Source organism: Somniosus microcephalus, chromosome 5, assembly GCF_052327205.1.
Source record: "Somniosus microcephalus isolate GS21.2 chromosome 5, FLI_Smic_1.0, whole genome shotgun sequence".
In the NCBI taxonomy this organism is placed as follows: Eukaryota; Metazoa; Chordata; class Chondrichthyes; order Squaliformes; family Somniosidae; genus Somniosus; species Somniosus microcephalus.
The window spans coordinates 1542301-1686479 of NC_140991.1; the positions used below are offsets into that span (position 1 = coordinate 1542301).

Genomic DNA, 144179 nt, shown 5'->3' on the forward strand with positions numbered 1-144179 from the left:
AGAGGGGAAAAGGGAGACGGGGGGGAGGGAGGCTGGGGGTGGAAGGTGGATGAGACTGGGGGAGAGTGGGGGAGGGAGGCTGGGGGAGAGGGGGGGAGGGAGACTGGGGAGAGGGGGAGGGAGGCTGGGGGAGAGGGGGGGAGGGAGGCAGGGTGGGGGGGAAGCGGGGGAGGGAGGCTGGGGAGAGGGGTAGGGAGGCTGGGGGAGAGGGGGGTAGGGAGGCTGGGGGAGAGGGGGGAGGTAGGCTGGGGAGGGGTGAGGGAGGCTGGGGGAGAGGGAGGAAGGGAGGCTGGGGGAGAGGGAGGGAGGGAGGCTGAGGGAGGGAGGGAGGCTGGGGGAGAGGGAGGGTGAGGGAGGTTGGGGGAGAGGGAGGGAGGCTGTGGAGAGGGAGGGAGGGAGGCTGGGGAGTGGGAGGGAGGGAGGCTAAGGGAGAGGGAGGGAACTGGGGGAGAGGGGAGAGAGGGAGGCTGGGGAGAGGGAGGGAGGCTGGGGGGTGGGGAGGGAGGCTGCTGAGGGAGGCTGGTGGAGGGAGAGGGAAGGAGGCTGGGGGGAGAGGGAGGGAGGCTGGGAGGGAGGGGGGCTGTGGGGGAGGGAGGGAGGGGGGAGGGGGGCTGGGGGAGAGGGAGGGGGATTGGGAGAGGGAGGGAGGGTGGCGGGGGAGAGGAGGGAGGGGGGCTGGGGGAGGGAGGGGGCTGAGGGAGAGGGAGGGAGGGGGGGAGCGGGAGGGAGGCTGGTGGAGTGGGGGGGAGGGAGGCAGGGTGGGAGGGAAGCAGGGGGGAGGGAGGCTGGGGAGAGGGGGTTAGGGAGGCTGGGGGAGAGGGGTGGAGGAGGCTGGGGGAGAGGGGGGAAGGGAGGCTGGGGAAGAGGGGGGGAGGAGGCTGGGGGAGAGGGGGGAGGTAGGCTGGGGGGGAGGGAGGGATGCTGGGGGAGAGTGGGGAGGGAGGCTGGGGAGGGGGGTGAGGGAGGCTGGGGGGGAGGGAGGAGGGAGAGGAAGGAGGCTGGGAGGGAGGCGGGAGGGTGAGGGAGGTTGGGGAGAGGAGGGAGGGAGGGAGGCTGGGGGAGGGGGAGGGAGGCTGGGGGGAGGGAGGGAGGGAGGCTGGGGGAGTGGGAGGGAGAGGGAGGGAGAGAGGCAGGGGGGGAGGGTGGCTGGGGGAGAGGGGGGAAGGGAGACTGGGGGGAGGGGGGGAAGGGAGGCTGGGGGAGGAGGGGGAAGGGAGGCTGGGGGAGGAGGGGGAGGGAGGCTGGGGGGGAGGAGGGAGGGAGGCTGGGGAGTGGGAGGGAGAGGGAGGGAGAGAGGCAGGGGGAGAGGGGGGAAGGGAGACTGGGGGGAGGGGGGGAAGGAGGCTGGGGGGAGGAGGGGGAAGGGAGGCTGGGGAGGAGGGGGAAGGGAGGCTGGGGGAGGAGGGGGAAGGGAGGCTGGGGGAGAAGGGGGGAGGGAGGCTGGGGGAGGGAGGGGGCTGAGGGAGAGGGAGGGAGGGGGGGAGCGGGAGGGAGGCTGGGGGAGTGGGGGGGAGGGAGGCAGGGTGGGAGGGAAGCAGGGGGGAGGGAGGCTGGGGGAGAGGGGGTTAGGGAGGCTGGGGGAGAGGGGTAGGGAGGCTGGGGGAGAGGGGGGTAGGGAGGCTGGGGAAGAGGGGGGAGGGAGGCTGGGGGAGAGGGGGAGGTAGGCTGGGGGGGGAGGGAGGGATGCTGGGGGAGAGTGGGGAGGGAGGCTGGGGGAGGGGGGTGAGGGAGGCTGGGGGGGAGGGAGGGAGGCTGGGAGGGAGGGAGAGGAAGGGAGGCTGGGAGGGAGGGAGGGAGGCTGAGGGAGGGAGGGAGGCTGGGGGAGAGGGAGGGTGAGGGAGGGAGGGAGGGAGGCTGGGGGAGAGGGGGGAGGGAGGCTGGGGGGAGGGAGGGAGGGAGGCTGGGGAGTGGGAGGGAGAGGAGGGAGAGAGGCAGGGGGGGGAGGGTGGCTGGGGAGAGGGGGGAAGGGAGACTGGGGGGAGGGGGGGAAGGGAGGCTGGGGGAGGGGGGGAAGGGAAGGCTGGGGGAGGGGGGGGAAGGGAGGCTGGGGGAGGAGGGGGAAGGGAGGCTGGGGGAGGAGGGGAAGGGAGGAGGGGGAAGGGAGGCTGGGGAGAAGGGGGGAGGGGAGGCTGGGGGAGAGGGGGGAGGGAGGGAACTGGGGGAGAGGGAGGGAGGCTGGGAGGGAGGCTGGGGGAGAGGGAGGGAGGCTGGGGGAGAGGGGGGAGGGAGGCTGGGGGGGAGGCTGGGGAGTGGAGGGAGAGGGAGGGAGAGAGAGGAGGGAGGCTGGGGAGAGGGAGGATGGGGGAGAGGGGTGAGGGAGGCTGGGGGGGAGGGAGGCTGGGGGAGTGGGAGGGAGGATGGGGGAGAGGGGTGAGGGAGGCTGGGGGGGAGGGGAGGCTGGGGGAGTGGGAGGGAGGGAGAGAGAGGAGGGAGGCTGGGGGAGAGGGAGGGAGGCTGGGGAGAGGGGTGAGGGAGGCTGGGGGAGAGGGGGGGAGGGAGGGCTGGGGGAGAGGGGGGAAGGGAGACGGGGGGAGGGAGACGGGGCGAGGGGGGAGGGAGGCTGGGGAGAGGGGTGAGGGAGGCTGGGGGGAGAGGGGGGGAGGGAGGCTGGGGAGAGGGGGGGAAGGGAGACTGGGGGAGAGGGGGGAAGGGAGGGGGGAGGGAGACTGGGGGAGAGGGGTGAGGGAGACTGGGGGAGAGGGGGGAGGGAGGCTGGGGGAGGAGGGGGAAGGGAGGCTGGGGGAGAGGGGGGGTAGGGAGGCTGGGGAGAAGTGGGGAGGGAGGCTGGGGGAGAGTGGGGGAGGGAGGCTGGGGAGAGGGGGGGAGGGAGGCTGGGGGAGCGGGGGGGGGAGTGAGGCAGGGAGGGAGGGAGGGAGGCTGGGGGAGAGGGAGGCATTGAGGCTGGGGGAGGGAGAGGGAGGCTGGGAGGCTGAGAGCGAGGGAGGCTGGGTGAGAGGGGGGGAACACTCAGAACCAAAAAGAGCAATATATTAAGAATACACTCCGCTCCATTGAGGAATCCATTGATTCCAATTGTTTTCCGGGACAACTGGAATACATTACACAAAAAACAACACGACAAATTGGCCATTCAAAATGGAGACACATGGGAAAACCACTTTGAAAAATTATACCAGAAAAACACACTAAGGCCAGAGCAACACCAATGTGCAAAAAACTGGAAAAGCTCGAACTGGCCATAAAAGATAACCAAAACCCGCTAGACTCCATAATAACAGAAAAAGAACTGGTTGAAAAACTCAAGGACCTGCGACCAGGAAAAGCTTGCGGTGCAGACGGCACACTAAGCGAGATGATTAAACACACAGACGATAAAATGAAACTGGCTATCCTAAAACTCTTCAACTTGGTTCTGAGTGTCGGTTACTTCCCTGATATCTGGAACGAAGGACTCATAACGCCCATATACAAAAGTGGGGACAAAGTCGACCCAAATAACTATCGAGGCATCTGTGTAAACAGTAACCTGGGGAAGGTATTCTGTAGTATCATAAACAAAAGACTTATAAACTTCCTTGAGGAGCACAATGTCTTGAGTAAAAGCCAAATTGGATTCCTGCCAAAACTATAGAACATCAGATCATATCTTCACCCTACAGACCCTAATTGACAAACACGTTCATCAAAACAAAAGCAAAATCTACGCATGCTTTATAGATTTCCAGAAGGCTTTCGATTCCATCTGGCACGACGGTTTATTCCTGAAACTTATCGAAAGCGGGGTAGGGGGCAAAACATATGATGTAATTAAATCAATGTATACAAACAACAAATGTGCAGTTAAAATTGAGACAAACAAACAAAATACTTCCCACAGGGGCGGGGGGTGACGCAGGGCTCGCCCATCTCACTGACACTCTAATATTTACATAAATGAATTGGCAAAACTACTTGAACAATCTACAGCACCCGGCCTCACCCTATATGAATCCAAGGTTAAATTCCTCCTCTATGCAGATGACCTGGTTCTGCTGTCACCAACTAAGGAGGGACTACAGCAGAACCTGGATCTGCTGGAGTCGTTCTGCCAGACCTGGGCCCTGACAATAAATCCCCAAAAAACCAAAGTCCTTGTGTTCCAGCAAAGATCCAGACATCAGGACCCAAAATAAATTTCACACTAGGAACAACTAAAATTGAACAAACCACTAACTACACATACTTGGGCTTAAAAATCAGTTCTACGAGAAATTTTCATCTGGCTGTGAATGAACTGAAAGAGAAAGCAAGAAGGGCTTTCTATGCCATAAAAAAATCAATCCAAATAGAAATCCCAATTAGCATTTGGCTCAAAATTTTTAAATCAGTAATTGAACCAATTGCACTCTATGGCAGTGAGGTGTGGGGACCACTAACACAACAAGAATTTGCAAAATGGGACAAACACCCAATTGAGATCCTACATGCAGAATTCTGTAAAAGTATCCTCCGGACTCAAAGGAAAACTGTAAACTATGCATGCAGGGCAGAACTAGGCCAATATCCATTAATAATCACTATCCAAAAAAGAGCCACCAAATTTTGGAAACACCTAGAAATGAGCAACCCCCAATGCTATCATTACGAAGCCCTGAAATGCCAAGAGAGGACCATAAAGAAGAATACCCTCAGTCAACTAGTCCTGGGACTCAGTGAAGTAACTACTAACACTACTAACAATAACCAGCCCCAGGACAGTGACAGCGTAACACAAAGAATTCGACCCAACACAATCGTCGCTAAGCAAAAGGAAAAATATCTGTCATATTGGGCAGAAACAACAAAAACCCAAAGCAAACTCAATTGCTACTTGGCCCTAAACAGACAATACAACATGGCTGATTACCTGACCATGGTAAAGGATAGCAAACTGAGAAAAACATTGACAATGTACAGACTGAGTGAACATAGCCTGGCGATCGAAAAAGGTAGACACAGGCAGACCCGGCTACCAAGAGAGGACAGGATATGCTCTCACTGCAGTCAGGGAGTGGTGGAGACAGAGATGCACTTCCTCACAGCTTGTAGAAAATATCAGGGCATAAGGGAGAATTTCTACCCAAAATTCACAAAAATATGCCCGGAATTCAGAAATTTGAATGACGACCAAAAACTCCCATACCTACTAGGGGAAGAGAGAAACTGTGTAACATTAGCAGCACACTATGTTACAGCTTGCCATAAACAGAGGGACAACCACTAAATCTAAGAAAAGAGTATATACAAATTATATGAATGTATATTTATACACTCGGGGATATATCTGTTTATACACTGTATGGATAGATCTGTATTTTTGTGTACAACCATGAATGTTTTTCGATGCTTTGGCAACATAAGATGTACCTTGTCATGCCAATAAAGCGATTTGAATTGAATTGAGAGGGAGGGAGGCTGGGGGAGAGGAGGGAGGGAGGCTGGGGGAGAGGGGAGAGGGGGAGGGAGGCTGGGAGAGGGGGAGGGAGGCTGGGGGAGAGGGAGGGAGGCTGGGGGAGCGGGGGGGAGGAGGGGGCGAGGTTGGGGGAGGAGGGGGCGAGGCTGGGGGAGAGGGGAGGAGAGGGGAGCGGGAGGGAGGCTGGGAGAGAGGGGGGAGGGGAGGGGAGAGGGAGGGAGGCTGGGAGAGAGGGGGGAGGCTGGGGGAGAGGGAGGGAGGCTGGGAGAGAGGGAGGCTGGGGGAGAGGGAGGGAGGCTGGGGGGGAGGGAGGGAGGCTGGGAGAGGGGAGGCTGGGGGAGAGGGAGGGGGGAGGCTGAGGGAGAGGGGAGAGAGGGAGGGAGGCTGGGAGAGGGGGGAGGCTGGGGGGGGGGGAGGCTGGGGGAGAGGGGAGAGGGAGGGAGGGGGGAGGCTGGGGGAGAGGGAGAGGTGGGGAGGCTGGTGGGGAGGGAGGGAGGCTGGGGGAGAGTGGCGAGAGGGAGGCTGGGGGAGAGGGGGGAGGCTGGGGGAGAGGGAGGGAGGCGAGGGGAGAGGGAGGGAACTGGGGGGGAGAGGGAGGCTGGGGGAGAGGGAGGCTGGCTGAGGGAGAGGGAGGGAGGGAGGCTGGGGGGTGGGGAGGGAGGCTGGCTGAGGGAGAGTGGCTGGTGGAGGGAGAGGGAAGGAGGCTGGGGGGGAGGGAGGCAGAGGGAGGGGGAGAGGGGGGCAGAGGGAGTCGGGGAGGGAGGGGGGCAGAGGGAGGCGGGGAGGGAGGGGGGCAGAGGGAGGGAGGTTGAGGGAGAGGGAGGGAGGCTGGGGGAGAGGGAGGGAGGTTGAGGGAGGGAGGCTGGGGGAGAGGGAGGGGAAAGGGGGGAGGTAGGCTGGGGGAGAGGGAGGTAGGCTGGGGGAGAGGGAGGGAGGCTGGGGGAGAGGGAGGGAGGCTGGGGGAGAGGGAGGGAGGCTGAGGAAGGGGAGAGGGAGGGAGGGAGGCTGAGGAAGGGGAGAGGGAGGGAGGGAGGCTGGGGGAGAGAGGGAGGGAGGCTGGGGGGGAGGGAGGGAGGCTGGGGGAAGGGAGGCTGGGGGGGAGGGAGGCTGGGGGAGGGGGGGGCAGGGAGGCTGGGGGAGAGGGGGGGAGGGAGGCAGGGGGGGAGGCTGGGTGAGTGGGGGGGAGGGAGGCTGGGGGAGAGGGGGGCTGGGGCTGGGAGGGGGGCTTGGGGAGGGGGTGGAGGGACGGGAGCTGGGGGAGAGGAGGGAGGCTGGGGGAGAGGGAGGGAGGCTGGGGGAGAGGAGGGAGGGAGGCTGGGGGAGAGGCGGGAGCGAGGGAGGCTGGGGGAGAGGGGGGAGGGAGGCTGTGGGAGGTTGGGGAGTGGGAGGAGGGAGGGAGGCCGGGGAGAGGGAGCGAGGCTGGGGGAGAGGAGGGTGAGGGAGGGAGGCTGGGGGAGAGGGGAGAAGGGGGAGGGAGGCTAGGGGAGAAGGGGGAGGGAGGCTGGGGGAGGGGGGAGGGACGATTTGACCCTAAACAGACAATACACCATGGCTGAATACCTGACCATGGTAAAAGATAGCAAACTGAGAAAAACCTTGTCAAAGTACAGACTAATGTAAGAAGTCACACAACACCAGGTTATAGTCCAACAGCTTTATTTGAAATCACAAGCTTTCGGAGCGCTGCTCCTTCGTCAGGTGAAGTGGAGAAATGCATAAAGACACAGCTTATATAGTCAGAGAATCATGTCAGATGTTTACAGGTAACCTTTCCAACTGCCATTTATCACACCTCGGCAGAGAGATAATCACAGCAGTCAAAGGTGTGAATGGTGTCCAAACAGGTCAGTCAGGGAAACATTACATCAAAGAACAATGAGGTGGGGTCACAAGGGGTCAAATATTGCAGATGCTGGGGTCTGTATGGAAAAACGAAAAAAAAAAACAGACAAAAAACATTTTTTTTGGCTGGAAATCACAGCAGGTCCGGCCGCATCTGTGTAGAGAGAACAAGCCAATGTCGACTCGAGTCTGGATGACCCTGCGTCAGGTGGGGTTACATGTAGCATGACATGAACCCAAGATGTCTGTTGAGGCCGTCCTCATGGGTGCGGAACTTGGCTATCAATGTACAGACTGAGTGAGCATAGCCTGGCCATCGAAAAAGGCAGACACAGGCAGACCTGGCTGCCCAGAGAGGACAGGATATGGTCTCACTGCAGTCAGGGAGTGGTGGAGACAGGGATGCACTTCCTCACAACTTATGGAAACTATCAGGACATAAGGGGGAATTTCTACCCAAAATTCATAAAAATATGCCCTGAATTCAAAAATTTAAATGACCACCTAAAACTCCCATATCTATTCGGGGAACAGAGAAAATGCGTAACGTTAGCGGCGAACTATGTCACAGCTTGCCATAAGCAGAGGGACAACCAGTGACCAGTAAATCCAAGAAAAGATTATATGCATATTATATGTGTATATATTTATGTACACATGGGTATATTTGTCTATACACTATGTCTAGATCTGCATTTACGTGTCCAATCATACATGTTTTTCTCTGCTTTGGCAACATAAGATGTATCTTGTCATGCCAATAAAGCAAATTGAATTGAATTGAGAGAGGGGGGGAGGGAGAGGGGGCGGAGGGAGGCTGGGGGAGATGGGGGATGGAGGCTGGGGGAGAGAGCGGGGGAGGGAGGCTGGGGGAGAGGGGGGAGGGAGGCTGGGGGAGGGGGGGGAGGGAGGCTGGGGAAGAGAGGGGGGAGGGAAGCTGGGGGAGAGGGGGATGAAGGGGTGGGGGGGAGAGCAGAATGGAGGGGTGGGGGAGAGAGCGGAATGGAGGGGTGGGGGGAGAGAGTGGGAGGGGAGGAGTGGGGGAGAGAGCGGGAGGGGAGGGGTGGGGGGAGAGAGCGGGAGGGGAGGGGTGGGGGGAGAGAGCGGGAGGGGAGGGGTGGGGGGAGAGAGCGGGAGGGGATGGGTGGGGGGAGAGAGCGGGAGGGGAGGGGTGGGGGGAGAGAGCGGGAGGGGAGGGGTGGGGGGAGAGAGCGGGAGGGGAGGGGTGGGGGGAGAGAGTGGGAGGGGATGGGTGGGGGTGTGTGAGGGGGTGAAGAGGGAGGGATGGGGAGAGAAAGGGGAGGGGAGGGGGATGCTGGTGTTGGGAGAGAGGGGTGGGGGATAGAGTGCGGGGTGGGGGGAAGGTGGTGGGAGGGGGAGGCTGGTGTGGGGAGGTGTGGCTGGTGTGGGGTGGAGAGGGAGGGTGGGGGGGTGAGAGGTGGGTGGGAGGGGGAGGGCTGGTGTGGGGGGAGGGGTGAGGGGGTGGAGAGGGATAGAGAATAGGGGAAGAGGGGTGATGGTGCAAGTGGGGGAAGGGGAAATTGATAAAGAAAGGGAAAATAGAATATGAGAGTAAACTAGCGAGAGACATAAAAACAGACTGTAAAAGCTTCTATAGGTATGTAAAAAGGAAAAGATTAGCAAAAGTAAATGTGGGTCCCTTAGAGGCTGAGACAGGAGAAATTATAATGGGGAATAAGGAAATGGCAGAGAAATTAAACAAATATTTCGTGTCTGTCTTCACGGAAGAAGACGCAAAAAACTTCCCGGAAATGGAGAACCAAGGGTCTGGCGAGAATGAGGAACTGAAAGAAATTAGTATTAGTAAAAAAAAAAGTACTGGAGAAATTAATGGGACTGAAAGCCGATAAATCCCCGTGACCTGATGGCCTATGGCCTAGGGTTTTGAAAGAGGTGGCTATAGAGATAGTGGATACATTGGTTGTCATTTTCCAAAATTCCATAGATTCTGGAACGGTCCTTTACCTGAGCTGCCACCTCTGCTGCCGATTCCTTTCAGCATAACTTCCTTGCTTTTGTCCTCTGTGCTTCGGTTTATAAAGCCCAGGATCCCGTATGCTTTTTTAACAGCCTTCTCAACTTGTCCTGCCACCTTCAAAGACTTGTGTACAAACACCCCAGGTCTCCCTGTCACTGCACCCTTTTTAAAATTGTACCCTTTAGTTTATATTGCCTCTCCTCAATTTTCCTACCAAAATGCACCACTTCACCGCTCATCTGTAGTTTTACCCGATCACAGTTTTGACCAGTCTCTCTTTTTAAATTAATTCTCGGGATGCGGGCGTCGCTGGGAAAGCCAGCATTTATTGCCCATCCCTAATTGCCCTCGAGAAGGTGGTGATGAGCTGCCTTCTTGAATACAACTGAGTGACTTGCTAGGCCATTTCAGAGGGCAGTTCAGAGTCAACCACATTGCTGTGGGTCTGGAGTCACATATAGGCCAGACCGGGTAAGGACGGCAGATTTCCTTCCCTGAAGGACATTAGTGAACCAGATGGTTTTTACAACAATCTGGTAGTTTAATGGTCACCATTACTGATACCAGCTTTTTATAAATTCCAGATTTATTTAATTAACTCAATTTAAATTGCCCAGCTGGCGTGGTGGGATTTGAACTCACGTCTCTGGATCATTAGTCCCGGCCTCTGGATTAGTAATTAAAGGAAAGATTACAAGGGGGTGGGGTTAGACAGTGGAGATGGGGAGACAGTGGGCATCAAATCGAAATGATACCAATATCCTGCCCAATCTAACCCAGCCCTAAATATCATTTCAGGCTTACGGCATAGTGTGGGAAAGCAATTGATCGACAGACTGGGGAGGTGGTGGCTGTGAAGAAAATATTCGATGCATTCAGAAACCAAACAGATGCACAGGTACCACTGGGGGAGCGGAGTTACAGAGCATGGTGTTATCATAAGACATAAGAAATAGGAGCAGGAGTCGGCCATTTGCCCCTCGAGCCTGCTCCGCCATTCAGTCAGATCATGGCTGATCTTCAACCTCAACTCCACTTTCCTGCACTATCCCCGTATCCCTTGATTCCTTTAATATCCAAAAATCTGTCGATCTCTGTCTTGAATATACTCAACGACTGGAATTCTCTACCCCAGAGGGCTGTGGAGGCTCAAAGATTCACCACCCTCTGTGTGAAGAAATTTCCCCTCATCTCAGTCCTAAATGGTTGACCCTTATTCTGAGACTGTGACCCCTGGTTCTAGACTCCCCAGCCAAGGGGAAACATCCTCCCTGCATCTACCCTGTCAAGCCCTGTAAGAATTTTGTATGTTTCAATGAGATCACCTCTCATTCTTCTAAACTCTAGAGAATATAGGCCGAGTGCTGTCTGGCGTCTACCCCCACCATCCCCGGTGTCCCTCGCCCCGCCGTCCCCGGTGTCTCTCTCGCCCCGCCGTCCCCGGTGTGTGTGTCTCGCCCCGCCGTCCCCGGTGTGTCCCTTGCCCTGGTGTCTCTCTCGCCCCGCCGTCCCCGCTGTGTCCCTCGCCCCGGTGTCTCTCTCGCCTCGCCCCGCCGTCCCCGGGGTCTCTCTCGCCCCGGGGTCTCTCTCGCCCCGCCGTCCCCGGGGTCTCTCTCGCCCCGCCGTCCCCAGGGTCTCTCTCGCCCCGCCGTCCCCGGGGTCTCTCTCGCCCCGCCGTCCCCGGGGTCTCTCTCGCCCCGCCGTCCCCGGGGTCTCTCTCGCCCCGCCGCCCCCGGCGTGTCTCTCTTGCCCCCGCCGCCCCCGGCGTGTCTCTCTCTCTTCGCCCCGCCGCGTCTCTCTCTCTCGCCCCGCCGCCCCCGGCGTGTCTCTCTCTCTCGCCCCGCCGCCCCCGGCGTGTCTCTCTCTCTCGCCCCGCCGCCCCCGGCGTGTCTCTCTCGCCCCGCCGCCCCCGGCGTGTCTCTCGCCCCAGTGTCTCTCTCGCCCCGCCGTCCCCGGGGTGTCTCTCTTGCCCCGCCGTCCCCGGGGTCTCTCTCGCCCCGCCGTCCCCGGTGTCTCTCTCGCCCCGCCGTCCCCGGTGTCTCTCTCGCCCCGCCCTCCCCGGTGTCTCTCTTTCGCCCCGCCACCCCCAGTGTCCCTCTCTCGCCCCGGTGTGTCTCTCTCGCCCCGGCGTCCCCCTCTCGCCCCGGCGTCCCTCTCTCGCCCCGCCGCCCCCGGCGTCCCTCTCTTCGCCCCGCCGCCCCCGGCGTCCCTCTCTCGCCCCGCCGCCCCCGGCGCCTCTCTCTCGCCCCGCCGCCCCCGGCGTGTCTCTCTCACCCCGGCGTGTCTCTCTCGCCCCCGCCGTCCCCGGCGTGTCTCTCTCTCTCGCCCCGCCGTCCCCGGCGTGTCTCTCTCTCTCGCCCCGCCGCCCCCGGCGTCCCCCTCTCGCCCCGGCGTCCCTCTCTCGCCGCCCCGCCGCCCCCCGGCGTCCCTCTCTCGCCCCGCCGCCCCCGGCGTCCCTCTCTCGCCCCGCCGCCCCCGGCGCCTCTCTCTCGCCCCCGCCGCCCCCCGGCGTGTCTCTCTCGCCCCGGCGTGTCTCTCTCGCCCCGCCGTCCCCGGCGTGTCTCTCTCTCTCGCCCCGCCGTCCCCGGCGTGTCTCTCTCTCTCGCCCCGCCGTCCCCGGCGTGTGTCTCTCTCTCGCCCCGCCGTCCCCCGGCGTGTCTCTCTCTCTCGCCCCGCCGTCCCCGGCGTGTCTCTCCCTCTCGCCCCGCCGTCCCCGGCGTGTCTCTCTCGCCCCGCCGTCCCCGGCGTGTCTCTCTCTCTCTCGCCCCGCCGCCCCCGGCGTGTCTCTCTCTCGCCCCGCCGCCCCCGGCGTGTCTCTCTCTCTCGCCCCGCCGCCCCCGGCGTGTCTCTCTCTCTCGCCCCGCCGTCCCCGGCGTGTCTCTCTCTCTCGCCCCCGCCGTCCCCGGCGTGTCTCTCTCTCTCGCCCCGCCGTCCCCGGCGTGTCTCTCTCTCTCTCGCCCCGCCGTCCCGGCGTGTGTCTCTCGCCCCGCCGTCCCCGGCGTGTCTCTCTCTCTCGCCCCGCCGTCCCCAGCGTGTCTGTCTCTCTCGCCCCGGCGTGTCTCTCTCGCCCCGCCGTCCCCGGCGTGTGTCTCTCTCTTGCCCCGCCGTCCCCGGCGTGGTCTCTCTCTCTCGCCCCGGCGTGTCTCTCTCTCTCGCCCCGGCGTGTCTCTCTCTCTCGCCCCGCCGTCCCCGGCGTGTGTCTCTCTCTCGCCCCGGCGCGTCTCTCTCGCCCCGCCGCCCCCGGCGCGTCTCTCTCGCCCCACCGCCCCCGGCGTGTCTGTCTCTCTCTCGCCCCGGCGTGTGTCTCTTTCGCCCCACCGTTCCCGGCGTTTTTCTCGCCCCGCCGTCCCCGGTGTCTCTCGCCCCGCCGCCCCCGGCTATCTATCTGATATTTTTCTGTTATTTTTCAGAGGACTTTCCGTGAAATTTTGTTCCTGCAGGTGAGGTTTGTTTAATATACATTTTTGCATTTTCATAGTGATGGAGGGGGAGGGACGGGACGGGGATGGACGGACGGAGGGACGGGACGGGACAGGCAGACGGAGGGAGGGAGGGACGGGCGGCGGGGGAGGGAGGGACGGAGGGGGAGGGAGGGGCCGACGGAGGGACGGGACAGGCCGACGGAGGGACGGGACAGGCCGACGGAGGGACGGGACAGGCAGAGGGAGGGACGGGCGGGCAGAGGGAGAGACGGGCGGGCAGAGGGAGAGACGGGCGGGCAGAGGGAGAGACGGGCGGGCAGAGGGAGGGACGGGCGGGCAGAGGGAGAGACGGGCGGGCAGAGGGAGAGACGGGCGGGCAGAGGGAGAGACGGGCGGGCAGAGGGAGGGACGGGCGGAGGGGGAGAGGAAGGGAGGAGGAAGGGGGGAGGAGGAGGAAAGGGGGGGAGGAGGAGGAAGGGGGGGAGGAGGAGGAAGGGGCGGAGGGGGGAGGAAGGGGCGGAGGGGGGAGGAAGGGGCGGGAGGGGGAGGAAGGGGCGGGGGGGAGGAAGGGGCGGAGAGGGAGGAGGAAAGGGCGGAGAGGGAGGAGGAAGGGGTGGAGAGGGAGGAGGCGGGGAGGAAGGGGCGGAGGAGGAGGGACGGGCAGGCGGAGGGGGTTGAAGGGGAGGGTGGGAGGCAGCGGGATGGAGGTGGAGTGGTAGTGTTCCCATGTGGAGAGCTTCACGCTGGCCTGAGCTGTGTGTTTATATCACCCACGCTGAGCTGCTGTTCAGATTGCTGGGGTATTTGCAATCTTTTTGCACCTGCCGTGCACTAAACTCTGTCTTTACCTACTAGGAATTTGGGTATCACCCCAATGTCATCAAACTGCTCAATGTCATTCGAGCAGCAAACGACAGGGACATCTACCTGGTCTTCGAGTTCATGGGTAAGATGCAGTGCCAAAGGCCGCCTCGAGTTTGGCAGGGAAAGGGTGGAAGCGGGGTCCGGATCAGAGTCCGGGAAAGGCTGGGAGCGGGGTCTGGATCAGAGTCTGGGAAAGGATGGGAGCAGGATCCAGATCAGAGTCCGGGAAAGGCTGGGAGCGGGGTCCGGGAAAGGGTGGGAGCGGGGTCCAGATCAGAGTCTGGGAAAGGGTGGGAGCGGGGTCCGGATCAGAGTCCGGGAAAGGGTGGGAGCGGGGCCCGGGAAAGGGTGGGAGCGGGGTCCAGATCAGAGTCCTGGAAAGGGTGGGAGCGGGGTCCGGATCAGAGTCCGGGAAAGGGTGGGAGCGGGGTCCGGATCAGAGTCCGGGAATGGGTGGGAGCGAGGTCCGGATCAGAGTCCGGGAAAAGGTGGGAGCGTGGTCCGGATCAGAGTCCGGGAAAGGGTGGGAGCGGGGTCCGGATCAGAGTGAGGGTGATGGGCCCAGTCTGTGCTGTTGTGTCTGAGGGGCGAAGGCCCAGTCCGTGCTGTTGTGTCTGAGGGGCGAAGGCCCAGTCTGTGCTGTTGTGTCTGAGGGGCGAAGGCCCAGTCTGTGCTGTTGCGTCTGAGGGGGAGGGGCCCAGTCTGTGCTGTTGTGCCTGAGGGGCGAAGGCCCAGTCTGTGCTGTTGTGTCTGAGGGGCGAAGGCCCAGTCTGTGCTGTTGTGCCTGAGGGGCGAAGGCCCAGTCTGTGCTGTTGTGTCTGAGGGGCGAAGGCCCAGACTGTGCTGTTGTGTCTGAGGGGCGAAGGCCCAGACTGTGCTGTTGTGTCTGAGGGGGATGGGCCCAGTCTGTGCTGTTGTGTCTGAGGGGCGAAGGCCCAGTCTGTGCTGTTGTGTCTGAGGGGCGAAGGCCCAGACTGTGCTGTTGTGTCTGAGGGGGATGGGCCCAGTCTGTGCTGTTGTGTCTGAGGGGGAGGGGCCCAGTCTGTGCTGTTGTGCCTGAGGGGCGAAGGCCCAGTCTGTGCTGTTGTGTCTGAGGGGCGAAGGCCCAGTCTGTGCTGTTGTGTCTGAGGGGGATGGGCCCAGTCTGTGCTGTTGTGTCTGAGGGGGATAGGCCCAGTCTGTGCTGTTGTGTCTGAGGGGGATGGGCCCAGTCTGTGCTGTTGTGTCTGAGGGGCGAAGGCCCAGTCTGTGCTGTTGTGTCTGAGGGGGATGGGCCCAGTCTGTGCTGTTGTGTCTGAGGGGGATAGGCCCAGTCTGTGCTGTTGTGTCTGAGGGGGATGGGCCCAGTCTGTGCTGTTGTGTCTGAGGGGGATGGGCCCAGTCTGTGCTGTTGTGTCTGAGGGGGATAGGCCCAGTCTGTGCTGTTGTGTCTGAGGGGGATGGGCCCAGTCTGTGCTGTTGTGTCTGAGGGGCGAAGGCCCAGTCTGTGCTGTTGTGTCTGAGGGGCGAAGGCCCAGACTCAGTGTGCTGTGTGTTGCAGAGACTGATTTGCACGCGGTGATAAAGAAGGGGAACCTGCTGAAGGATATTCACATCCGCTACATCCTCTACCAGCTACTGAAAGCCACCAAGTTCATCCACTCGGGAAATGTGATCCATCGGGATCAGAAGGTAGGAGTGTGGAACTCGCTCCCGCCCCTCGTCTGCCAGACAGTGCAGGGCTGGGAAAGGGCCTCTGCTCAGCTTCCTGCCCCGTTTTACAGATCTACAGAGATTTACATGGAGTCTGCGGCACAGAAACAGGTCCATGCCGGTGTTTATGCTCCGCACGAGCCTCTACCCTATCAAACTCTTTCTTAATCTCAGGTCACCCCTCATCTACACTTGCACAGCACAGTTTGGATGAGGGAGATGAATTGATGAGAGCAGATGGAAGGAAATGGTGGATACACCTCGGGTCAGTCGGTTATCAATGCACACCTCCCAATACCCCAGGAGCATGGCCCAACTCAGTCTCTCTCTCTCACTCTCTCTCTCCCCTGACGTGCCTGGCCTGTGTCTGACTCTCCCCTGACGTACCTGGCCTGTGTCTGTCTCTCCCCTGACGTACCTGGCCTGTGTCTGTCTGTCTCTCTCCTGACGTACCTGGCCTGAGTCTGTCTCTCCCCTGACGTACCTGGCCTGAGTCTGTCTGTCTCTCTCCTGACGTACCTGGCCTGAGTCTGTCTGTCTGTCTCCTGACGTACCTGGCCTGAGTCTGTCTGTCTCTCTCCTGACGTACCTGGCCTGAGTCTGTCTCTCTCCTGACGTGCCTGGCCTGTGTCTGTCTCTCTCCTGACGTGCCTGGCCTGTGTCTGTCTCTCCCCTGACGTACCTGGCCTGTGTCTGTCTCTCTCCTGACGTGCCTGGCCTGTGTCTGTCTCTCTCCTGACGTGCCTGGCCTGTGTCTGTCTCTCTCCTGACGTGCCTGTGCCTGATCTGTCTCTCTCCTGACGTACCTGGCCTGTGTCTGTCTCTCTCCTGACGTGCCTGGCCTGTGTCTGTCTCTCTCCTGACGTACCTGGCCTGTGTCTGTCTCTCTCCTGACGTGCCTGGCCTGTGTCTGTCTCTCTCCTGACGTGCCTGGCCTGAGTCTGTCTCTCCCCTCTGACGTACCTGGCCTGTGTCTGTCTCTCCCCTGACGTGCCTGGCCTGTGTCTGTCTCTCTCCTGACGTACCTGGCCTGTGTCTGTCTCTCTCCTGACGTACCTGGCCTGTGTCTGTCTCTCTCCTGACGTACCTGGCCTGTGTCTGTCTCTCTCCTGACGTGCCTGGCCTGTGTCTGTCTCTCCCCTCTGACGTACCTGGCCTGTGTCTCTCTCCTGACGTGCCTGGCCTGTGTCTGTCTCTCCCCTCTGACGTACCTGGCCTGTGTCTGTCTCTCTCCTGACGTGCCTGGCCTGAGTCTGTCTCTCCCCTCTGACGTACCTGGCCTGTGTCTGTCTCTCTCCTGACGTGCCTGGCCTGTGTCTGTCTCTCTCCTGACGTACCTGGCCTGTGTCTGTCTCTCTCCTGACGTGCCTGGCCTGTGTCTGTCTCTCTCCTGACGTGCCTGGCCTGTGTCTGTCTCTCTCCTGACGTACCTGGCCTGTGTCTGTCTCTCTCCTGACGTGCCTGGCCTGAGTCTCTCTCTCTCCCCTGACGTGCCTGGCCTGTGTCTGTCTCTCTCCTGACGTACCTGGCCTGTGTCTGTCTCTCTCCTGACGTACCTGGCCTGTGTCTGTCTCTCTCCTGACGTACCTGGCCTGTGTCTGTCTCTCTCCTGACGTGCCTGGCCTGTGTCTGTCTCTCCCCTCTGACGTACCTGGCCTGTGTCTCTCTCCTGACGTGCCTGGCCTGTGTCTGTCTCTCCCCTCTGACGTACCTGGCCTGTGTCTGTCTCTCTCCTGACGTGCCTGGCCTGAGTCTGTCTCTCCCCTCTGACGTACCTGGCCTGTGTCTGTCTCTCTCCTGACGTGCCTGGCCTGTGTCTGTCTCTCTCCTGACGTGCCTGGCCTGTGTCTGTCTCTCCCCTGACGTACCTGGCCTGTGTCTGTCTCTCTCCTGACGTGCCTGGCCTGTGTCTGTCTCTCTCCTGACGTGCCTGGCCTGTGTCTGTCTCTCTCCTGACGTGCCTGTGCCTGATCTGTCTCTCTCCTGACGTACCTGGCCTGTGTCTGTCTCTCTCCTGACGTGCCTGGCCTGTGTCTGTCTCTCTCCTGACGTACCTGGCCTGTGTCTGTCTCTCTCCTGACGTGCCTGGCCTGTGTCTGTCTCTCTCCTGACGTGCCTGGCCTGAGTCTGTCTCTCCCCTCTGACGTACCTGGCCTGTGTCTGTCTCTCCCCTGACGTGCCTGGCCTGTGTCTGTCTCTCTCCTGACGTACCTGGCCTGTGTCTGTCTCTCTCCTGACGTACCTGGCCTGTGTCTGTCTCTCTCCTGACGTACCTGGCCTGTGTCTGTCTCTCTCCTGACGTGCCTGGCCTGTGTCTGTCTCTCCCCTCTGACGTACCTGGCCTGTGTCTCTCTCCTGACGTGCCTGGCCTGTGTCTGTCTCTCCCCTCTGACGTACCTGGCCTGTGTCTGTCTCTCTCCTGACGTGCCTGGCCTGAGTCTGTCTCTCCCCTCTGACGTACCTGGCCTGTGTCTGTCTCTCTCCTGACGTGCCTGGCCTGTGTCTGTCTCTCTCCTGACGTGCCTGGCCTGTGTCTGTCTCTCTCCTGACGTACCTGGCCTGTGTCTGTCTCTCTCCTGACGTGCCTGGCCTGTGTCTGTCTCTCTCCTGACGTGCCTGGCCTGTGTCTGTCTCTCTCCTGACGTACCTGGCCTGTGTCTGTCTCTCTCCTGACGTGCCTGGCCTGTGTCTGTCTCTCTCCTGACGTGCCTGGCCTGAGTCTGTCTCTCCCCTCTGACGTACCTGGCCTGTGTCTGTCTCTCCCCTGACGTGCCTGGCCTGTGTCTGTCTCTCTCCTGACGTACCTGGCCTGTGTCTGTCTCTCTCCTGACGTACCTGGCCTGTGTCTGTCTCTCTCCTGACGTACCTGGCCTGTGTCTGTCTCTCTCCTGACGTACCTGGCCTGTGTCTGTCTCTCTCCTGACGTGCCTGGCCTGTGTCTGTCTCTCCCCTCTGACGTACCTGGCCTGTGTCTCTCTCCTGACGTGCCTGGCCTGTGTCTGTCTCTCCCCTCTGACGTACCTGGCCTGTGTCTGTCTCTCTCCTGACGTGCCTGGCCTGAGTCTCTCTCTCCCCTCTGACGTACCTGGCCTGTGTCTGTCTCTCTTCTGACGTACCTGGCCTGTGTCTGTCTCTCTCCTGACGTGCCTGGCCTGTGTCTGTCTCTCCCCTCTGACGTACCTGGCCTGTGTCTGTCTCTCTCCTGACGTGCCTGGCCTGTGTCTGTCTCTCTCCTGACGTACCTGGCCTGAGTCTGTCTCTCTCCTGACGTGCCTGGCCTGTGTCTGTCTCTCTCCTGACGTGCCTGGCCTGTGTCTGTCTCTCTCCTGACGTACCTGGCCTGAGTCTGTCTCTCTCCTGACGTACCTGGCCTGTGTCTGTCTCTCTCCTGACGTGCCTGGCCTGTGTCTGTCTCTCCCCTCTGACGTACCTGGCCTGTGTCTGTCTCTCTCCTGACGTGCCTGGCCTGTGTCTGTCTCTCTCCTGACGTGCCTGGCCTGTGTCTGTCTCTCTCCTGACGTGCCTGGCCTGTGTCTGTCTCTCTCCTGACGTACCTGGCCTGTGTCTGTCTCTCTCCTGACGTACCTGGCCTGTGTCTGTCTCTCTCCTGACGTGCCTGGCCTGTGTCTGTCTCTCTCCTGACGTGCCTGGCCTGTGTCTGTCTCTCTCCTGACGTGCCTGGCCTGTGTCTGTCTCTCTCCTGACGTACCTGGCCTGTGTCTGTCTCTCTTCTGACGTACCTGGCCTGTGTCTCTCTCCTGACGTACCTGGCCTGTGTCTGTCTCTCTCCTGACGTACCTGGCCTGTGTCTGTCTCTCTCCTGACATGCCTGGCCTGTGTCTGTCTCTCTCCTGACGTACCTGGCCTGTGTCTCTCTCCTGACGTACCTGGCCTGTGTCTCTCTCCTGACGTACCTGGCCTGTGTCTGTCTCTCTCCTGACGTACCTGGCCTGTGTCTGTCTCTCTCCTGACGTACCTGGCCTGTGTCTGTCTCTCTTCTGACGTACCTGGCCTGTGTCTGTCTCTCTCCTGACGTACCTGGCCTGTGTCTGTCTCTCTTCTGACGTACCTGGCCTGTGTCTCTCTCCTGACGTACCTGGCCTGTGTCTGTCTCTCTTCTGACGTACCTGGCCTGTGTCTCTCTCCTGACGTACCTGGCCTGGGTTTCCCAGGAATGCAGGGCTTCCTCCATGACAGGTGCTCAACCAGGCTGCTCACATCATGGCCTACAGGGAGCGAGGACTTCCATTCCAGGAATGTGTAGGTGATGGACAGCGGGTGCTTCATGCTGCAAGTCAGTGCCCATGATGCCATCACTTTGCTCCAGCCCCCTGCTCCTGGTATTTGGGACTGGACTGATGGATCCTCCGAGACCAGCATTGCCCTTTCCTTCCCCAGCCCGTGAGAAACCCAAGAACTGTAGGTGAAGGGAAATACAATGCGGCACAAGCCTCAGGAATTGGTGTTTGTAGGAACAGGAGGAGGCAGTCCCTTGAGCCAGTTCCACCATTCAGTCAGACCACAGCTGATCTGTATCTTAACTCCGTCGACCCACCTTGATTCCATAACCCTTAATACCCTGACCCAACAATAATCGATCAATCTGAGTTTTGAAATTTTCACTAGACCCCCAGCCTCAACAGCATTTTTGGGAAAAAGTTCCAGATTTCCACTCCCCTTTGTGTGAAGTGGTGCTTCCTGGCTCTAATTTGAAGGTTCCGCCCCCTTGTTCTGGACTCCCCCCACCAGAGGAAATAGTTTCTCTCTATCTACCCGAACAACTCCTTTAATCATCTTAAACACCTCGATTAGATCACCCCTTAATCCTCTGTACTCAAGGGAAAACAAGCGGTGTATATTTTCATGTACAGAAACCGATTGTCACTCTGCCCCTCTGACCCTAGCTCTCTTCTCACTCTCCAGCCTTCGAACATCCTCCTGGATGCAGACTGTTTTGTCAAACTCTGCGACTTTGGTCTGGCTCGCTGCATAAATCAGATCCAAGATGAGCAGGGGAATCCGGCATTGACGGAGTACGTGGCTACTCGCTGGTATCGAGCGCCAGAAATCCTTCTCGCTTCTCCCAGGTCAGAACTTGCAGCATTTCAGGTGTTGGTAGTTAATTAGTACTGGTTAACAAAGTGTTAGAGATAGAATCATAGAAATTTACAGCACAGAAGGAGGCTATTCGGCCCATCTTGTCTGTGACAGCCGACAAAGCTCTCCACCCTAATCCCTCTTTCCAGCACTTGGTCCGTAGCCCTATAGGTTACGACACTTCAAGTGCATATCCAAGTACTTTTTAAATGTGATGAGGGTCTCTGCCTCTACCACCCTTTCAGGCAGTGAGTTCCAGACCCCCACCACCCTCTGGGTGAAAAAAATTCTCCTCAAATCCCCTCCTACCAATTACTTTAAATCTGTGCCCCCTGGTTATCGACCCCTCTGCTAAGGGAAATAGGTCCTTCCTATCCACTCTATCTAGGCCCCTCTTAATTTTATACACCTCAATAAGGTCTCCCCTCAGCCTCCTCCGTAGGCCTCCGAACAGTTGCAACTCTGTTGGACGGAGTATCAATCAGGAAATAGTTGAGGCTTGTAATAAGGGAACATCTATAATTATGGGGGATTTTAACTATCATATTAATTGGACAAATCAAATTGGGCAGGGCTGCCTTGAGGATGAGTTCATTGAGTGTATTAGGGATGGGTTTCTTGAGCAGTATGTAACTGAACCGACCAGGGGGCAAGCAACCTTAGATCTGGTCCTGTGTAACGAGACAGGATTAATTAAAAATGTCCTAGTAAAGGATCCCCTTGAAATGAGTGACCATAACATGGTTGAATTCCATATTCAATTAGAGGGTGAGAAGGTTGGATCTCAAACAAGCGTGCTAAGCTTGAATAAAGGAGACTATGAAGGTATGAGAGCGGAATTGAGTAGAGTGGATTGGGAAAATAGATTAAAGGGTAAGACGATACATGATCAGTGGTGTACATTTAAGGAGTTATTTTACAACTTCCAAAAAATATATATTCCACTGAGAAGAAAAGGGTGTAAAAGAAAAGACAGCCATCCGTGGCTAAGTAAAGAAATTAAGGATAGTATTTGACTAAAAACAAGGGCATATAAGGTAGCCAAATCTAGTGGGAGGATAGAGGATTGGGAAAACTTTAAAAGACAGCAAAAAATAACAAAAAGATTGATTAAGAAAGGGAAGATAGATTATGAAAGTAAATTAGCAAAAAATATAAAAACAGATAGTAAGAGTTTTTATAGTTATACAAAAACAAAAAGGGTGGCTAAAGTAAATGTTGGTCCCTTAGAGGATGAGACCGGGAAATTAATGGTGGGAAATATGGAGATGGCAAAAACACTGAATGAATATTTTGTATCAGTCTTTACAGTAGAGGACACCAAGAATATCCCAACACTGGACAAGCAGGGGGCTATGGGGGGGGAGGAGCTAAACACGATCAAAATCACTAAGGAAGTGGTACTCGGTAAAATAATGGGACTCAAGGCGGATAAATCACCTGGACCTGATGGCCTACATCCTAGGGTCTTGAGGGAAGTGGCGGTAGGGATTGTGGATGCGTTGGTAATAATTTTCCAAAACTCCCTGGACTCGGCAAAGGTCCCGGCAGACTGGAAAACTGCGAATGTAACACCCTTATTTAAAAAGGGCAGTAGACAGAAGGCTGGAAACTATAGACCGGTTAGCCTAACATCTGTGGTAGGTAAAATTTTGGATTCCATTATTAAGGAGACAGTAACAGGACATTTGGATAATCATAATTTAATAGGACAAAGTCAGCATGGTTTTATGAAGGGGAAGTCATGTTTGACAAATTTGCTGGAGTTCTTTGAGGAACATATAGGGTGGATAAAGGGGAACCAGTGGACGTAGTGTATTTAGACTTCCGAAAGGCATTTGACAAGGTGCCACACAAAAGATTATTGCTTAAGATAAAAAACCACGGGATTGGGGGTAATATTCTGGCATGGATAGAGGATTGGCTATCTAACAGAAGGCAGAGAGTTAGGATAAATGGTTCATTCTCAGACTGGCAATCAGTAACTAGTGGTGTTCCGCAGGGGTCAGTGCTGGGTCCCCAACTCTTTACAATCTATATTAACGATTTGGAGGAGGGGACCGAGTGTAACATATCAAAGTTTGCAGATGATACTAAGATGGGAGGGAAAGTAGTGAGTGAGGAGGACATAAAAACCTGCAAGGGGACATAGGCTAAGTAAGTGGGCAGAGATTTGGCAGATGGAAGACAATACTGGAAAGTGTGAGGTTATGCACTTTGGCAGGAAAAGTCGTAGAGCAAGTTATTATCTTAATGGCAAGAAACTGGAAAGTACTGAAGTACAAAGGGATCTGGGGGCCTTGGTGCACGAAACTCAAAAGGTTAGTATGCAGGTGCAGCAAGTGATTAAGAAGGCCAATGGAATGTTGGCTTTCATTGCTAGGGGGATAGAATATAAAAATAGGGAGGTATTGCTTCAGTTGTACAAGGTATTGGTGAGACCGCACCTGGAATACTGCATACAGTTTTGGTGTCCATACTTAAGAAAAGACATACTTGCTCTCGAGTCAGTACAAAGAAGGTTCACTCGGTTAATCCCGGGGATGAGGGGATGGACATATGAGGAGAGGTTGAGTAGATTGGGACTCTACTCATTGGAGTTCAGAAGAATGAGAGGCGATCTTATTGAAACATGTAAGATTGTGAAGGGGTTGGATCGGGTGGATGCGGGGAGGATGTTCCAGATGATGGGTGAAACTAGAACTAGGGGGCATAGTCTTAGAATAAGGGGCTACTCTTTTAAAACTGAGATGAGGAGGAACTACTTCACTCAGAGGGTGGTAGGTCCATGGAATATGCTGCCCCAAAAAGCTGTCGAAGCTACATCATTACATAAATTTAAAACAGAAATAGACAGTTTCCTAGAAGTAAAGGGAATTAAGGGTTATGGGGAGCGGGCAGGAATTTGGACATGAGTCTAGGTTCGGATCGGTCATGGCCCTGTGGGTAGCGGAGCGGGCCCAGGGGCCGTGTAGCCTGATCCTGCTCCTATTTCGTGTGTCTAATTCTGTTAGATTCAGGAGATGGTTCTGTGATAGTAGAAATGCGGTTAGGATCAGATCTGCCATGATCTCATTGAATGGCGGAGCAGGCTCGAGGGGCCGATTGGCCTACTCCTGCTCCTATTTCTTATGTTCTTATGTTCCAAAGAAAACAACCCCAGCCGATCCAGTCTTTCCTCAGAGCTAAGATTCTCTACTCCCAGCAACATCCTTGTAAATCTCCTCTGTACCCTCTCTAGTGCAATCACATCTTTCCTGTAATGTGGTGACGAGAACTGCACGCAGTACTCTAGCTGAGGCCTAACTAGTGTTTTATACAGTTCAAACATAATCCCCCTGCTCTTATATTCTATGCCTCGGCTAATAAAGGCAAATATCCTGTATGCCTTCTTAACCACCTTATCTACCTGGCCTGCTACCTTCAGGGATCTGTGGACATGCACTCCAAGGTCCCTTTGTTCCTCTACACTACTCAGTGTCCTACCATTTAATGTGTATTTCCTTTCCTTGTTAGCCCTCCCCAAATGCATTACCTCACACTTCTCCAGATTGAATTCCATTTGCCACTGTTTTGCCCACCTGACCAGTCCACTGATATCATCCTGCAGCCTGCAGCTTTCTTCTTCAGTATCAACCACACGGCCAACTTTTGTATCATCTGCAAACTTCTTAATCATACTTCTTGCATTCAAGTCCAAATCATTGATATATACCACAAAAAGCAAAGGACCCAGTACTGAGCCCTGCGGAACCCCACTGGAAGCAGCCTTCCAGTCACAAAAACACCCTTCGACCATTACCCTCTGCTTCCTGCCTCTGAGCCACTTTCAGATCCAACTTGCCACTTTGCCCTGGATCCCATGGGCTTTTACTTTTGTGACCAGTCTGCCATGTGGAACCTTATCGAAAGCCTTGCTAAAGTCCATATACACTGCATCAAACGCACTACCCTCATCTACCCTCCTTGTTACCTCCTCAAAAAATTCAATCAAGTTAGTCAGACACGACCTTCCCTTAACAAATCCATGCTGACTGTTCATGATTAATCTGTGTCTTTCTATATAAAGATTTATTCTGTCCCTCAGAATTTTTTCCAATAATTTTCCCACCACCGAGATTAGGCTGACTGGCCTGTAATTACTCGGTCTATCCTTTTCTCCCTTTTTAAACAACGGTACCATGTTAGCAGTCCTCCAGTCCTCTGACACCGCACCTGTAGCCAGAGAGGATTGGAAAATGATGGTCAGAGCTTCTGCTATTTCCTCTCTTACTTCTCTTAATAGTCTGGGATACATTTCATCCGGGCCTGGGGATTTATCCACTTTCAAAGATGCTAAACCGGTTAATACTTCCTCTTTCATTATGTTTATTTCATCTAATATTTCACACTCCTCCCCCCTGATTGCAATGTCTGCATCGCCCCTCTCTTTCTTTTGTGAAAACAGACGCAAAGTATTCATTAAAGTACTCTGCTGCTCTGGGTAGGGTTCTTAAACAGTGGGAGTGGAGAGCCAGAGCGGCAGAGTACTTTAAACAGTGGGAGTGGAGAGCCAGAGCGGCAGAGTACTTTAAACAGTGGGAGTGGAGAGCCAGAGCGGCAGAGTACTTTAAACAGTGGGAGTGGAGAGCCAGAGCGGCAGAGTACTTTAAACAGTGGGAGTGGAGAGCCAGAGCGGCAGAGTACTTTAAACAGTGGGAGTGGAGAGCCAGAGCGGCAGAGTACTTTAAACAGTGGGAGTGGAGAGCCAGAGCGGCAGAGTACTTTAAACAGAGCGGGAGTGGAGAGCCAGAGCGGCAGAGTACTTTAAACAGTGGGAGTGGAGAGCCAGAGCGGCAGAGTACTTTAAACAGTGAGAGTGGAGAGCCAGAGCGGCAGAGTACTTTAAACAGTGGGAGTGGAGAGCCAGAGCGGCAGAGTACTTTAAACAGTGGGAGTGGAGAGCCAGAGCGGCAGAGTACTTTAAACAGAGCGGGAGCAGAGAACCAGAGTGGCAGAGTACTTTAAACAGAGAGGACCTAATTGGAGGAACGGAGTCAGAGAACGGGGATAAAGGCAGCGCGGAGCAGGGACCGGGGAGTCTGAGTGAGCGGACTACCTGCGAGGGAGACAGCCGGCAAGCGACACGTAGAAACATAGAAGATAGGAGCAGGAGTAGGCCATTCGGCCCCTCGAGCCTGCTCCGCCATTCAATGAGATCATGGCTGATCATCCAAATTCAGTACCCTGTCCCTGCCTTCTCTCCATATCCCTTGATCCCTTTAGCCTTAAGAAATATATCCAACTCCTTCTTGAATATATTTAATGAATTGGCCTCAACTGCCTTCTGTGGTAGAGAATTCCACAGGTTCACCACTCTCTGGGTGAAGAAATTCCTCTTCATCTCTGTCCTAAATGGCTTACCCCTTATCCTTAGACTGTGACCCCTGGTTCTGGATTCCCTGACCATCGGGAACATCCTTCCTGCCTCTAGTCTGTCCAGTCCTGTCAGAATTTTATAAGTTTCAATGAGATCCCCTCTCATTCTTCTGAACTCCAGCGAGTATAAGCCCAGTCGACCCAATCTCTCCTCATGCGTCATTCCTGCCATCCCAGGTATCAGCCTGGTGAATCTTCGCTGCACTCCCTCCATGGCAAGAACATCCTTCCTCAGATAAGGTGACCAAAACTGCACACAATACTCAAGATGTGGTCTCACCAAGGCCCTGTACAACTGCAGCAAGACATCCTTGTTCCTGTACTCGAACCCTCTCGCTATGAAGGCCAACATACCATTTGCCTTCTTAACCGCCTGCTGCACCTGCATGCTTGCCTTCAGCGACTGGTGCACAAGGACACCCAGGTCTCGTTGCACTTCCCCTTCTCCCAATCTATTACCATTCAGATAATAATCTGCCCAATCACCCAACCTGTCCAAATCATCCTGTCGTTTCTCGGCATCCTCCTCACAGCACACACGCCCACCCAGCTTTGTGTCGTCTATTCATTGGTTAGGGGAACAGATAGGTGTTTCTGTGGATGCAGACATGACTCCAGGATGGTATGTTGCCTCCCTGGTGCCAGGTTCAAGGATGTCACTGAGTGGCTGCAGGACACTGAGGGGGGAGGGTGAACAGCGAGAGGTCGTTGGCCATATTGGTACCAACAACATAGGCAGAAAGAGGGATGAGGTCCTGCCAGCAGAGTTTAGGGAGCTAGGAAAGAGATTAAAAAGCAGGACCTCAAAGTTAGTAATCTCCGGATTACTCCTGGTGCCACGTGCTAGTGAGTACAGGAATAGGATGATAGAACAGATGAATGTGTGGCTGGAGAGATGGTGCAGGAGGGAGGTTCTTTAAATTCCTGAGGCATTGGAACCATTTCTGGGGAAGGTTGGACCTGTACAAGCCGGACAGAGCTGGGACCAATATTCTCGCGGGGAGGTTTGCTAGTGCTGTTGGTGAGGGTTTAAACTAGCTTGGCAAGGGGATGGGCATCAGCATATAGGAGTAGAAAAGAGGAATAAGGTGCATAAAAGAGTGAGTGTGTTGGATAGTACTAGAGAAGATAGAACTAGAGGTGGAAGTAGTACCATATTAGATAGGAGCAGACTAAGAAAGACTACGAAAAATTAAAAAATGGGTTTAGAATGCATGCACGTAAACGCACAAAGTGTGGTGAATAAGGTTGTTGAACTACAAACACAATTAGCCGTGTGGCAATATGATGTTGTGGCAATAACTGAAACATGGCTTAAAAATGGTGAGGACTGTGTACCCTTGAATATCAAGTGCTAAGTGTTCAGAAAAGATAGGGAAGGAAAAAAGGGAGGTGGGGTGGCAGTGCTGATTGAGGAAGACATTGTAGTGTTGGAAAGGGAGGGTGTTCTTGAGGTACAAGGACAGAATCCATTTGGGTAGAGTTGAGGAGCAAAAAGGGTATGATCACACTATTGGGGGTATTCTGCAGGCCTCCAAATAGTGAGAGGGAGGTAGAGGAGCAAATCTGCAGGGAAATCGCAGAGATATACAAGAGCTATAGAGTGGTGATATTAGGGAACTTTAATTACCCAAATATCGATTGGGATAATGCTAGAATAAAGGGAAAGGAGGGAGAGGAATTTCTGAAATGTGTTCAGGAGAATTTCCTTGACCAATATGTTCTTGGCCCAGCTAGGAAGGAGGCATTGTTGGATCTGGTGCTGGGGAATGAGGTGGGCCAGGTCGACCAAGTGTCTGTGGGAGAACACTTGGGTACGAGTGATCATCGTATCATAAGATTTAGGTTAGCAATGGAGAGCAGCAAGGAACAATCTAGAGTGGAACTTCTAAACTGGAATAGGGCTAACTTCAATGGGATGTGAAAGGATCGAGACAGGGTAAAATGGAACCAAAGACTGACAGGAAAAACTGTAACGGATCAAATGGGTGATCTTTAAGGAGGAGATGTTCCAAGTACAGGCTAGGTATATTCCAACAAGAGGGAAGGGTAAGGGGACCAAAGCAAGGGCTCCTTGGATGATGAGGGAGATGGAGAAGATGATGAAACAAAAAAGAGGGTGTTTGATGCATGTCAGGTGAATTCTTCAAGGGAGAACCAGACCAAATACAATAACTTGAGAGGGGAAGTAAAGATGAAAATAAGTTTGGCAAAGAGAGAATATGAGAGTAGAATGGAGGTTAACATAAAAGGGAACCCAAAAATCTTCTACCGGCATGTAAACAGTAAGCGGGTAGTAAGAGGTGGGGTGGGGCCTATTCGGGACAAAGAAGGTGATATATGCTTAGAGGCGCAGGGCAAGGCTAGAATACTCAATGAGTACTTTGTATCGGTGTTTACTAAGGAGGTGGATATCAGTAGAAGTGGAAAAGGTAGAAGTAATGGAAGGGGTGAAAATTGATAAACAGGATGTAATAGAAAGGCTGGGTATGCATAAAGTGGATAAGGCACCTGGTCCAGATGGCTTGCATCCCAGGTTGCTAAGGGAATTGGAGGAGGAGATAGCGGAAGGGCTTGCCATAATTTTCCAATCTTCCCTCGATGCAGGGGAGCTGCCTGAGGATTGGAAAGTGGCAAATGTGACACCATTGTTCAAGAAAGGGTGTAAGGACAATCCTAGTAACTACAGGTCAGTCAGTTTAACATCAGTGGTAGGTAAAGTTTTAGAAACAATAATCAAGGAAAAAATTAACGGGCACTTGGAGAGGTTTAAGCTAATTAAGGAGAGCCAACATGGATTTGTAAAAGGCAGATCGTGTTTGACCAATCTAATTGAATTTTTTGATGAAGTCTTCTTCTTAGGCAGTCCCTCGGAACCGAGGATGACTTGCTTCCACATTAAAAATGAGTTCTCAGGTGACTGATGAGTCCAATGCGGGACCTACAGTCTCTGTCACAGGTGGGGCAGACGGTGGTTGAAGGGGCGGATGGGTGGGGTGCTTGGGTTAACGTGCGCTCCTTGCGCTTGGCTTCCGCTTGCTCCCGGCGAAGAGACTCAAGGTGTTCGGCTCCTTCCCGGATGCTTCTCCTCCACTTTGAGCGGTCTTGGGCCAGGGATTCCCAGGTGTCATTGGGGATGATGCACTTTTTCAAGGAGGCTTTGAGGGTGTCCTAATCTAATTGAATTTTTTTGATGAAGTAACAGAGGATTGATGAAGGGAATGCAATGGATGTTGTCTACATGGATTTTCGGAAGGCATTTGACAAAGTACCACATAGAAGGCTGGTTAACAAAATTGAGGTTCATGGAATAGGTGTACAAGATTATGACGGATTTGGATAGGCTAGACAGGGAAAGGCTGTTCCCACTAGTTGATGGTACAAGGACTAGGAGACACAGATTTAAGGTTTTGGGCAAGAGATACAGGGGGGATGTGAGGAAAAACTTTTTTACGTGGTGAGAACCTGGAACTCGCTGACGGAAGTGGTGGAAGCGGAGACACTCAGTGTTTTCAAGGGGAGACTGGATAGGCACTTGAGGGAAATAAACTTGTGGGGGAATGAGACTGACTGGATTGCTCTACAGAGAGCCGGCACAGACTCGATGGGCTGAATGGCCACCTTCCGTGCTGTTATGACTATATTTTCTCATGCCCTCTCCTTGCTTTCCTAATTTCCTTTTTAATTTCACCCCTGCAATTTCTATACTCCTCTAGGGTTTCTGCAGTATTGAGTCCTCGGTACCTGTCATAAGCTTCCTCTTTTTTCTTTATCCTACCCTGTATGCCCCTTGACATCCAGGGAGCTCTAGATTTGTTAATCCCACCCTTTTTCTTTAAGGGAACATACTTGCTCTGAACCCTCACTATCTCCTCCTCGAATGCCTCCCACTGCTCTGACACTGATTTACCTTCAAGTTTCTGTCTCTAGTCCACTTTGGCTAAATCATCTCTCTGTAAAAGTAGCTTTTCCCCAATTGAGAACTTTTATTCCTGGTCCATCTTTGTCCTTTTCTATAACTACCTGTTAGATCCGTGTGTTAATGGAGACACGGAATGCAGGGGTTGATTTAACAAGTGTTTACTGAACAAAGTCTGGAGGTGAACTAACTACACAAGACGCTACACAGGCTTATATACCCGAGTGGTCACTACTGGTACTACAGTATACAGGGGCTTCAAAAACATAGTTCCTCTTAAAGGTACATACACTACAATTCCTCCCCTTTTAGATAAATAGTACATAACATTTTAAGTAATCATTAAATAACATTTTTGCAAGAACAATAATCTACACATTTGCTGAAGTTAATCAATTACAAATTCAGTCTCTCTGGAGGCTTCCTGACTCGGTCCGGATAACGCCTCGGTGGTGTAGTAGGTTTCGGTGGTGTAGTAGGTTCTTTTGGCAAGGTCGATTCGGCTTCAATGCCAGTGTCGGGTTCATCTGGTTCCAGTATCACCGGATCGGAGGTAGATACTATGGGTATCTCTGCTTCATCACTAGGCGTATAGAGTTGTGGTGTAGGTTGTCCTTTTTCGGATGACTCTATGATCTGGTCAGCATGGTGCCTTATTATGCTTTCTCCAATGTCCACGGTATACATCAGCGGTCCTAGTCGTGAGCAAATAGTTCCAGGCTGCCATTTCTCGGTACGGTAGTCCCGGGCCAAAACTGGTTGACCTATCTGGAAGGTTCTAGTTGGCCTTTCATTCATGCTTTGAAATTGCCGGTTCTCTACGTCCCTTCTGACGTTTGGCTTGACCAAATCCAGCCGGCATCTTAGTCTTCTATTGAAAAACATCATGGCGGGGGTTTGGTTTGTAACCACGTGTTGCATTCCTGTACGCAAACAAGAAGTTATCTACCTTATGTTGTAGATTTATGTCTTCATTACCCATGGCCTTTATGGCCTTCTTGAAGGTCTGGACAAACCTTTCAGCCAATCCATTGGTGGCGGGATGGTATGAGGCGGACGTGTAGTGCTTAACGCCATTGTTTTTTAAGAACTTCCTGAATTCTTCGGATACAAATTGCAGTCCATTATCAGAACAGATCTGTTCAGGCAGCCCATTCCTGGCGAATATGGTCCTTAATACTGTGATGGTTTTTTCCGTGGTGGTGGAGGACATCTTTATTACCTCCGGCCACTTGGAGTGTGCATCCACCGCGATTAAGAACATTGAGTCCATAAATGGACCAGCAAAGTCGATATGTACCCTTTGCCATGGAGATGAGGGCCACTCCCATGGATGTAGAGGGGCTTGTGGTGGGGCGTTTTGGACCTTCTGGCATCCTAGACAGCTCTTGGTCATTTCTTCGATGTCTCCATCGATACCTGGCCACCACACAAATGCTCTGGCTAAGTTCTTCATTTTCACTCCACCCAGATGCCCCTCGTGAAGCTCCTTTAGCACTCTATCCTTGAGTTTGGGTGGAATCACCACTCTGGATCCACACATCAAGGTTCCTCGGCACACTGACAGCTGTTCTCTTCTTTGCGAGAATGCTGGCAACAGTTGTTCGCCATGTGCTGGCCATCCCTTCACCGTTAAATCGTAGACTCGTGAGAGAGTCGGGTCATTTCGCGTTTCCTTTTCAATGGTAGAATTTGTCACCGGTAAACATTCCACTATGGTCGAGTGAAACATCTCCACTGGGTCCACTGTAGGCGCCTCTTCCACCGTTGGCAACGGTAGGCGCGATAACCCATCAGCATTCCCATGCTGTTTTGTTCCTTTGTATTCTATGTCATATTGGTGTGCCCCTAGGAAAAGGGACCACCTCTGTAGCCTTTGCGCTGTCATCATGGGAACGCCCTTTTTAGGGTTGAATATGGAGACGAGGGGTTGATGGTCAGTCAACAAGGTAAATTTTTGTCCGTGTAGGTAATGGTTGAATTTCTTCACCCCCCCCACACCAGGCTGAGTGCCTCCCTGTCGATCTGGGCATAGTTACGCTCAGCTGAGTTCAATGAGCGTGACGCAAAAGCTGTCGGCCGCTCTGGGCCATCAGGGAATCTATGCGATAATGCCGCTCCCACGTCGTAAGGGGATGCATCGCACGCCAGTCTGATTGGCAGTGATGGGTTGTAATGAGCCAACACTTCCCTGGACGTGATCAAGCCTTTGCATTTATGGAAGGCACGTTTACAGTCTTCGCTCCATTTCCAAACTACTCCCGTTTGTAGCAGTGCGTTAAGCGGGTGCAGAACCGTCGACAAGTTTGGTAAAAATTTATGATAGTAATTTACTAATCCCAGGAACGACCTTAATTGTGAGACATTTTCAGGCGCTGGGGTCTTTACGACCGCTTCAATTTTTTCAGGTGACTTATGCAACCCTTCTTCGTTAATGACATGGCCACAATATGATATTTGTTTCTGGAAAAATTCGCACTTGGGGCGATTTGCTCGTAGGCCCCGTTCTCTCAGCCTCGTGAGCACCTGCTCCAAGTTGGCAAGGTGCTCATTGTCGTTTTCTCCTGTTACAAGGATGTCGTCTAGGTAGCATTGAGTCCCCGGAATCCCTTGCAGGACTTGCTCCATAGCTCTTTGCCAGATAGCCGGAGCTGATGCCACTCCGAAAACCAGTCGATTGTACTGGTACAGGCCTTTGTGTGTGTTTATCGTGAGATACTTTTTGGAGGCCTCCTCAACCTCCATCTGTAGATATGCCTGTGCTAAGTCAATTTTGGTGAAACGTTTCCCTCCGGCTAGTGAGGCGAAAAGAGGATACTGTACCGTGTGAAGAACCGGGTTTACAGTCACCTTGAAGTCCCCACAGATGTGAACTTTTCTCTGTTCTTCAGATTTATCATTATTCAACGTTTTCTTCATGACCGGGACGATGGGTGTTGCCTATTCGTTCCAATCTACCTTGGATAACACGCCTGCTTTTTCCAAATTCTCCAGCTCTGCCTCGACAGCTGGACGAATTGCGTATGGCACCGGCCTTGCCTTAAAAAACTTGGAAATTGCCGCATCTTCCACTTTTATTGAGGCGGTGGCGCCTTTCAGGGTTCCTAGTTCCTGTTGAAACACTTCTTTGGCGTTAGCCAAGATTTCTTTTAATCGTCGAGGTATGACGTCATCATCGTTTTTTTTCTTACTGGTCACCGTCAGTGCCTGAATGGAGTGCCAGTCTAAACGTATCTTTCTGATCCATTCACGTCCCAACAACGGTGGACCACCATCTTGCAGAACGTATAAATACAACTTCTGTATTTCCTTGCCGTTGTATACAACAGGCACCCTTATTTTCCCTCTGGGGTATACTTTCTGCCCCGTATATGTCTTCAAGATAATGGATGTGCCTTTCAAAGGTATATACGGAAATAGCCGCTCGCAATCCCATCGACTCATGACGGTCAGAGCTGATCCTGTATCTCGCTCCATTTTGACTGGGGACCCCGCTATCGTGAGGGTAACCCAAATGGTCTGGTAATCTTCTTTGGCAATTACATTATGTAATTTGAGACAGCTTAGTCTCTTGTTTCCGGAGTCGCTATCGCTCTTCTGGTCTTCGGAGCTACTGTCCGTCATCATTTGTACCTTTCTGTACTTTTCCTTATTGACCTTTTTACTGTCAGTGGATTTCTTTCCAGATCTGCATACACGTGCAATGTGTCCCATCTTTCCGCATTACCTGCATGCTTTGTCCTTGAACCAGCAGTCCTTCTGGTCATGGGTGGATCTGCCGCAGCGATAACATCTCTCGAAACCCCGTGTCATTTCATGGGTGCCGAAGTCCTGTGGCTTTTGCTGTATCTCTGCAGCTCCTCTTGCTGCTGCTTCGTATGATACAGCCACACTGAAAGCCTTGTCCAGTGTCTAAATCTTTCTCAGAAAGTAGTCTTTTCTGTGTTCCTTTGCTTAGGAGACCGCAGACGAATTTGTCTCGTAGAGAATCTGCCAGTCCTGCCCCGAATTGGCAGTGCTTTGACAGCTTTCGTAATTCGGTGAGGTAATCAGCGTTACTTTCATTCTTGTGCTGATTCCTCCTGAAGAATTTGAATCGTTCCGCTATCAGCAGCAGTGTTGGGTTTAAGTGCTCCTGTAGGGTATCAACAATCTCCTTAAAATTCTTGTCCATCGGTTTGGCTGGAGTGATCAAGTTTCGTAACAGCCCGTATGTCCTTGCGCCCATAAGATTTAGAAGTACCGATGCCTTTTTATCATCCGCTACTTCATTCGCCTTGCAATATACCTCCACTCTTTCCACATATCACACACAGAATCACACAGAATCCCCACAGTGCAGATAGAGGCCATTTCGGCCCATCGAGCCTGCACCGACACATATCCCACCCTATCCCCGTAACCCCACGTATTTAATCCCCTAACACTAAGGGTCAATTTATCATAGCCAAATCAACCTAACCCGCACATCTTTGGACTGTGGGAGGAAACCGGAGCACCCGGAGGAAACCCACGCAGACACAGGGAGAATGTGCAAACTCCACACAGACAGTCGCCCGAGGCCAGATTTGAACCCGGGTCCCTGGCGCTGTGAGGCAACAGTGCGAACCACTTTGCCACCGTGCCCCCATATGTGGTCCAATCTTCTATATCACTATCGAAAGCAGTAATATTGCCGGTCTTCGGCATCTTGAAAATCTAAAATGGCGCTTCCCGCGCTTTTCCTCCGTCCCCGATGGATCAAAATGGCGCCTCCCATGCTTTTCTTTCTTCCCCGCTGTGGTAAACCACTTTATCGTTACACTATAGTTATCACTGTTGTATTGTTATCACCGTTGTATCACGATACGAGGTCGCCTCTTGTCGCGCTGTTATACCTGGGCTGACCACCTCCGACTCCGCCCATGGCTCCACCTACCTGCCCAGGTATAAAGGTAGTCGACTGGCTGGTATTCCTCCTTGTTGGACCCGATCACCCACGAGGGTGGGCTCTGTTATTTAGTCAATAAAAACCTTTAGTTACGTTCCTAACTCGTCGCCTTTTATTGGACGAATTGATAGGTATATCAATTTTATTGACTAAATTTTAAAGATGTCTACTACTGGCCAGCCAGAAGCCCTCCCAGAAGCACAGCCACACCAGCCGGCTTGGCTGCAAGCCCTCAAACCACCGTACCTGGATCTAAACCCACAGGCAGCAAACGCAGCCCTCAACTTCAAACACTGGCTGGACTGCTTCGAATCCTACCTGGAAGAATCCGGCGCCCCGCAGAGATCCAAACTAAGACTTCTGAACGCCCAAGCGAGCCCGAGAGTATACGCACTCATACAGGACACGACTACGTACGAGGCCGCTATCAACCTACTGAAACAGCAGTACCGCAGCCCGGTAAATTACATGTACACCAGGCACCTCCTAAGATCCCGCCCGCAACAGCCAGGAGAGTCTGTAGCTGAATTTTTACGGGCGCTAAGAGCACTCGGCAGGAACTGTGACTTTAAAGCGGTGACGGCTGTTGAAAATACGGAAGATAATATCCGCGATGCCTTTGTGAAAGGCCTACGGTCCGACTACTCACGGCAAAGACTGCTTGAAGCTAAAGACCTCGACCTGGACAAAGCTGAAGCCCTCGCTCTCTCCCTGGAGGTGGCCCATCAGGACCAGGAGGCGTTTTCCAGGTACTGCTCACGACCCTGGGACTCGGGCCCGACCCCTACCGCAATACCCTTCGCAGCGCCGCCCCCGGGACCTACCTCAGCGTCGGCGTCCCGGACCCGACCGGGCCCGCCACCCCCGGTACCGGCTCCGACATCGGGCACCCGCGATCGGGCCGCCGGCTGCTTCTTTTGCGGCCAGGAGAAGCACCCGAGGTCGCGCTGCCCAGCCAGGAACTCTACCTGCACAACCTGCAGGAAGAAAGGCCATTTCTCTAAGGCCTGCAGGAGCGGATCTTCAGAGGCCAGCAGTGCCTCATGCGAACTGTGGGGGCGGCCATCTTCTTTCACGGCAACTGAGGCCAGTATCCCCACACGTGAGTCATGGGGGTGGCCATCTTTGATCAAGGCAACCGACCCCAATAGTGCCTCATGTGAGTTATGGGGGCAGCCATCTTCTCCGCCATTTTGTCCTACCTCGTGGGAGACGCCATTTTACCCACCACGCCCGACTGCCACCGGGCCCCCGGACCCGACGACCGCCTCGCCCGCAGACGACAACGACTCGCTTACCTACACGCTAGCCTCCGTCACTCTGGATCAAGCCCGCCCACACCACCTGTCCAAGTCGATGATGGACATCAAAGTAAACGGCCACGCCACGACCTGCCTGTTCGACAGCGGAAGCACGGAGAGCTTCATCCACCCAGACACGGTGAGCCACTACTCCCTCCCTGTCCTGCCAACGCGCAACCGAATCTCGATGGCATCGAGGTCCCACGCCACGGACATTAGCGGCTACTGTGCTGTGACCTTGTCGGTTAAGGGTACAGAGTATAAAAACTTTAAACTCCTCGTCCTCCCCCAGCTCTGCGCTGCCGTCCTACTAGGGCTGGACTTCCAATCCCACCTCCAAAGTGTAACCCTAGCATACGGTGGACCCCTCCCCCCACTCACAGTCGACAACCAGCGAAGGTTAAACCGCCCACCGCGTAACACCTGCAGCCTATCCACCCTCAAGGTGCCGCCACCTTCCCTGTTCGCTAACCTCACCCCCGACTGCAAACCCGTCGCTACCAAGAGCAGGCGGTACAGCGCTGGGGACAGAGCTTTCATTTGCTCTGAGGTGCAGCGTCTCCTGAAGGAGGGCATCATCGAGGGGAGCAACAGCCCCTGGCGTGCCCAGGTCGTGGTCGTTAAGACCGGCGATAAAAATCGCCTGGTCATCGACTACAGCCAGACCATAAACAGATACACCCAGCTGGACGCATACCCCCTTCCCCGCATATCTGACATGGTCAATCAGATTGCACAATACCGCATATTCTCGACCATCGACCTTAAGTCGGCCTACCACCAACTCCCTATCCACCCCGAGGACCGCCAGTACACCGCCTTCGAGGCGAATGGGCGCCTATACCACTTCCTTAGGGTCCCCTTCGGTGTCACCAACGGGGTCTCGGTCTTCCAAAGGGAGATGGACCGGATGGTTGACCAGAACGGACTGCAGGCCACATTCCCCTACCTAGATAACGTCACCATCTGCGGCCGCGACCGGCAGGACCACGACGTGAATCTGGAGAAATTCCTCCGTACAGCCCAACGGCTGAACCTCACCTACAATAAGGAGAAATGTGTGTTTAACACCTCGCGCCTTGCCATCCTTGGCTGTGTAGTAGAGAACGGACTCATCGGCCCCGACCCCGAAAGAATGCGCCCCCTCATGGAGCTACCCCTCCCCCACTGCCCTAAGGCACTTAAGAGAACCCTGGGGCTCTTCGCCTACTATGCCCAATGGGTGCCCAATTATGCGGACAAAGCCAGACCCCTCATGAAGTCCACATCCTTCCCCCTTACGGAGGAAGCGTGCGCAGCCTTCTCCCTCATTAAGGGAGACATTGCCAAGGCCACTATGCACACAGTGGATGAGTCCATCCCCTTCCAAGTCGAGAGCGATGCATCCGACTTCGCCCTAGCCGCCACCCTTAACCAGGAGGGGAGACCGGTGGCCTTCTTCTCAAGGACCCTACAGGGCCCTGAGATCCGACACTCGTCGGTCGAGAAGGAGGCCCAGGCGATTGTGGAGGCGGTACGACGCTGGAGGCACTACCTGGCAGGCAAACGATTTACCCTCCTTACCGACCAACGTTCGGTCGCTTTTATGTTTAATAACAAGCTGAGGGGCAAAATCAAGAATGACAAGATCTTGAGGTGGAGAATCGAGCTCTCCACCTACGATTATGATATCTTGTACCGGCCAGGTAAGCTGAACGAACCCCCCGATGCTCTGTCACGAATTACATGCGCCAGCGCGCAAAGTGATAGACTTCAGACCCTCCACAACGACCTCTGCCACCCCGGGGTCACCAGACTTTACCACTTCATTAAGGCCCGCAACCTGCCCTACTCCATCGAGGAGGTCAGGACCATAACCAGGAACTGCCAGACCTGCGCCGAGTGCAAACCGCACTTCTTTAGGCCGGACAGAGCAAGCCTGATCAAGGCCACCCGCCCCTTCGAGCGCCTGAGCATCGACTTTAAGGGGCCCCTCCCGTCCTCTGACCGTAATGTGTACTTCCTCAACATTGTTGATGAGTACTCCCGTTTCCCCTTTGCCTTCCCCTGCCCAGACATGACCAGTACCACGGTCATTAAATGCCTGAACGACCTCTTCGCCTTGTTCGGGTTCCCAAACTATATACATAGTGACCGGGGCTCCTCTTTCATGAGCGAGGAACTCCGTCAGTTCCTACTAGCGAGAGGTATTGCAGCAAGTAGGACCACCAGCTACAACCCCCAAGGGAACGGCCAGGTGGAAAGAGAGAACGCGACGGTATGGAAGGCCGTCCTCTTAGCCTTAAAGTCTAAGGGCCTCCCAACCTCCCGCTGGCAGGAAGTCCTCCCGACAGCGCTGCACTCCATCCGGTCACTACTTTGCACTGCCGTTAACGCCACCCCCCATGAACGAATGTTTGTTTTCCCCAGGAAGTCGACTACGGGAACCACTCTACCAACCTGGCTGACCTCTCCGGGGCCCGTCTTGCTGCGAAAGCACGTGAGGGCCCATAAAACAGACCCCCTGGTCGAAAGGGTGAACCTCCTGCACGCCAACCCCCAGTACGCCTACGTGGCTTACCCAGACGGGCGGGAGGACACTGTCTCCTTACGAGACCTCGCACCCTCGGGCACTCCGGAGACACCACCTTTACCCCCCCCCCCACCACCCCCCCAATTCCAGCCCAGGTAGACGGCATGCCGGAACCCCACGAGCCTTCGCCGACCACGCAGACACCAGCACTAACACCGGATAATGCAGCACCGCCGCTGCGACGATCGGAGAGGCTTACGAGGCCTCCGGACAGACTGACATACCAGAACTGGTAGTACACTTCACCCCGCCGGACTCAAATCTAAACAAGGGGTGAATGTGGTAAACCACTTTATCGTTACACTATAGTTATCACTGTTGTATTGTTATCACCGTTGTATCACGATACGAGGTCGCCTCTTGTCGCGCTGTTATACCTGGGCTGACCACCTCCGACTCCGCCCATGGCTCCACCTACCTGCCCAGGTATAAAGGTAGTCGACTGGCTGGTATTCCTCCTTGTTGGACCCGATCACCCACGAGGGTGGGCTCTGTTATTTAGTCAATAAAAACCTTTAGTTACGTTCCTAACTCGTCGCCTTTTATTGGACGAATTGATAGGTATATCACCCGCCAAGTTGAGATGGCGCCTCCCGCGCTTTCCCGCCGCTGCCGCCAACGCTGTTCTCCGCGGTTCCCGTTGCGACCTGCAGTTTTTCGCGGTATTTCTATTTTTTAATATATCGCTTCAATAGTTTCTCTGTTACTTGGAGAACCGTTCCCGTCGTGGAGCGGACCCTCTGGGACTTTCCCCTCCCTCTGCTCGGTCCGAACGCCGACCTGCTTTGCAGCACCGGACGCGCCCTGAGTGCTCCACCCTCTCTCTCTCTTTGCTTCTGCTTCCCGACTCGCTGCCCGGCCCCGTTGCAGAGCCACCCGATCGAGCTCTAGCCTGCCGCAGCCCAGGAAGGATCAGTGCACTACCTGCCACCAGCCCGTTTAGCTGGGGAAACCACAGACTGGAGACCAAGCCTGGCCCTCGTTTTCGAGTTTCTTCGAGTTATTTATTTATTTTTCTGGCTTCTGGCTTCGACCTTCGTCTGAGGAATCGATCCCCTTGAGGTGCTGCCGAATTGCAGGTAAGTTCGTTTCTAACTCGTCGCCACTGTTAGATCCGTGTGTTAATGGAGACAAGGAATGCAGGAGTTGATTTAACAAGTGTTTACTGAACAAAGTCTGGAGGTGAACTAACTACACAAGACGCTACACAGGCTTATATACCCGAGTGGTCACTACTGGTACTACAGTATACAGGGGCTTCAAAAACATAGTTCCTCTTAAAGGTACATACACTGCACTACCCTAAATCTAACTGAATTATGATCACTACCACCAAAATGCTCTCCCACTGATACCCCTTCCACCTGCCCAGCTTCATTCCCTAAAAGTAGGTCCAGAACCGCCCCCTCTCTTGTTGGGTTTGCTACGTACTGGCTAAAAAAGTTCTCCTGAATGCATTTTAAGAATTCTCTATGCCTTTCACACTAATTTTATCCCAGTTAATATTAGGGAAGTTGAAATTTCCTACTATTACTGCCCTATTTTCAGAAATTTGCCTACATATTTGCTCTTCTATCTCCCTCTTGACTGTTCGGGGGTCGATAGTACACTCCCAGCAGTGTGATTGCCCCTTTTTTGTTTTTAAGTTCAACCCATATGGCCTCATTTGATCATCCTTCTAAGATATCCCCCCTCCTCACAGCTTTAATTCTTTCTTTCATCAATATTGCGACCCCTCTCCTTTTTTATCCCCCTCTCTATCTCGCCTGAAAACCCTGTAACCAGGAATGTTGAGCTACCATTCCTGCCCTCCTTTCAGCCATGTATCAGTAGTAGCTATAATATCATACTCCCACGTGTCTATCTGTGCCCTCAGCTCACCTGCTTTATCCCTTATACTCCTTGTGTTGGAGTATTTAGCACTGCCATACTCCCACGTGTCTATCTGTGCCCTCAGCTCACCTGCTTTATCCCTTATACTCCTTGTGTTGGAGTATTTAGCACTGCCATACTCCCACGTGTCTATCTGTGCCCTCAGCTCACCTGCTTTATCCCTTGTACTCCTTGTGTTGGAGTATTTAGCACTGCCATACTCCCACGTGTCTATCTGTGCCCTCAGCTCACCTGCTTTATCCCTTGTACTCCTTGTGTTGAAGTATTTAGCACTGCCAAACTCCCACGTGTCTATCTGTGCCCTCAGCTCACCTGCTTTATCCCTTGTACTCCTTGTGTTGGAGTATTTAGCACTGCCATACTCCCACGTGTCTATCTGTGCCCTCAGCTCACCTGCTTTATCCCTTGTACTCCTTGTGTTGGAGTATTTAGCACTGCCAAACTCCCACGTGTCTATCTGTGCCCTCAGCTCACCTGCTTTATCCCTTGTACTCCTTGTGTTGAAGTATTTAGCACTGCCATACTCCCACGTGTCTATCTGTGCCCTCAGCTGATCTGCTTTATCCCTTATACTCCTTGTGTTGGAGTATTTAGCACTGCCATACTCCCACGTGTCTATCTGTGCCCTCAGCTGATCTGCTTTATCCCTTATACTCCTTGTGTTGGAGTATTTAGCACTGCCATACTCCCACGTGTCTATCTGTGCCCTCAGCTGATCTGCTTTATCCCTTGTACTCCTTGTGTTGGAGTATTTAGCACTGCCATACTCCCACGTGTCTATCTGTGCCCTCAGCTGATCTGCTTTATCCCTTGTACTCCTTGTGTTGGAGTATTTAGCACTGCCATACTCCCACGTGTCTATCTGTGCCCTCAGCTCACCTGCTTTATCCCTTGTACTCCTTGTGTTGGAGTATTTAGCACTGCCATACTCCCACGTGTCTATCTGTGCCCTCAGCTGATCTGCTTTATCCCTTGTACTCCTTGTGTTGGAGTATTTAGCACTGCCATACTCCCACGTGTCTATCTGTGCCCTCAGCTCACCTGCTTTATCCCTTGTACTCCTTGTGTTGAAGTATTTAGCACTGCCAAACTCCCACGTGTCTATCTGTGCCCTCAGCTGATCTGCTTTATCCCTTGTACTCCTTGTGTTGGAGTATTTAGCACTGCCATACTCCCACGTGTCTATCTGTGCCCTCAGCTCACCTGCTTTATCCCTTGTACTCCTTGTGTTGGAGTATTTAGCACTGCCAAACTCCCACGTGTCTATCTGTGCCCTCAGCTGATCTGCTTTATCCCTTATACTCCTTGTGTTGGAGTATTTAGCACTGCCATACTCCCACGTGTCTATCTGTGCCCTCAGCTGATCTGCTTTATCCCTTGTACTCCTTGTGTTGGAGTATTTAGCACTGCCATACTCCCACGTGTCTATCTGTGCCCTCAGCTGATCTGCTTTATCCCTTATACTCCTTGTGTTGGAGTATTTAGCACTGCCATACTCCCACGTGTCTATCTGTGCCCTCAGCTGATCTGCTTTATCCCTTGTACTCCTTGTGTTGAAGTATTTAGCACTGCCATACTCCCACGTGTCTATCTGTGCCCTCAGCTCACCTGCTTTATCCCTTGTACTCCTTGTGTTGGAGTATTTAGCACGGCGAAACTCCCTTGCTGTCTATTTCCTAGCCTTGTTTCCTCTGCCTACCAAACTCGCTTACTAATTTTCTGCCTTCCATTTCCAGCTTTGCTTCTCTCCCTTCTGAATCCACTCTCAGGTTCCCATCCCCCACCAAGCTAGTTTAAACCCTCCCCAACAGCACTAGCAAACCCCCCCCCCCCCCCCCCCCCAACGAGGATATTGGTCCCGGCTCTGCTGAGGTGCAACCCGTCCGGCTTGTACAGGCCCCATCTCCCCCAGAAACGGTCCCAATGCCTCAGGAATCTAAAGCCCTCCTTCCTGCACCATCTCTCCAGCCACGCAATCATCTGCTCTAACCTCCTGTTTCTGTACTCACTAGCACGTGACACCGGGAGTAATCCGGAGATTACTGCCTTTGAGATCCTGCTTTTGATGGCTGGGGGGCACCCAGTAACGAAAGTTTGAGGTTGGAGCATTTCATTTGAACAGGATTAAAAAGACCGACCGACTCCCATTTATATAGCGCCTTTCACATCCTCAGGACGTCCCAAATCGCTTTACTGCCATTTGAAGTGTAGTTACTGTTGTAATGTGGGAAATCCAGCAGCCAATTTGTGCACAGCAATATCCCACAAACAGCAATGTGATAATGACCAGATAATCTGTTTCAGTGATGTTGGTTGAGGGATAGAATTTGGCCCAGGACACCAGGGAGAACTCACCTACTCTTCTTCGGAATAGTTCCGTGGGATCTTTTACGTCCATCTGAGAGAGCAGACGGGGCCTCAGTTTAACGTCTCATCCAAAAGACGGCACCTCCGACAGTGCCACACAGGCGGGTCCATTCGATCGCAGTCTGTGCTGTTAACTGATGTTAGCCCCAGCAGTGGTAGGAACACTCCGGGGAGACCAGTGACTCTGTGTGGTGAGTGCACATTGGTTTAAGGATGGGATTTGACCTTGGACCTGCCCTATGCGAGACACTAGCTTTCTCGATTAGAACAGACTTTAAAACCAATAGAGGGGGTAGGGCTCAGGCAGAAATCAAAATAGCCTAAAGATTGAAGAAAGGGATGAGAGCAGAATACAGATAGCGTTAACAATGACAGAATTACTTCAGGTTCAGAAACAAATATAGGAAATAATCACAAAATAACTGATTAAAAATACAATGGAAGTGATAAAAAAACAAGGATTGTGGTCATTTAAAACGTGTGTTGAAAACATTAGGGCCTAAAGGCAGGATAGGGTCTATGGCCCAATTCAAGGTTCTATACACGGCACTTGGCATAAGAAATAAAAGCAGATTTCTTAATTAGAAGTGAAAATTCAGATTGAAGGTTATAATGTGGTGGCGACAAGCTGGGCATGACTGGGAGATAAATATTTCATAGAAACATAGAAGATAGGAGCAGGAGTAGGCCATTCGGCCCCTCGAGCCTGCTCCGCCATTCAATGCAATCATGGCTGATCATCCAAATTCAGTACCCTGTCCCTGCCTTCTCCCCATATCCCTTGATCCCTTTAACCTTCCAGGTTATAAGGTCTTGAGAAAGGACAGGGAGATTGGAAAAGGCGGTGGAGGAGTAGCAGTATTGACAAGGGACACTATCACAGCATCAGAAAGGGGATATCGGGCATTCGGCTGCCCTCAAAGGCTTGTCACCATCCTCCGCCTGCTTCACGATGACATGCAAGTCGTGATCCTGACCAACGGATCCACCACAGACCCAATTCACGTACGAACCGGGGTCAAACAAGGCTGTGTCATCGCACCAACGCTCTTCTCAATCCTCCAGTCCAGATCCAAGGTCGTCCCATCCTCTGTCATCGAATTACAGTATGCAGATGATGGTTGCGTCTGCGCTCACTCGGAGGTCGAACTCCAAACCATCGTTGACACCTTCACCAAAGCGTACGAGAGCATGGGCCTTACACTAAACATCCGTAATACAAAGGTCCTCTACCAACCTGCCCCCGCCTCTCAGTACTGCCCCCCGATTATCAAAATCCACGACGAGGCCTTGGACAACGTGGACCACTTTCCATACCTCGGGAGCCTACTGTCAACAAGGGCAGACGTCGATGACGAAGTCCAACACCGCCTTCAGTGTGCCAGTGTAGCCTTCGGTCGCCTGAGGAAGAGATTGTTTGAAGACCGGGACCTCAAACCCGGCACTAAGCTCATGGTCTACAGAGCAGTAGTGATTCCCGCCCTCCTGTACGCTTCAGAGACGTGGACCATGTACAGCAGGCACCTCCAAGCACTGGAGAGGTACCACCAACGCTGCCTCCGCAAGATCCTGCAAATCCATTGGCAGGATAGGAGCACCAACGTTAGTGTTCTCGCTCAGGCCAACATCCCCAGCATCGAAGCTTTGACCACGCTCGATCAGCTCCGATGGACGGGCCACATCGTCCGCATGCCCGATACGAGACACCCAAAACAAGTGCTCTACTCGGAGCTCCAACACAGCACGAGAGCCCCAGGTGGGCAGAGGAAACTCTTAAAGGACACCCTCAAAGCCTCCTTGGAAAAGTGCAACATCCCCACCGACACCTGGGAATCCCTCGCCCAAGACCGCTCTTGGGTGACCGCCAGACAGAGTAAAAGAACTAGTAAGGTAGTGCAGGAGTCCCCTGGGTCCATCTCCCTCTCCGACAGATTTTCCATTTTGGATACTGCTGGGGGAGATGGTTTCTCAGGGGAATGCAACAAGAGCCAAGTCTGTGGCACTAAGAAACATAGAAAGATAGGAGCAGGAGTAGGCCCTTCGAGCCTGCTCCGCCATTCAATGAGATCATGGCTGATCATCAAAATTCAGTACCCTGTCCCTGCCTTCTCCCCATATCCCTTGATCCCTTTAGCCTCAAGAAATATATCCAACTCTTTCTTGAATATATTTAATGAACTGGCCTCCACCGCCCTCTGTGGCAGAGAATTCCACAGGTTCACCACTCTCTGGGTGAAGAAATTCCTCCTCATGTCAGTCCTAAATGGCTTACCCCTTATCCTTAGACTATGACCCCTGGTTCTGGACTCCCCGGCCATCAGAAACATCCTTCCTGCATCTAGTCTGTCCAGGCCTGACAGAATTTTATAGGTTTCGATGAGATCCCCTCTCAGTCTTCTAAACTCCAGTGAGTATAAGCCCAATCCACACAATCTCTCCTCGTACGTCATTCCTGCCATCCCAGGTATCAGCCTGGTGAATCTTCGCTGCACTCCTTCCATGGCAAGAACGTCCTTCCTCAGATAAGGCGACCAAAAGTGCACACAATACTCAAGGTGCGGTCTCACCAAGGCCCTGTACAACTGTAGCAAGACATCCTTGTTCCTGTACTCGAACCCTCTTGCTACGAAGGCCAACATACCATTTGTCGCCTTAACCGCCTGCTGCACCTGCATGCTTACCTTCAGCGACTGGTGCACAAGAACACCCAGGTCTCTTTGCACTTCCCCTTCTCCCAATCTATAGCCATTCAAATAATAATCTGCCTTCCCGTTTTTGCCACCAGAGTGGATAACCTCACATTTATCCACATTATAGTGCATTTGCCATGTTTCTGCCCAATCACCCAACCTGTCCAAATCGTACTGGAGTTTCACGACATCCTCCTCACAGCATACCCTCCCACCCAGCTTCATGTCATCTGCAAATTTGGAGATATTACATCCAATTCCCTCGTCCAGATCCTTAATATAAATTGTGAACAGCTGGGGTCCTAGGACCGATCCTTGCGGTACCCCACTAGTCACTGCCTGCCACTCGGAAAACGACCCGTTTATTCCAACTCTTTCCTTTCTGTCCGCCAACCAGTTCTCTATCCAAGTCAATACCTTGCCCCCAATCCCATGTGCCTTAATTTTGTACGCTAATCTCTTATGTGGGACCTTATCGAAAGCCTTCTGAAAGTCTAAATACATCACATCCACTGGTTCTCCCTTATCTATTCTACCAGTTACATCCTCAAAAAATTCCAGTAGATTAGTCAAGCACGATTTACCTTTTGTAGATCCATCTTGACTTTGTCCGATCCTGTCACTGTTTTCCAAGTGCTCTGCTATTACATCTTTTATAATGGACTCTACCATTTTCCCCACGACCAATGTCAGGCTTACCGGTCTATAATTCCCTGTTTTCCCTCTACCACCTTTTTTGAATAGTGGGGTTACATTAGCTACCCTCCAATCCATGGGAACTGGTCCAGAGTCTATAGAATTTTGGAAGATGACCAGCAATGCATCTACTATTTCTAGGGCCACTTCCTTAAGTACCCTAGGATGTAGATTATAAGGCCCTGGGGATTTATCGGCCTTCAATTCCGTCAATTTCCCTAACACCATTTCCCTACAAATATTGATTTCATTCAGTTCCTCCCTCTCATTAGACCCTATGTTCCCCGACATCTCTGGTTCTGTGTTCACAAAGGAGGACACAAATAACCTCCCAAAGTATGTATTTAATTGGTCAGACATTTCTTTGTTCCCCATTATAAATTCCCCTGATTCTGACTGCAAGGGACCTACGCTTGACTTCACCAATCTTTTTCTCTTCACACATCTATAGAAGCTTTTGCAGTTAGTTTTTATGTTTCCTGCAAGCTTACTCTCATACTCTATTTTCCCCCTCTTAATTAATCCCTTTGTCCTCCTTTGCTGAATCATAAACTGCTCCCAATCCTCAGGTTTGCTGCTTTTTCTGGGCAATTTATATGTCCTCTCCTTGGATCTTATGCTATCCCTAATTCCCTTGTTAGCCATGGTTGAGTCACCTTTTTTGTTTTATTTTTATGCCAAACAGGGATGAACAAATTCTGTAGTTCATCCATGCGATCTTTAAATGTTTGCCATTGCCTATCCACCATCAACCCTTTAAGTAACGTTCCCCAATCCATCCTAGCCAACTCGCCCCTCATACCATTGTAGTTTCCTTTATTTAAATTCAGGACCCTAGTCTCTGAGTCAAATACTTTGCTCTCCATCTTAAAAAAAAGAATTCGATCATATTATGATCGCTCCGCCCCAAGGTGCCTCCCACAACAAGATTGCTAATTAATCCTTTCTCATGTTCATCCATGCGATCTTTAAATGTTTGCCATTGCCTATATCTTAGCAGGTTCCTCTAAAGAGGCCATATGGGTAGAACTTAAAAACTAAAAGGGGGCGTGTACTATAGGCCCCCAAACAGTCAGGGGTACATAGAGGAACAGATATGTAGGCAAATCTCAAAGAAGTGTAGTAATAATAGGGGATTTCAACTTCCCCAATATTAACTGGGATCGTCAGAGTGTGAAAGGCTTAGAGGGTGTGGAATTCTTAAAGTGCATCCAGGAGAGCTTTTTGAGCCAGCATGTAGAAAGTCCTACAAGAGAGGGGGTGGTACTGGAACTAATTCTAGGGAATGTAGCCGGGCAAGTGGTAGAAGTGTCAGTAGGAGAGCATTTTGGTGACAGTGACCATAATTCGGTGAGATTTAAGGTAGTCATGGAAAAGGACAAAGATGGACCGGAAATAAAGGTTCTAAATTGGGGGAAGGACGATTTTAATATGATGCTGTGTGAGGCAAGGGAGGAGATTGCAGGGACTCGGACACAAATTTTCAGAACCTCTCTGGCCACAGGGGAGGTGCCAAAGGACTGGAGAACAGCTAACGTAGTACCTGATGCGCTATTAATTACTCATAAAAGACTGAGAGTTAAGAGAGTAACGAAAGGCTTTTATGAACAAAAGAATGAAGGTCTGCCTCGAGCGGTCGACCGGTCCAGAATACAAAGGGGCTGGGGAGCAGTCACCTTTATACTAGGACTTGTGGGAGGAGTCAGCCGAGGCATGTCCAGGCATGTACACAGTGGAATACAAACAGTGGTTTACCACATTCACCCCTTGTTTAAAATTGAGTCCGGCGGGGTGAAGTGTATTAAAAGTTAGTGTATTGGAGTCTCTCCGGAGGTCTTGTCTGCCGCTGTGATCGGCGTGGCGACGGCAGAGGTAGTGGAGCTTCCGGCGTCGAGTCCCGCGTAGGCTGTGGCACAGGCGTGTCGTCCTCGTAGATGTCGAGCGGGTCGCTGGGCCCAGGCCTGCCGTCTGCTGGGGCTGGATATCGGATCGTGGGGGGGGGTGGTAGTGAGTAGTGGGTTACTGCGGCCCCCGAGGGTGCAAGGTCTCTTATGGAGACTGTGTCCTCTCGCCCGTCCGGGTATGCAATGTAAGCATACTGGGGGTTGGCGTGGAGGAGGTCGACCCTCTCGACCAGGGGGTCCGTTTTATGGGTCCTCACGTGCCTTCTCAGTAGGACCGGCCCTGGGGACGTCAGCCATGGCGGTAGCGATGTCCCCGATGTGGACTTCCTTGGGAAGACAAACATTTTCTCATGAGGGGTGGCGTTAGTGGCAGTGCAGAGCAGTGACCGAATAGAGTGGAGCGCATCGGGGAGCACATCCTGCCAGCGGGAGGTTGGAAGGCCCCTAGACTTTAAAGCTAGCAGGGCGGCCTTCCACACTGTCGCATTTTCTCTTTCCACCTGTCCGTTCCCCCGGGGGTTGTAACTGGTGGTCCTGCTTGTGGCAATACCCCTAGTTAGCAGGTACTGACGGAGTTCGTCGCTCATAAACGATGAGCCCCGGTCGCTATGGATATAGCTGGGGAAGCCGAACAGGGTGAAGAGGTCGTTCAGACATTTAATGACCGTGGCACTGGTCATGTCCGGGCAGGGGAAGGCGAACGGGAAACGGGAGTACTCATCAATAATATTGAGGAAGTACACATTGCGGTCGGAGGAGGGGAGAGGCCCTTTAAAATCAACGCTCAGGCGCTCGAAGGGGCGAGTGGCTTTTATCAGGTGGGCCCTGTCTGGTCTATAAAAGTGCGGTTTGCACTCAGCGCAGACTTGGCAGTTCCTGGTCATGGTCCTGACCTCCTCAATAGAGTAAGGCAGGTTGCGGGCCTTGATGAAGTGGAAGAACCTGGTGACCCCCGGGTGGCAGAGGTCATTGTGGAGGGCCCGCAGTCTATCGATCTGCGCGCTGGCGCAGGTGCCACGCGATAGCGCATCCGGGGGTTCATTGAGCTTCCCGGGCCGGTACAAGATCTCGTAATTGTAGGTGGAAAGTTCGATTCTCCACCTCAAGATCTTGTCATTTTTGATTTTGCCCCTCTGCTTGTTGTTAAACATGAAAGCAACTGAACGTTGGTCAGTGAGCAGGGTAAATCGTTTTCCGGCCAGGTAGTGCCTCCAATGACACACAGCCTCCACAATCGCCTGGGCCTCCTTCTCAACAGCGGAGTGTCTGGTCTCCGGGCCTTGGAGGGTTCGTGAAAAGAAGGCCACGGGTCTCCCCGCCTGATTGAGGGTAGCGGCCGGGGCAAAGTCGGACGCGTCGCTTTCCACCTGGAAGGGGATGGATTCGTCCACTGCGTGCATGGTGGCTTTGGCAATGTCTTCCTTGATACGGTGGAAGGCTAAGCGGGCCTCTGCCGTCAAGGGAAAAGAGGTGGACTTGATCAGCGGATGGGCCTTGTCCGCATAGTAGGGGACCCACTGGGCATAATAGGAGAAAAACCCTAGGCACCTCTTCAGGGCCTTGAGGCAGTGGGGCAGTGGGAGTTCCATAAGGGGACGCATCCGGTCGGGTTCGGGGCCGATGACTCCGTGTTCCACAACACAGCCAAGGATGGCGAGGTGGTTTGTGCGGAATATGCACTTCTCCTTGTTATATGTCAGGTTCAGGAGTTGGGCGGTGCGGAGGAATTTTTCGAGGTTTGCGTCATGGTCCTGCAAGTCACGGCCGCAGATGGTCACATTGTCCAGATATGGGAAAGTGGCCTGCAACGCATTTTGATCTACCATCCGGTCCATCTCCCTTTGGAAGACGGAGACCCCGTTGGTGACGCCAAAGGGAACCCTAAGGAAGTGATAGAGGCGGCCGTTTGCCTCAAAGGCAGTATACTGGCGGTCCTCAGGGCGGATAGGGAGCTGGTGGTACGCTGATTTCAGGTCAATGGTCGAGAAGACGCGGTACTGCGCAATCTGGTTGACCATATCAGCTATGCGGGGGAGTAGGTAGGCGTCCAGCAGGGTGTAGCGATTTATTGTCTGGCTGTAGTCGATGACCAGGCGCTGCTTCTCGCCGGTCTTAACGACCACGACCTGGGCTCGCCAGGGGCTGGTGCTGCCCTCAATAATCCCTTCCTTCAGGAGCCACTCCACTTCGGTTTTAATGAAAACCCTGTCCCCGGCACTGTATCGCCTGCTCTTTGTGGCGATGGGCTTACAGTCGGGGGTGAGGTTAGCAAACAGTGGGGGGGGGGGGTGACTCTGAGTGTGGAGAGGTTGCACCTGGTGCGCGGCGGGCAATTTGGGAGCTGCTGGCTGCGGACTGTGAGTGGGGGTAGGGGTCCACCGTACGCCATCGTAACACTTTTAAGGTGGCACTGAAAATCTAACCCCAGCAGGACGGCAGCGCAGAGGTCGGGCAGGACCAGAAGTTTAAAATGATTGTACACAGTCCCGTCTACTACGAGTGTCACTACGCAGTAGCCGCCGATGTCCGCCGACTGGGACTCGGAGGCCATAGAAATCCGCTGGTGCGCAGGCAGGACTGGGAGAGAGCAACGCCGCACCGTGTCGGGGTGGATGAAGCTCTCCATGCTCCCAGAGTCAAAAAGGCAGATTGTATCGTGGCCATTTACCTTAATGTCCATTGTGGAGCTGGCCAGCTGGTGCGGTCTCGCTTGGTCCAGTGTAACGGATGCCAGCGTAGGGGTCGGTGTGTCGCTGCGGGTATCAGATGAGGCGGTGTTGGGGGCCTGCTGCGTTCCGGCTGTCGTCCAAGATGGCGGCGTCCATGATCCCCATGTGGCTGGAGGCGTCCAAAATGGCTGCTGTACCGGTGGTTCGCACATGGCCGGGGAGGCCCAAGATGGCGGCCCGCATGGCCCACACGCGGCGCTGCTGGGGTTCGGGGTGGCTTTGGCCCTGCAGACGTTAGCGTAGTGTCCCTTCTTCCCGCAGCCCGAGCAGATCGCGTTTTTCGCCGGGCAGCGCGCTCTGGGGTGTTTTGCCTGGCCACAGAAGTAGCATTTCTGGCCTTGGGGCACTGCTGTCTGGCCTTGGGACACTGCTGCGGTAGTTGGGCTGTTGCTGGGGTGTGGCTGGGGTGGCACGGCGCTATGAGGCGGTCCTACCGTGTCCCAGGCTGTCATTCCCCGCGGCGTCCACGGTGCAGAGGAGTAGGCATCCATGCCCCGGTAGGCTGCATCCAATGATAGTGCGAGTTCAGAGGCCTTGTTGAGGTCGAGGTCACTCTGCTCCAACAGTCGCTGTCGGGTGTAATTGGATCTGTGGCCTGCTACAAAAGCGTCCCGGATAAGTTCCTCTGTGTACACGGCGGCCTTCACATCCTTTCAACCACAGGCCCGGCCAAGCACAGACAGTGCCTGAAGGTATTCCACGGTCGATTCCCCAGGTTGTTGTTTACGACTCCCCAGAAGGTGCCTGGCGTACACTTCGTTCACTGGGCGCGTGTACTGGTCCTTGAGGAGCTTGATAGCGTCCGCGTACGAGGTCGCGTCTTGGATGACCGAGTACACTCGGTGGTTCACTTTGGAGGTCAGGACATCCAGTTTGTCCTCGTCCGATTTGATTGCTGCGGAGGCGGTCAGGAATTTTTCGAAACACTTAAGCCAGTGAGTAAACTTGGTGGATGAGTCCGCCTCCCGATGATCTAAGTCCAGGCATGCTGGTGTGAGGATCTTCTCCATTATAAAAATTTTGTTGATAAAATTGATGCGCTATCAATTATTCATAAAAGACTGAGAGTTAAGAGAGTAACTAAAGGCTTTTATTAACAAAAGAATGAAGGTCTGCCTCGAGTGGTCGACCGGTCCAGAATACAAAGGGGCTGGGGAGCAGTCACCTTTATACTAGGACTTGTGGGAGGAGTCAGCCGAGGCATGTCCAGGCATGTACACAGTGGAATACAAACAGTGGTTTACCACAGTACCATTATTCAAGAAGGGTAGTAGGGATAAACCAGGGAATTACAGGCCAGTAAGTCTAACATCAGTAGTAGGGAAATTATTTCTGTCCCTCAGAATTTTTTCCAATAGTCTCCACTTGGAGGGGCAAGGATTAATCAAGGATCGTCAGCATGGCCTTGTCAGGGGGAAATCATGTCTAACCAATTTGATTGAAATTTTTGAGGGGGTTACTCGGTGTGTGGATGAGGGTAGTGCAGTTGATGTATTCTACATGGACTTCAGTAAGACTTTTGACAAAGTCCCACATGGGAGACTGGTCAAGAAGGTAAGAGCCCATGGGATCCAGGGCAATTTGGCACATTGGATCCAAAATTGGCTTAGTGGCAGGAAGCAGAGGGTGATGGTCGAAGGTTGTTTTTGTAACTGGAAGCCTGTGTCCAGTGGTGTACCGCAGGGATCGGTGCTGGGTCCTTTGCTGTTTGTAGTGTACATTAATGATTTAGATATGAATGTAGGAGGTATGATCAGTTAGTTCGCAGATGACATGAAAATTGGTGGAGTGGTAAATAGCGAGGAGGGAAGCCTCAGGCTACAGGACGATATATAGACAGGTTGGTTAGATGGGCAGAACAGTGGCAAATGGAATTTAACCCTGAAAAATGTGAGGTGATGCATTTTGGGAGGACTAACAAGGCAAGGGAATACACAATGAATGGTAGGACCCTAGGAAGGACAGAGGATCAGAGGGACCTTTGTGTGCATGTACATAGATTCCTGAAGGCAGCAGGACAGGTAGATAAGGTGGTTGAAAAGGCATATGGGATACTTGCCTTCATTAGCCGAGGCATAGAATATAAAAGCAGGGAGGTTATGATGGAGCTGTACAAAACGCTAGTTAGGCCACAGCTGGAATACTGTGTGCAGTTCTGGTCGCCACACTATAGGAAGGATGTGATTGCATTGGAGAGGGTGCAGAGGAGATTCACTAGGATGTTACCTGGGCTGGAGCGCTTCAGCTATGAAGAGAGACTGGACAGGCTGGGGTTGTTTTCCTTAGAGCAGAGAAGGCTGAGGGGGGACCTGATGGAGGTGTACAAAATTATGAGGGGCATAGATAGGGTAGATAGAAAGGAACTTTTCCCTTTAGTAGAGGGGTCAATAACCAGGGGGCATAGTTTCAAGATAAGGGGCAGGAGGTTTGGAGGGTATTTGAGGAAAAACTTTTTCACCCAGAGGGTGGTTGGAATCTGGAACTCACTGCCTGAAAGGGTGGTAGAGGCAGGAACCCTCACAACATTCAAGAAGCATTTAGATGAGCACTTGAACTGCCATAGCATACAAGGCTACGGACCAAGTGCTGGAAAATGGGATTAGAATAGACAGGGCTTGATGGCCGGCGCGGACACGATGGGCCGAAGGGCCTCTTTCTGTGTTGTGGAGCTCTATGACTATGACCGCTTAAAGTGGAGGAGAAGCATCCGGGAAGGAGCCGAACACCTCGAGTCTCTTTGCCGGGAGCAAGCGGAAGCTAAACGGAAGGAGCGCACGTCAACCCAAACACCCCACCCACCCGCCCCTTCAACCACCGTCTGCCCCACCTGTGACAGAGACTGCAGGTCCCGCATTGGACTCATCAGTCACCTGAGAACTCATTTTTAGTGTGGAAGCAAGTCACCCTCTGTTCTGAGGGACAGCCTAAGAAGAAAGAGGGGATATCGGGAAGGGTGAGCAGGCAGTGGAGGAATCAAAAGGGTGCAAGACTCTGGTGGCATTGTCTACAGATAGCAACGATAAAGTAGCGGGACACATAAACACGGAGCTCAGAGAAGCTTGTTGCAAAAACAGCGCGGTTATAATGGAAGACTTTCATTTTCACATAGACTGGGAGAAGCAGAACAGCTCGAGTCCCAAAGACAGCGAATTTCTTGTGTATTCAAGACCATTTCCTGGAACAATATGTTTTTGAACCAACAAGAGAACAGGCCACACTAGATTTAGTGATGAGTAATGAGCCTGTAATTAGTCAATAATCTAACAGTCACGGAACACTGAGCTAACAGTGACCATAATATGGTAGAGTTTGATGTTCGGTTTGAGAGGGAGAAGGGTGAGTCATGAACCAAGGTTTTAAATTTAGGTAATGCTGACTTTGGAGGGATGAGGCAGGAATTGAGCACAATAGACTGGGCAGAGCTGTTAATGGATAAAACTACAGACAAACAGTGGGAGGTGTTCAAAGAGTATTTGGTTCAGTGCAAGACTTTGCATATCCCTAAACGGCAAGAGCTCTACCTGTGTAATTAAACAACCTTGGTCAACAGGGGAAGTCAGAGATAGTATAAAACTAAAAGAAAGGGCTTGTACGAAGACAAAGAACCATAGAGGTTCCGTGGACTGGGAGAGATATAAAGAACGGCAAAGGATACAAAGAAAGTGGTCAGAGCTGCAGAAAGGGAATACAAGAAACAACTTGCAAGGGATATTAAGCACAACACTAAAGCTTTTTACAAATATATTAAGAGAAAGAAGGTGGCTAAGAATAATGTGGGCCCCTTAATGACAGATGCAGGTGATATTGTAATTGGAAATCAGGAAATGGCAGACTTACTAAATAGCTACTTCACAGAGGATGAGGATAAAGTGCCAGAGATACAAGGAAAATGAAAAGTAAATTAAGGGGAGGAACAAACAAGATTCAATGTAAGTAAAAGAAAATGGTGATGGAGAAACGAATGCTATTAAAGATAGACAAGTCTCCAGGACCCAATGGATTCCACCCCAGGGTATTCAAGAAGTAGGTGAGGAATGCTTTCGTCATGATCTTCCAAAAGTCTGTCGATTCAGGAATTGTCCCCTTGGATTGGAAAACTGCTAATGTCACTCCACCATTTAAGAAGGGCGGGAGGGATAAGCTTGGAAATTTTCGGCCTATTAGTCTAACGTCTGTTGTGGAGTATTTATGAGAGTGTTATTAGGGACAGAGTGACTGAGCATTTGGACAAGTATGAGCTGATCAGAGAGAGCCAGCGTGGATTTATAAAGGATAGGTCATCTCTAACAAACCTAGGGGAGTTTTTTGAGGATGTACGAAACAGGCCAGATAAGGGAATGTCTGTAGATGTTATTTATATGGACTCCACATAATAGACAGTTAACAAAAATGAGAGTGCATGGAATTGGAGGCAACCTATTGGCTTGGGTAGGAGGTAGGATACAGAGAGTAAGGATATTAGGTATTCAAATTGTCAGGATGTGACTAGTGGTGTCCCCCAGGGATCTGTACTGGGGCCTCAGCTTTTCACTGTTTTTATAAATGGCTTAGATGAAGGAATAGAGAGCCATGTATCTAAGTTTACTGACGACACTAAGTTAGGCACAGTAAAGAGTGTAGATGGGAGCAGAAAGTTGTAAAGGAGCATTATTAGTGGGCAGGTACCAAAAAAATAAAGGCTAATGGAATGTTGATCTTCATCTCAAGAGGATTGGAATCCAAAGAGGTGGAAATAATGTTACAGCTGTACAGAGCTCGGGTTAGACCCTATCTGGGGGGTGGGGGGTGGGTGGTGGGTGAGGCCAGGTTGCATAGACGAGGCTTGTTTTCCCTCAAGTATAGAAGATGAAGAGGTGATCAAATTGAGGTGTTTGAGATGATTAAAGGAATGGAAAGGATAGAAGCTCTTTCCTCTGGTGGGGGGAGTCCAGAACAAGGGGGCGGAACCTTAAAATGAGAGCCAGGCCGTTCAGGGGTGATGTCAGGAAGCACTTCTTCACACACAGAGTTGTGGAAATCTGGAACTCTCCACCGCCCCCCCCCCCCCCCCCCCCCCCCCAAAAAGCTGTTGAGGCTGGGGCGTCAATGAAAATTTCAAAGCTGAGATTGATAAATTTTTGTTAGGCAAGGGTATTAAGGGTTACGGAGCAACGGCAGTGGTAAATGGAGTCAAGATACAGATCAGCCATGATCTAATAGAATGGCAGAACAGGCTCGAGGGGCTGAATGGCCTCCTCCTGTTCCTATGTTCCTAGATTCACAGCTGAATGACCACATGGCTAGATACTGGAGAGCAGAGGCACGTGATGTGGACACTCTTGAATGGTTGAATTCTCAGCGCAGGGTCATGTGGTGTGGACGTTTATCTGCTAAGTGCTGGTTGCTTTGGTTTACATTTATTAAAGACATTCAAACATTCTATGCAACCTGACCTAAGTTAAATGTGTCTCTTTGTACAGGTACACCAAGGGCGTAGACATGTGGAGTGTTGGGTGTATTTTAGGAGAGATGCTGCTCGGGAAACCTCTTTTCCCAGGAACTTCCTCAATAAATCAAATTGAAAGAATCATGAGTGTAATTCCAGCTCCCTCCAACAAAGGTACATTCACCCTCCAACTGACCCCTGCCATGTTGCACTGTAACACCCTGGGGTTTAGGGGTTAACATAGAAGCTAGGAGCAGGAGTAGGCCATTCGGCCCCTCGAGCCTGCTCCGCCATTCACTGCGATCATGGCTGATCATCCAAACTCAGTACCCTATCCCTGCCTTCTCCCCATACCCCTTGATCCCTTTAGCCTTAAGAAATATATGCAACTCCTTTTTGAATATATTTAATGAATTGGCCTCTACCGCCTTCTGTGGTAGAGTTCCACAGGTTCGCCACTCTCTGGGTGAAGAAATTCCTCCTAATTTCTGTCCTAAATGGCCTACCCTTTATCCTTAGACTGAGACCCCTGGTTCTGGACTCCCTGACCATCGGGAACATCCTTCCTGCATCTAGTCTGTCCAGTCCTGTTAGAATTTTATAAGTTTCAATGAGCTCACCTCTCATTCTTCTAAACTCCAGCGAGTATAAGCCCAATCGACCCAATCTCTCCTCATACGTCATTCCTGCCATCCCAGGTATCAGTCTGGTGAATCTTCGCTGCACTCCTTCCATGGCAAGAACATCCTTCCTCAGATAAGGCGACCAAAACTGCACACAATACTCAAGATGTGGTCTCACCAAGGCCCTGTACAACTGCAGCAAGACATCCTTGTTCCTGTACTCGAACCCTCTTGCTACGAAGGCCAACATACCATTTGCCTTCTTAACCGCCTGCTGCACCTGCATGCTTACCTTCAGCGACTGGTGCACAAGGACACCCAGGTCTTGTTGCACTTCCCCTTCTCCCAATCTATTGCCATTTAGATAATAATCTGCCTTCCTGTTTTGCCACCAAAGTGGATAACCTCACATTTATCCACGTTATATTGCATCTGCCATGTTTCTGCCCAATCACCCAACATGTCCAAATCATCCTGGAGTTTCTCGACATCCTCCTCACAGCACACACGCCCACCCAGCTTTGTGTCATCTGCAAATTTGGAGATACTACATCTAGTTCCCTTGTCTAGATCATTAATATATATTGTGAATAGCTGGGGTCCTAGGACCGATCCTTGCGGTACCCCACTAGTCACTGCCTGCCACTCGGAAAAAGACCCGTTTATTCCAACTCTTTGCTTTCTGTCTGTCAACCAGTTCTCTATCCAAGTCAATACCTTGCCCCCAATCCCATGTGCCTTAACTTTACACGCTAATCTCTTATGCGGGACCTTATCGAAGGCCTTCTGAAAGTCCAGATACACCACATCCACTGGTTCTCCCTTATCTATTTTACCAGTTACATCCTCAAAAAATTCCAGTAGATTAGTCAAGCACAATTTACCTTTTGTGAATCCATGTTGACTTTGTCCGATCCTGTCACTGTTTTCCAAGTGCTCTGCTATTACATCTTTTATAATGGACTCTAGCATTTTCCCCACTACCGATGTCAGGCTTACCGGTCTGTAATTCCCCATTTTCTCTCTACCACCTTTTTTGAATAGTGGGGTAACATTAGCTACACTCCAATCCATGGGTACTGTTCCAGATTCCATCAAATGTTGGAAGATGATCAGCAATGCATCTACTATTTCTAGGGCCACTTCCTTAAGTACCCTAGGATGTAGATTATCAGGCCCTGGGGATATATCGGCCTTCAATCCCATCAATTTTCCTAACACCATTTCCCTACAAATACTGATTTCTTTCAGTTCCTCCCTTTCATCAGATCCTATGTTCCCCGGCATCTCTGGGAAGTTATTTGTGTCCTCCTTTGTGAAGACAGAACCAAAATATGTATTTAGTTGGCCTGCCATTTCTTTGTTCCCCATTATAAATTCCCCTGATTCTGACTGCAAGGGACCTACGCTTGACTTCACCAATCTTTTTTGCTTCACATATCTATAAAAGCTTTTACAGTCAGTTTTTATGTTCCCTGCAAGCTTACTTTCATTCTCTATTTTCTCCTTAATTAATCCCTTTGTCCTCCTTTGTTGAATCCTAAACTGCTCCCAATCCTCAGGATTATTGCTTTTTTTGGCCAATTTATATGTCCTCTCCTTGGATCTTATGCTATCCCTAATTCCCTTGTTAGCCACGGTTGAGTCACCTTTTTTGTTTTGTTTTTATGCCAAACTGGGATGAACAAATTCTGTAGTTCATCCATGTGGTCTTTGAATGTTTGCCATTGCCTAGCCACCGTCAACCCTTTGAGTGACATTCCCCAATCAATCCTACCCAACTCGCGCCTCAGACCACCGTAGTTTCCTTTATTTAAAATTAGGACCCTAAAGGTTAATATTCCATCCCTCCCTGTGGGGAACCGGCTGTCAGCGGGCCAGGGGAAACCAGCCATCATTTCTTGGCTCCCACTCCCTATTGTGTGAATATATATCCAAATCCCCCACTGCCACCTGAAAGAGGTTGTGAGTGGACTCAGTAAGTGGGGTGGGGGAGTTAATCAGTAACACATGATCGATTTGTGGGTCTCCAGACTGTGGCCGTGTGTCCCTAATCAGATTGGACGTGTGTGGGTGGTGTGTGGGTGAAGTGTGGTGTGTGGTGTGGGGGGGGAAGTGTGGTGTGGGGGGGGAAGTGTGGTGTGGGGGGGGGGAAGTGTGGTGTGGGGGGTGAAGCGTGGTGTGTGGGGGGAATTGTGTGTGGGGGAAGTGTGTGTGGGGGAAGTGTGATGTGTGGGGGAAGTGTGGTGTGTGGGGGAAGTGTGGTGTGTGGGGGAAGTGTGGTGTGTGGGGGAAGTGTGGTGTGTGGGGGTGAAGCGTGGTGTGTGGGGGTGAAGCGTGGTGTGTGGGGGAAGTGTGGTGTGTGGGGGAAGTGTGGTGTGTGGGGGAAGTGTGGTGTGTGGGGGAAGTGTGGTGTGTGGGGGAAGTGTGGTGTGTGGGGGAAGTGTGGTGTGTGGGGGTGAAGTGTCGTGTTGGTGTGTTGAAGTTTTTATTTTGGTGTGTGGGTGAAGTAATCGTTTAGTGTGTCGGTGTGTCTTTGCCACACTCTGCCCAGTTATGAAATGTCACAGGTAGAGATGGGTGCTCAGTGGGTAACTCTGCTCCTTGTCTTTCGCCACAGACGTCCTGTCCATTAACTCCGATTATGGGGCCTCTGTTGTTCAGAAGATGCTGACCAGGTGAGTAAGCTGTTCACACGCACCCAAGACACCAGACACAAAAATTGATGGGCAGGATGTACTAGAAAGGCTGGGTATGCTTAGAGTGGACAAGTCGCCTGGTCCAGATGGCTTGCATCCCAGGTTGCGAAGGGAATTGGGGGAGGAGATAGTGGAAGGGCTTGCCATAATTTTCCAATGTCCCCTAGATGTGGGGGAGGTGCCTGAGGATTGGAAAGTGGCAAATGTGACACCATTGTTCAAGAAAGGGTGCAAGGACAATCCTAGTAACTACAGGCTGGTCAGTTTAACATCAGTGCTGGGTAAAATTTTAGAAACAATAATCAAGGAAAAAACTAATGGGCACTTGGAGAGGCTTAAGCTAATTAAGGAGAGCCAACACGGGTTTGCAAAAGGCAGATCGTGTTTGACTAATCTAATTGAAATTTTTGATGAAGTAACAGGGCGGATTGATGAAGGGAATACAATGGATGTTGTCTACATGGATTTTAGGAAGGCGTTTGACAAAGTACCACATAGAAGGCTGGTTAACAAAATTGAGCCTCATGGAATAGGTGGGTCAGTGGCTGCTTGGATAAGGAATTGGCTTAAGGACAGAAAACAGTGAGTTGTGGTAAATGGCTGTTTTTCAGACTGGAGGATGGTAGACAGTGGTGTTCCCCAAGGGTCAGTGCTGGGACCGCTGCTTTTCTTGATATATATAAATGACCTGGAATACAGAGTAGAATTTCTAAATTTGCCGATGACACAAAACTTGGGGGTGTGGCAAACAGTGTGGATGATACCAATTGACTGGAACAGGACATAGAAAGGCTAGCAGAATGGGCAGACAAGTGGTAGGTGGAATTTAATACAGAGAAGTGTGAGGTGATGCATTTAGGCAGAAGGAACAGGGAGAGGCAATATACACTTAATGGCACGGTTTTAAAGAGTGTGCAGGGACAGAGGGGCCTGTGAGTTAATGTGCATAGGTCTCTCGCTCCCAGGCCTAGATCCTCGATCGATCAGCTCATGCCCAGCAGCACACCACCAGATGCCCTGGACTTCCTGAACAAACTGCTCGTCTTCAACCCAGACCATCGGCTGACTGCTGAGGAGGGGCTCAGACACCCCTACATCAACAGGTACAAACAAACTCACACACCCCTACAGCAACAGGTACAAACAAACTCACACACCCCTACATCAACAGGTATAAACACACTCACACACCCCTACAGCAACAGGTACAAACAAACTCACACACCCCTACAGCAACAGGTACAAACAAACTCACACACCCCTACATCAACAGGTATAAACACACTCACACACCCCTACAGCAACAGGTACAAACAAACTCACACACCCCTACATCAACAGGTATAAACACACTCACACACCCCTACAGCAACAGGTACAAACAAACTCACACACCCCTACAGCAACAGGTACAAACAAACTCACACACCCCTACATCAACAGGTATAAACACACTCACACACCCCTACAGCAACAGGTACAAACAAACTCACACACCCCTACAGCAACAGGTACAAACACACTCACACACCCCTACAGCAACAGGTACAAACAAACTCACACACCCCTACAGCAACAGGTACAAACAAACTCACACACCCCTACAGCAACAGGTACAAACACACTCACACACCCCTACAGCAACAGGTACAAACACACTCACACACCCCTACAGCAACAGGTACAAACACACTCACACACCCCTACAGCAACAGGTACAAACACACTCACACACCCCTACAGCAACAGGTACAAACACACTCACACACCCCTACAGCAACAGGTACAAACACACTCACACACCCCTACAGCAACAGGTACAAACACACTCACACACCCCTACAGCAACAGGTACAAACAAACTCACACACCCCTACAGCAACAGGTACAAACACACTCACACACCCGTACAGCAACAGGAATAAACACACTCACACACCCCTACAGCAACAGGTACAAACACACTCACACACCCCTACAGCAACAGGTACAAACAAACTCTCACACCCCTACAGCAACAGGTACAAACAAACTCTCACACCCCTACAGCAACAGGTACAAACAAACTCTCACACCCCTACAGCAACAGGTACAAACAAACTCTCACACCCCTACAGCAACAGGTACAAACACACTCACACACCCCTACAGCAACAGGTACAAACAAACTCTCACACCCCTACAGCAACAGGTACAAACACACTGACACACCCCTACAGCAACAGGTACAAACAAACTCTCACACCCCTACAGCAACAGGTACAAACAAACTCACACACCCCTACAGCAACAGGTACAAACAAACTCTCACACCCCTACAGCAACAGGTACAAACAAACTCTCACACCCCTACAGCAACAGGTACAAACAAACTCACACACCCCTACAGCAACAGGTACAAACACACTCACACACCCCTACAGCAACAGGTACAAACACACTCACACACCCCTACAGCAACAGGTACAAACACACTCACACACCCCTACAGCAACAGGTACAAACACACTCACACACCCCTACAGCAACAGGTACAAACACACTCACACACCCGTACAGCAACAGGTACAAACAAACTCTCACACCCGTACAGCAACAGGTATAAACACACTCACACACCCCTACAGCAACAGGTACAAACACACTCACACACCCCTACAGCAACAGGTACAAACACACTCTCACACCCGTACAGCAACAGGTATAAACACACTCACACACCCCTACAGCAACAGGTACAAACACACTCACACACCCCTACAGCAACAGGTACAAACACACTCACACACCCCTACAGCAACAGGTACAAACACACTCACACACCCCTACAGCAACAGGTACAAACAAACTCTCACACCCCTACAGCAACAGTTACAAACAAACTCGCACACCCCTACAGCAACAGGTACAAACAAACTCTCACACCCCTACAGCAACAGGTACAAACACACTCACACACCCCTACAGCAACAGGTACAAACACACTCACACACCCCTACAGCAACAGGTACAAACAAACTCTCACACCCCTACAGCAACAGGTACAAACAAACTCTCACACCCCTACAGCAACAGGTACAAACACACTCACACACCCCTACAGCAACAGGTACAAACAAACTCTCACACCCCTACAGCAACAGGTACAAACACACTGACACACCCCTACAGCAACAGGTACAAACAAACTCTCACACCCCTACAGCAACAGGTACAAACACACTCACACACCCCTACAGCAACAGGTACAAACAAACTCTCACACCCCTACAGCAACAGGTACAAACACACTGACACACCCCTACAGCAACAGGTACAAACAAACTCACACACCCCTACAGCAACAGGAATAAACACACTCACACACCCCTACAGGAACAGGTACAAACACACTCACACACCCCTACAGCAACAGGTACAAACACACTCACACACCCGTACAGCAACAGGTATAAACACACTCACACACCCCTACAGCAACAGGTACAAACACACTCACACACCCGTACAGCAACAGGTATAAACACACTCACACACCCGTACAGCAACAGGTACAAACACACTCACACACCCCTACAGCAACAGGTACAAACACACTCACACACCCGTACAGCAACAGGTATAAACACAGTCACACACCCCTACAGCAACAGGTACAAACACACTCACACACCCCTACAGCAACAGGTACAAACACACTCACACACCCCTACAGCAACAGGTATAAACACACTCACACACCCCTACAGCAACAGGTACAAACACACTCACACACCCCTACAGCAACAGGTATAAACACACTCACACACCCCTACAGCAACAGGTACAAACACACTCACACACCCCTACAGCAACAGGTACAAACAAACTCACACACCCCTACAGCAACAGGTACAAACACACTCACACACCCCTACAGCAACAGGTACAAACAAACTCTCACACCCCTACAGCAACAGGTACAAACACACTCACACACCCCTACAGCAACAGGTACAAACAAACTCACACACCCCTACAGCAACAGGTACAAACACACTCACACACCCCTACAGCAACAGGTATAAACACACTCACACACCCCTACAGCAACAGGAATAAACACACTCACACACCCGTACAGCAACAGGTACAAACAAACTCACACACCCCTACAGCAACAGGAATAAACACACTCACACACCCCTACAGCAACAGGTATAAACACACTCACACACCCCTACAGCAACAGGAATAAACACACTCACACACCCCTACAGCAACAGGAATAAACACACTCACACACCCGTACAGCAACAGGTACAAACAAACTCACACACCCCTACAGCAACAGGTACAAACACACTCACACACCCCTACAGCAACAGGTACAAACACACTCACACACCCCTACAGCAACAGGAATAAACACACTCACACACCCCTACAGCAACAGGTACAAACAAACTCTCACACCCCTACAGCAACAGGTATAAACACACTCACACACCCCTACAGCAACAGGTACAAACAAACTCACACACCCCTACAGCAACAGGTATAAACACACTCACACACCCCTACAGCAACAGGTACAAACAAACTCACACACCCCTACAGCAACAGGTACAAACACACTCACACACCCCTACAGCAACAGGAATAAACAAACTCACACACCCCTACAGCAACAGGTACAAACACACTCACACACCCCTACAGCAACAGGAATAAACACACTCACACACCCCTACAGCAACAGGTACAAACACACTCACACACCCCTACAGCAACAGGTACAAACACACTCACACACCCCTACAGCAACAGGAATAAACAAACTCACACACCCCTACAGCAACAGGTACAAACACACTCACACACCCCTACAGCAACAGGTACAAACACACTCACACACCCGTACAGCAACAGGAATAAACACACTCACACACCCCTACAGCAACAGGTACAAACACACTCACACACCCCTACAGCAACAGGTATAAACACACTCACACACCCCTACAGCAACAGGTACAAACACACTCACACACCCCTACAGCAACAGGTACAAACACACTCACACACCCCTACAGCAACAGGTACAAACAAACTCACACACCCCTACAGCAACAGGTACAAACACACTCACACACCCCTACAGCAACAGGTACAAACACACTCACACACCCGTACAGCAACAGGTACAAACACACTCACACACCCCTACAGCAACAGGTATAAACACACTCTCACACCCCTACAGCAACAGGTACAAACAAACTCACACACCCCTACAGCAACAGGTACAAACACACTCACACACCCCTACAGCAACAGGAATAAACAAACTCACACACCCCTACAGCAACAGGAATAAACACACTCACACACCCCTACAGCAACAGGTACAAACACACTCACACACCCCTACAGCAACAGGTACAAACACACTCACACACCCCTACAGCAACAGGAATAAACACACTCACACACCCCTACAGCAACAGGTACAAACACACTCACACACCCCTACAGCAACAGGTACAAACAAACTCTCACACCCCTACAGCAACAGGTACAAACACACTCACACACCCCTACAGCAACAGGTACAAACAAACTCACACACCCCTACAGCAACAGGAATAAACACACTCACACACCCCTACAGCAACAGGAATAAACACACTCACACACCCCTACAGCAACAGGTACAAACAAACTCACACACCCCTACAGCAACAGGTATAAACACACTCACACACCCCTACAGCAACAGGAATAAACACACTCACACACCCCTACAGCAACAGGTACAAACAAACTCACACACCCCTACAGCAACAGGTACAAACAAACTCACACACCCCTACAGCAACAGGTACAAACACACTCACACACCCCTACAGCAACAGGAATAAACACACTGACACACCCCTACAGCAACAGGTACAAACAAACTCTCACACCCCTACAGCAACAGGAATAAACACACTCACACACCCCTACAGCAACAGGAATAAACACACTCACACACCCCTACAGCAACAGGAATAAACACACTCACACACCCCTACAGCAACAGGTACAAACAAACTCTCACACCCCTACAGCAACAGGTACAAACACACTCACACACCCCTACAGCAACAGGTACAAACAAACTCTCACACCCCTACAGCAACAGGTATAAACACACTCACACACCCCTACAGCAACAGGTACAAACACACTCACACACCCCTACAGCAACAGGTACAAACAAACTCTCACACCCCTACAGCAACAGGTATAAACACACTCACACACCCCTACAGCAACAGGTACAAACAAACTCACACACCCCTACAGCAACAGGTACAAACACACTCACACACCCCTACAGCAACAGGTACAAACACACTCACACACCCCTACAGCAACAGGTACAAACAAACTCACACACCCCTACAGCAACAGGTACAAACACACTCACACACCCCTACAGCAACAGGTACAAACACACTCACACACCCCTACAGCAACAGGAATAAACACACTCACACACCCCTACAGCAACAGGAATAAACACACTCACACACCCCTACAGCAACAGGTACAAACACACACACACACCCCTACAGCAACAGGTACAAACACACTCACACACCCGTACAGCAACAGGTACAAACACACTCACACACCCCTACAGCAACAGGTACAAACACACTCACACACCCCTACAGCAACAGGTACAAACACACTCACACACCCCTACAGCAACAGGTACAAACAAACTCACACACCCCTACAGCAACAGGTATAAACACACTCACACACCCCTACAGCAACAGGTACAAACACACTCACACACCCCTACAGCAACAGGTACAAACACACTCACACACCCCTACAGCAACAGGTACAAACACACTCACACACCCCTACAGCAACAGGTACAAACACACTCACACACCCCTACAGCAACAGGTATAAACACACTCACACACCCCTACAGCAACAGGTACAAACACACTCACACACCCCTACAGCAACAGGTACAAACAAACTCACACACCCCTACAGCAACAGGTACAAACACACTCACACACCCCTACAGCAACAGGTATAAACACACTCACACACCCCTACAGCAACAGGTACAAACAAACTCTCACACCCCTACAGCAACAGGTATAAACACACTCACACACCCCTACAGCAACAGGTACAAACACACTCACACACCCCTACAGCAACAGGTACAAACACACTCACACACCCCTACAGCAACAGGTACAAACAAACTCACACACCCCTACAGCAACAGGTACAAACACACTCACACACCCCTACAGCAACAGGTACAAACACACTCACACACCCCTACAGCAACAGGTACAAACACACTCACACACCCCTACAGCAACAGGAATAAACACACTCACACACCCCTACAGCAACAGGTACAAACACACTCACACACCCCTACAGCAACAGGTACAAACACACACACACACCCCTACAGCAACAGGAATAAACACACTCACACACCCCTACAGCAACAGGTACAAACACACTCTCACACCCCTACAGCAACAGGTATAAACAAACTCTCACACCCCTACAGCAACAGGTATAAACACACTCACACACCCCTACAGCAACAGGAATAAACACACTCACACACCCCTACAGCAACAGGTACAAACAAACTCTCACACCCCTACAGCAACAGGTACAAACACACTCACACACCCCTACAGCAACAGGTACAAACACACTCACACACCCCTACAGCAACAGGTATAAACACACTCACACACCCCTACAGCAACAGGTATAAACACACTCACACACCCCTACAGCAACAGGTACAAACACACTCACACCCCTACAGCAACAGGTATAAACACACACACACACACCTACATCAACAGGTACAAACACACTCACACACCCCTACAGCAACAGGAATAAACACACTCACACACCCCTACAGCAACAGGTACAAACACACTCTCACACCCCTACAGCAACAGGAATAAACACACTCACACACCCCTACAGCAACAGGTACAAACACACTCACACACCCCTACAGCAACAGGAATAAACACACTCACACACCCCTACAGCAACAGGAATAAACACACTCACACACCCCTACAGCAACAGGAATAAACACACTCACACACCCCTACAGCAACAGGTACAAACAAACTCACACACCCCTACAGCAACAGGTATAAACACACTCACACACCCCTACAGCAACAGGTACAAACACACTCACACACCCCTACAGCAACAGGAATAAACACACTCACACACCCCTACAGCAACAGGAATAAACACACTCACACACCCCTACAGCAACAGGTATAAACAAACTCACACACCCCTACAGCAACAGGTACAAACACACTCACACACCCCTACAGCAACAGGTACAAACACACTCACACACCCCTACAGCAACAGGTACAAACACACTCACACACCCCGTACAGCAACAGGTATAAACACACTCACACACCCCTACAGCAACAGGTACAAACACACTCACACACCCCTACAGCAACAGGAATAAACACACTCACACACCCCTACAGCAACAGGTATAAACACACTCACACACCCCTACAGCAACAGGAATAAACACACTCACACACCCCTACAGCAACAGGTATAAACAAACTCACACACCCCTACAGCAACAGGTACAAACACACTCACACACCCCTACAGCAACAGGAATAAACACACTCACACACCCCTACAGCAACAGGTACAAACAAACTCACACACCCCTACAGCAACAGGTACAAACACACTCACACACCCCTACAGCAACAGGTACAAACAAACTCACACACCCCTACAGCAACAGGTACAAACAAACTCACACACCCCTACAGCAACAGGTACAAACACACTCACACACCCCTACAGCAACAGGTACAAACAAACTCACACACCCCTACAGCAACAGGTACAAACAAACTCACACACCCCTACAGCAACAGGAATAAACACACTCACACACCCCTACAGCAACAGGTACAAACACACTCACACCCCTACAGCAACAGGTACAAACAAACTCACACACCCCTACAGCAACAGGTACAAACAAACTCACACACCCCTACAGCAACAGGTATAAACACACTCACACACCCCTACAGCAACAGGTACAAACACACTCACACCCCTACAGCAACAGGTACAAACACACTCACACACCCCTACAGCAACAGGTACAAACAAACTCACACACCCCTACAGCAACAGGAATAAACACACTCACACACCCCTACAGCAACAGGTATAAACAAACTCACACACCCCTACAGCAACAGGTACAAACACACACACACACCCCTACAGCAACAGGAATAAACACACTCTCACACCCCTACAGCAACAGGTACAAACACACACACACACCCCTACAGCAACAGGAATAAACACACTCACACCCCTACAGCAACAGGAATAAACACACTCACACACCCCTACAGCAACAGGTACAAACACACTCACACACCCCTACAGCAACAGGTACAAACACACTCACACACCCCTACAGCAACAGGTACAAACACACTCACACACCCCTACAGCAACAGGTACAAACACACTCACACACCCCTACAGCAACAGGTACAAACAAACTCTCACACCCCTACAGCAACAGGTACAAACACACTCACACACCCCTACAGCAACAGGTATAAACACACTCACACACCCCTACAGCAACAGGTACAAACACACACACACACCCCTACAGCAACAGGAATAAACACACTCACACACCCCTACAGCAACAGGTACAAACAAACTCTCACACCCCTACAGCAACAGGTACAAACACACTCACACACCCCTACAGCAACAGGTATAAACACACTCACACACCCCTACAGCAACAGGTACAAACAAACTCTCACACCCCTACAGCAACAGGTACAAACACACTCACACACCCCTACAGCAACAGGTATAAACACACTCACACACCCCTACAGCAACAGGTATAAACACACTCACACACCCCTACAGCAACAGGTATAAACACACTCTCACACCCCTACATCAACAGGTATAAACACACACACACACCCGTACAGCAACAGGTATAAACACACTCACACACCCGTACAGCAACAGGTACAAACACACTCACACACCCCTACAGCAACAGGTACAAACACACTGACACACCCCTACAGCAACAGGTACAAACACACTCACACACCCCTACAGCAACAGGAATAAACACACTCACACACCCCTACAGCAACAGGAATAAACACACTCACACACCCCTACAGCAACAGGAATAAACACACTCACACACCCCTACAGCAACAGGTACAAACACACTCACACACCCCTACAGCAACAGGAATAAACACACTCACACACCCCTACAGCAACAGGAATAAACACACTCACACACCCCTACAGCAACAGGTACAAACACACTCTCACACCCCTACAGCAACAGGTACAAACACACTCACACACCCCTACAGCAACAGGTACAAACACACTCACACACCCCTACAGCAACAGGTACAAACACACTCACACACCCCTACAGCAACAGGTACAAACAAACTCTCACACCCCTACAGCAACAGGTACAAACAAACTCTCACACCCCTACAGCAACAGGTACAAACAAACTCTCACACCCCTACAGCAACAGGTACAAACACACTCACACACCCCTACAGCAACAGGTACAAACACACTCACACACCCCTACAGCAACAGGTACAAACAAACTCACACACCCCTACAGCAACAGGTACAAACACACTCACACACCCCTACAGCAACAGGTACAAACACACACACACACCCCTACAGCAACAGGTACAAACACACTCACACACCCCTACAGCAACAGGAATAAACACACTCACACACCCCTACAGCAACAGGTACAAACACACTCACACACCCCTACAGCAACAGGTATAAACACACACACACACCCCTACAGCAACAGGTACAAACACACTCACACACCCCTACAGCAACAGGTACAAACACACTCACACACCCCTACAGCAACAGGTACAAACACACTCACACACCCCTACAGCAACAGGTACAAACACACTCACACACCCCTACAGCAACAGGTACAAACAAACTCACACACCCCTACAGCAACAGGTATAAACACACTCACACACCCCTACAGCAACAGGTACAAACAAACTCACACACCCCTACAGCAACAGGTATAAACAAACTCACACACCCCTACAGCAACAGGTATAAACACACTCACACACCCCTACAGCAACAGGAATAAACACACTCACACACCCCTACAGCAACAGGTATAAACACACACACACACCCCTACAGCAACAGGTACAAACAAACTCACACACCCCTACAGCAACAGGTACAAACACACTCACACACCCCTACAGCAACAGGTACAAACACACTCACACACCCCTACAGCAACAGGTATAAACACACACACACACCCCTACAGCAACAGGTACAAACAAACTCACACACCCCTACAGCAACAGGTACAAACACACTCACACACCCCTACAGCAACAGGAATAAACACACTCACACACCCCTACAGCAACAGGTACAAACACACTCACACACCCCTACAGCAACAGGTACAAACACACTCTCACACCCCTACAGCAACAGGTATAAACACACTCACACACCCCTACAGCAACAGGTACAAACACACTCACACACCCCTACAGCAACAGGTACAAACACACTCACACACCCCTACAGCAACAGGAATAAACACACTCACACACCCCTACAGCAACAGGTACAAACACACTCACACACCCCTACAGCAACAGGTACAAACACACTCTCACACCCCTACAGCAACAGGTATAAACACACTCACACACCCCTACAGCAACAGGTACAAACACACTCACACACCCCTACAGCAACAGGTACAAACAAACTCACACACCCCTACAGCAACAGGTATAAACACACTCACACACCCGTACAGCAACAGGTATAAACACACTCACACACCCGTACAGCAACAGGTACAAACACACTCACACACCCCTACAGCAACAGGTACAAACACACTCACACACCCCTACAGCAACAGGTACAAACACACTCACACACCCCTACAGCAACAGGTATAAACACACACACACACCCCTACAGCAACAGGTACAAACACACTCACACACCCCTACAGCAACAGGTACAAACACACTCACACACCCCTACAGCAACAGGAATAAACACACTCACACACCCCTACAGCAACAGGTACAAACACACTCACACACCCCTACAGCAACAGGTATAAACACACACACACACACCTACATCAACAGGTACAAACACACTCACACACCCCTACAGCAACAGGTACAAACACACTCACACACCCCTACAGCAACAGGAATAAACACACTCACACACCCCTACATCAACAGGTACAAACACACTCACACACCCCTACAGCAACAGGTACAAACACACTCACACACCCCTACAGCAACAGGTACAAACACACTCACACACCCCTACAGCAACAGGTACAAACACACTCACACACCCCTACAGCAACAGGTACAAACAAACTCACACACCCCTACAGCAACAGGAATAAACACACTCACACACCCCTACAGCAACAGGTACAAACACACTCACACACCCCTACAGCAACAGGTACAAACACACTCACACACCCCTACAGCAACAGGTACAAACACACTCACACACCCCTACAGCAACAGGAATAAACACACTCACACACCCCTACAGCAACAGGTATAAACACACTCACACACCCCTACAGCAACAGGTATAAACACACTCACACACCCCTACAGCAACAGGTACAAACAAACTCACACACCCCTACAGCAACAGGTATAAACACACTCACACACCCCTACAGCAACAGGTACAAACACACTCACACACCCCTACAGCAACAGGAATAAACACACTCACACACCCCTACAGCAACAGGTACAAACACACTCACACACCCCTACAGCAACAGGTACAAACACACTCACACACCCGTACAGCAACAGGTACAAACACACTCTCACACCCCTACATCAACAGGTACAAACACACTCACACACCCCTACAGCAACAGGTACAAACAAACTCACACACCCCTACAGCAACAGGTACAAACACACTCACACACCCCTACAGCAACAGGTACAAACACACACACACACCCCTACAGCAACAGGTACAAACACACTCACACACCCCTACAGCAACAGGTACAAACACACACACACACCCCTACAGCAACAGGTACAAACAAACTCACACACCCCTACAGCAACAGGTACAAACACACTCACACACCCCTACAGCAACAGGTACAAACAAACTCACACACCCCTACAGCAACAGGTACAAACAAACTCACACACCCCTACAGCAACAGGTACAAACACACTCACACACCCCTACAGCAACAGGTACAAACACACTCACACACCCCTACAGCAACAGGTACAAACAAACTCACACACCCGTACAGCAACAGGTATAAACACACTCACACACCCCTACAGCAACAGGTACAAACAAACTCACACACCCGTACAGCAACAGGAATAAACACACACACACACCCCTACAGCAACAGGTACAAACAAACTCACACACCCGTACAGCAACAGGTATAAACACACTCACACACCCCTACAGCAACAGGTACAAACAAACTCACACACCCGTACAGCAACAGGAATAAACACACACACACACCCCTACAGCAACAGGTATAAACACACTCACACACCCCTACATCAACAGGTATAAACACACTCACACACCCCTACAGCAACAGGAATAAACACACACACACACCTACATCAACAGGTACAAACAGGGTTTCAGTCATTCAGGGGAACTGTGTCTGTCTGTCTGTGTGTTTTTATTATTCGTTCCTGGGATGCGGGTGTCGCTGGCAAGGCCAGCATTTATTGCCCATCCCTAATTGCCCTTGAGAAGGTGGTGGTGAGCTGCCTTCTTGAACCGCTGCAGTCCGTGTGGTGAAGGTGCTCCCACAGTGCTGTTAGGGAGGGAGTTCCAGGATTTTGACCCAGTGACGATGAAGGAACGGCCAATATACTTCCAAGTCAGGGTGGTGTGTAACTTGGAGGTGATGGCGTTCCCATGTGCTTGCTGCCCTTGTCTTTCTCGGTGGAAAAGGTCATGGGTTTGGGAGGTGCTGAAGTGCCATACACGACTGGATGTGGCAGGACTGCAGAGCTTTGATCTGATCCATTGATTGTGGGATTGCTTAGCCCTGTCTATAGCATGCTGCTTCTGCTGTTTAGCATGCATGTAGTCCTGTGTTGCAGCTTCCCCAGGTTGGCACCTCATTTTTAGGTACGCCTGGTGCTGTTCCTGACATGCTCTTCTACACTCCTCATTGAACCAGGGTTGGTCCCCTAGCTTGATGGTAATGGTAGAGTGAGGAATATGCCAGGCCATGAGGTTACAGATTGTGGTGGAATACAATTCTGCTGCTGATGGATGCCCAGTTTTGAACTGCTAGATATGCTTGGATTCATTTTACACGGTGGTAGTCATAGAGTCATACGGCACAAAAGAGGCCATTCGGCCCATTGAGTGTGTGCCGGCTCTCTGTAGAGCAATCCAGTCAGTCCCATTCCCCCGCTCTATCCCCGTAGCCCTGCAAGTTTATTTCCCTCAAGGCCTATCCAGTCTCCCCTTGAAAACACTGAGTGTCTCCGCTTCCACCAGTTCCGTCGGCAGCGAGTTCCAGGTCCTCATCACTCGCTGTGTAAAAAAGTTTATCCTCACGTCCTCACTGTATCTCTTGCCCAAAACCTTAAATCTGTGTCCTCTAGTCTGATGCGCTATCAATTACTCATAAAAGACTGAGAGTTAGAAGAGTAACTAAAGGCTTTTATTAACAACAGAATGGAGGTCTGCCTCGCGTGGTCGACCGGTCCATGATACTAAGGGCTGGGGAGCAGTCACCTTTATACTAGGACCTGTGGGAGGAGTCAGCCGAGGCATGTCCAGGCATGTACACAGTGGAATACAAACAGGACAAACAGGAATACAAACAGTGGTTTACCACATAGTCCTTGTACCACCAACTAGTGGGAACAGCCTTTCCCCGTCCAGCCTATCCAAACCCGTCATAATCTTGTACACCTCTATCAATAAGAACATAAGACGCAGGAGTAGGTCATTTGACCCCTCGAGCCTGCTCTGCCATTCAATAAGATCATGGCTGATCTGATCTTGGCCTCAACTCCACTTCCCTGCCCGCTCCCCATAACCCTTCACTCCTTTATCATTCAAAAATCTGTCTATCTCCACCTTAAATATATTCAATGACCCAGCCTCCACAGCTCTCTGGGGCAGAGAATTCCAAAGATTCACGACCCTCTGAGAGAAGAAATTCCTCATTTCCCATTTAAATGGGTGACCCCTTATCCTGAAACTATGCCCCCTAGTTCTAGATTCCCCCACGAGGGGAAACATCCTTTCTGCATCTACCCTGTTCATCCCCTTCAGAATCTTATTGTAATTTAGAAGATTCAGAGGGGATCTTATTGAAACATATGAGTATAGGCCCAACCTGCTCAACCTTTCTTCATCAATCAACCCCTTCATCTCTGGAATCAACCTAGTGAACCTTCTCTGAACTGCCTCCAATGCAAGTATATCCTTCCTTAAATAGGGAGACCAAAACTGTACGCAGTACTCCAGGTGTGGTCTCACCAATACTCTGTACAGTTGTAGCAGGACTTCCCTGCTTTTATACTCCATTCCCATTGCAATAAAGGCCAACATTCCATAAAGGACACCGGGGGTGCTCAGTGTCTTTAATCACCGGGAGAGCTCAGTGTCTTTAATCACCGGGAGAGCTCAGTGTCTTTAATCACCGGGAGAGCTCAGTGTCTTTAATCACCGGGAGAGCTCAGTGTCTTTAATCACCGGGAGAGCTCAGTATCTTTAATCACCGGGAGAGCTCAGTGTCTTTAATCACCGGGAGAGCTCAGTGTCTTTAATCACCGCGTGGAGATGCCGGTGTTGGACTGGGGTGGACAAATGTATGAAATCACACAACACCAGAGTGCGAGTCAGCAGAGGGTGCTGTGAGTTTGGGTAAGTGTGAGAGTTCTTAAATTGTTATTTCTCTTTAAATCATTCTTGATAAGATTACTTAAGCAGTTTAAGTAAAGGGGAAAAGTTAAATATTTGGGATTCTGTTGGTTTAAGAAGAGTAAAACAAGGTTACACTGCAGTAGGAGTAAATTGGCACAGCAGGCAGTGGAAACCAGTTTTCTAACCAATCAGCAGGGGTGACTCATTTGGCTGGAAACAAACAAACAGTATAAAAAGACCAGTGCTAGTGTGAGCAAGCACTGAGTGCGAGTCAGCAGAGAGTGCTGTGAGTTTGGGTAAGTGTGAGTTAGGGTAAGTGGGGTGTTAGGTGCTCTTTTCAAACTTTAACTCTGTAGGCTGCAGTTAATAAGGCCTTTCTGGTGCAGAGTGACTGTTGGTAAACCATTTAACTGGTGTAATTAGAGGGATTGATTTAATTTAAATCCAATTAATTAAAGGGGATACTAGCATCTAAAATCGGGCAGAGGGTGTCCATAACTAACAATAAAAAATTTAATTAATTACATAGAATGGAGCAGGTGATGTGTTACTGTTGCGAGATGTGGGAGCCGGTGGACCCCATTGAGGCTCACGGTGATTACGTCTGTGACAAGTGTCTGCTGCTACAGGAACTCCAGCTCCGTGTTGATGAGCTGGAGTCTGAGCTTCAGACACTGCGACACATCAGGGAGGGGGAGAAGTACCTGGACTCTGTTTCAGGAGGTGGTCACATCTATGAAGTTAATTAATTCAGATGTAGCCCATGGTCAGGGACAGGACAGTGTGACTACGAGTGAGGCAGGTACGGGGATCCAGGAGGTAGTGTTGGAGGAGCCGCAGCCCTTGCTCTTGTCCAACAGGTTCGAGGTTCTTACTCCCTGTGGGGACAGGAGCAGGGACTGCAGGGAGGATGAGCAACCTGGCCACAGCACCGTGGAACGGGGGGCCATTCAAGAGGGGGGAATAAATAGAAATGTTGTAGTGGTAGGGGATAGTATTATTAGGGGGATAGATAGAGTTCTCTGCAGCCGAGAGCGAGAGTCCCGAAGGCTGTGTTGCCTACCCGGTGCCAGGGTTAAGGACATCTCCTCTGGGCTGGAAAGAAACTTGCAGTGGGAGGGGGTGGATCCAGTTGTCGTGGTCCATGTTGGTACAAACGACGTAGATAGGACTAGGAAGCCGGTTCTGTTAAAGGAGTATGAGCAGCTAGGGGTCAAATTAAAAAACAGAACCTCAAGGGTAATAATCTCTGGATTATTACCTGAGCCACGAGCGAATTTGGCTAGGACAAATAAAATTAGAGAGTTAAATGCGTGGCTCAAAGACTGGCGTGGGAGAAATGGGTTTTGCTTCCTGGGACACTGGCACCAGTACTGGGGCAGGAGGGAGCTGTTCCGTTGGGACGGGCTTCACTTGGCCAGTGCTGGGACTAGAGTCCTGGTGGATCATATAACTAGGGCTGTAGAGAGGGCTTTAAACTAACTAGTGGGGGGGAGGTTCCTAGAGAGCAAATAATAAAAATGACAACAGAGAAGGTCATAGACTTAGGTAGCAGTGGGGAAATTAAAAACCAGAGCGTGTCAGGAAGGGGCAGAAGGTATGGAGTAAAAGGTAAAGTAATAAAAAGGGCAAAAGCAGGAGCTAAGTGTTTCAAATATGTTTTGTAAGTTCTCTATCTGAATGCACGTAGCATTCGTAACAAAATAGACGAGTTAATGGCACAAATAACTACATATGGGTATGATCTTGTGGCTATTACAGAAACATGGCTGCAGGGTGACAATGCCTGGGAATTAAACATACCAGGTTATTTAACGATCAGGAAGGACAGGCAGGAAGGAAGGGGAGGTGGGGTGGCTATGTTAATAAAGGAAGGAATCACTGTAATACAGAGAAATGATATTGGGTCAAAAGATCAGGATAATGAAACAGTTTGGGTGGAGGTAAGGAATAATAAGGGGAAAAAAACACTAGTGGGCGTAGTCTATAGGCCTCCGAACAGTTGCAACTCTGTTGGACGGAGCATCAATCAGGAAATAGTTGAGGCTTGTAATAAGGGAACATCTATAATTATGGGGGATTTTAACTATCATATTAATTGGACAAATCAAATTGGGCAGGGCTGCCTTGAGGATGAGTTCATTGAGTGTATTAGGGATGGGTTTCTTGAGCAGTATGTAACTGAACCGACCAGGGGGCAAGCAACCTTAGATCTGGTCCTGTGTAACGAGACAGGATTAATTAAAAATGTCCTAGTAAAGGATCCCCTTGGAATGAGTGACCATAACATGGTTGAATTCCATATTCAATTAGAGGGTGAGAAGGTTGGATCTCAAACAAGCGTGCTAAGCTTGAATAAAGGAGACTATGAAGGTATGAGAGCGGAATTGAGTAGAGTGGATTGGGAAAATAGATTAAAGGGTAAGACGATACATGATCAGTGGTGTACATTTAAGGAGTTATTTTACAACTTCCAAAAAATATATATTCCACTGAGAAGAAAAGGGTGTAAAAGAAAAGACAGCCATCCGTGGCTAAGTAAAGAAATTAAGGATAGTATTTGACTAAAAACAAGGGCATATAAGGTAGCCAAATCTAGTGGGAGGATAGAGGATTGGGAAAACTTTAAAAGACAGCAAAAAATAACAAAAAGATAGATTATGAAAGTAAATTAGCAAAAATATAAAAACAGATAGTAAGAGTTTTTACAGTTATATAAAAAGAAAAAGGGTGGCTAAAGTAAATGTTGGTCCCTTAGAGGATGAGACCGGGAAATTAATGGTGGGAAATATGGAGATGGCAAAAACACTGAATGAATATTTTGTATCAGTCTTTACAGTAGAGGACACCAAGAATATCCCAACACTGGACAAACAGGGGGCTATAGGGGGGGAGGAGCTAAACACGATCAAAATCACTAAGGAAGTGGTACTCGGTAAAATAATGGGACTCGAGGCGGATAAATCACCTGGACCTGATGGCTTACATCCTAGGGTCTTGAGGGAAGTGGCGGTAGGGATTGTGGATGCATTTGTAATAATTTTCCAAAACTCCCTGGACTCGGCAAAGGTCCCGGCAGACTGGAAAACTGCGAATGTAACACCCTTATTTAAAAAGGGCAGTAGACAGAAGGCTGGAAACTATAGACCGGTTAGCCTAACATCTGTGGTAGGTAAAATTTTGGAGTCCATTATTAAGGAGACAGTAACAGGACATTTGGATAATCATAATTTAATAGGACAAAGTCAGCATGGTTTTATGAAGGGGAAGTCATGTTTGACAAATTTGCTGGAGTTCTTTTGAGGAAGTAACATATAGGGTGGATAAAGGGGAACCAGTGGACGTAGTGTATTTAGACTTCCAAAAGGCATTTGACAAGGTGCCACACAAAAGATTATTGCTTAAGATAAAAAATCACGGGATTGGGGGTAATATTCTGGCATGGATAGAGGATTGGCTATCTAACAGAAGGCAGAGAGTTGGGATAAATGGTTCATTCTCAGACTGGCAATCAGTAACTAGTGGTGTTCCGCAGGGGTCAGTGCTGGGTCCCCAACTCTTTACAATCTATATTAACGATTTGGAGGAGGGGACCGAGTGTAACATATCAAAGTTTGCAGATGATACTAAGATGGGAGGGAAAGTAGTGAGTGAGGAGGACATAAAAAACCTGCAAGGGGACATAGACAGGCTAAGTAAGTGGGCAGAGATTTGGCAGATGGAATACAATACTGGAAAGTGTGAGGTTATGCACTTTGGCAGGAAAAATCGTAGAGCAAGTTATTATCTTAATGGCAAGAAACTGGAAAGTACTGAAGTACAAAGGGATCTGGGGGTCCTGGTGCACGAAACTCAAAAGGTTAGTATGCAGGTGCAGCAAGGGATTAAGAAGGCCAATGGAATGTTGGCTTTCATTGCTAGGGGGATAGAATATAAAAATAGGGAGGTATTGCTTCAGTTGTACAAGGTATTGGTGAGGCCGCACCTGGAATACTGCGTACAGTTTTGGTGTCCATACTTAAGAAAGGACATACTTGCTCTCGAGTCAGTACAAAGAAGGTTCACTCGGTTAATCCCGGGGATGAGGGGGTGGTCATATGAGGAGAGGTTGAGTAGATTGGGACTCTACTCATTGGAGTTCAGAAGAATGAGAGGCGATCTTATTGAAACATATAAGATTGTGAAGGGGTTGGATCGGGTGGATGCGGGGAGGATGTTCCCGATGATGGGTGAAACTAGAACTAGGGGGCATAGTCTTAGAATAAGGGGCTGCTCTTTCAAAACTGAGATGAGGAGGAACTACTTCACTCAGAGGGTGGTAGATCCATGGAATATGCTGCCCCAAAAAGCTGTAGAAGCTACATCATTACATAAATTCAAAACAGAAATAGACAGTTTCCTAGAAGTAAAGGGAATTAAGGGTTACGGGGAGTGGGCAGGAATTTGGACATGAGTCTAGGTTCTGATCGGACATGGCCCTGTGGGTAGCGGAGCGGGTCCAGGGGCCGTGTAGCCTGATCCTGCTCCTATTTCGTGTGTCTAATTCTGTTAGATTGAGGAGATGGTCCTGTGATAGTAGATTGGCGGTTAGGATCAGATCAGCCATGATCTTATTGAATGGCGGAGCAGGCTCGAGGGGCCGACTGGCCTACTCCTGCTCCTATTTCTTAGACTATAAGAACATAACAGCTTTATTTGAAATCACAAGCTTTTTGGAGCGCTGCTCCTTCGTCAGGTGAAGTGGAGAGATGCATTAAAACACAGCTTATATAGTCAGAGAATAATGTCAGATGTTTACAGGTAATCTTTCTAACTGCCATTTATCACACCTCGGCAGAGAGATAATCACAGCAATCAAAGGTGTAAATGGTGTCCAAACAGGTCAGTCAGGAAAACATGACATCAAAGAACAATGATCACGTTAAAGAAGCCATCCCCTATGGACAAGCCCTGCGAATACACAGGATCTGCTCAGACGAGGAGGAACGCGATGGACACCTACAGACGCTGAAAGACGCCCTCGTAAGAGCGGGATATGACGCTCGACTCGTCTATCGACAGTTCCGACGGGCCACAGCGAAAAATCGCATAGACCGCCTCAGAAGACAAACACGGGACACAACCAACAGAGTACCCTTCGTCATCCAGTACTTCCCCGGAGCGGAGAAACTACGCCATGTTCTTCGCAGCCTTCAACATGTCATCGATGATGACGAACACCTCGCTAAGGCCATCCCCATGCCTCCACTACTCGCCTTCAAACAGCCGCCTAACCTCAAACAGACCATTGTTCGCAGCAAATTACCCAGCTTTCAGGAGAACAGCGACCACGACACCACACAACCCTGCCACAGCAACCTCTGCAAGACATGCCAGATCATCAACACAGATACCATCATCACACGTGAGGACACCACCCACCAGGTACATGGAACATACTCATGTGACTCGGCCAACGTTTCCTACCTCATACGTTGCAGGAAAGGATGCCCCGGAGCATGGTACATCGGCGAGACCATGCAGACACTGCGACAACGGATGAACGGACACCGCGCCACAATCGCCAGGCAGGCGTGTTCCCTCCCAGTCGGGGAACACTTCAGCAGTCAAGGACATTCAGCCTCCGATCTTCGGGTAAGCATTCTCCAAGGTGGCCTTCGAGGCACACGACAACGCAAAATTATCGAGCAGAAACTGATAGCCAAGTTCCGCACCCATGAAGACGGCCTGAACCGGGATCTTGGATTCATGTCACGCTACATGTAACCCCACCTGACGTAGGGTCATCCAGACTCGAGTCGTCGTTGGCTTGTTCTCTCCACACAGATGCGGCCGGACCTGCTGTGATTTCCAGCAAAAAAAATGTTTTTTGTCTTTTTTTGTTTTTCATGCAGACCCCAGCATTTGCAACATTTGACCCCTTGTGACCCCACCTCATTGTTCTTTGATGTAATGTTTTCCTGACTGACCTGTTTGGACATCATTTACACCTTTGATTGCTGTGATTATCTCTCTGCCGAGGTGTGATAAATGGCAGTTAGAAAGATTACCTGTAAACATCTGACATTATTCTCTGACTATATAAGCTGTGTTTTTATGCATCTCTCCACTTCACCTGACGAAGGAGCAGCGCTCCGAAAGCTTGTGATTTCAAATAAAGCTGTTGGACTATAACCTGGTGTTGTGTGACTTCTTACATTTATCTTTAATCACCGGGAGCTCAGTGTCTTTAATCACCGGGAGAGCTCAGTGTGTGTGTTGCTTTAATGCAGGTTCCACAACCCGTCGAAGGAGCCAGGGCTGGATTATGACATCATACTTCCTGTGGATGACGACACACAGCTCTCTGTGGCCGAGTATCGCAACAAACTGTACGAGGTGATGTATCACAGGATTCCCGGTCTGTCCTCTGTATAAATCAGCACTGGTCCCTGGATTCCCGGTCTGTCCTCTGTATAAATCAGCATTGATCCCTGGATTCCCGGTCTGTCCTCTGTATAAATCAGCACTGGTCCCTGGATTCCCGGTCTGTCCTCTGTATAAATCAGCACTGGTCCCTGGATTCCCGGTCTGTCCTCTGTATAAATCAGCACTGGTCCCTGGATTCCCGGTCTGTCCTCTGTATAAATCAGCACTGGTCCCTGATCTCACTGCTAACTTTTTTGCCAATCACCTTAAACCTGTGTCCTCTGGTTACCGACCCTTCTGCCACTGGCAACAGTTTTTCCTTATTTACTCTGTCAAAACTATTCATGATTTTGAACACCTGTAACAAATCTCCTCTTAACCTTCTCTGCTGTAAGGGGAACAACCCCAGCTTCTCCAGTCTCTCCACATAACTGAAGCCCCTCATCCCTGGAACCATTCTGGTAAATCTCCTCTGCACCCTCTCCAAGGCCTTGACATCCTTCCTAAAGTGCGGTGCCCAGAATTGGACACAGTACTCCAGCTGGGGCCTAAACGGTGAATATAAAGGTTTAGCATGACTTCTTTGCTTTTGTAAGAAGTCACACAACACCAGGTTATAGTCCAACAGTTTTATTTGAAATCACAAGCTTTCGGAGCGCTGCTCCTTCGTCAGGTGAAGTGGAGAGATGCATAAAGACACAGCTTATATAGTCAGCGAATGTCAGATGATTGCAGGTAATCTTTCTAACTGCCATTTATCACACCTCGGAAGAGAGATAATCACAGCAATCAAAGGTGTGAATGGTGTCCAAACAGGTCAGTCAGGAAAACATTACATCAAAGAACAATGAGGTGGGGTCACAAGGGGTTAAATATTGCAGATGCTGGGGTCTGTATGAAAAACAAAAAAACAGACAAAAATCATTTTTTTTGCTGGAAATCACAGCAGGTCCGGCCGCATCTGTGTAGAGAGAACAAGCCAACGTCGACTCGAGTCTGGATGACCCTACGTCAGGTGGGGTTACATGTAGCGTGACATGAACCCAAGATCTCGGTTGAGGCCGTCCTCATGGGTGCGGAACTTGGCTATCAGTTTCTGCTCGACGATTTTGCGTTGTCGTGTGTCTCGAAGGCCGCCTTGGAGAATGCTTACCCGAAGATCGGAGGCTGAATGTCCTTGACTGCTGAAGTGTTCCCCGGCTGGGAGGGAACACTCCTGCCTGGTGATTATTGCGCGGTGTCCGTTCATCCGTTGTCGCAGTGTCTGCATGGTCTCGCCGATGTACCATGCTCCGGGGCATCCTTTCCTGCAACGTATGAGGTAGACAACGTTGGCCGAGTCACATGAGTATGTACCATGTGCCTGGTGGGTGGTGTCCTCACATGTGATGATGGTATCTGTGTTGATGATCTGGCATGTCTTGCAGAGGTTGCTGTGGCAGGGTTGTGTGGTGTCGTGGTCGCTGTTCTCCTGAAAGCTGGGTAATTTGCTGCGAACGATGGTCTGTTTGAGGTTAGGCGGCTGTTTGAAAGCGAGTAGTGGAGGCATGGGGAATGGCCTTAGTGAGGTGTTCGTCGTCATCGATGACATGTTGAAGGCTGCGAAGAACATGGCGTAGTTTCTCCGCTCCGGGGAAGTACTGGACGACAAAGGGTACTCTGTTGGTTGTGTCCCGTGTTTGTCTTCTGAGGAGGTCGATGCGATTTTTCGCTGTGGCCCGTCGGAACTGTCGATCGACGAGTCGAGCATCATATCCCGTTCTTACAAGGGCGTCTTTCAGTGTCTGTAGGTGTCCATCGCGTTCCTCCTCGTCTGAGCAGATCCTGTGTATTCGCAGGGCTTGTCCATAGGGGATGGCTTCTTTAACTTGGTTAGGGTGGAAGCTGGAGAAGTGAAGCATCGTGAGGTTGTCCGTGGGCTTGCGGTAGAGTGAAGTGCTGAGGTGTCCGTCTTTGATGGAGATTCGTGTGTCCAAGAATGAAACCGATTCTGAGGAGTAGTCCATGGCGAGTTTGATGGTGGGATGGAACTTGTTGATGTTATCGTTTAGTCTTTTCAGTGATTCTTCGTCGTGGGTCCATAGGAAGAAAATGTCGTCGATGTATCTGGTGTATAGCGTTGGTTGGAGGTCCTGTGCAGCGAAGAAGTCTTGCTCGAACTTGTGCATGAAGATGTTGGCGTATTGGGGTGCGAATTTGGTCCCCATGGCTGTTCTGTGTGTTTGGGTAAAGAACTGGTTGTCGAAGGTGAAGACATTGTGGTCAAGGATGAAGCGGATGAGTTGTAGGATGGCGTCTGGAGATTGGCTGTTGTTGCTGTTGAGTACTGAGGCTGTCGCAGCGATGCCGTCATCGTGGGGGATACTGGTGTAGAGTGCCGAGACGTCCATCGTGGTGAGGAGTGTTCCTGGTTCAACTGGTCCGTGGGTGCTGAGTTTCTGTAAGAAGTCTGCAGCGGAGAAACTACGCCATGTTCTTCGCAGCCTTCAACATGTCATCGATGACGACGAACACCCCGCTAAGGCCATCCCCACGCCTCCACTACTCGCCTTCAAACAGCCGCCTAACCTCAAACAGACTATCGTTCGCAGCAAATTACCCAGCTTTCAGGAGAACAGCGACCACGACACCACAGAACCCTGCCACGGCAACCTCTGCAAGACATGCCAGATCATCAACACAGATACCATCATCACACGTGAGGACACCACCCACCAGGTACATGGTACATACTCGTGACTCGGCCAACGTTGTCTACCTCATACGTTGCAGGAAAGGATGCCCCGGAGCATGGTACATCGGCGAGACCATGCAGACACTGCGACAACGGATGAACGGACACCGCGCAACAATCGCCAGGCAGGAGTGTTCCCTCCCAGTCGGGGGACACTTCAGCAGTCAAGGACATTCAGCCTCCGATCTTTGGATAAGCATTCTCCAAGGCGGCCTTCAAGACAAACGACAACGCAAAATCGTAGAGCAGAAACTGATAGCCAAGTTCCGCACTCATGAGGACGGCCTCAACCGGGATCTTGGGTTCGTGTCACGTTACATGTAACCCCACCTGACATAGGGTCATCCAGACTCGAGTCGTCGTTGGCTGGTTCTCTCTGCACAGGTGCGGCTGGACCTGCAGTGATTTCCAGCAAAAAAAAGTGTTTTTTGTCTTTTTTGTTTTTCATACAGACCCCAGCATCTGCAATATTTAACCCCTTGTGACCCCACCTCATTGTTCTTTGATGTGATGTTTTCCTGACTGACCTGTTTGGACACCATTCACACCTTTGATTGCTGTGATTATCTCTCTGCCGGGGTGTGATAAATGGCAGATAATTACAGGTAATCTTTCTAACTGTCATTATTCTCTGACTATATAAGCTGTGTCTTTATGCATCTCTCCACTTCACCTGACGAAGGAGCAGCGCGCCGAAAGCTTGTGACTTCAAATAAAGCTGTTGGACTATAACCTGGTGTTGTGTGACTTTTTACATTTGTCCACCCCAGTCCAACACCGGCATCTCCACACCATGGCTTCTTTGCTTTTGTCCTCTATGTCTCTGTGTTTTTAAAGCCAAGGATCCCGTATGTATTAGCAGCCTTCTCAACTTGTCCTGCCACCTTCAAAGATTTGTGTACATACACCCCAGGACTCTCTGTTACTGCACTCCCTGTAAAATTGTACCATTTAGTTTATATTGGCCCAGAAATTCCGTTTGCAGGCCTCCCGCGGGCGGAGGGCTGCGATCTGGAAAAATCTGCGCCCTTACCGAAGGTATCCCGGGTGGTGCAGAGTTCCAGTGCTGGGCCTCTCAAGTGTCGGTGCGCAGGGCCCACGCATCCCAGAGGCGCAGGTAGTTCGCAGCGTCCCTGGGATCACGTGGGCCATCGGGAGCCAATCAGAGAAAGGAATCTGCCTTCATACATTTGACAGGAAGACCTGTCAAATATATCAATGGAAATCACCCCCAAAACATAGTAAAACTTTAAATTTAAAAAAAACACATTTTTAAAATGACTTTAAATTACATAAATTAAGTATTTTAAATAAAAATTTTATTTTTTGAAAAAAATAATTAAAGTTTAATGGGGCTAAAAATAAACGTACCTTTCTTTAAAGTATTTTTAAATGATAAATCAGTGGAAACTTTTTAAAACTTTTTCAGCTCTTTTCCTGGTAAAAGCAGGCCTTACAATTCTTGCGCCTGGTAAAAGCGTAAGTGTTTTCTGCGGGCGGAGGGTCTCCAAAAAGTGGAACTCTCTGCCCACAGAGGCTCTCCTCTAGGGCAGCCAGAGGATCTGTCAAGAGCTTTCTTGACAGATCGGAAATGTCGGTTTCCAGCGCATGCGCTGTGCATAGCTAAAAGCGGCATTTCCGTTGGCCCTACGGGTGAGTACACAGAGCAAACCCACCCGTAGGGAACGGAGTTTCTGCCTCATTGCCTCTCGTTCTACCAAAACCTTTCACTTCACATTTCTCTGTTAAATGTCATCTGTCATGTAGCTGTCCATTTCACCAGCCTGCCGGTGTCCTCCTGAAGTCTGTCACTATCCTCCTCACTGTTACTACATTTCTGAGTTTCTTGTCACCTGCAAACTTTGAAATGATGCCCTGTATACCCAAGTCCAGGTCATTAATATTTCTCAAAAAGAGCAGTGGTCCCAACACCGACCCCTGGGGAACACCACTGTACACTTCCCCCCGGTCTGACAAACAACCGTTCACCACTACTCTCAGCTTTCTGTCCCTTAGCCAATTTTGTATCCATGCTGCCACTGTCCCTTTGATCCCATGGGCTTTAATTTTGCTAACAGTATATTACTGTAGGTGGTACTTTGTGGCCAGAGCCTCCGCAATTTCCACCCTTCCCTCAGCAACCATGGATGCATCCCATTCGGACCAGGTGACTTTCCTACTTTGAGCGCTGCCAACCTTTTAAGTACCTCCTCATTATTTATTTTTATCCTATCCAATATCGTTACTTCCTCTCTCTTTACTGCTACATTGGCAGCATCCTCTTCTGTAGTGAAAACAGATGCAAATTATTAATGTAGTGCCTCAGCCATGCCCTCTGCCTCCACAGGAATAACTCCTTCTTGGCAGTGGGGGTGCTGCACAGTGGGGCCAGTGGGGGCGCTGCACTGTGGGGCCAGTGGGGGCTGCACGGTGGGGCCAGTGGGGGCGCTGCACGGTGGGACCAGTGGGGGCGCTGCACGGTGGGGCCAGTGGGGAGGTGGGTGTTGGGCGGTGGGGGCGGGGGGGGGGTTGGGCGGTGGGTGTTGGGCGGGGGGCGTTGTATGGATGATAATGATTTTTTTTTGCGCTCTCATTCAGATGATTCTGGAGAGGAAGATGAATGTTCGTCACCAGAGGCGTTTGCTGAAGGGACCAGACCCGGTGAAACAGTCGTCAGACCCTGAGCTGAAAGATCCGACAGCAGCCAGTCCCAAGACCCCGACTGCACTCTCCACAGAGGGAGCCATTCAGCCTGTTGCACACAGGGAGAGGGTGCTCAGCCCTCCCACTGCTAATCTCACCTCGTACAACCCAATAACTCACAGCATGTTAACATACGGAGCCTCCCAGAGTGAGTACCAGCTGCCAAGGCTTGCTCCAGGCCTCAGCTCTTACTCTTAACGGCCTCAGTTTAAAACCTGCCGTGACCTTCTCCTGTTCACTTACACTTCAATTATTCTAATATAGACTGGGATAGTAACTGGGAGAGGGACAGCGCAAAGAGCGAGAGGAATTCCTGAAATGTGTGCAAGAGAGCATTCTTAATCAGTATGTTTCCATCCCAACGAGGAAGAAAGCAGTGTTGGATGTAGTTCTGGGGAATGAAGTGGGGCATGCGCAAATTGGCAGAGAGTCAAGCAGATCAGAGAGTTAAATGCGTGGCTCAAAGAGTGGTGTGGGAAAAAGGGGTTTCAATTCATGGGGCACTGGCACCAGTACTGGGGAAAGAGGGAGCTGTTCCGTCGGGACGGGCTACACTTAAACCGGGCTGGGACCAATGTCCTGGCGAAATCGAATAACTAGGGCTATAGATAGGGCTTTAAACTTAAAAAAAAAAAATTAAAAAAAAGGGGGGAGGGGTCAGGTGAGGGGAAATTCAGAAATCTAAAGAGAAAGGTCAGGGCAATAGAGCAGTGTAGCGATTTGGGTAAAAATAAGCAGAGTGTGACAGGAAGGGACAGAGAGTTTAACGGTAACAGTGCAGCAGAGAATAAGGTCAAAGCAGGGAATCATGGTAAAACATTTAAATTAAAGGCACTTTATTTGTCTATCTTGTTACAAATGCTTCATGCATTCAGATAGAGATAGATGGGTTTGATCTAATAGCCATTATAGAGACATGGTTGCAAGGTGGCCAAGGTTGGGAACTAAATGTTCCAGGGTACTTGACGTTTCGAAAACACAGGCAGAATGGAAAAGGAGGGGGAGTAGCCCTGATAATAAAGGATGACATAAGGACAGTAGGAAGAAAGGATCTCGGCTCGGAAGATCAGGAAGTAGAATCAGTATGGGTGGAGATAAGGAATAACAAAGGGCAGAAAACACTGGTAGGAACAGTATAAAGGCCCCCTAACAGTAGCTGTACCATTGGACAGAATATTAATCAAGAAATAGTAGGAGCATGCAACAAAGGTAATGCAATAATCTTGGGTGACTTTAATCTTCATATAGACTGGACAAATCAAATTGGCAAAGGTAGTCTGGAGGACAAGTTCATGGAATATATTCGAGACAGCTTCCTAGAACAATATCAAATCAAATCAATCAAATCAAATCAAATCAAATCAACTTTTATTGTCATTGTTAGTGCACAAGTGCAGTACAACGAAATGTAGGCTTGCGGCTCCCGAGAGTGTACAATTTGGATTAGGATATGGAACCAACCAGGGAACAGGCTATTTTAGACCTTGTACTGTGTGATGAAACAGGGTTAATTAGCAATCTCCTAGTAAAGGATCCAATGGGGCAGAGTGATCATAATATGATAGAATTTCATGTTAATTTTGAGAGTGACTTGCCCAAGTCCAAAACTATAGTCTTAAACTTAAATAAAGGCAATTACAGGGGTATGAGGGGCGAGTTGGTTAAGGTAGATTGGAAAAATAGATTAAAAGGTATGGTGGTAGATAAGCAGTGGCTAGCATTTAAAGAAATATTTCCTAATTCTCAACAAAAATACATTCCATCGAGAAACAAAAACTACACGGGAAAAGTGATCCAACCGTGGCTAACTAAAGAAGTTAAGGATAGCATTAGATTGAAAGAAGAAACTTATAATGTTGCAAAGAATAATTATAAGCCTGAGGATTGGGAGAGTTTCAGAAACCAGCAAAGGTTGACCAAAAAATTGATAAAAAGGGGAAAAAAATAGAAGAGAAAATTAGCAAGAAATATAAAAGCAGATTGTAAGAGCTTCTACAAGTATGTAAAAAGGAAAAGAGTAGCAAAAGCAAACGTTGGTCCCTTAGAGGCTGAGACAGGAGAAATTATTATGGGGAATAAGGAAATGGCTGAAACGTTAAACAAATATTTTGTATCTGTCTTCACAGTAGAAGACACAAAAAAATACCAAAAATGATGGTGAACCAAGGGTCTAATTAGAGTGAGGAACTTAATGTAATTAATATGTGCGAGTTAGGTTAATTGGCTATGTCAAATTGACCCTTAGTGTTAGGGGGATTAAATACGTGGGGTTACGGGGATAGGGTGGGATATGTGTTGGTGTAGGGGTTACGGGGATCGGGTGGGATATGTGTCGGTGCAGGCTCGATGGGCTGAAATGGCCTCTATCTGCACTGTGGGGTTTCTGTGAATATAAGTAGAGAAAAAGTACTAGAGAAACTAATGGGACTAAAAGCTGACAAATCCCTCGGACCTGATGGCCTACATCCTAGGGTTCTAAAAGAGGTGGCTGAAGAGATAGTGGATGCATTGGTTTTGATCTTCCAAAATTCCCTAGATTCTAGAATGGTCCCACTGGATTAGAAAGTTGCAAATGTAACCCCGCTATTCAAGAAAGGAGGGAGAGAAAAAAACAGGGAACTACAGGCCAGTTAGCCTGACATCAGTCGTCGGGAATCCATTGTTAAGGAAGTGGTATCAGAGCACTTAGGAAAGGGAAATCGTGTTTGACAAATTTATTAGTCTTTTGAGGATGTAACTAGCAGGGTAGATAAAGGGGAACCAGTGGATATAGTATATTTGGATTTCCAAAAGGCATTTGATAAGGTGCCACATAACAGGTTATTACACAAGATTAGGGCTCACAGGGTTAGAGGTAATATAGTAGCATGGATAGAGGATTGGTTAACAGACAGAAAACAGAGAGTCGGGATAAACGGGTCTTTTTCAGGTTGGCAGGCTGTAACTAGTGGGGTGCCGCAAGGATCAGTGTTGTGGCCTCATCTATTTACAATCTATATTAATGACCTAGATGAAGGGACCGAGTGTAATATATCCAAGTTTGCTGATGATACAAAGCTAGGTGGGACAGTAAGCTGTGAGGAGAACACACACAGTCTGCAAAGGGCTATAGGTAGACTGAGTGAGTGGGCAGTAAGGTGGCAGATGGAGTATAATGTAGGGAAATGTGAGGTTATTCACTTTGGTAGGAAGAATAGAGAAACTGAATATTTTTTAAATGGTGAGAAACTTTCAAATGTTGGTGTTCAGAGAGATTTGGGTGTCCTTGTGCAAGAAACACAGAAAGCTAGCGTGCAGGTACAGCAAGCAATAAGGAAGGCAAATGGCATGTTGGCCTTTATTGCAAGGGGGTTGGAGTATAAGAGTGAGGAAGTCTTGCTACAATTGTACAGGGCCTTGGTGAGGCCACACCTGGAGTACTGGGCACAGTTTTGGTCTCCTTATCTAAGGAAGGATATACTTGCCTTGGAGGCGATGCAACAAAGGTTCACTAGATTGGTTCCTGGGATGAGAGGGCTGTCCTATGAGGAGAGATTGTGTAGAATGGGCCGATACTCTCTGGAGTTTAGAAGAATGAGAGGTGATCTCATTGAAACATACAAGATTCTGAGGGGGATTGACAGGGTAAATGCTGAGAGGCTGTTTCCCCTGGCTGGAGTGTCTAGAACTAGGGGGCATAGTCTCAGGATAAGGGGTCGGGCCATTTCAGATCGAGATGAGGAATTTCTTCACTCAGAGGGCTGTGAATCTTTGGAATTCTCTGCCCCAGAGGGCTGTGGAGGCTCAGTCGTTGAGTATATTCAAGGCTGAGATCGATAGATTTTTGGACTCTGGGGGAATCGAGCGATATGGGGATCGGGCGGGAAAGTGGAGTTGAGGTCGATGATCAGCCGTGATCTTATTGAATGGTGGAGCAGGCTCGAGGGGCCGTATGGCCGACTCCTGCTCCTAATTCTAATGTTCTTATGAGACTGAATGTCAATGAGCACCAATCCCACCACCACAAGGTGAACCTCTATGTTCATTGTTTGAAATCCCTCAGATCACAGTGAACAAAGGTGATGAATACATCCTGCTGAACAACAGCCAGCCTTACAAGTGGAAGGATAAGGGGTAGGCCATTTAAGACTGAGATGCGGAGGAATTTCTTAGATTAGTGAAGACAAATGTAGGTCCCTTACAGTCAGAAATGGGACCATAACGTGATAGAATTCTTCATTAAGATGGAAAGTGAAGAAGTCCACTCCGAAACTAGGGTCCTAAATCTAAACAAAGGAAACTACGATGATATTAGCAGTGAATTGGCTGTGATAGATTGGGGAGCTTCATTAAAAGGCACGACGGTGGATAGGCAATGGCTAACATTTAAGGAACGAATGCATGAATTGCAACAGTTATACAGGAAACTTTGTGCTATCCGGAGGTGAGCTATCCGGCAATCTGGAGCCACCAGCAAAAATCAGCAGCCGTTTTTTATTCTTTTTGTTTGTTTTTTTTGCTTTGTTTGAACAGTCAAGCTGTGCAAGGTCTGTAGCTATAGCAACAGCTTCAGCTACAGAGCTTTAGGGCCACACCCGAGTGTTTAGAAGCTGTTGCTAAGCAACAGTGTTTGTTGTCAAATACGGAGATAAGAATCTCCGTATCTCTCAACATTAACTCTGGAGAGTACGGCAGTTTTGAGGCAACGGCAGCAGCTCGGTCCCGTGGGTGCCGGATAGCACAAAGTTTCCTGTACATTCCTTTCTGGCGTAAAAACACAAAAGAAAAAGCAGCCCAACCATGGCTAACAAAAGAAATTAAGGATAGTATTAGATCCAAAGAGGCGTCATATAAAGTTGCCAGAAAAAGTAGCAAGCCTGAGGATTGGGAACAGTTTAGAGTTCAGCAAAAAAGGACCAAGAGATTGATTAAGAGGCGAAAATAGAGTATGAGAGTAAACTTGCAAGGAACATAAAAGCAGACTATAAAAGCTTCTACTAGTATGCAAAAAGAAAGATTAGTGAAGCAAATGTAGGTCCCTTACAGTCAGAAACAGGAGAATTTATAATGGGGAACAAGGAAATGGCTGAGCAATTAAACAAATACTTTGGTTCTGTCTTCACGGAAGAGGACACAAATAACTTCCCAGAAATGCTAGGGAACCAAGGGTCTAGTGAGAAGGAGGAATTAAAGGAAATTAGTATTACAGTAGTAAAAAAATAGTGCTGGAGAAATTAATGGGACTGAAAGCCGATAAATCCCCAGGGCCTGGTAATCTGCATCCCAGAGTACTAAAAGAGGTAGCCATGGAAACAGTGGATGCATTGGTTGTCATCTTCCAAAATTCTATAGATTATGGAACAGTTCCTGCAGATTGGAGGGTGGCAAATGTAACCCCACTATTTAAAAAAGGAGGGAGAGAGAAAACAGGGAACTACAGACCGGTTAGCCTAACATCAGTAGTAGGGAAAATGCTAGAGTCTATTATAAAGGATGTGATAACAGGACACTTAGAAAATATTAACGGGATTAGACAAAGTCAGCATGGATTTATGAAAGGGAAATCATGTTTGACAAACCTACTGGAGTTTTTTGAGGATGTAACTGGTCAAATAGATAAGGGAGAACCAGTGGATGTGGTGTATTTGGATTTTCAGAAGGCCTTTGATAAAGTCCCACATAAGAGGTTAGTGTGCAAAATTAAAGCACACGGGACTGGGGTAATATACTGACTTGGATTGAAAATTGGTTAACAGACAGGAAACAGAGTGTAGGAATAAATGGGTCTTTTTAGGGGTGGCAGATGGTGACTAGTGGGGTACCGCAGGGATCAGTGCTTGGGCCCCAGCTATTCACAATATATATCAATGATTTGGATGAGGGAACCAAATGTAATATTTCCAAGTTATTTAAATGGTGATAGATTGGGAAATGTTGATGTACAAAGGGACCTGGGTGTCCTTGTACACCAGTCACTGAAAGCAAACATGCAGGTGCAGCAAGCAGTTAGGAAGGCAAATGGTATGTTGGCCTTCATTGTAAAAAGATTTGAGTACAGGAGCAAGGATGTCTAACTACAGTTATACAGGGCCTTGGTGAGACCATACCTGGAGTACTGTGTACAGCTTTGGCCTCCTTACCTAAGAAAGGATATACTTGCCATAGAGGGAGTGCAGCGAAGGTTCACCAGACTGATTCCTGGGATGGCAGGGCTGTCGTATGAGGAGAGATTGGGTCGACTAGGCCTATATTCACTAGAGTTTAGAAAAATGAGAGGATCTCATTGAAACATATAAAATTCTGACAGGGCTAGACAGACTGGATGCAGGGAGGATGTTTCCCCTGGCTGGGGGATCTAGAACGAGGGGTCACAGTCTCAGGATATGGGGTAGGACATTTAGGACTGAGATGAGGAGAAATATCGTCACTCAGAGGGTGGTGAACCTGTGGAATTCTCTACCACAGAAGGCTGTGGAGGCCAAGTCACTGAATATATTTAAGAAGGAGATAGATAGATTTCTAGACACAAGGGACATTGAGGGGTATGGGGAGAGAGCGGGAATATGGTATTGAGATAGAGGATCAGCCATGATCATATTGAATGGCGGAGCAGGCTCAAAGGACCGAATGGCCGACTCCTGCTCCTATTTTTCTATGTTTCTTCACTCGGAGGGTGGTGAATCTTTGGAATTCTCTGCCCCAGACGGCTGTGGATGCTGAGTCGCTGAGTATATTCAAGGCTGAGATTGATAGATTTTTGGACTCATGGGGAATCCAGGGATATGGGGATCGGGCGGGAAAGTGGAGTTGAGGTCGATGATCAGCCAGGATCTTATTGAATGGCGGAGCAGGCTCGAGGGGCCGAAGGGCCGACTCCTGCCCTTATTTCTTATGTTCTTATGAGGGGGAAAGGAAGGGCATCCAAAGCTAGAGCTCCCTGGTTGACTAAAAATATAGAGATTAATATGAGACAAAAAGGAGGCTTATGATAAATGTCAGGTTCATAATACAGTTGAGAACCAAGCTGAATATAGAAAGTACAGGGGAGAACTGAAAAATTATGATAAATTGAAAGGGGCAAACTGTCTGTTTCCCTCTCCCCGTCTCGCTCTCTGCCCGTCTCGCTCTCTCCCCGTCTCGCGCTCTCCCCGTCTCGCTCTCTCCCCGTCTCCCCCTCTCTCTTGGTCTGTGTCTCTCCCCCTCTCACTATTTTGCTCTCTCTACAGATGATGTGGTCGGGAGGAGACAGACCCTCACTCCCGCTGTGTCCCATCACTACCGGGTATTCCCAGCAAACCCAGCGGCTGAAGCTCACGGACCACAGGATCACTGCAGTACACAGCAGCAGCCTGCTGAGGCCCAGCACTCCACAACCGTGAGTCCCCGCCTCTGCTCCCCCCTCGCCCCCCGCCGCTGCCCCCCTCGCCCCCCGCCTCTGTTCCCCCCCTGCCTCTGCTCCCCTCGCCCCCTTGCCTCTGCTCCCCCCCGCCTCTGCTCCCCTCGCCCCCCCGCCTCTGCTCCCCCCGCCCCCCGCCCCCAGCCTCTGCGCCCCCCGCCTCTGCTCCCCCGGCCCCCCCGCCTCTGCTCCCCCGGCCCCCCCGCATCTGCTCCCCCGGCCCCCCCGCCTCTGCTCCCCCGGCCCCCCGCCCCCAGCCTCTGCGCCCCCCGCCTCTGCTCCCCCCCGCCCCCCGCCTCTGCTCCCCTCGCCCCCCCGCCCCCCGCCCCCAGCCTCTGCGCCCCCCGCCTCTGCTCCCCCCGCTCCCCCGGCCCCCCCGCCTCTGCTCCCCCGGCCCCCCCGCCTCTGCTCCCCCGGCCCCCCCGCCTCTGCTCCCCCGGCCCCCCCGCCTCTGCTCCCCTGGCCCCCCCGCCTCTGCTCCCTCTTCCCCCCCCCCCCCCCCGTCTGCCTCTGCTCCCCTTCCCCTTGTGCCCACAATGCACTCTTTTTTTGGTATAATTAGCAGAGTTGGAGTTCAGGCACCTACACTGTATTCTTTTTCCACCATGCCAGGGTCTACAGGGCCTCCCAAACCCAGAGTCACACGGCACCAAGTCAGCTCCTGTTGGCCGGGCCCGCCCCGCATCCCACCACCACCGGGCATCCGTCAACAACATCCTGACCAGGAAAGAAACTGGGCATCAAGGAATGGGAATGGGAATGGCCATCTCCTGCATGCCAATGGTGAGTATCACAGGACAGCAGTGCCGTAGCAGACCTGCATCAATCCCAAACTAATCCCACTGCCCCGCTCTCTCCCCAAAGCCCTGTATCAATCCCCAAACTAATCCCACTGCCCCGCTCTCTCCCCATGGTCCTGTATCAATCACAAACTAATCCCACTGTCCCACTCTCCCCATAGCCCTGTATCAATCCCAAACTAATGCCACTGTCCCACTCTCCCCATAGCCCTGTATCAATCCCAAACTAATCCCACTGCCCCACTCTCCCCATAGCCCTGCCCTGGCATCTTCCTGGTGAATCTACACTCTCCGCTCTCCGTGGATTTAATGTCCTTTTTATAATAGGGCCCAACACACTCTAACTGTGGCCAAAGGATATCGATCAATCTTTGACCCCTGTCTTTTAACTGCATTCAGAGAACAGCTTTGGAGACTTTCCATCCTAAGGGTTAAAGCACATGGGATTGGGGGCAAGGTACTGACTTGGATAGAGAACTGGTTGGCAGACAGGAAACAAAGAGTTGGAATAAACAGGTCTTTTTCCGAGTTGCAGGCAGTGACTAGTGGGGTACCGCAGGGATCGGTGCTAGGACCCCAGCTATTCACAATATATACTAATGATCTGGACGAGGGAACTAGATCTAATATCTCCAAGTTTGCAGACGACACAAAGCTGGGTGGGCGTGTGTGCTGTGAGGAGGATGCCGAGAAACTCCAGTATGATTTGGACAGGTTGGGTGATTGGGCAGAAACATGGCAGATGCAGTATAATGTGGATAAATGCGAGGTTATCCACTTTGGTGGCAAAAACAGGAAGGCAGATTATTATCTGAACGGCAATAGATTGGGAAAAGGGGAAGTGCAACGAGACCTGGGTGTCCTTGTGCACCAGTCGCTGAAGGTAAGCATGCAGGTGCAGCAGGCGGTTAAGAAGGCAAATGGTATGTTGGCCTTCATAGCGAGAGGATTTGAGTACAGGAACAAGGATGTCTTGCTGCAGTTGTACAGGGCCTTTGTGAGACCACACCTTGAGTATTGTGTGCAGTTTTGGTCGCCTTATCTGAGGAAGGATGTTCTTGCCATGGTGGGAGTGCAGCGAAGATTCACCAGACTGATGCCTGGGATGGCAGGAATGACGTATGAAGAGAGATTGGGTCGATTAGGCTTATATTCGCTGGAGTTTAGAAGAATGAGAGGGGATCTCATTGCAACTTATAAAATTCAACAGGACTAGACAGACTAGATGCGGGAAGGATGTTCCCGATGGCGGGGAGCCCAGAACCAGGGGTCACAGTCTAAGGATAAGGAGTAAACCACTTAGGACAGAGATGAGGAGGAATTTCTTCACCCAGAGAGTGGTGAACCTGTGGAATTCTCTACCACAGAAGGCAGTTGAGCCCAATTCATTAAATATATTCAAGAAGGAGTTGGATATATTTCTTAAGGCTAAAGGGATCAAGGGATATGAGGAGAAAGCAGGGACCGGGTACTGAATTTGGATGATTAGCCATGATCTCATTAAATGGCGGAGCAGGCTCGAGGGGCCGAATGGCCTACTCCTGCTCCTATCTTCTATGTTTCTATTTAACTCCACTTTCCCACCCGATCTCCATATCCCTTGATTCCCCTAGAGTCCAAAAATCGATCGATCTCAGTCTTGAATATACTCAGACTCAGCATCCACAGCCCTCTGGGGCAGAGAATTCCAAAGATTCACAACCCTCTGAGTGAAGAAATTCCTCCTCATCTCAGTCTAAAATGGCCGACCCCTTATCCTGAGACTATGCCCCCTAGTTCTAGACACTCCAGCCGGGGAAACAACCTCTCAGCATCTACCCTGTCCATCCCCTGCAGAATCTTGTATGTTTCGATGAGATCACCCCTCATTCTTCTAAACTCCAGAGAGTATTGGCCCATTCTACACAATCTCTCCTCATAGGACAGCCCGCTCATCCCAGGAATCAATCTAGTGAACCTTCGTTGCACCACCTCTAAGGCAAGTATATCCTTCCTTAGATAAGGAGACCAAAACTGTGCCCAGTACTCCAGGTGTGGTCTCACCAAGGCCCTATACAGTTGTAGCAAGACTTCCTTACTCTTATACTCCAACCCCCTTGCAATGAAGGCCAACATGAGCCATAGAGTCATAGTCATAGAATTATAGAGCAACGAAAGAGGCCCTTCGGCCCATCATGTCCACGCCGGCCATCAAGCCCTATCTATTTTAATCCCATTTTCCAGCACTTGGTCCGTAGCCTTGTATGCTATGGCGTTTCAAGTGCTCATCTAAATGCTTCTTGAATGTTGAGGGTTCCTGCCTCTACCACCCTTTCAGGCAGTGAGTTCCAGATTCCAACCACCCTCTGGGTGAAAAAGTTTTTCCTCAAATCCCCTCCAAACCTCCTGCCCCTTACCTTGAAACTATGCCCCCTGGTTATTGACCCCTCTACTAAGGGGAAAAGTTCCTTTCTATCTACCCTATCTATGCCCCTCATAATTTTGTACACCTCAATCAGGTCCCCCCTCAGCCTTCTCTGCTCTAAGCAAAACAACCCCAGCCTGTCCAGTCTCTCTTCATAGCTGAAGTGTTCCAGCCCAGGTAACATCCTAGTGAATCTCCTCTGCACCCCATCCAATGCAATCACATCCTTCCTATAGTGTGGCGACCAGAACTGCACACACTATTCCAGCTGTGGCCTAACCAGCGTTTTGTACAGCTCCATCATAACCTCCCTGCTCTTATATTCTATGCCTCGGCTAATGAAGGCAAGTATCCCATATGCCTTTTTAACCACCTTATCTACCTGTCCTGCTGCCTTCAGGAATCTATGTACATGCACACCAAGGTCCCTCTGATCCTCTGTCCTTCCTAGGGTCCTACCATTCATTGTGTATTCCCTTGCCTTGTTAGTCCTCCCAAAATGCATCACCTCACACTTTTCAGGATTAAATTATATTTGCCACTGTTCTGCCCATCTGACCAACCCATCTATATCGTCCTGTAGCCTGAGGCTTCCCTCCTCGCTATTTACCACTCCACCAATTTTCGTATCATCTGCGAACTTACTGATCATACCTCCTACATTCATATCTAAATCATTAATGTACACTATAAACAGCAAAGGACCCAGCAGCGATCCCTGCGGTACACCACTGGACACAGGCTTCCAGTCACAAATACAACCTTCGACCATCATCCTCTGCCTCCATGGCACTAAGCCAATTTTGGATCCAATGTGCCTAATTGCCCTGGATCCCATGGGCTCTTACCTTCTTGACCAGTCTCCCATGCGGGACTTTGTCAAAAGCCTTACTGAAGTCCATGTCGACCACATCAACTGCACTACCCTCATCCACACATCTAGTCACCCCCTCGAAAAATTCAGTCAAATTGGTTAGACATGATCTCCCCCTGACAAAGCCATGCTGACTATCCTTGATTAATCCTTCCCTCTCCAAGTGGAGACTAATTCTGTCCCTCAGAATTTTTTCCAATAATTTCCCTACCACTGATGTTAGGCTCACTGGCCTGTAATTCCCTGGTTTATCCCTACTACCCTTCTTGAATAATGGTACTACGTTAGCTGTCCTCCAGTCCTCTGGCTCCTCCCCTGTGGCCAGAGAGGATCTGAAAATTTGTGTCAGAGCCCCTGCAATCTCCTCCCTTGCCTCACACAGCAGCCTGGGATACATCTCGTCTGGGCCTGGGGATGTATCTACTTTTAAGCCCGCTAAAACCGCTAGTACCATCCTCCCTCTCAATACTAATTTGTTCAAGTATATCACAATCCCCCTGCCTGATTTCTGTGCCTACGTTGTCCTTCTCCATAGTGAACACAGATGCAAAATATTCATTTAAAACCTCACCCTGTACATCTTCCGGCTCTACACACAGATTGCCACTTTGGTCCCTAATGGGCCCTACTCTTTCCCTGGTTATCCTCATGCCCTTAATCTATAGATATAAAAGGATATGTCTCTCTGTATAGCCGGACAGAGAGAGAGACAATCAAAAGTTATAGAGCATACCTACACATATGTTATATCAAAAGAAAGCTCATCATTAGGGGACTCTTGTAGGTGTATTTACTTTTTGCTCAGACAAAAATTGTGCCGACGGTATCCAAAAAACGTACCAAATTCCGCTCATTATCCGCTCATTTGCATCGAGTGGGGGCGGGCCATCCTACAGTTGAGTGACGTGATGATTGACCAATCCTACAGTTCAATGACTTGACGGTTGACCAATCGGTGCGTTTGTGGGCGGGCCTTACCTCGGTTCAGAATGATGAGTGGCCGCCATCTTGATTCCAAACTGTTCTTTTCCTTTTCCCACTTTCTGCGTGTTTCTTTTCAAATCTACATTTCCAGCAAAAAAAAAGTTGCTTTTAAAGCACAAATTGTTTCTTAAAAAAGTTAATTAATTTGTAAATCTTTTCTCTAACATGTAGAATTTTCCTACCTTTCCCCGTTTTTCCAGGCCTGTAAGCCTGGGCCTCTGTTGCCCAGCCACGCCTAAGCTAGGCACCTCCCGTCGCGCTCAACAAGCGGCTCGCGATCGCCGCCATCTTTGTGAAGGCTGGAGGGGGCGGGCCTGAGCCGAGCGTCGCCACCGCCGCCATCTTAGTAAAGGCGGGTGGGGCAGGAGTCAGCGCGCGTGACTTGAGTCCGGCCGGGCCTCACGCGGTAGGTTGCGCGGCGGCGTTTCTCTCTCTGCTCTAGAAGCCGGCGCGGGGGGGCAGGGCTCGGGAGATTGGGGTTCGGCAGATCGGGGCTCGGGGGGGGCGGGGCTCGGGAGATCGGGCCTCAGGAGATCGGGTGGGGGGGGCGAGCCTTGGGAGATCGGGGGTGGGGGCGGGGCTCGGGAGATCAGAGATTGGGCCTCGGGAGATCGGGGGGCGGGGCTCGGGAGATCGGGCCTCGGGAGGGCGGGGGTCGGGACATCGGGGGGCGGGGCTCGGGGATTCCCCCCCTCCCTCCACCCCCCCTCCCCCCTCCTCCACCCCCCCTCCCCCCCTCCTCCCCCCCCCTCCCCCTCCCTCCCCCCCCTCCCTCCCCCTCCCTCCCCCCTCCCCCTCCTCCCCCTCTCCCTCCTCCCCCTCTCCCTCCTCCCCCTACCCCCCCCCCTTCAATTCAATTCAATTCAATTCAAATCGCTTTATTGGCATGATAAGTTACATCTTATGTTGCCAAAGCATCAAAATACATTTATGGTTGAGCACATAAACGCAGTTCTATTCATACAGAGTATAAACAGGTACATCCCTGAGTGTATAAATATACATTCGCATTGTTTATATATATTCTTTTCTTAGTTTACTGGTTGTCCCTCTGTTCATGGCAAGCTGTAACATAGTGTGCCGCCAGTGTTACACAGCTTCTCTCCTCTCCCAGTAGGAATGGGAGTTTTTGGTTGTCATTCAGATTTCTGAATTCAGGGCATATTTGTGAGAATTTTTGGTAGAAATTCTCCCTGATGTCCTGATATTTTCCACAGGCTGTGAGGAAGTGCATCTCTGTCTCCACTACTCCCTGACTGCAGTGAGAGCATATCCTGTCTTCTCTTGGCAGCCTGGTCTGCCTGTGTCTGCCTTTTTCGATCGCTAGGCTATGTTCGCTAAGTCTGTACCTTGTCAAGGTTCTTCTCAGTTTGTTATCCTTTACCATGGTCAGGTAATCAGCTATGTTGTATTGTCTGCTTAGGGCCAAGTAGCAATTGAGTTTGCTTTGGGTTTTTGTTGTTTCTGCCCAATATGTCAGATATTTTTCCTTTTGCTTAGCGACGATTGTGTTGGGTCGAATTCTTTGTGTTACCCTGTCACTGTCCTGGGACTGGTTATTGTTAGTATTGTTGGTAGTTACTTCACTGAGTCCCAGGACTAGTTGACTGAGGGTATTCTTCTTTATGGTCAGCTCTTGGCATTTCAGGGCGTCGTAGTGATAGCATTGGGGGTTGCTCATTTGTAGGTGATTCCAAAATTTGGTGGCTCTTTCTTGGATAGTGATTATTAATGGATATTGGCCTAGTTCCGCCCTGCATGCATTGTTTACTGTTTTCCTTTGAGTCCGGAGGATACTTTTACAGAATTCTGCATGTAGGATCTCAATTGGGTGTTTGTCCCATTTTGCAAATTCTTGTTGAGTTAGCGGTCCCCATACCTCACTGCCATAGAGTGCAATTGGTTCAATTACTGATTTGAAAATTTTGAGCCAAATGCTAATTGGGATTTCTATTTGGATTGATTTTTTGATGGCATAGAAAGCCCTTCTTGCTTTCTCTTTCAGTTCATTCACAGCCAGTTTGAAGTTTCCCGTAGAACTGATTTTTAAGCCCAAGTATGTGTAGTTAGTGGTTTGTTCAATTTTGGTTGTTCCTACTGTGAAATTTATTTTGGGTCCCTGGTGTTTGGATCTTTGCTGGAACACAAGGACTTTGGATTTTTGGGGATTTATTGTCAGGGCCCAAGTCTGGCAGTACGACTCCAGCAGGTCCAGGTTCTGCTGTAGACCCTCCTTAGTTGGTGACAGCAGAACCAGGTCGTCTGCATAGAGGAGGAATTTAACCTTGGATTCATTTGGGTGAGGCCGGGTGCTGTAGATTGTTCAAGTAGTTTTGCCAATCCATTTATGTAAATATTAAAGAGTGTCGGTGAGATTGGCGAGCCCTGCGTCACCCCCCGCCCCTGTGGGAAGTATTTTGTTTGTTTGTCTCCAATTTTAACTGCACATTTATTGTTTGTATACATTGATTTAATTACATCATATGTTTTCCCTCCTACCCCGCTTTCGATAAGTTTCAGGAATAAACCGTCATGCCAGATGGAGTCGAAAGCCTTCTGGAAATCTACGAAGCATGCGTAGATTTTGCTTTTGTTATGGTGAACGTGTTTGTCAATTCGGGTCTGTAGGGTGAAGATATGATCGGATGTTCTATAGTTTGGCAAGAATCCAATTTGGCTTTTACTCAAGACATTGTGCTCCTCAAGGAAGTTTATAAGTCTTTTGTTTATGATGCTACAGAATACCTTCCCCAGGTTACTGTTTACACAGATGCCTCGATAGTTGTTTGGGTCGATTTTGTCCCCACTTTTGTATATGGGCGTTATGAGTCCTTTGTTCCAGATATCAGGGAAATAACCGACACTCAGAACCAAGTTGAAGAGTTTTAGGATAGCCAGTTTCATTTTGTCGTCTGTGTGTCTAATCATCTCGTTTAGTATGCCGTCTGTCCCGCAGGCTTTTCCTGGTCGCAGGTCCTTGAGTTTTTCAAGAAGTTCTTTTTCTGTTATTATGGCGTCTAGCGGGTTTTGGTTATCTTTTATGGCCATTTCTAGCTTTTCCAGTTTTTTGCGTATTTGGTGTTGCTCTGGTCTTAGTGTGTTTTTCTGGTATAATTTTTCAAAGTGGTTTACCCATGTGTCCCCATTTTGAATGGACAAATCGTCGTGTTGTTTTTTGTGTAGTGTTTTCAAGTTGTCCCAGAAACAATTGGAATCAATGGATTCCTCCATGGAGCTGAGTGTATTCTTAATAAATTGCTCTTTTTTGGTTCTGAGTGTGTTTCTGTATTGTGTTAGTGTCTGACAATAAGTAAGGCGTAATTCCTCGTTTTCTGGATGTCTGTGTTTTTGGTTTGATATTTTTCTAAGTTTTTTCCTCATGTTATGGCAATCATGGTCAAACCATTTTTCATAGTTTTTTGTTTTGGGTTTGTTCTTGCGAGCTTTCAAGTTTGCATTTGTTGCCAAATTATCAAAAATATTGTTTAGTTTACTAACTGCCCGGTTTACGCCTTCTTTATTGTGAGTGTATATGTTATCCAGAAAGGTGTCTAAGAGAGCTTGAGTTGATGCATTGCTAATTGTTTTCTGGTATTTTTCCGTGTCGTTTTTGGCCCATCTGTACGATTTTTTGGTGTTGTACAGTTTACTGGGTTGTGTTTCTATGTTGTTTGTTTCTGTCTTTTTGAGGAACATAGTAATTTGACTGTGATCTGACAGTGTTGTTTGTGGTTTGACTGTGAATGCTCTGAAAGAGGATGGGTCTAAGTCTGTATTTGTTGTTTTGCATGGGGATCCTCTCTGGTCTCGGTTGGTGTGTTGGTGGTCCTTGTAGTGTTCCTGATATGTACCCCGCTGATCTCTGGTGGCCGGGGGGGGGGGTCCTCTTGGAGTCTGGGTATGGACCCGGTTAAAAGCGACGTCCTTCAGGGCTTTAGCAAAGATCGATATTCTTTGCCTTTGGATGTGGACGTGGTCGTAAAGACATTCCTCATCGAGGGTGGGGTGTTGGGCCACGTGTACGTTGTGGTTTAGAAACATAGAAACATAGAGATAGGAACAGGAGTAGGCCATTCGGCCCTTCGAGCCTGCTCCGCCATTCAATGAGATCATGGCTGATCTTCGTCTGAGATCTTAGCTGATCTTACCAGTTCAGTACCCCGTCCCCGCCTTTTCTCCGTAACCCTTAATCCCCTTAGCCTTCAGAAATATATCCAATTCTCTCTTGAAAATATTTATTGAATTAGCCTTCACAGCCCTCTGTGGCAGGGAATTCCACAGGCTCACCACTCTTTGAGTGAAGAAATTCTTCCTCATCTCTGTTTTAAATGATTTGCCTGCTATTTTTAGACTGTGGCCCCTGGTTCTGTGCTCCCCTGCCATTGGAAACATTCTCTCTGAATTCAGCCTGTCCAGGCCTGCCATAATTTTATATGTTTCGATGAGATCCCCTCTCAATCTTCTAAACTCCAGTGAGTACAAGCCCAAACTATTCAATCTCTCCTCGTAGGTCATTCCCGCCATTCCAGGTATCAGCCTGGTGAATCGCCGCTGCACTCTTTCCATGGCAAGAACATCCTTCCGCAGATGGGGCGACCAAAACTGTACACAATACTCCAGATGCGGTCTCACCAGCACCTTGTACAGCTGTAGTAAGGTATCCCTATTCCTATACTCGAACCCCCTTGATATGAAGGCCAACATACCATTTGCCTTCTTAATCGCCTGTTGCACCTGCATGCTCTCCTTCAGTGACTGGTGCACAAGAACACCCAGGTCCCTCTGCACTTCCCCATCTCCCAATCTATTGCCATTTAGATAATAATCTACCCTCCTGTTTTTACCCCCAAAGTGGATAACCTCGCATTTATCCACATTATAGTGCATCTGCCACGTATCCGCCCATTCCCCCAACCTGTCCAAATCGCACTGTAGCCTCCTGACATCCTCATCAGAGCCCACCCCTCCTCCTAGTTTAGTGTCGTCAGCGAATTTGGAAATATTGCATCCAATTCCCTGATCCAGATCATTTATATATATTGTGAACAGCTGGGGTCCCAGGACAGATCCTTGCGGCACCCCGCTGGTCACTGCCTGCCACTCCGAAAACGAGCCGTTTATTCCAACTCTCTGTTTTCTATCCGCCAGCCAGTTCTCTATCCACGTTAATACTTTGCCCCCAATCCCATGAGCCTTAATTTTGCATGATAATCTTTTGTGTGGAACCTTATCGAAGGCTTTCTGGAAGTCAAGGTACACCACATCCACTGGCTCTCCCCCATCTATTTTACCAGTTACTTCCTCAAAAAATTCCAGCAGATTAGTCAAACACGATTTACCCTTTGTAAATCCATGTTGACTCTGTCCGATCCTTTCCCCATTTGTCAAGTGCTCCGCTATTTTATCCTTAATAATGGACTCTAGCATTTTGCCCACAACCGATGTAAGGCTTACTGGTCTATAATTCCCTGCTTTCTCTCTACCCCCCTTTTTAAATATTGGGGTAACATTAGCTACCCTCCAATCCACGGGTACTGTTCCCGAGTCAATGGAGTTCCGGAAGATGATCCTTAGAGCATCTGCTATCTCCAGGGCCACCTCCTTAAGTACCCTAGGATGTAGTTTATCAGGCCCCGGGGATTTGTCGGCCTTCAGTCCCCTCAACTTACCCAACACCATATCCCTAGAGATACTAATTTCTGTCAGCTCCTCCCTCTCATTAGTCCCTATGTTTGCCGATATTCCTGGGAGGTTATTTGTGTCCTCCTTTGTGAATACAGAACCAAAGTATGAGTTTAATTGGTCTGCCATTTCCTTATTCTCCATTATATATTCTCCCGAATCGGACTGCAAGGGACCGACTTGGGATTTTACCAGTCTTTTCCTCCTGATATACCGATAAAAGCTTTTGCAGTCTGTCTTTATGTTTGCTGCAAGTTTACTTTCGTATTCTATTTTCCCCTTCCTGATTAATCCCTTTGTCCTCTTTTGCTGTATCCTGTACTGCCCCCAATCTTCCGGTCTGCTGCTTTTTTTTGCCAGTTGATATGCCCCTTTTTTTGATTTTATGCTGTCCCTAATTTCCCTCGTTATCCACGGTTGAGCCACCTTTTTAGGTTTATTTTTATGCCAAACCGGTATAAACATGTTCTGGAATTCTTCCATTCTATCTTCGCAGTCTCTTGCTATGCTGGCATTTATCTCATGAATTGTGTTGTTGTTGTTGAAGTCTGTTCTCGGCAATATTGTGGAAACAGTGATTCTAGTGTTTGGAAATGTACTGCTTGCCTTCCTAATCATTGCTCTGAGCGATGTTGCTACTTCTTTCTGTTTGGCCTTTAGGTCATTTGTGCCCGTGTGTATTATTATGTGTTGGGGGGAGCCTAATCTGGCTTTGGTCAGCCATCCCATGGCTCTGTTTGTTGTTGGGCACCAGATCTTTTCTACTTTACTTCTAGGGAATAGCTTTTTCTCCCATAGAAATTTCCCATTTGAGTCTATGAGTATTACGACGTCAGCCTTGTTTGTGTTTACTGTCTGGTGGCTTTCGCTTGGACTCATAGTGTGTGTGCTGGGCTGGGGTGTCTGGTGTGTGCGTACCTCTTGTGAGCGGCTCGCTTGTGGTTCCACGGTGGTGGGGGAAGATTGCGAATCAGTATGCTGGTCGGTCTGTGTGGCACCCCTTGTATTGTGTGTCTGTTGCTTTTGTTCCGTGTGGGAGTGCAGCCGTTCCGTCCGGCTCTGTCTTGTCTTATCTCTAGCCTCTGGTTGCTGGTCTAATGGTGTTATCTCTCCTCTATGGCTCTCTTCTTTTTCCTGCAGCTCTTTCACCTGATTCCTAAGTAGATTCACCTGGTTCTCAAGTAGATTCAGCTCTCTCTTGTGTCTCTCCCTCTCCTGCTTTTGTTCGTCATTCATTTTGAGGAACTCCTCTCTAAGTTTAACCATCTCTATCTCTAATTGATTAAATTTATCTTTTGGTTGTATCTGTCTGTGTGATCCCGGGGTATGTGTCTGGTCGGCCCTGGAAGGCTCACTCACTTCCTGGCTAGGCTGGTCGGCCCTGGAAGGCTCACTCACTTCCTGGCTATGCTGCTCTTCTCTTGGTGAGCTGGAATTGGTAGGGGGACTATGTGTGGCTTCCTCCCTGGTAGTTATGCTGGGGTTTGTCAGTTGTAGCGTGTGGCTGTGGTTCCCCGGGGTTAGTGTCTGGTTTGAACTGTGTGGCTCGTTCACCTCCTGATCAGGCAGATTTTCTCCTGGTAAGTTGTCAATGTTGGGGGGAGTGCGGGCCACTCTGGGGCTGTTCCTTCCCCCCTTAGTTAATCTTTTCAGTGTCCTGAAGGTTGTTGCAAATCTGTCGAGGTTGCCTTGCACTAATATTGTTCCGGTATTGTACGCGTTGACCGTCGTGGTTGAACTGTCTCCTGGTGTGTTAATTTTCATTATGGACCCATTTGCGGTATTTTCTAGTTTAACATTGGTATAGTGTGATTTTATTGCTGTGATCCAAGCCGCTGGCTGATGTGAGTAGAAAATGAGGTTACTTTTTGTCCCATTGTTGTAACAGTCAGCAAAAAGAGTTTCTGGTTTTTCTCTCATCTGATCATGCTTGATCGCTTTTATAGCTTTTTTTGCGGTGTTGGGGGGAATCTGGAAGCGGGGCTGTTGTGGATCTTCTGATTCGCTCATTTTTGGTAAAGTATTGTTGATCTTAGAATAAGCTTTTCTGGGGCCCCGGGTTTGGTGTTTCCCTCTCCTAGTTCGCGAACTTTCCCGGTCCCCCTCTCCGACCCCGTGGTCCCTGAGCCTCGGCTCCTGAGTTCACCCTTCTCAGGTCTGAGTCTGTGAGCCGCTGTTTCCCGGTGCCTTCGGGCTGTTCCCCTCCCCCTCAGAGGTCTCTGGGCCTCTGTCTCGGCCTGGCTCCTCGGGCCTTTCCCTGGCTTCAGTCTCCCTCCCTGGGCCCTGTACTCACAGTCTTGGATTGCTTCTGGGAGCCTTCTGGTTGCTCCCCTTCTCCTCCGAGGTCTCTGGGCCTGGCTCCTCGGGCCTTTCCCGGGCTTTCGATCCCAGCCGCCGCTCGGGCTGTGCCTCGTTCGCCGTTCGGGTGCTGGACTGCGGCCGTCGCTCGGGTGCTGGACTGCGGCCGTCGCTCGGGTGCTGGACTGCGGCCGTCGCTCGGGTGCTGGACTGCGGCCGTCGCTCGGGTGCTGGACTGCGGCCGTCGCTCGGGTGCTGGACTGCGGCCGTCGCTCGGGTGCTGGACTGCGGCCGTCGCTCGGGTGCTGGACTGCGGCCGTCGCTCGGGTGCTGGACTGCGGCCGTCGCTCGGGTGCTGGACTGCGGCCGTCGCTCGGGTGCTGGACTGCGGCCGTCGCTCGGGTGCTGGACTGCGGCCGTCGCTCGGGTGCTGGACTGCGGCCGTCGCTCGGGTGCTGGACTGCGGCCGTCGCTCGGGTGCTGGACTGCGGCCGTCGCTCGGGTGCTGGACTGCGGCCGTCGCTCGGGTGCTGGACTGCGGCCGTCGCTCGGGTGCTGGACTGCGGCCGTCGCTCGGGTGCTGGACTGCGGCCGTCGCTCGGGTGCTGGACTGCGGCCGTCGCTCGGGTGCTGGACTGCGGCCGTCGCTCGGGTGCTGGACTGCGGCCGTCGCTCGGGTGCTGGACTGCGGCCGTCGCTCGGGTGCTGGACTGCGGCCCTCCCTCCTTCTCTCCCCCCCCCCTCCCCTCCCCTCCTCCTCCCCCCCCCTCCCCTCCTCCTCCCTCTCCCCCTTCCCCCCAGTCGCACTCTCTCTTCCCCCCAGTCTCTCGCTCTCTCTCTTTCCCCCAGTCGCTCGCTCTCTCTTCCAGCAACAACATGCCCTCAAAAGACCCTCGGCACCGCCGGGCACTTCTGCTAGTATACTTGGAAAATCCCAAGGTGTTTTATTTTATTTTGCCCGCCAGTGTTTTTTCATGCCTCCTTATCGCTCTCCTAATTTCTTTTTTAAGTACCTCCCTGCACTTTCTATACTCCTGTAGGGCTTCCACTGTTTAGTCCTTTCTATCTGCCAAAAGCCTCCCTTTTTTTCCTAATCCATTCGTTTATATCCCTTTAAACTAACTTGGCAGGGGGATGGGGTACAGAGTGGAGCTGTAGTAGGGGGTGATTTACAGCCAAATACAGAGGAAAAAACAAGTCAGCTGGGAAGGCAGAGCAAATATGTGAAGGCAAAAGGGAATATGGCAGGGCTGGAAGGCATATATTTTAATGCAAGGAGTCTTGCAAATAAGGTGGATGAACTGAAGTTGTTGTTGAACACATGGGAGTACGATATTGTTGCTATCACGGAGACATGGTTGAGGGAGGGTCAGGACTGGCAGCTCAATATTCCGGGGTATAGAATCTTCAGGCGAGACAGAGGGGGGTGTAAAAGGGGAGGGGGTGTTGCAATATTAATTAAGGAGTCAATTACTGCTGTAAGGAGGGATGATATATTAGCGGGTTCCTCTAATGAGGCCATATGGGTAGAACTTAAAAACAAAAAGGGGGCAAGCACTTTGCTGGGAGTGTACTATAGGCCCCCAAACAGTCAGGGGGAGATAGAGGAACAGATATGTAGGCAAATCTCAGAAAAGTGCGAAAATAATAGGGTCATAATAGTGGGGGATTTCAACTTCCCCAATATAAATTGGGATAGTCAGAGTGTGAAAGGCTTAGAGGGTGCAGAATTCTTGAAGTGCATCCAGGAGAGCTTTTTGAGCCAACATGTAGAAAGTCCTACAAGAGAGGGGATGGTACTGGACCTAATTCTGGGGAATGTAGCCGGGCAAGTGGTGGAAGTATCAGTAGGAGAGCATTTTGGCGACAGTGACCATAATTCGGTGAGATTTAAGGTGGTCATGGAAAAAGACAAAGACGGCCCGGAAATAAGAGTTCTAAATTGGGGGAAGGCCGATTTTAATATGATAAGGCAGGATCTGGCCAAAGTGGACTGGGAGCAGCTGCTTATAGGAAAATCCACATCAAAACAGTGGGAGACTTTCAGAAGGGAAATAGAGAGAGTACAACGCCAACATGTTCCTGTAAAGGTCAAGGGTGGGACCAACAAGCAAAGGGAACCTTGGATGACAAGGGATATACAAAAATGCATTAGAAATAAAAGGGGGGCTTTTGGCAGTTACAAAAGACTAAAGACGGAAGAAGCCCTAGAGGAGTATAAAAAGTGCAGGGGCATACTTAAAAAAGAAATTAGGAGGGCGAGGAGGGGCCATGAAATAACACTGGCGAGCAAAATAAAGGAAAATCCTAAGATGTTTTATAAGTATATTAAGGGCAAGAGGATAACCAGGGAAAGGGTAGGGCCCATTAGGGACCAAAGTGGCAATCTGTGTGTAGAGCCAGATGATGTAGGCGGGGTTTTAAATGAATTTTTTGCATCTGTGTTCACTATGGAGAAAGACGATGCAGACATAGAAATCGGGCAAGGGGACTGTGACATACTTGAACATATTAGCATCGAGAGGGAGGAGGTGCTAGCGGTTTTAGCAGGCCAAAAAGTGGATAAATCCCCAGGCCCGGACGAGATGTATCCCAGGCTGCTGTGGGAGGCAAAGGAGGAGATTGCAGGGGCTCTGACACAAATTTTCAGAACCTCTCTGGCCACAGGGGATGTACCAGAGGACTGGAGAACAGCTAATGTAGTACCATTATACAAGAAGGGTAGCAGGGATAAACCAGGGAATTACAGGCCAGTGAGCCTAACATCTGTGGTAGGGAAATTATTGGAAAAAATTCTGAGGGACAAAATTAGTCTCCACTTGGAGAGGCAAGGATTAATCGGGGATAGTCAGCATGGCTTTGTCAAGGGTAAATCATGTCTGACAAATCTGATTGAATTTTTCGAGGGGGTGACGAGGGAGGTGGATGAGGGAAATGCTGTGGATGTGGTTTACATGGACTTCAGTAAAGCTTTTGACAAAGTCCCGCATAGGAGACTGGTCAAGAAGGTAAGAGCCCATGGGATCCAGGGTGCCTTGGCGCGTTGGATCCTAAACTGGCTGAGTGGCAGGAGGCAGAGGGTGATGGTCGAAGGTTGCTTTTGTGACTGGAAGCCTGTGTCCAGTGGGGTACCTCAGGGATCGGTGCTGGGTCCCTTGTTGTTTGTGATCTACGTAAATGATTTGGATGAGAATGTAAAAGGGATGATCAGTAAGTTTGCAGATGACACGAAAATTGGTGGGGTGGTAAATTGCAAGGAGGAAAGCCTCAGGCTACAGGACGATATAGACGGGTTGGTCAGTTGGGCGGAAAAGTGGCAAATGGAATTTAACCCTGAAAAGTGCGAGGTGATGCATTTTGGATGGACAAATAAGGCAAGGGAATACACAGTGAGTGGTAGGACCCTAGGAAGTACAGAGGGTCAGAGGGACCTTGGTGTACATGTACATATCTACCTGTTCCGCTGCCTTCAGGGATCTAAGGTGGTTAAAAAGGCATATGGGATACTTGCCTTCATTAGCCGAGGCATAGAATATAAGAGCAGGGAGGTTATGATGGAGCTGTACAAAACGCTGGTGAGGCCACAGCTGGAGTACTGTGTGCAGTTCTGGTCGCCTCACTATAGGAAGGATGTGATTGCTTTGGAGAGGGTGCAGAGAAGATTCACCAGGATGTTACCTGGGATGGAGCGCCTCAGCTATGAAGAAAGACTAAACAGGCTGGGGTTGTTTTCCTTGGAGCAAAGAAGGCTGAGGGGGGACCTGATTGAGGTGTACAAAATGATGAGGGGCATAGATAGGGTAGACAAAGAGGAACTTTTCCCCTTAGTGGGGGGGTCAATAACAAGGGGGCATAGATTCAGGGTAAGGGGCAGGAGATTTGGAGGGGATTTGAGGAGGAACTTTTTCACCCAGAGGGTGGTTGGAATGTGGAACTCAATGCCTGAAAGGGTGGTGGAGGCAGGAACCCTCACAACATTCAAGAAGCATTTGGATGAGCACTTGAAATGCCATTGCATACAAGGCTATGGACCAAATGCTGGAAAATGGGATTAGACTGGACAGGGATGGATGGGCGGCGCAGACACGATGGGCCGAAGGGCCTCTTTCTGTGCTGTAAAACTCTATGACTCTATGACATCCAGGGTTCCCTGGGCTTGTTGGTCCCACCCTTGACCTTTACGGGAACATGTTGGCGCTGTACTCTCTCGATTTCCTTTCTGAAAGTAGCCATGGTGTGGAGATGCCGGAGTTGGACTGGGGTGGACAAATGTAAGAAGTCACACAACACCAGGTTATAGTCCAACAGCTTTATTTGAAATCACAAGCTTTCGGAGCGCTGCTCCTTCTTCACCTGAAGAAGGAGCAGCGCTCCGAAAGCTTGTGATTTCAAATAAAGCTGTTGGACTATAACCTGGTGTTGTGTGACTTCTTACATTTGTCCTTTCTGAAAGACTCCCACTGCTCTGATGTGGATTTTCCTACAAGTAGCTGATCCCAGTCCACTTTGGCCAGATCCTGCCTTATCATATTAAAATCGGCCTTCCCCCAATTTAGAACCTTTATTTCTGGTCCATCTTTGTCCTTTTCCATGACTACCTTAAATCTCACCAAATTATGGTCACTGTCACCAAAATGCTCTCCTGCTGACACTTCTACCACTTGCCCGGCCACATTCCCTAGAATTAGGTCCAGTACCACCCCCTCTCTTGTAGGACTTTCTACAAAGTGTGAGGTGATGCATTTTGGGAGGTCTAACAAGGCAAGGAAAAAAGCTCTCCTGGATGCACTTTAAGAATTCCGCACCCTCTAAGCCTTTCACACTCTGACTATCCCAGTTAATATTGGGGAAGTTGAAATCCCCTACTATTATTACCCTATTATTTCTACACTTCTGAGATTAGCCTACATATCTGTTCCTCTATCTCCCCCTGACTGTTTGGGGGCCTATAGTACACTCCCAGCAAAGTGCTTGCCCCCTTTTTGTTTTTAAGTTCTACCCATATGGCCTCATTAGAGGAACCTGCTAAGATATCATCCCTCCTTACAGCAGTAATTGACTCTTTGATTAATATTGCGACACCCCCTCCTCTTTTACACCCCCCTCTGTCTTGCCTGAAGATTCTATACCCCGGAATATTGAGCTGCCAGTCCTGCCCCTCCCTCAACCATGTCTCTGTGATAGCAACAATATCATACTCCCATGTGTTCATCAACACCTTCAATTCATCTGCCTTACTCGAAAGACTCCTTGCATTAAAATAAATGCCATCCAGCCTTGCCATACTCCCTTGTGCCGTTACATATTTGCTCTGCCTTCCAGGCTGACTTGTTTTTTCCTCTATATTTGGCTGTACATCACCCCCTACTATAGCTCCACTCCGTATCCCATCCCCCTGCCAAGTTAGTTTAAACCCCCCCAACAGTACTAGCAAACCTCCCCGCAAGGATGTTGGTCCCGTTCCGGTTCAGGTGCAACCCGTCCGACTTGTACAGGTCCCACCTTCCCCGGAAGCAGCCCCAGTGATCCAGGAAACTGAAGCTAAAGCCCTCCCTCCTGCACCAACTCTTTAGCCACGCATTCATCTGCTCTATCCTCCTATTCCTATACTCACTAGCACGTGGCACCGGGAGTAATCCAGAGATTACAACCTTTGAGGTCCTTTTTAATCTGCTACCTAGCTCCCTAAATTCTTGTTGCAGGACCTCGTTCCTCTTCCTACCCATGTCGTTGGTCCCAATGTGAACCGCGACCTCTGACTGTTCACCCTCCCCCTTCAGAATGCCCTGCAGCCGTTCAGTGACATCCTTGACCCTGGCACCAGGGAGGCAACATACCATCCTGGAGTCACGTCTACGGCCACAGAAACGTCTATCTGTTCCCCTTACGATAGAATCCCCTATCATTATTGCTCTCCCACTCTTTTTCCGACCCTCCTTTGCAGCTGAGCTACTCTTAGTGCTACGGACTTGGCTCTTGCTGCATTCCCCGGAGAAACCATCTCCCCCATCAGTATCCAAAACGGAAAATCTGTTGGAGAGGGCGATGGACCCAGGGGACTCCTGCACTACCTTCCTAGTTCTTTTACTCTGTCTGGCGGTCACCTATTCCCTGTCTGCCTGTGCACTCTTTACCTGCGGCGTGACCACCTCGTTAAACGTGCTATCCACGAAGATCTCAGCTTCGCGGATGCTCCACAGTGACTCTAGCCGCAGCTCCGAAACGCGGATTTCGAGTAGCTGCAGCTGGAGACACTTCCTGCACATGTGTTCGCCCCGGACACCGAAAGTGTCCCTGACTTCCCACATAGCACAGGAGGAGCACTCCACGCTGCCCTGCCATGTCCTACCGTTAATTTACTCCCTTTACTTCCTTTAAATTAAAGAATATTAAATACACTAGGGACCTTACTTCCCTTTAAACACTACTTACTCTAAACTAGAGACCTTACTTTTACTTCAACGACTGGACTGTAGAAATACTCACCAGGTCCTACTTACCAATCAGCTCCTTCCCTAGTTGTGACGTCACTTTAGCGGTTTCGCAGTTGTTGTTGTTTGACTGCTCCCGCTCTCGGACTCTTTCCTTGGTGTAAAGTAAAAACCAATTCCCAACTCGCAGCATCTGTTTAAACCGCACTCAGGGCTCCACCCAGGGCCGCTGCTGCTGCCGGTGAGTCTGGGCCTCGCTCGTTCTCCCGCTGCTTAAATCCTCAGTGTCCTCGCTCAGGCTCCACCCAGGGCCACCTCCGCCGCTGCCATTTGCCTTCCTTATTGCTTGCCTGCATGCTAGCTTTCTGTGTTTCTTGCACGAGGACACCCAAATCTCTCTCAACACCAACATTTGAAAGTTTCTCACCATTTGAAAAATATTCAGTTTCTCTATTCTTCCTACCAAAGTGAATAACCTCACATTTCCCTACATTATACTCCATCTGCCACCTTACTGCCCACTCACTCAGTCTACCTATAGCCCTTTGCAGACTCTGTGTTCTCCTCACAGCTTACTGTCCCACCTAGCTTTGTATCTCAGCAAACTTGGATATATTACACTCGGTCCCTTCATCTAGGTCATTAATATAGATTGTAAATAGCTGAGGCCCCAACACTGATCCTTGCGGCACCCCACTAGTTACAGCCTGCCAACCTGAAAAAGACCCGTTTATCCCGACTCTCTGTTTTCTGTCCGTTAACCAATCCTCTATCCATGCTACTAAATTACCCCCAACCCCATGAGCCCTAATCTTGTGTAATAACCTTTTATGTGGCACCTTATCGAATGCCTTTTGGAAATCCAAATATACTACATCCACTGGTTCCCCTTTATCTACCCTGCTAGTTACACCCTCAAAAAAACTCTAATAAATTTCTCAAACACGATTTCCCTTTCATAAAACCATGTTGACTCAGCCTAATCATGTTCTGAGTTTCTCAGTGCCCTGTTACCACTTCCTTAACAATGGATTCCAGCATTTCCTGACTACTATCTGGCCTGTAGTTCCTGTTTTTTTTCTCTCCCTCCTTTCTTGAATAGCGGTGTTACATTTGCTACATTCCAATCCGCTGGGACCATTCCAGAATCTAGGGAATTTTGGAAGATCAAAACCTCTGCAGCCACCTCTTTTAGAACCCGAGGATGTCGGCTGTCAGGTTCATGGGATTTGTCGGCTTTTAGAGGCATTAGTTTCTCTAGTACTTTTTCTCGACTTATATTAAATACGTTAAGAAGGCGGCTGACTACCACCTTTTTAAGGGCAATTAGGGATGGACAATAAATGCTGGCCATGCCAGTGACGCCCACATCCCGAGAGTGAAAAAGAAATGAGAGCAGTCAGGCTGTAGGTCAGCGAATGAATGAACGAATGTGTTGCTGGAGTCCTCGAGGATGAATTCAGACATACATGAGCTAACTTCACTTTATTAGCACACCTCTGATAGCATGATTAATGCCAGCACGTATTTACTTGGGTAGATATTAACTCTTTGAATGGTTGCAGGCTCAAATGTAGTTTAAATCTCTTCTGCACCCTCTCCAAGGCCTTGTCATCCTTCCTAAAGTGCGGTGCCCAGAATTGGACAATACTCCAGCTGGGGCCGAACCAGTGTTTGATAAAGGTTTAGCATAACTCCCTTGCTTTTGTCCTCTGTGCCTCTATTGATAAAAAAGCATACGGGGTCCTGGGCTTTAACAGCCTTCTCAACTTGTCCTGTCACCTTCAAAGATTTGTGTACAAACACCCCCAGGTCTCCCTGTCACTGCACCCACTTTAGAATTGTACCCTTTAGTTTATATTGCCTCTCCTCATTCTTCCTACCTTGCAGTAGATGTAATTTATCTAGATTTTCAAAAGGCCTTTGATAAGATAATCCCATAATAGACTAATGAGCAAGGTCCGAGAAAGCGGAGTCAGAGGACAAGTCGCAGAATGGATTGCTGGCTGGCTTCAAGACAGAAAGCAGAGAGTGGGAGTAAAGGGTAGCTATTCAGAATGGCAGAGTGGTGTTCCACAAGGATCAGTGCTGGGACCACTGCTGTTCACAATTTATATTAACGATTTAGACTTTGGAATCAAAAACACAATTTCTAAATTTGCGGATGACACCAAATTGTGGGGATAGTCAATACTGAGGAGGACTGCAACAAATTACAGGAGGACATTAATAAACTTGCAGAATGGGCCTATAATTGGCAAATGAAATTCCACACAGATAAATGTGAGGTATTTACAATTTGGTAAGAAAAATAGGGAGGTCACTTATAACCTGGAAAATCAGAATCTAAATGGGGTCGAGGAGCAAAGGGATCTCGGAGTACAAATACACAAAGCACTGAAAGTTGCGCCACAGGTTAACAAGGCCATAAATAAAGCAAACCAAACACTCGGGTTTATTTCTAGGGAGATAGAATTGAAAAGTAGTGAAGTTATGCTAAACCTGTATCGAACCTTGGTTAGACCACACTTGGAGTACTGCGTGCAGTTCCGGTCGCCGTATTAAAGAAAGGATATAGAGGCACTGGAGAGGGTGCAGAGAAGATTTACAAGGATGATACCAGACATGCGAGGGTATACATATAAGGAAAGAATGAACAGGCTGGGTCTCTTTTCTCTTGAAAAGATAAGGCTGCGGGGTGACCTAATAGAGGTCTTTCATCATTTTAAAGGTTTTGATAGAGTGGATACAGAGAGAATGTTTCCACTTGTGGGGAAGAGCAGAACTAGAGGCTGTCAATATAAGATAGTCACTAATAAATCCAATCGGGAATTCAGGAGAAACTTCTTTACCCAGAGAGTGGTGAGAATGTGGAACTCGCTACCACAGGGAGTGGTTGAAGTGAATAGTATCGATGCATTTAAAGGGGCAGCTGGACAAGCATATGAGGGAGAAGGGAATAGAGGGTTACGCTGATGGGTTTAGATGCGGAAAGATGGGAGGAGGCTCGAGTGGAGCATAAACGCCGGCATGGGCTGTTTGGGCCGAATGGCCTGTTTCTGTGCTGTAGATCCTATATAATCCTGTGTAAAAATGCATCACTTCAGCAGTCTGTCTGTGTCCTCCTGAAGTCTGTTACTATCCTCCTCACTGTTGACACGAAACTCAGAAATGTAGTAATCTGCAAACTTTGAAATGATGCCCTGTCTACCCAAGTCCAGGTCATTAATATATATCAGTATATAGATCATTCCAGCTATTCTTTATTTTACCCAGACAGTGTAACTTGCCCATTCTCAATTGGCCTGTGATCTTGACGAGTCTGGATCTCTAACTGCAGCTGTTGCGTGCTCACGGCTTCCAGATGTGAGTGAGTCCTCACTTCTGAAAGTGCTGTCTGAGCTTTTGCCGAATTCAGTTAGATGGTTTAAACCTCCATCATTGGTGCCTTTTCCTTGGCTGCTACATCCTATCGTTCCATCATTAGTAACGCTTCCAACTCTCGTTTCATGTGTTCACATCCACATCAGAATTAGGAGCAGGAGTCGGCCATACGGCCCCTCGAGCCTGCTGATCTTCGACCTCAACTTCACTTTCCCGCCCGATCCCCATATCCCTCGATTCCCCGTGAGTCCAAAAATCTATCGATCTCAGCCTTGAATATACTCAACGACTCAGCATCCACAGCACTCTGAGATAGAGAATTACAAATATTCACAACCCGCAGAGTGAAGAAATTCCTTCTCATCTCGGTCTTAAATGGCCGACCCCTTATCCGGAGACTATGCCCCCTAGTTCTGGACACTCCAGCCAGGGGAACCAGCCTCTCAGCATCTACCCTGTCAATCCCCCTCAGAATCTTGTATGTTTCAATGAGATCACCTCTCATTCTTCTAAACTCCAGAGAGTATCGGCCCATTCTACACAATCTCTCCTCATAGGACAACCCTCTCATCCCAGGAATCAATCTAGTAATTTGTTACAACATGAACCATGACTTCTGGCTGTTCCCCTTCTCCACGATCTTTCCCCGCGATCCTTACCCTCGCTCCTGGGCGGGAGCACTCTGGGGACTCGGTTGCTGTTCCAGAAGTGCCTGCCTTTTCCCATCAAGTGTGTAATTCACTCTCACTGCTAACTGGTTAGACGGGCGAAACCGGAGAGGAGGGGTTTAGGGCAGATTCTCTGTAGGTAGCGGTGTCCCCCAGGGTTGTGTTTTGGGGCCACTCCTGTTCACTGTGGACTGCAATGGTTTGGATTTAGGCCAAGAGGAAGTTTGCAGATGATGCCAGGATAGGAGGGATCGTGGATTCTTTAGAAGACCAAAGGAAGTTGTTCCTGGGATGTTGATAAGATGGGGAATGGGCTAAAAGTCTCTGATGGAATTCAGTGTCAGTAAGTATGAGGTGAGGCAGTAATGATACTGTGAATGGGAGTTGGCTCGGTGCTGTGGAAGAGCAGAGGGATTTGAGAGCACAAGATCACAGCACATTAAAGGCAGCACCTCGGGGTGACACAACCAATGGAGCACCTCGGGGTGACAGGAACCGATGGAGCACCTCGGGGTGACAGAACTGATGGAGCACCTCGGGGTGACAGAACCGATGGAGCACCTCGGGGTGACAGAACCGATGGAGCACCTTGGGGTGACAGAACCGATGAAGCACCTCGGGGTGACAGAACCGATGGAGCACCTCGGGGAGACAGCACCGATGGAGCACCTCGGGGTGACAGAACCGATGGAGCACCTCGGGGTGACAGAACCGATGGAGCACCTCGGGGTGACAGAACCGATGAAGCACCTCGGGGTGACAGGAACCGATGGAGCACCTCAGGGTGACAGGAACCGATGGAGCACCTCGGGGAGACAGCACCGATGGCAGCACCTCGGGGTGACAGGCTGGATGGAGCACCTCGGGGTGACCGCACCGGTGGAGCACCTCGGGGTGACAGCACCGGTGGAGCACCTCGGGGTGACAGCACCGATGGAGCACCTGGGGGTGACAGAACCGATGGAGCACCTGGGGGAGACAGCACCGATGGCAGCACCTCGGGGTGACAGGCTGGATGGAGCACCTCGGGGAGACAGCACCGATGGAGCACCTCGGGGTGACAGCACCGGTGGAGCACCTCGGGGTGACAGGAACCGATGGAGCACCTCGGGGAGACAGAACCGATGGAGCACCTCGGGGTGACAGCACCGATGGAGCACCTCGGGGTGACCGCACCGATGGAGCACCTCGGGGAGACAGCACCGATGGCAGCACCTCGGGGTGACAGGCTGGATGGAGCACCTCGGGGAGACAGCACCGATGGAGCACCTCGGGGTGACAGCACCGATGGCAGCACCTCGGGGTGACAGGCTGGATGGAGCACCTCGGGGAGACAGCACCGATGGCAGCACCTCGGGGTGACAGGCTGGATGGAGCACCTCGGGGAGACAGCACCGATGGCAGCACCTCGGGGTGACAGCACCGATGGAGCACCTCGGGGAGACAGCACCGATGGAGCACCTCGGGGTGACAGCACCGATGGCAGCACCTCGGGGTGACAGCACCGATGGAGCACCTCGGGGAGACAGCACCGATGGCAGCACCTCGGGGTGACAGGCTGGATGGAGCACCTCGGGGTGACAGCACCGATGGCAGCACCTCGGGGTGACAGGCTGGATGGAGCACCTCGGGGTGACAGCACCGATGGCAGCACCTCGGGGTGACAGCACCGATGGAGCACCTCGGGGTGACAGCACCGATGGCAGCACCTCGGGGTGACAGGAACCGATGGAGCACCTCGGGGAGACAGCACCGATGGCAGCACCTCGGGGTGACAGGCCCGATGGAGCACCTCGGGGTGACAGCACCGATGGAGCACCTCGGGGTGACAGGAACCGATGGAGCACCTCGGGGAGACAGCACCGATGGCAGCACCTCGGGGTGACAGGCTGGATGGAGCACCTCGGGGTGACAGCACCGATGGAGCACCTCGGGGTGACAGGCCCGATGGAGCACCTCGGGGTGACAGCACCGATGGAGCACCTCGGGGGTGACAGGCCCGATGGAGCACCTCGGGGTGACAGGAACCGATGGAGCACCTCGGGGTGACAGGAACCGATGGAGCACCTCGGGGGTGACAGCACCGATGGAGCACCTCGGGGTGACAGGCCCGATGGAGCACCTCGGGGTGACAGGCCCGATGGAGCACCTCGGGGTGACAGGATCGGTACATGGGATTAGCATACTGCTGGCGTGGGGCAGGAACACCACAGACTGTGTTTTAATTTATTCATGGGATGTGGGCGTCGCTGGCAAGGTCAGCATTTATTGCCCAACCCTAATTGCCTTTCGAGAAGGTGGTGGTGAGCCACAGAGGGCAGTTAAGAGTCAACCACATTGCTGTGGGTGTGGAATCACACAGGCCAGACCGGGTAAGGACGGCAGATTTCCTTCGAAGGACATCCGTGAACCAGATGGGTTTTTGTGACAATCCAGTAGCGTCACCATTACTGGCACCAGCTCTTCATTCAACTGAATTTAAATTCCCCAGCTGCTGTGGTGGGATTTCAACTTGCGTCTCACGGATTGGTCCAGGCCTCATGTTACTGGACTAGTAATCCAAACCATTCCCACTAACTGGTGAGGCTGAAAGGCCTGGGTCTGTGCTGTATTGTTATGGAATTCTCTGGGAGCAGGCTCATCCTCGGAAGCTTTTACTTGTTTTCCTATTTTGCAGAACCCAAGGCCACAGTCACAAACGCGAGAGAGCCGTCCCTTCAAGAAGATGTTCCAGACAATGTCAAACGTGGAAGCAGCAGGGAACCCGAAAGCTGCCTGGGGGAGCTACTCCCAGACCTATGGGGTCATCAGTCAAACCGGGCTAGAAAACCTGCGCAACCTCCACATACAAAACAAGCCATAAGTAGGCAAAGCGCACGGGACAGCGCCAGGCGAACACGGGACTTCTATCGAACACCATCCACTCTTCTCTGTGGCTGCACAGTTTGATCTGTGACACTTGGGAAAGTGCTTTGTATATTGGTATCTGATGTGAAAAATTATTTTTTAATATGAATTATTAATTCTATGCAATCAGCTCTGCAGAGAGACTGTTAATTTTCTCCAAATGATACACATCCTGCACAGTCTGACCCCGACTGGTGCCCCCTCACTCTCCTAACTGTAAACTGCAGACTCGGGTACACACCCTGCACAGTCTGACCCCGACTGGTGCCCCCTCACTCCCCTAACTGTAAACTGCAGACTCGGGTACACACCCTGCACAGTCTGACCCCGACTGGTGCCCCCTCACTCCTAACTGTAAACTGCAGACTCAGGTACACACCCTGCACAGTCTGACCCCGACTGGTGCCCCCTCACTCTCCTAACTGTAAACTGCAGACTCGGGTACACACCCTGCACAGTCTGACCCCGACTGGTGCCCCCTCACTCCCCTAACTGTAAACTGCAGACTCGGGTACACACCCTGCACAGTCTGACCCCGACTGGTGCCCCCTCACTCTCCTAACTGTAAACTGCAGACTCGGGTACACACCCTGCACAGTCTGACCCCGACTGGTGCCCCCTCACTCCTAACTGTAAACTGCAGACTCAGGTACACACCCTGCACAGTCTGACCCCGACTGGTGCCCCCTCACTCCCCTAACTGTAAACTGCAGACTCGGGTACACACCCTGCACAGTCTGACCCCGACTGGTGCCCCCTCACTCTCCTAACTGTAAACTGCAGACTCGGGTACACACCCTGCACAGTCTGACCCCGACTGGTGCCCCCTCACTCTCCTAACTGTAAACTGCAGACTCAGGTACACACCCTGCACAGTCTGACCCCGACTGGTGCCCCCTCACTCCTAACTGTAAACTGCAGACTCAGGTACACACCCTGCACAGTCTGACCCCGACTGGTGCCCCCTCACTCTCCTAACTGTAAACTGCAGACTCAGGTACACACCCTGCACAGTCTGACCCCGACTGGTGCCCCCTCACTCCCCTAACTGTAAACTGCAGACTCGGGTACACACCCTGCACAGTCTGACCCCGACTGGTGCCCCCTCACTCTCCTAACTGTAAACTGCAGACTCGGGTACACACCCTGCACAGTCTGACCCCGACTGGTGCCCCTTCACTCCTAACTGTAAACTGCAGACTCAGGTACACACCCTGCACAGTCTGACCCCGACTGGTGCCCCCTCACTCTCCTAACTGTAAACTGCAGACTCAGGTACACACCCTGCACAGTCTGACCCCGACTGGTGCCCCCTCACTCTCCTAACTGTAAACTGCAGACTCGGGTACACACCCTGCACAGTCTGACCCCGACTGGTGCCCCCTCACTCCCCTAACTGTAAACTGCAGACTCGGGTACACACCCTGCACAGTCTGACCCCGACTGGTGCCCCCTCACTCTCCTAACTGTAAACTGCAGACTCGGGTACACACCCTGCACAGTCTGACCCCGACTGGTGCCCCCTCACTCCTAACTGTAAACTGCAGACTCGGGTACACACCCTGCACAGTCTGACCCCGACTGGTGCCCCCTCACTCCCCTAACTGTAAACTGCAGACTCGGGTACACACCCTGCACAGTCTGACCCCGACTGGTGCCCCCTCACTCCCCTAACTGTAAACTGCAGACTCGGGTACACACCCTGCACAGTCTGACCCCGACTGGTGCCCCCTCACTCCCCTAACTGTAAACTGCAGACTCGGGTACACACCCTGCACAGTCTGACCCCGACTGGTGCCCCCTCACTCCCCTAACTGTAAACTGCAGACTCGGGTACACACCCTGCACAGTCTGACCCCGACTGGTGCCCCTTCACTCCTAACTGTAAACTGCAGACTCGGGTACACACCCTGCACAGTCTGACCACGACTGGTGCCCCCTCACTCCCTAACTGTAAACTGCAGACTCGGGTACACACCCTGCACAGTCTGACCACGACTGGTGCCCCCTCACTCCCCTAACTGTAAACTGCAGACTCAGGTACACACCCTGCACAGTCTGACCCCGACTGGTGCCCCCTCACTCTCCTAACTGTAAACTGCAGACTCGGGTACACACCCTGCACAGTCTGACCCCGACTGGTGCCCCCTCACTCTCCTAACTGTAAACTGCAGACTCGGGTACACACCCTGCACAGTCTGACCCCGACTGGTGCCCCCTCACTCTCCTAACTGTAAACTGCAGACTCAGGTACACACCCTGCACAGTCTGACCCCGACTGGTGCCCCCCGCACTCTCCTAACTGTAAACTGCAGACTCGGGTACACACCCTGCACAGTCTGACCCCGACTGGTGCCCCCTCACTCTCCTAACTGTAAACTGCAGACTCAGGTACACACCCTGCACAGTCTGACCCCGACTGGTGCCCCTTCACTCCTAACTGTAAACTGCAGACTCGGGTACACACCCTGCACAGTCTGACCCCGACTGGTGCCCCTTCACTCCTAACTGTAAACTGCAGACTCGGGTACACACCCTGCACAGTCTGACCACGACTGGTGCCCCCTCACTCCCCTAACTGTAAACTGCAGACTCGGGTACACACCCTGCACAGTCTGACCACGACTGGTGCCCCCTCACTCCCCTAACTGTAAACTGCAGACTCAGGTACACACCCTGCACAGTCTGACCCCGACTGGTGCCCCCTCACTCTCCTAACTGTAAACTGCAGACTCGGGTACACACCCTGCACAGTCTGACCCCGACTGGTGCCCCCTCACTCTCCTAACTGTAAACTGCAGACTCGGGTACACACCCTGCACAGTCTGACCCCGACTGGTGCCCCCTCACTCCCCTAACTGTAAACTGCAGACTCGGGTACACACCCTGCACAGTCTGACCCCGACTGGTGCCCCCTCACTCCCCTAACTGTAAACTGCAGACTCGGGTACACACCCTGCACAGTCTGACCCCGACTGGTGCCCCCTCACTCTCCTAACTGTAAACTGCAGACTCAGGTACACACCCTGCACAGTCTGACCCCGACTGGTGCCCCCGCACTCTCCTAACTGTAAACTGCAGACTCAGGGTACACATCCTGCACAGTCTGACCCCGACTGGTGCCCCCTCACTCTCCTAACTGTAAACTGCAGACTCGGGTACACACCCTGCACAGTCTGACCCCGACTGGTGCCCCCTCACTCTCCTAACTGTAAACTGCAGACTCGGGTACACACCCTGCACAGTCTGACCCCGACTGGTGCCCCCTCACTCCCCTAACTGTAAACTGCAGACTCAGGTACACACCCTGCACAGTCTGACCCCGACTGGTGCCCCCTCACTCCCCTAACTGTAAACTGCAGACTCAGGTACACACCCTGCACAGTCTGACCCCGACTGGTGCCCCCTCACTCTCCTAACTGTAAACTGCAGACTCGGGTACACACCCTGCACAGTCTGACCCCGACTGGTGCCCCCTCACTCTCCTAACTGTAAACTGCAGACTCGGGTACACACCCTGCACAGTCTGACCCCGACTGGTGCCCCCTCACTCTCCTAACTGTAAACTGCAGACTCAGGGTACACACCCTGCACAGTCTGACCCCGACTGGTGCCCCCTCACTCCCCTAACTGTAAACTGCAGACTCAGGTACACACCCTGCACAGTCTGACCCCGACTGGTGCCCCCTCACTCCCCTAACTGTAAACTGCAGACTCAGGGTACACACCCTGCACAGTCTGACCCCGACTGGTGCCCCCTCACTCCCTAACTGTAAACTGCAGACTCGGGTACACACCCTGCACAGTCTGACCCCGACTGGTGCCCCCTCACTCTCCTAACTGTAAACTGCAGACTCGGGTACACACCCTGCACAGTCTGACCCCGACTGGTGCCCCCTCACTCCCCTAACTGTAAACTGCAGACTCGGGTACACACCCTGCACAGTCTGACCCCGACTGGTGCCCCCTCACTCCCTAACTGTAAACTGCAGACTCGGGTACACACCCTGCACAGTCTGACCCCGACTGGTGCCCCCTCACTCCCCTAACTGTAAACTGCAGACTCAGGTACACACCCTGCACAGTCTGACCCCGACTGGTGCCCCCTCACTCCCCTAACTGTAAACTGCAGACTCGGGTACACACCCTGCACAGTCTGACCCCGACTGGTGCCCCCTCACTCCCCTAACTGTAAACTGCAGACTCGGGTACACACCCTGCACAGTCTGACCCCGACTGGTGCCCCCTCACTCCCTAACTGTAAACTGCAGACTCGGGTACACACCCTGCACAGTCTGACCCCGACTGGTGCCCCCTCACTCCCCTAACTGTAAACTGCAGACTCAGGTACACACCCTGCACAGTCTGACCCCGACTGGTGCCCCCTCACTCCCCTAACTGTAAACTGCAGACTCGGGTACACACCCTGCACAGTCTGACCCCGACTGGTGCCCCCTCACTCCCCTAACTGTAAACTGCAGACTCAGGTACACACCCTGCACAGTCTGACCCCGACTGGTGCCCCCTCACTCCCTAACTGTAAACTGCAGACTCGGGTACACACCCTGCACAGTCTGACCCCGACTGGTGCCCCCTCACTCTCCTAACTGTAAACTGCAGACTCGGTACACACCCTGCACAGTCTGACCCCGACTGGTGCCCCCTCACTCCCTAACTGTAAACTGCAGACTCAGGTACACACCCTGCACAGTCTGACCCCGACTGGTGCCCCCTCACTCTCCTAACTGTAAACTGCAGACTCGGGTACACACCCTGCACAGTCTGACCCCGACTGGTGCCCCCTCACTCCCTAACTGTAAACTGCAGACTCAGGTACACACCCTGCACAGTCTGACCCCGACTGGTGCCCCCTCACTCTCCTAACTGTAAACTGCAGACTCGGGTACACACCCTGCACAGTCTGACCCCGACTGGTGCCCCCTCACTCTCCTAACTGTAAACTGCAGACTCAGGTACACACCCTGCACAGTCTGACCCCGACTGGTGCCCCCTCACTCTCCTAACTGTAAACTGCAGACTCAGGTACACACCCTGCACAGTCTGACCCCGACTGGTGCCCCCTCACTCTCCTAACTGTAAACTGCAGACTCAGGTACACACCCTGCACAGTCTGACCCCGACTGGTGCCCCCTCACTCTCCTAACTGTAAACTGCAGACTCGGGTACACACCCTGCACAGTCTGACCCCGACTGGTGCCCCCTCACTCTCCTAACTGTAAACTGCAGACTCAGGTACACACCCTGCACAGTCTGACCCCGACTGGTGCCCCCTCACTCCCCTAACTGTAAACTGCAGACTCAGGTACACACCCTGCACAGTCTGACCCCGACTGGTGCCCCCTCACTCTCCTAACTGTAAACTGCAGACTCGGGTACACACCCTGCACAGTCTGACCCCGACTGGTGCCCCCTCACTCCCCTAACTGTAAACTGCAGACTCAGGTACACACCCTGCACAGTCTGACCCCGACTGGTGCCCCCTCACTCCCCTAACTGTAAACTGCAGACTCGGGTACACACCCTGCACAGTCTGACCCCGACTGGTGCCCCTCACTCCCCTAACTGTAAACTGCAGACTCAGGGTACACACCCTGCACAGTCTGACCCCGACTGGTGCCCCCTCACTCCCCTAACTGTAAACTGCAGACTCGGGTACACACCCTGCACAGTCTGACCCCGACTGGTGCCCCCTCACTCCCCTAACTGTAAACTGCAGACTCAGGTACACACCCTGCACAGTCTGACCCCGACTGGTGCCCCCTCACTCCCCTAACTGTAAACTGCAGACTCGGGTACACACCCTGCACAGTCTGACCCCGACTGGTGCCCCCTCACTCCCCTAACTGTAAACTGCAGACTCGGGTACACACCCTGCACAGTCTGACCCCGACTGGTGCCCCCTCACTCCCCTAACTGTAAACTGCAGACTCGGGTACACACCCTGCACAGTCTGACCCCGACTGGTGCCCCTCACTCCCCTAACTGTAAACTGCAGACTCGGGTACACACCCTGCACAGTCTGACCCCGACTGGTGCCCCCTCACTCCCCTAACTGTAAACTGCAGACTCGGGTACACACCCTGCACAGTCTGACCCCGACTGGTGCCCCCTCACTCCCCTAACTGTAAACTGCAGACTCGGGTACACACCCTGCACAGTCTGACCCCGACTGGTGCCCCCTCACTCCCCTAACTGTAAACTGCAGACTCGGGTACACACCCTGCACAGTCTGACCCCGACTGGTGCCCCCTCACTCCCCTAACTGTAAACTGCAGACTCGGGTACACACCCTGCACAGTCTGACCCCGACTGGTGCCCCCTCACTCTCCTAACTGTAAACTGCAGACTCGGGTACACACCCTGCACAGTCTGACCCCGACTGGTGCCCCCTCACTCTCCTAACTGTAAACTGCAGACTCGGGTACACACCCTGCACAGTCTGACCCCGACTGGTGCCCCCTCACTCCCCTAACTGTAAACTGCAGACTCGGGTACACACCCTGCACAGTCTGACCCCGACTGGTGCCCCCTCACTCCCCTAACTGTAAACTGCAGACTCAGGTACACACCCTGCACAGTCTGACCCCGACTGGTGCCCCCTCACTCCCCTAACTGTAAACTGCAGACTCGGGTACACACCCTGCACAGTCTGACCCCGACTGGTGCCCCTTCACTCCCCTAACTGTAAACTGCAGACTCGGGTACACACCCTGCACAGTCTGACCCCGACTGGTGCCCCCTCACTCTCCTAACTGTAAACTGCAGACTCGGGTACACACCCTGCACAGTCTGACCCCGACTGGTGCCCCCTCACTCCCCTAACTGTAAACTGCAGACTCAGGTACACACCCTGCACAGTCTGACCCCGACTGGTGCCCCCTCACTCCCCTAACTGTAAACTGCAGACTCAGGTACACACCCTGCACAGTCTGACCCCGACTGGTGCCCCCTCACTCCCCTAACTGTAAACTGCAGACTCAGGTACACACCCTGCACAGTCTGACCCCGACTGGTGCCCCCTCACTCCCCTAACTGTAAACTGCAGACTCAGGTACACACCCTGCACAGTCTGACCCCGACTGGTGCCCCCTCACTCCCCTAACTGTAAACTGCAGACTCAGGTACACACCCTGCACAGTCTTACCCCGACTGGTGCCCCCTCACTCTCCTAACTGTAAACTGCAGACTCGGGTACACACCCTGCACAGTCTGACCCCGACTGGTGCCCCCTCACTCCCCTAACTGTAAACTGCAGACTCGGGTACACACCCTGCACAGTCTGACCCCGACTGGTGCCCCCTCACTCCCCTAACTGTAAACTGCAGACTCGGGTACACACCCTGCACAGTCTGACCCCCACTGGTGCCCCCTCACTCTCCTAACTGTAAACTGCAGACTCGGGTACACACCCTGCACAGTCTGACCCCGACTGGTGCCCCCTCACTCCCCTAACTGTAAACTGCAGACTCGGGTACACACCCTGCACAGTCTGACCCCGACTGGTGCCCCCTCACTCTCCTAACTGTAAACTGCAGACTCGGGTACACACCCTGCACAGTCTGACCCCGACTGGTGCCCCCTCACTCCCCTAACTGTAAACTGCAGACTCGGGTACACACCCTGCACAGTCTGATCCCGACTGGTGCCCCCTCACTCCCCTAACTGTAAACTGCAGACTCGGGTACACACCCTGCACAGTCTGACCCCGACTGGTGCCCCCTCACTCCCCTAACTGTAAACTGCAGACTCGGGTACACACCCTGCACAGTCTGACCCCGACTGGTGCCCCCTCACTCCCCTAACTGTAAACTGCAGACTCAGGTACACACCCTGCACAGTCTGACCCCGACTGGTGCCCCCTCACTCCCCTAACTGTAAACTGCAGACTCGGGTACACACCCTGCACAGTCTGACCCCGACTGGTGCCCCCTCACTCCCCTAACTGTAAACTGCAGACTCGGGTACACACCCTGCACAGTCTGACCCCGACTGGTGCCCCCTCACTCTCCTAACTGTAAACTGCAGACTCGGGTACACATCCTGCACAGTCTGACCCCGACTGGTGCCCTCTGCCACACTCTGTATTTTGAAGTGTCCTGGGGAAGGTCCAGAGTGCCCTTGGGTTGGGAGCTGGGAGGCCCACCCCGGGGGAAACCCCCGGCCCCAGGGACAATGGTGGGGATGGTGTGTAGCTGGGCACCGGGGCAGGTGGCTTTACTGGAAGTCTCCTGGTTCCCAGAGATCAGGATGTTGCTGGGCCCCCAATTCTCATCCGACAGTGCAGCACTCCCTCAGTACTGCGCCTCCGACAGTGCAGCACTCCCTCAGTACTGCCCCTCCCACAGTGCAGCGCCTCCTCAGTACTGCCCCTCGGAGAGTGCAACGCTCCCTCAGTACTGCCCCTCCGACAGTGCAGCATTCCCTCAGTACTGTCCCTCCGACAGTGCAGCGTTTCTAAGTCACTTGGTCCAGATGGCTTGTATCCCAATTTGCTACGGGAATTGGGGGAGGAGATAGCGGAAGGGCTTGCCATAATTTTCCAATCTTCCCTAGATGCGGGGGAGGTGCCTGAGGATTGGAAAGTGGCAAATGTGACACCATTGTTCAAGAAAGGGTGCAAGGACAATCCTAGTAACTACAGGCCGGTCAGTTTAACATCAGTGGTGGGTAAAGTTTTAGAAACAATAATCAAGGAAAAAATTAACAGACACTTGGAGAGGTTTAAGCTAATTAAGGAGAGCCAACATGGATTTGTAAAAGGCAGATCATGTTTGACTAATCTAATGGAATTTTTTGATGAAGTAACAGAGAGGATTGATGAAGGGAATGCAGTGGATGTTGTCTACATGGATTTTCGGAAGGCATTTGATAAAGTACCACATAGAAGGCTGGTTAACAAAATTGAGGCTCATAGAATAGGTGGGTCAGTGGCAGCTTGGATAAGGAATTGTCTTAAGGACAGAAAACAGCGAGTTGTGGTAAATGGCTGTTTTTCAGACTGGAGGATGGTAGACAGTGGTGTTCCCCAAAGGTCAGTGCTGGGGCCACTGTATTCCAATATCCAGGTCATTTATATATATATCACAAGAAAAGCAGAGTAGAATTTCTAAATTTGCCAATGACACCAAACTTGGTGTGGCAAACAGTGAGGATGATACCAATCGACTGCAACAGGACATAGAAAGGCTAGCAGAATGGGCAGCCAAGTGGCAGGTGGAATTTAATACAGAGAAGTGTGAGGTGATGCATTTAGGCAGAAGGAACAGGGAGAGGCAATATACATTTAATGGCACAGTTTTAAAGAGTGTGCAGGGACAGAGGGGCCTGGGAGTTATTGTGCATAGGTCCCTGAAGGTGGCAGGACATATTGAGAGAGTGGTTAGCAAAGCATATGGGATCTTGGGATTCATAAATAGAGGTATTGAGTAGTTGACTCAGAGACTAGGGTCCTGAATTTAAATAAAGGAAACTACGATGGTATGAGGCACGAGTTGGGTAGGATTGATTGGGGAATGTCACTCAAAGGGTTGATGGTGGATAGGCAATGGCAAACATACAAAGACCGCATGGATGAACTACAGAATTTGTTCATCCCAGTTTGGCATAAAAATAAAACAAAAAAGGTGACTCAACCGTGGCTAACAAGGGAAATTAGGGATAGCATAAGATCCAAGGAGAGGCCAAATAAATTGGCCAGAAAAAGCAGTAAACCTGAGGATTGGGAGCAGTTTAGGATTCAACAGAGGAGGACAAAGAGATTAATTAAGAAGGGGAAAATAGAGTATGAGAGTAAGCTTGCAGGGAACATAAAAACTGACTGTATAGCTTTTATAGATATGTGAAGAGAAAAAGATTGGTGAAGTCAAGCGTAGGTCCCTTGCAGTCAGAATCAGGGGAATTTATAATGGGGAACAAAGAAATGGCGGACCAATTAAATACATATTTTGGTTCTGTCTTCACAAAGGAGGACACAAATAACCTCCCAGAGATGTCGGGGAACATAGGGTCTGATGAAAGGGAGGAACTGAAAGAAATCAGTATTTGTAGGGAAATGGTGTTAGGGAAATTGATGGGATTGAAGGCCGATACATCCCCAGGGCCTGTTAATCTACATCCTAGGGTACTTAAGGAAGTGGCCCGAGAAATAGTAGATGCATTGCTGATCATCTTCCAACATTCGATGGAATCTGGAACAGTACCCATGGATTGGAGGGTAGCTAATGTTACCCCACTATTCAAAAAAGGTGGTAGAGAGAAAATGGGGAATTACAGACCGGTAAGCCTGACATCGGTAGTGAGGAAAATGCTAGAGTCCATTATAAAAGATGTAATAGCAGAGCACTTGGAAAACAGTGACAGGATCGGACAAAGTCAACATGGATTTACAAAAGGTAAATCATGCTTGACTAATCTACTGGAATTTTTTGAGGATGTAACTGGTAAAACAGATAAGGGAGAACCAGTGGATGTGGTGTATTTGGACTTTCAAAAGGCTTTCGATAAGGTCCCACATAAGAGATTAACGTGTAAAGTTAAGGCACATGGGATTGGGGGCAAGGTATTGACTTGGATAGAGAACTGGTTGGCAGACAGAAAGCAAAGAGTTGGAATAAACGGGTCTTTTTCCGAGTGGCAGGCAGTGACTAGTGAGGTACCGCAGGGATCGGTCCTTGGACCCCAGCTATTCACAATATATATTAATGATCTAGACGAGGGAACTAGATGTAATATCTCCAAGTTTGCAGACGACACAAAGCTGGGTGGGTGTGTGTGCTGTGAGGAGGATGCCAAGAAAGTCCAGTATGATTTGGACAGGTTGGGTGATTGGGCAGATGCATGGCAGATGCAATATAACGTGGATAAATGCGAGATTATCCACTTTGATGTCAAAAACAGGAAGGCAGATTATTATCTGAATGGCAATAGATTGGGAGAAGGGGAAGTGCAACGAGACCTGGGTGTCCTTGTGCACCAGTCGCTGAAGGTAAGCATGCAGGTACAGCAGACGGTTAAGAAGGCAAATGGTATGTTGGCCTTCGTTGCGAGAGGGTTTGAGTACAGGAACAAGGATGTCTTGCTGCAGTTGTGCAGGGCCTTGGTGAGACCACATCTTGAGTATTGTGTGCCGTTTTGGTTGCATTATCTGAGGAAGGATGTACTTGCCATGGAGGGAGTTCAGCGAAGATTCACCAGGCTGATACCTGGGATGGCAGGAATGACGTGTGAGGAGAGATTGGGTCGATTGGGCTTGTACTCGGAGTTTAGAAGAATGAGAGGGGATCTCATTGAAACTTATAAAATTCTGACAGGACTGGACAGACTAGATGCGAGGAAGGATGTTCCCGATGGTCGGGGAGTCCAGAACCAGGGTTCACAGTCTAAGGGGTAAGCCATTTAGGACAGAGATGAGGAGGAATTTGTTCACCCAGAGAGTGGTGAACCTGTGGAATTCTCTACCACAGAAGGCAGTAGAGGCCAATTCATTAAATATATTCAAGAAGGAGTTAGATATATTTCTTAAGGCTAAAGGGATCAAGGGATATGGGGAGAAGGCAGGGACAGGGTACTGAACTTGGATGATCAGCCATGATCTCATTAAATGGCGGAGCCGGCTCGAGGGGCCGAATGGCCTACTCCTGCTCCTATCTTCTATGTTTCATGCATCTAGTCTGCCTTGTCCTGTTTATAACTCGCACTCACACACTCACACTCACTCACGCATACTCACTCAATCTCACTCACACTCATTTACTCACTCACTCACACAGACTCACTCACTCAGTCTCACTCTCAATCCCACTCATACTCTCTCTCACTCACTCAATCATCACTCACACGCACTCCTTCACTGACTCACACTCATACTCACTCACTCTCACTCACCCACACTCACTCTCTCACTCCCTCACTGACTCACTCACTCACACTGACACTCAGTCACTCAAACTCACTCACGCACTCGCTCACACGCACTCCCTCCCAATCACTCTTATTCTCTCACTCACTCAAGCACACTCACTCATGCTCACTCTCTCACTCACTCCCACTCACTCAATCATCACTCACACACACTCCCTCAGACTCACTCATTCACTCACCCTCACTCAATCACTCACCCCCACTCACTGACACACTCATGCACTCACACTCAATCACTGACACACTCATTCCCCCACTCACTCACCCCCCACTCACTCACCCCCCACTAACAAACTCACTCTCACTCACTCACCCCCATCCACTCACTCTCACTCATATGCACTCACTTACTCACTCACGCACTTACTCACTCACACTCACTCACTCCTGTAATATTTGCATTGTGGCGTACCGACCACAGAAAGGACACAATCCGCTTTTCGGTCCGTAGACTATAAATCAGGCGTCATGCCTTAAAGGTGTGATCCTTCTTAAAGAACCTCGATCTGCAACATAGTTAAGCCCAGAGCGGGGGAGGAGCAGTCGAAGCTGTGGACTGATGAAAGTCAGTCAGACTTGGTGTAGGCTCTGACGCCATTTTGTGTTCAACATGCAGTCTCAAGAATTAAACCTTTTCTGTTGAACCTCTCTGAGTTCAGTATTTTTTGCTAGGAGTACGTAGACTCCTACATTGGTGACCCCGACGCTCAGGACGACTCCTAAGCGTAACCATGGCTGACACAAACGCAGTTTCTGTGAAGCTGCCGGAGTTCTGGGAGAACCTGGCCACCGCTTGGTTCCTTCAAGCCGAATCGCAATTCCGACTCCGCGGCATCACCGCCGACGCAACGATGTACGACTACCTCCTCGCCTCCCTGGGCAGCTCCACAATCACGAAAGTCTGGACAACACTACAAAACCCGCTGCTGTACATTACGGGCAGCGCCTCCGGACACCGTTTCCTATGCGACATGGGCGCGCAGCGCAGGCCGCCGCTACCACTGGGAGTTTATCACCGCCAAGGTGCTCTCCCCGCTCCCCGGTGCGGATTTCCTGTGCGCCCACGGCCTGTTGGTCGACATGCCTCGGCGCCGCCTCGTGGACATGAACATCATGTCACCTATCCCGGGCGCCATGGCCCCCCCCCCCCAACCCGCCGAAATGGCGTGGCAGTGCCGCGCCTGCTCAACGGACCACTACTCAGCACTCCTGACTGAGTTCCAAGCCCTCACCAACCCGACCTTCTCCGCGAAGGTTGCTAAGCACGGGGTAGAACACTTCATCCCCACCACAGGCCCACCGGTGTATGCCCACGCCTGCAGGCTGGACCCGGCCAAGCTGGAGATCGCGCGGGCCGAGTTCGCCACAATGGAACAGCTCGGCATCATCTGCCACTCCAACAGCCCCTGGGCCTCCCCACTCCACATCGTCACCAAACCCGACGGGGAATGGCGCCCCTGCGGGGACTACCAGCGCCTAAACGATGCCACCACGCCGGATCGGTACCCCATACCGCACATTCAAGACTTCTCGGCTAGACTGGCCGGCCGCTCAGTCTTCTCCAAAGTCGACCTGGTGCACGGTTACCATCAGGTGCCAGTCCACCCCACGGACGTTCCCAAGACGGCCATAATCACCCCTTTTGGACTACTCGAGTTCCTCCGAATGCCTTTCGGCCTCAAAAACGCGGCCCAGGCCTTCCAGCGGCTCATGGACTCGGTCCTCCGGGACCTGAAGTTCCTCTTTGTCTACCTGGATAACATCCTGGTAGCTAGTTCCTCCGAGCAGGAACACATCGAGCACCTCCGCACCCTGTTCCAGCGGCTCAGTGAGCACGGGCTCATCATCAGCCCAGCCAAGTGCCAATTCGGCCTCAGCAGGATCGAATTCCTCGGCCACCACATCACGCAGGACGGAGCCATTCCCCTGCCCGCCAAGGTGCAAGCCGTCCAGCAGTTCCCCCGGCCTACCACCATCAAAGGCCTCCAGGAATTCTTGGGGATGATCAACTTTTACAACCGCTTCATTCCCGGAGCGGCCTCCCTCATGCGGCCCCTATACGAAGCCCTCCGGGGTAAGAAAGACAGAATGGCGATCGAGTGGTCGGCGGACATGTTGACCGCTTTCGACTCGACCAAAAAGGCGCTCGCCGACGCCACCATGCTCGCTCACCCACAGCCCAACGCCAGGGTGGCCTTCACCATGGACGCCTCTGACCACGCAGTCGGCGCCGTGTACGAACAGTGGGTCAACGGGGCCTGGCAACCGCTGGCCTTTTTCAGCCGCCAACTGCGCCCCCCGGAGGCCAAATACAGCGCCTTTGACCGCGAGCTCCTCGCACTGTACCTGGCAGTCCGCTATTTTAGATTTCTTCTGGAGGGCCACCCCTTCACCGCGTTTGTCGACCACAAACCCTTGACATTCGCGATGGCGAAATCTGCGGACCCGTGGTCAGCCAGGCAACAACGCCAGCTCGCCGCGGTGTCCGAATTCACCACGGACATCCGGCTCGTCTCCGGTCGAGATAACGTGGTGGTCGACTGCCTATCCCGCCCCGCCGTCCACGGCGCCCACCTGGCAGTGGACTATGCTCAACTGGCAGCGGAGCAATGCACCGACCCCGATCTGCTCTCCGCGCCCACAACCCTCCCAGGGCTGCGACTGACCGACATCGCCTGCGGCCCGTTCGCCGTCACAGTCAAATGCGACACCTCCTTGGCGCAACCCCCGCCCCGTAGTCCCGGCGTCCTGGTGAAAACGGGTGTTCGACATCGTCCACGGCCTCACACCCCGGCACCCGCGCGTCCATTAGACTGGTGGCCAACCGATTTGTCTGGCGCGGCCTGCGCAAAGATGTGCGCGTCTGGTCCAGATCCTGCATAGCTTGCCAGCGTGCCAAAATCCACCAGCACGTCAAAGCCCCACTTGAGGAGTTCACTGTGCCAGAAAGAAGGTTTGACCACGTCCACATCGACCTCATCGGCCCCCTGCCGCCATCACAAGGTCACACGCACCTGCTGACAATCGTGGACCGTACCACCCGCTGGCCCGAGGCCATTCCACTGACGTCCACCACCACCGCCGACATCGCGAGGGCGTTCATCGGTACCTGGGTCGCTCGGTTCGGCGTCCCCTCTGACATGACGTCGGATAGAGGCCCGCAGTTCACCTCTGATCTGTGGGCCGCCATCGCCCGAAACCTCTGGGTGGCCGTTCACCGCACCACGGCTTACCACCCCCAAGCCAACGGACTGTGCGAGCGATTCCACAGGTCCATGAAGGCGTCCCTCCGCGCCAGCCTCGAGGACGAGGCTTGGATCGACCGCCTCCCGTGGGTGCTACTTGGCCTACGCTCCGCGGTCAAGGAAGACCTGCAAGCCTCGGCGGCGGAACTCCTGTACGGCCAGCCGCTGCGCGTACCCGGAGAGTTCCTGCCAACCGCCACGACCCCCTGGTCGGCTGACCAGCAACGCCGCGCTTTCGCCAACCGAGCACAACAGTTCGCTCCGGTGCCCACCGGCCGGCACGGCGAACCAGCAACCCGCATACCACCTAGCCTGCACATGGCCAAATTTGTTTTCATGCGCCATGACGCCCACCGAGGACCTCTACGGCCCCCATACGACGGACCCTACAAGGTACTCCAGACGGGGAACAAGTTCTTCCTCCTCGAAGTGGGCGGCAGAACTGACAAGGTGTCGGTCGACCGGCTCAAGCTGGCGCACCTAGAGCCCGACGAACCCGTTCAAGTGGGCCAACCCCCACCGTGGGGCAGACCGCCTAAGAGCCCGACGCGTCTGACCACCCCGCTCCCGACACCAACCGCCAAGAGCCGTTCCGGCCGTGCCATCAAGTCGCCACACCGGTTCGTACACTCCCTACTAGCGGATTCTGGGGGGAGCTGTGTGGCATACCGACCACAGAAAGGACACAATCCGCTTTTCGGTCTGTAGACTATAAATCAGGCGTCATGCCTTTAAGAAGGATCACACCTTTAAGAAACTCGATCTGCAACATAGTTAAGCCCAGAGCGGGGGAGGAGCAGTCGAAGCTGTGGACTGATGAAAGTCAGTCAGACTTGGTGTAGGCTCTGACGCCATTTTGTGTTCAACATGCAGTCTCAAGAATTAAACCTTTTCTGTTGAACCTCTCCGAGTTCAGTATTTTTTGCTAGGAGTACGTAGACTCCTACAGCATATTGATTTAACATTAGCCCGCAGGCATCTGTAAGGACTGCTATTGTTTTGGAGGACCCAGGGTCCTAACTCCATCTTGTCCACACGGTGCTATATTGATTAAGCTTACAGGCCTGATGCTTCATTAAAAGAGTTTAAACTGTAATACTCCGTTGTCCTGCAATTTATTATTTTTGTACAAAGTGTGCAAAACAAGACAGTTCCCACTCTCACACTCACACTCACTCACTAACAAACTCACACTCACTCACTCACTCACACCCTCTCTTCCTCTCTCTCTCTTTCACTTGTCTCTCTCGTTCTCTCTCACACACTCATTCAATCTCTCTGTCTCTCACTCTCACTCTCATAGAAACAGAAGATAGGAGCAGGAGTAGGCCATTCGGCCCCTCGAGCCTGCTCCGCCATTCAATGAGATCATGGCTGATCATCCAAATTCAGTACCCTGTCCCTGCTTTCTCCCCATATCCCTTGATCCCTTTAGCCTTAAGAAATATATTTAACTCCTTCTTGAATATATTTAATGAATTGGCCTCAACTGCCTTCTGTGGTAGAGAATTCCACAGGTTCACCACTCTCTGGGTGAAGAAATTCCTCCTCATTTCTGTCCTAAATGCCTTACCCCTTATCCTTAGACTGTGACCCCTGGTTCTGGACTCCCCTGCCATCGGGAATATCCTTCCTGCATCCAGTCTGTCTAGTCCTGTTAGAATTTTATAAGTTTCAATGAGACCCCCTCTCATTCTTCTAAACTCTAGTGAATACAAGCCCAATCGACCCAATCTCTCTTCATACGTCAGTCCTGCCATCCCAGGTATCAGCCTGGTGAATCTTCGCTGCACTCCCTCCATGGCAAGAACATCCTTCCTCAGATAAGTTGACCAAAACTGCACACAATACTCAAGGTGCGGTCTCACCAAGGCCCTGTACAACTGCTGCAAGACATCCTTGCTCCTGTACTCGAATCCTCTCGCTATGAAGGCCAACATATCATCTGCCTTCTTAACCGCCTGCTGCACCTGCATACTTACCTTCAGCGACTGGTGCACAAGGACACCCAGGTCTCTCGTTGCACTTCCCCTTTTCCCAATCTATTGCCGTTCAGATAATAATCTCTCTCTCACGCACTCTCTCTCCCTGTCTCTCACTCACTCTCTCACACTCTCCCTCTCACACACTCTCTGTCTCACTCACGCTCCACCTCTCTCTCACACACTCTGTATCTCTCACTCTCACTCACTCTCTCTTTGTATCTCTCTCCCTCTGTCTCTCTCATTCTCTCTTACTCACTCACTCTCACCCTCACTCCCTCTCTCTCACTATTTCACTCTTGTGTCTGTCTCTCCCCCTCTCACTCACTCTCTCTCTGTTTCTCTCACTCTGTCTCCCTCTCTCTCAATCTCTGTCTCTCTCACTCAATTCAATTCAATTCAAATTCAATTCAATTCAATTTTATTTGTCATATATGCAGCAGACATGTGTACTGCACAATGAAATGTTGATTTTTACGAGTCCTCCCAACATTGGAATAAATATGGCATAACAATGATAAAAATACTAATAGAAATACTAATAGAAAGACAGTAATAATAAATAAAACAACAGTAATAAATAATAAATTAATCGTTCATGAGTCTTGTGGCCTGGGGGTAGAAGCTGTTTCAAAACCTGCTGGTACGAGACCGTATGCTTCGGTATCTTTTACCGGACGGAAGCAGGGCGAAGAGGTTGTGGCTGGGGTGACTCGCGTCTTTAATGATTCTCAAAATGGCTTTATTGGAATGCAAGGTACATCTTATGTTGCCAAAGCACAGAAAAACATGTATGATTGAACACGTAATCGCAGATCTAGACATACAGGCCTAGAAATTCACTTTGGGGCGGCCAGCTCGCTCGCGCCCAAAAGTTAGCGCTGGGCGGGGAGCCATTAGCGATCATCAGATATTCAGTGTTTGCGCCCCAATTCGGAACCGGGCGCTATACCAGGGTGTGCCCGCCTCCGCTTGGGGCGCTGACACTGAATTTCAGCACTCTTGGCGCCGCTGCGCCAGCTGCTGTGGAGCGGCAGGCTGCAGTACTGCAGGCCTCCTCCTCTTAAGGGGGAGCTGCCTGCAACGGGGAGATCGCCGCTGGAGAGTGCCGGCAAATGAGCCCGGCACCACGGAGAAGTGCCAGGTTCGCGGAAAGCAGCCGGCAATGCCGCGGGGGGGGGGGGGGGGTTGGACGAGGCCGGGGAAGGAGGTGCGGGCAGGCGGCCGAAAAAGCGGCCGGCCGCACCTTCCCCTTTAAAGCGCCCCACTAAGGCTACAGCACAGCCCCGTTTTCTGGTCGCTGTTTGCGGCCGCTTCGGAGGCGGCCGCTACTAAATATGGGGATCGGGCCGGTTTCGGGGCGGAACCGGGGCACTGCGCACACCGATGACGTCATCGGTGCCGGCGCAGCGCTAACGGCTACCGCCGCCAATACCGCTGCGCTGAATATCAGCGCAAACTCATTTTTGGCGCAGAAGCCCTCTTTAGGCGGTAACTGGCCGCAAAGCTGGCAGCGCCTTAATGAATTTCGACGCCACAGTGTATAGACAAGTATATCCCTGTATATATAAATATACACACATATAATATGCATATAATCTTTTCTTAGATTTAATGGTTGTCCCTCTGCTTGTGGCAAGCTGTAACATAGTTTGCTGCTATAGTTACACATTTTCTCTGTTCCCCCAATAGATATGGGAGTTTTTGGTGGTCATCCAAATTTTTGAATTCGGGGCATATTTTTGTGAATTTTGGGTAGAAATTCCCCCTTATGTCCTGATAGTTTCCACAAGTTGTGAGGAAGTACATCTCTGTCTCCACCACTCCCTGACTGCAGTGAGAGCATATCCTGTCCTCTCTGGGCAGCCAGGTCTGCCTGTGTCTGCCTTTTTTGATGGCCAGGCTATGCTGACTAAGTCTGTACATTGTCAAGGTTTTTCTCAGTTTGCGATCTTTTACCATGGTCAGGTATTCAGCCATGGTGTATTGTCTGTTTAGGGCCAAATAGCAATCGAGTTTGTTTTGGGATTTTGTCGTTTCTGTCCAATAGGTCAAATATTTTTCTTTTTGTTTAGTGACAATTGTGTTGGGTCGAATTCTCTGTGCTCACTCTGTCTCTCTCACTCCCTCTCACTCCCTCTCTCTCTTACTCTCTTTGCCATGTTGAATTTGCAGTCAGTGTTTTGGACATTGGTTGCCAGTCATGCCGTGTCACATCCCGGGTTGCAGCGGGACTGTGCCTTTAACAGCCGCGGAGTTAATCTAGAGAGGTCAGAGTTCAATAGGATGCGGTTATTGAACAAACAGGAGCCAGTAAAACAGCTCACATTTCCAGAACATTCTGCCCTGATTAATCTCCCGGCAGATGTAAACTTATTCCACGTTAACCATTTATGGTCTCTCACTCTCATTTTTTGAACTCACTATTGCAATGCGGGAAACGCAGCATCCAATTTGTGCAGAGCAAGCTCCCATAAACACCAATGTGACAATCACCAGATAATCTGTTTATTAGTGATGTGGTTGAGGGATAAATATTGGCCAGGACACCAGGACAATATCCATCCTGTTCTTCATCAAAATAGAGGCCATGGGATCTTTTACATCCACCTGAGAGAGCAGACGGGGCCTCGGTTTAACGTCTCATCTGAAAGACAGCACCTCCGACAGTGCTGCACTCCTTCAGTACTGCCCCTCCGACAGTGCTGCACTCCCTCAGTACTGCCCCTCCGACAGTACTGCATTCCCTCAGTACTGCCCCTCCGACAGTGCAGCGCTCCCTCAGTACTGCCCCTCCGACAGTGCAGCGCTCTGTCACTACTGCCCCTCCAACAGTGCAGCACTCCCTCAGTACTGCCCCTCCGACAGTGCAGCGCTCCCTCAGTACTGCCCCTCCGGCAGTGCAGCACTCCCTCAGTACTGCCCGCCCGACAGTGCGGTGCTCCCTCAGTACTGCCCCTCCGACAGTGCGGTGCTCCCTCAGTGCTGCCCCTCCGACAGTGCGGCGCTCCCTTAGTAATGTCTCTCCAACAGTGCGGCGCTCCCTCAGTACTGTCCCGCTGACAATGCGGCATTCCCTCAGTACTGCCCCTCTGACATTACGGAATGCCCTCAGTACTGCGCCCCTGACAGTGCGTTGCTCCCTCAGTACTGCCCCTCTGACAGTGCTGCGCTCCCTCAGTACCGCCCCTCCGACAGTGCGGCGCTCCCTCAGTACTGACCCTCCGACAGTGCAGCACTCACTCAGTAGTGCCCCTCCGACAATGCGGCGCTCCCTCAGTACTGCCCCTCCAACAGTGCAGCGCTCCCTCGGAACAGCCCCTCCGACAATGCAGCGCTCCCTCAGTACTGCCCCTCCGACAGTGCGGCGCTCTCTCAATACTGCCCCTCCGACAGTGCGATGCTCCATCAGTACTGCCCCTCCGACAGTGAGGCGCACCCTCAGTACTGTCCATCCGACAGTGCGGCGCTCCCTCAGTACCACCCTGCCGACAGTGCAGCACTTCCTCAGTACTGCACCTCCGACAGTGCAGCGCTCCCTCAGTACTGTCCCTCCGACAGGGCTGCACTCCCTCAGTACTGTCCCTCCGACAGGGCTGCACTCCCTCAGTACTGACCCACCGACAGTGCTGCAATCCCTCAGTATTGTCCCTCCGACAATGCGGCGCTCCCTCAGTAATTCCCCTCCGAAAGTGTGGTGCTCCCTCAGTACTGCCCCCCGACAGTGCAATGTTCCCTCAGTACTGCCCCTCTGACAGTGCTGCACTCCCTCAGTACTGACCCTCCGACAGTGCAGCCCCCCGTCAGTACTGCCCCTCCGACAGTACGGCGCTCCCTCAGTACTGCCCCTCCGACAGTGCAGCGCTCGCTCAGTACTGCCCCTCCGACAGTGCGGCGCTCCCTCAGTACTGCCCCTCCGACAATGCGGCACTCCCTCAGTACTGCCCCTCCGACAGTGCAGCATTCCCTCAGTACTGCCCCTCCGACAGTGCAGCACTCCCTCAGTACTGCCCCTCCGACAGTGCAGCATTCCCTCAGTACTGCCCCTCCGACAGTGCGGCGCTCCCTCAGTACTGCCCCTCCGACAGTGTGGCGCTCCCTCAGTACTGCTCCTCCGACAATGCTGCACTCCCTCAGTACTGCCCCTCCAACAATGCTGCACTCTCTCAGTACTGCCCCTCCGACAGTGCAACGCTCCCTCAGTACTGCCCCTCCGACAGTGCGGCGCTCCCTCAGTACTGCCCCTCCGACAGTGCGGCGCTCCCTCAGTACTGCCCCTCCGACAGTGCAACGCTCCCTCAGTACTGCCCCTCCGACAGTGCAACGCTCCCTCAGTACTGCCCCTCCGACGGTGCAGCGCTCCCTCAGTACTGCCCCTCCGACAGTGCAACGCTCCCTCAGTACTGCCCCTCCGACGGTGCGGCGCTCCCTCAGTACTGCCCCTCCGACAGTGCAACGCTCCCTCAGTACTGCCCCTCCGACGGTGCGGCGCTCCCTCAGTACTGCCCCTCCGACAGTGCAACGCTCCCTCAGTACTGCCCCTCCGACAGTGCGGCGCTCCCTCAGTACTGCCCCTCCGACAGTGCAACGCTCCCTCAGTACTGCCCCTCCGACGGTGCGGCGCTCCCTCAGTACTGCCCCTCCGACAGTGCAACGCTCCCTCAGTACTGCCCCTCCGACAGTGCAACGCTCCCTCAGAGTACAAAAGTGTTATCCACTGAGTGATGGCTGACAGTCGAAGGGAGAGAGAAACCGAGTGAACGAGAAAACAAGAGAGGAGGACGGTTCCAATGGAAAGTAGCAAATGTAACCCCACGAGGGAGAGAGAATTTGGGGAACTGTAGAGCATTTAGCCTGACATCAGTGGTAGGAAAATGCTAGAACATATTATTAAGGACGTGGTAACATTGCACTTAGAAAATAATAATAGGATTGGGCAGAGTCAACACGGATTTATGAAAGGGAAATCGTGTTTGACAAATCTGTTAGAGTTTCATCGTCCAAGCGAGGGACCGCAAGGACGTCCACATCACCCACCCCATGACAGGAGCTGACGACTGCTGGACAGACCACCGCCTAATCCGCTCTGTCATCTCCATCAATGTAGCCTCAAAACAGCGGCGGCAACAGAAGCAATGCCACAGGAAAATCAACACTGGAGCACTCAAAGACCCCGCTAAGAAAGCCCTATTCAGCCTGCGCCTGACAACCAACCTGACGACTCCCAGTGATGCAGAGACACAGAGTGCCCACAGCGCCTGGTCTGCACTCGAGGCCTCCATAATCAGCACCTGTGAAGAGACGCTCGGTCACTCAACCAGGAAACACCAAGATTGGTTCGACGAGAATGACCAGGAGATCCAGGAACTAATAAGCCGCAAGCGCAAGGCACTCCTGATCTGGAAACAGCAACACAACTCGAGAGCAAGAAAGCAGCTCTACAGATGCCTGAAGGCCAAGATCCAACAAAAACTCGTGACCTAAAGAACAGATGGTGGGTGGAGAAAGCGCAGGAGATCCAGCAGCTAGCCGACAACCACGACGTGCGTGGATTCTTTAGTGCAGTCAAGACCACCTACGGCCCAAGCACCCAAGGTCCTACCCCACTGCAGGCCAAGAACGGAGAGGTACTCATCAAGGACAGAGAGGCAGTCAGTGCCTGCTGGAAGGAGCACTTCGAAGATCTCCTTAACCGAGACTCTGTCTTCGACACGAGTGTCCTCAACTCCATCCCGTA

General features: G+C 51.1%; 1 protein-coding gene across 3 annotated transcripts; it reads left to right on the plus strand.

The window, feature by feature from the left end:
• Positions 1 to 9743: 9743 nt before the first annotated feature.
• mapk15 (mitogen-activated protein kinase 15) lies at positions 9744 to 121406 on the plus strand. Of its 3 annotated transcripts, XM_085987220.1 has the most exons (13): positions 10038 to 10131; positions 12644 to 12673; positions 13511 to 13601; positions 15060 to 15190; positions 20135 to 20298; positions 56187 to 56326; positions 59396 to 59453; positions 60440 to 60577; positions 81896 to 82001; positions 87364 to 87616; positions 94674 to 94822; positions 95456 to 95626; positions 121046 to 121406. In XM_085987220.1, exons 3-13 carry the CDS (start codon positions 13598 to 13600, stop codon positions 121229 to 121231), a joined length of 1500 nt encoding a protein of 499 aa, XP_085843346.1. In that variant the 5' UTR covers positions 10038 to 10131; positions 12644 to 12673; positions 13511 to 13597; the 3' UTR covers positions 121232 to 121406. The 3 variants fall into 3 exon arrangements, with proteins under 3 accessions (XP_085843343.1, XP_085843344.1, XP_085843346.1); XM_085987217.1 differs by lacking the exon at positions 15060 to 15190 and having other exon boundaries at positions 9744 to 10131; XM_085987218.1 differs by lacking the exons at positions 15060 to 15190; positions 60440 to 60577 and having other exon boundaries at positions 9744 to 10131.
• Positions 121407 to 144179: the final 22773 nt, after the last annotated feature.

What these genes read in the sequence shown, in the direction of transcription:
- mapk15 (XM_085987217.1), top strand. Translation starts at nt 10,103, where the DNA reads ATGCATTCAGAAACCAAACAGATGCACAG. An exon ending in GTGAAATTTTGTTCCTGCAG is followed by an intron (nt 12,674 to 13,510) that starts GTGAGGTTTGTT and finishes TTTACCTACTAG; the next exon opens with GAATTTGGGTATCACCCCAA. An exon ending in AACATACGGAGCCTCCCAGA is followed by an intron (nt 87,617 to 94,673) that starts GTGAGTACCAGC and finishes CTCTCTCTACAG; the next exon opens with ATGATGTGGTCGGGAGGAGA.